At 39.6% G+C, this 144,179-nt stretch overlaps 1 long non-coding RNA gene across 1 annotated transcript; it reads left to right on the forward strand.

Moving 5' to 3' along the window:
• Window positions 1–75,846: 75,846 nt before the first annotated feature.
• Window positions 75,847–117,482, forward strand: LOC144289593 (uncharacterized). Its single transcript, XR_013357446.1, has 3 exons — window positions 75,847–75,966; window positions 115,117–115,216; window positions 117,291–117,482. It is a non-coding gene; the product is annotated as an uncharacterized LOC144289593 (long non-coding RNA).
• Window positions 117,483–144,179: the final 26,697 nt, after the last annotated feature.

Raw genomic sequence — 144,179 nt, forward strand, 5'->3', positions numbered from 1 at the left:
TGGGATCCGAGGAGTTGGACAATGGACACCCCCATGTGCCGTGATAAAGATCTTGTATTATCATGTGGGTGATGGGAGTTGGGGCAGAGAGATGGCATGAAGGGGTCCTAGAAGGCTTTTATAGATGAGCCTCCCCTAAAGAAATACACTCCTCGTTCTAGAAATATTCCCAAGATCAGGAGTTTTGGCAAAGCTGCTTCTATAACTTGGAGGAAGGGAGGACATGGCAAAAGGGAGAAGAAAGCAAATCTATCTATCTTTTTGGTGAGAAAGATAATTCAATGAGTAAGGATAAAATATAAGTTGAACTATTGTACAAAGGCACAGTTGAAATCACTGAAATCCATTTCAGAGATACTAGTCAGAGGGAGGTGGAGAGTAAGGCGGCACATATTTGTACCAGCTCCTGTTCGCAGCATCCATTCCCACAATGTGTCTTCATGGAGGAAAAGACAGGACACAGCACAGCAGAAAGAACAAGCAATTGGAATTTCCCCAGCACCTTCCACACGTGCTTCTGTAAATGTACACACATTAAGCGCTGCTTAGAATGGGTCAGGGGCATGAGGCCCAGCATGGTAGGAAGGGGCTCTTTCCAAATGCCTTCATCTTATGAGCTATGACTCCCCAGCCACTGATACCCCACTCTTTCAAGAAGTGCACCGTAACCCTTAGCCAGTCAGCTCTGGGATTTCAGACTTGGCCCTGCACTCCCATAACCCAAGCATTTAGGCGGTGGTTGCCCTGTCACCCCTGCTCCATAATTCTTATCTGGGCCTGAAAAACTTTTAAATTGCATTTGGGGCTAAGACTTCAGCAGCAGTATGTTAAATCCTGGAAATAAGCGTGCAGTATTGTACGTGTATTTCCATAAAGCTGTTGTGTCAAATAGACATCAATTAAGTGGTTGCCCCACATGTGGCCATGAGGACATTTCACACATCCGGAGGAGCTGCTTAACTTTCTGTGTCTGCCAGAGCCATGGCCGGGTGGCTGAACAGAGAGCCATGACAGAGGCTCCTGATGTAAATCCCTCACCTCAAGAAGAGTTCTCCCTCTAAGTGCTCTGTGGTCAGCATGTGGAAGCACACATTCAACATACTGCTAGTGAAGCTCCTTCCAAATGGGCAAGAGTCACTCTCTGTTTCCTGTATCTGGGATCATTTAACACCAGCAAGTCTGGACCCAGGGAACCCAGCAAACAGAGAGGAATTAGGGCATTACTGTTTTTGCCTCCACTCCCACCTTTATAGTCTTACAACATCAACCTCATGTGTTTATTCCATGTATTTTAACAACAGTAAAAGACATTGGATCAGCAATAAGATGTAAATCAGCTCAAATTTGGATTGGCTTACTGATTAGACATTTCATGGGCTTCCTGTAAGGCTCTTGTAAAGCCACTGATTAAAGCTCAGGTATCCTGTCCCACTTTTCAGGGCTGAGGGGTCAGCTGACTGCTCAGAGTGGGAGCATTTTTTCTCACCTCCCTTGAATCCTTCGGTTCGGTGCCAGTAATGGCTTCCCGAGCCTGTGTTCTGACAAGCTTCTACTGGGACAAGAATACCAGGATGAAGCCAAGATATGAAATATGATTAAGACTTTTCTGCATGGTTGCCCAAGGCAAAATGTTGAGGTCAGATTGGGGGAGAGAGGAGTGAAAGGGGAACATGAAGACCAGAGAAGTCAGGCAACGGGCCAGGAGTCACAAAATTATTTAATGACAAATTCAGGATTTCCCAAGATCTCCCGTTCCTTACTTCCTCCACTGTCCATGCACGACACAGGTGAACATCATCCTTGAAATCTGTTGCCCTCAGTTTCAGCAAAGCCCTGCCACCCTCCTCATAACTGTCCTTTCTTCCTTCAGGTGCTGAGTGCATCTACCTACTCTCTGTCCTCTATTCTGTTAAAACTTGCTTCTCAAGAAAGAAAGGTTGCTTTAGGAGTAGCTCATGTCATAGCCTTCCCAGGCATCTTCACATGGAGGGACATATTCCAATGCAGGGTTTTGAACAGGGCACTCATTGCAGAGCCTCGACATCACACTTGTGGACAGTCATCTCTTAGGCCTATATATAAAACCAACTGAATTAGGACACCATTTGGAGCTTCACACCATGGAGACAGAGGATACTTGAGCAGGCAGATTTCTTTTAAAGAGGCAGACAATATGGAACACATGTATTTCTGGGGAACACTTAGTCTAAAACTCTCTGGCAAGAAGGATGCTTCTCTGTTCAAAAATATTGTTAAATTACTCTGTGAGTTCTGAGATCCTCAAATCCTGAAGATTATATGTACTTCACAATCTTTCTCTGGATGCGCTTGTGTTGTAGACACCACTTCATTAATTCAGAGGGAAAAACATTCCATGGTAACAGGCAGGCACTCACACACACTTGGTGGTGCATCTTGTTGATAAGCAAAACTTTCATTTGATTATGTAAATACTTAACTGTTGACTCTGTATCAGGGTTTGATACTGAATGAAAAACTTCAAGTTCCAACTTGAATCAGTCAGAAGTAGGATCTCTGCTCAGGCCATGAAACCACAGGTTCAGAGACAGCATGTGCAAATTATTCAATTCTTGGGGACTGTATTCAGGGAGTTTGAAACATACCATCTGAGCTAGGTCTAAGTGGCAGAGAAACGATAGGCTTGGGTGAGATCATCATAAAGTTTATGGTTTGAACTAAATGTGAAGACTACGGATCATCAAAGATGTCATTCCTGAAACTAATTTTAGGCACACTGAATTTATATAGGAATAACGAGAGCATGTGGCTTATAATTAGTCTATGATACTCCAGCAGTAAGGGTGGAGAAAGCTTAGGGAATGTTTTATGCTAAAACAAGAACACCTTTAAGATTAAAAGCAACAATAATAATAATGGTTAAGGTAGTTTTTTTACATTTTATTGGAGCCATGCATGCTGCACTTCTATCCTGCCTCTACACCCTTGAGTAGATTTTTTTTTATGTTCAGTATAAATTTTATTTATTTATTTATTTGTTTATTTATTTATTTATTTATAATATATTTTTTTAATTGGAGTTCAATTTGCCAACATATAGCATAACACCCACTGCTCATCCCATTAAGTGCCCCCCTCAGTGCCCATCACCCAGTCACCCCAACCCCCGCCCACCTCCCTTTCCACCACCCCTTGTTCATTTCCCAGAGTTAGGAGTCTCTCATGTTCTGTCTCCCTTTCTGATATTTCCCACTCATTTTTTCTCTATTCCCCTTTATTCCCGTTGAAGCAAAATGCTTCACATTGAAGCAAATGGTGGGTATTTGTCATTTCTAATAGCCGAGTAATATTCCATTGTATACATAAACCACATCTTCTTTATCCATTCATCTTTCGATGGACACCGAGGCTCCTTCCACAGTTTGGCTATCATGGACATTGCTGCTACAAACATCGGGGTGCAGGTGTCCTGGCATTTCATTGCATCTGAATCTTTGGGGTAAATCCCCAGCAGGGCAATTGCTGGGTCGTAGGGCAGGTCTATTTTTAACTCTTTGGGGAACCTCCACACAGTTTTCCAGAGTGGCTGCACCAGTTCATATTCCCACCAACAGTGTAAGAGGGTTCCCTTTTCTCCGCATCCTCTCCAACATTTGTGGTTTCCTGCCTTATTAATTTTCCCCATTCTCACTGGTGTGAGGTGGTATCTCATTGTGGTTTTGATTTGTATCTCCCTGATGGCAAGTGATGCAGAGCATTTTCTCATGTGCATGTTGGCCATGTCTGTCTTCCTCTGTGAGATTTCTGTTCATGTCTTTTGCCCATTTCATGATTAGATTGTTTGTTTCTTTGGTGTTGAGTTTAAGAAGTTCTTTATAGATCTTGGAAACTAGCCCTTTATCTGATATGTCATTTGCAAATATCTTTTCCCATTCTGTAGGTTGTCTTTGAGTTTTGTTGACTGTATCCTTTGCTGTGCAAAAGTTTCTTATCTTGATGAAGTCCCAATAGTTCATTTTTGCTCTTGTTTCTTTTGCCTTCATGGATGTATCTTGCAAGAAGTTACTGTGGCCGAGTTCAAGAAGGGTGTTGCCTGTGTTCTCCTCTAGGATTTTGATGGAATCTTGTCTCACATTTAGATCTTTCATCCATTTTGAGTTTATCTTTGTGTATGGTGAAAGAGAGTGGTCTAGTTTCATTCTTCTGCATGTGGCTTTTTAACTCCAGGGAAAGGAACAACAAAGAATTAGAACACATATAATTTCCCATTGTAAACTACAGTTAGACAGTTGTAATAATTGTTTATTGATATGTTGATATAAATTGCATATGCCAAGTGCCATCGAAGTACCAAAACATTTCATAAAATTCAGATTGTATTGTTAATAAGATAAATAGCCACAACTTATTTGTACAGCCTTTTTTGGAGGGTGACTCAAAATCCAGGAACCTAATTCTTGGTAGAAAATGTTGCAACAGAAACAGACATGAGCAAGCTTCAAGGACATTGGTTAAAGATCCCCAGGATAGAACTTGAGGTGGAAGCTGCCTTTTTCTTCATTAAGTTGAGAACTTGCTCCTCTGAGTCTCATTTTGAAGTGTCTGCACTGGAGGGTATATCTAGGATGAAATAACATAATCAGTAAATCTCAAGAGGACAGGGAGATATTAATTTTGCTCCTAATTATATAAGACATCTCTGGGTAGAGGTTTATTGTTTGTGATACTGACTTGGTTTGCATTTACAAAGGTACATACTGAAAGTGCAGAAACCAAGTCTTTCCTATATTCTGTTCACTTATTATGAAATTCCTAGAAATGTACAGCATCATTCGGGCACTATATAAATGTTTACTGGAACCTGAGAGGTTGAATTACACAGAAAGTATTCTGCTTATCTTGTAAGAAATTATCCTAATCTAGTAATAGCCCTTAACCCAAGGTATAACTTAGCTTTGCTAACCTTGTGTGGACTGCAGAAACTGGCAGCTGAAAGGATTATGTGTAAATGAGACCAAGGTAACATCTGGGAATGGTGGCCATCTGGTTCAAAGAAAGTGAGACCTGTTACTGGTCTGTGTGAAGTTGATTGCTTCCAGACCTTCTGTGCTTACCATGCATATTCTGGCTTTGGAAGCCCACTGCAACTTCCACACAGCAAGGAAGTGTGCACACAGCTGCATGGAGTCTCTGTTATAAGCCTGACAGCTTTGGACCATGTAGCCAAAAGAGCAGTGTATTTAACTCCATATCCCAGGTGTCCTATGGCCCATTTTCCATTGGTTTCCAAGATTCAAGTTCTGTAATGGAATCATAGGGAAGTGCACCAGGGACCCTGCACTGGAAAGGACACATTCACCAAGGTCAGGCCAGGAGCAGGGGATGCTTGGAAGAACTGTGATCATAAAAATACAGATTTGGGACCCCTGGGTGGCTCAGCAATTGAGCATCTGCCTTTGGCTCAGGGTGTGATTCCGGAGTCCCGGGATCAAGTCCCACATCAGGCTTCCTCCATGGAGTCTGCTTCTCCTTCTGCCTGTGTCTCTGCCTCTCTCTCTGTGTCTCTCATGAATAAATAAATAAAATCTTTAAAAAAAAAAAAGAAGAAGAAAATACAGATCTAGCCCTGCCAAGATGTCTTTTCTGATCTTCCTTCCAAAAAAAAAAAAAAATTGTTTTCTCCTCTTACTCTGAGTCAGAGGTTCTAAACTATATCAGACTGAGCATCTCTCTTTTTTTCACAATGGATATTTATAATACCCCTGTTGTATCCTGAAATGGAAATATATTCAGTAACCTGTCTGTACCTTCATTTACAGAAGTCAATGAAATGCTTTGACTAAATGTAAAATGAAAGAAAAATATAAGAGAATTACTTAATAATAAAACAGAATATATTTTAACATAACTGTTTTGAGGCACAAATGAACCATAAGACAAAATTTAACCTGTGTACATAATCATTGCCAAGCTACAGATGGAGATTGGTATTGGTGTTAATTCTGGCTGCTAACATACCTTAAGTAGTACTGCTATTGGTGATGCAGTTTTTTCTGAAATGCTGAGCACCTCTTGGTAAATAATGACAAAAAGATGATCTTCCCTTAATTTACAAAGTAGCACCTTCCTAGAAAATTCAGTGAATTTAAAAATCAAGCAAAAATGTATTTTGTTTATATTTAAAATGGAGTTAGGGTCTGGGCTTGGCTAATTCTAAACAGACATTTCATCTGTATTGATATCTGAGAAGACATGTAGAAATTGTGAGAGATGTGAAAAAATTCTTCACTGAGAGTGACTATTCCATAGAATGTATTGCAATCTGTATCTTTGACCATATGCACAAATACCAGTAGTGGTCCCAGCACTGCAATCCCACAATCATTGTGACAAGCAAAACCTCTCAGATTTCGAAAACAGCCAGGAATATAGTTGTGTTTGTCCAACTGCTCAGAAAGCAAATGCCATGATGAGCTTAGATGTGTAAGAGATTTGCTTTGAGGAAAAGTTGGGGTGGGGGTAGCAGGAGGAGCTGGGAGTAGCATCTGATCCCCCACTGGAGGCTTGAGACCTAAGGAGAGAGATTGAAGGAAGAAAAGAAAGAAGCCATTAGACTGTAGTGCACTTCAAAAGTTTTGGTAGGGTCAGCTAGGGTCCGAGGTTTGCCCCTCAGAGGAATTTTATATTTCCTAGGACTGGGCCTGCCTTAGTTTCTCCGCTGGTCTCATTCGTTAGTTGGGAACCACCCATGAGAATCATGGTCTTGGCACAAGCAAGGATGGGTTTTAGAGCCCAGACCTCCATCCCTCTGCACTCCAGCAGGGGGTTTAAGAGATACATTTTCATACAACTGCTCCAGCATTCCTCCTCTTTACTTGTTCAACCTTACCTGCATTTCAGCTCAAGTTCCATCTCTCATCTAAAAATTTTCCCAAGCACTTCTTCCACATTGACCTCTTCTACCCATTGACAGTAAGTGTAGATAGTCAATGCTTCACATTCAGAGATTAAACAGTTAGTTTCCATTACTTATGAACAACTCAAGAAGTCCATGATGGATAATGACTTGAATTTGAGATTTTGTTTCAAACTAAGAACTGTGAGGCTGGCCAATAATGGAATCCAGTTGATCACTGCATACTGATACCTTATTCCTCTTTGCAAACACAGAAATTCTAGTGCTTATTAAAACTTCCTTCTGAAGTTAATTTCTTCCACTAAAAAACATGCAGATGCTGGTAATGGAATTAAGAATGCTCAGCGGTTTAGCGCTGCCTTCAGCTCAGGGCGTGATCCTGGAGACCCAGGATCGAGTCCCACATCAGGTTCCCTGCATGGAGCCTGCTTCTCCCTCTGCCTGTGTCTCTGCCTCTCTCTCTCTCTCTCTCTCTCTCTCTCTCTCTCTCTCTCTGTCTCATGAATAAATAAATAAAATATTAAAAAAAAAAACAAAAGAGAAGCAGCTGAAGAGTTTTAAGAAAGTGATTATTCCTAGCCAGAAATAGGCTATGTTATATATAATCTTAGACTTCTCTAGGGAAAATCATTTATGTCTGAAGGTGACAATTAAATATTTTTGACCATATTTCATGAGGGAAATTAGGTGATATATGAGTTTTGAGATGCCAGAATGTCCTAGAACATAATTCTTAGGAATAACAAGAGTCTTTTGTTTTGCCCAACCAGCATTTTATGCACCTTGTTTTGGCTCCCTGGGTAGATGTGACTTCCTGAAAATAGGGACTATCTTATTTCTCCACAGCTCCTAGCATGGATCCTTTTCCAAACATATATTGCTCAGTAATGTCCATTTTTTTCAGGTGCAAATAAAGCTCACAGAATACATGGGAAATAATTGGTTATCCTGCTAGATGAACTGCAACAGCTGGGGTGAATGTTGGTTTTAGCTGCATGTTCAGCCTAAATGCCAATATGGAAGTCACTTATTTTACCAAAAGGGGATTACTGTCCTTTGATCATCACTATAGCATGAGCCATACTAAGATGCAGCTGGTCAGAGGGCACTCAAGGAAAATGTTTTAAGCCATACAATTGGAGTGAGAGGCCATTTCCTGGAAAATGGTTATAGTCACAAGGCATTTAGTAGATGGCATTGGAAGAGAATGATTGCCTTTTACATAGCATAGACAGTGCTTCCATTCAAAGGCATCTGGAGCTTCTGAAAATGCACACTGGTAATATGAGACCTTGATTTGGGTAAGTGACTATCATCGTTCAGACTGCCATGGATTCCGGCAGCATAAGGGTGACACAAAGGAGGAGAAACAGAACAGGGATCCCAGAGAAGTCCAGCAGAGTCATTTTGTGAGTTTCAGCCATCACTGAGTTCAGCGGGAGTTATAGGGATAAAGAAGTCCCAGTTGCACATACACAATATAAGGAAGTGGGGTATAGTTATATACATACTTTTCATTTCATACAGAAAGTTGAATAATTCCTCAGTTAAAGCATCCCTCCAAGCATTGCAGTAGAAGAGGAACAAGTCTGACATATGTGGTCTGACTATTGTAGACAAGATGCAGCTGCTTGGATTGAGCTAACCCAAGCAAGATACATCCCTTTAGTGGATGCTGCTTTCAATAAAGTTCACTTCTGTCTTGGTGGACTGTTGGCTATAGAAATTATAAAAGAAGTAGAAAAATCATATTTTTTTTCCAAAAGGATTCCATAATAGGTCAGTCTTAAGTGGTGAAGTTTTCACTGAATTGTAAACTTCACAATAAAAGAGGTTGTTCAAAGTAGATTTTACAATTCTCATAGCACTTAATCTGTCCAGTATACTATTCAGTGTAGAATTTGATGATTATAATAAAAACAGCAAGGAAGAGAAATAATTAAATTATGGTTTTGGACACCACTGTTCTAAAATTTAAGGCACTTTAGATTTCAAATACTTTGTCTCCAGGGTCCTCATAAGGATGTTTTTTCGCTATGAGTTTTTCATTTTCAGTTTAATGTAGTAAGGATTTCATTTCATAACCCCAAATGGCAAAGTCAAACAGTGTTTTAAATTTATCAGCCACAAAATCAGATTAACTCAAGAAAAAAGCCATGTTATTGAGGAGATTACTATCTTAAAAAAAAATCTCTGTAGACGCTCTTGGTTCTATGATTTTCTGTATTGTTTCCACTGTATTGCATAGTTATTATGGTTACAGCTTTTTTCTTTTCCTTTGGGAAAAGGGGATAGAGTATGATGAGGTGTTAGAGTCCCATGCGGTTCTATATTTCTTTATACCTTTGTCATTGGAAACTGTGGCAAAAGCATTTTAAAGTCAGTGGTGGGCAAGTGCACAATGCTGTGTATTTTTAATAGAGTTCATTGTTCAACAGGTACTGTTTAATGATCTGGTCCCCCCACCCAAGGATGAAAACAACCACAAATCTGAGGCAGTGTGCTCTTCTCAGCTTCTCTGAACAAAGATACTTATTTAAAAGCTACAAGAGATCCTGTTTCTGGTTATTTGTGTTTGTATTTTGTCAGCTGTTGGCAGGTTCCCCTTCCTGTGATAAGTGTGAGTATCCTCCGGGCAAGGGCCATGTCATACCCATCTTTAGACTCCCTATAGTACATGACAGAGTGCCTGGCATGGTAAACTAGTGTTCAATTCAGTTGGTTTGAAGGAGAGTGAAAAGTCCTACAACTGATGAATTATTGAACTCTACACCTAAAACTAATGATGTACTCTATGTTGGCTAATTAAATTTAAATTTTATAAAAGTCCTGCCTTAGTCCCGTTTTTTTTTTTTTTTTTTTTCAAAATAACTGTGGCTCTGGGAATTTCAACTTTTAGTGTGTTTAGGAAGTCTATCCAAGATGGGTGATGTTTCATAAGCAGGATTTCCTCTAGAATTTGAATAGAGAGTCACTGGCTGGTTGGCCACTTTATTCATTTATTTATTTTTTCCTTTGGATCAGTGACCTTATCTTTTAAAATTCTTTAAATAATTTTTAAAAATCTGAGTATAGTTGATATATACTGTTACATTAATTTCAGAAGTGCCAAGTAGTGATCCAACCTCTCTTTCTAGTATGCTGCCTCACTGGGAGCGTAGCTACCATCCGTCACCCCACAGCCCTATTTCAGTATCACTGACTGTATTCCCTATGCTGTGCCTTTTCTTCCTGTGACTGATCTTTTTTTTTTTCCATCTAGAGCTGGATGCCCATATCTTCCACTCCCTTTTGCACTCTTTCCTTGCCCCCCATCCCTTCTCTCAGACACTGATCAGTTCTCTGTGTTTATAGATCTGATTCTGATTTTTGCTTATTTGGATTTTTTAAAAATTTATTTGTTTTAGATTCCACATGTAAGTGAAATCATACAGTGTTTGTCTTTGTCTGATTTACCTCACTTATCATAATGCCTTTGAGGTCCATCCATATTGTCACACATGGCAAGGTCTCTTTTTATGGCTGCATAATATTGCACTGTACGTATTTACTGCATCTTCCTTATCTATTATAATTTAAAATAAAAATATCATATGATCCAGTAACCCACTAGTGGGTATCTGTGTGTGTGTATAAAAACAAAGTCTGGCTTATGGTAGAGTCAATAAACATTCACTGGCCCGTCCTTCTCTTCTTGCTTTCCTTTCTGTTAAGATTAATTCTGTCTTACCTCTATAATTTTACTGAATTAGTCTCATAAAAGAGAAGAATTTTCCAAGTTTTCTGCAAAAGGTCCTTGACTTTCCATCATTTCTGTACATCATTTTGGCCCCTCAGGGAAGGAAGTCTTAAATGTTTAGCGGGATTTTCTTCACTTCCTCATGCCCAGTTAGAAGTTTCTAGACAAGGAAAATGATATTTTTTAAGGAGGCACATCAAATCTCTTTATATCATAGGGGTGGATTATCACCCCATTGACAATCAGCTGAACCCTACAAGATGACCTGTCAACTGGGGCAAGAAATAAGAAGCAAGTGTGCTCTTAAGTTTATTAGGAGCCCAGAGAGGCAGTATGATGGTTCTGTGAGGAAGCGCCCACTCGAAGAGAAAAAAGACCCTTCTTTATTACATGAAGCAGTGATGTTGGGAAACACGGGATTGGGTTTAGAAGACTCAGGTCCCGGTTCTGCCACCAAAACTGAGTGGTCTAGTTTGAAGTCTGCTTTGATCCTCCATTTCTTCCTCTGCCACCTGTGTCACTGTGTTCTAGTTGGTGTCCATTTGCCGCTCTAATCTACTCCTCATTCTCTGTGCCTTGCTTTCTGCTGGAACAGGCTGACTTGTGTGGACTTTTGGCTTGTCATTAGGTGCACCCCATTAGGTGCACCCAAGGGGGTCCTGGCAGGAGAGCAGGGGGAGGGAGGAGAGAAGGTTAGTATACTATTCTCTGTCTTCTTCTACATATCATCAATCTTAAAGCACAGAGCCTGACAGGCAGCCCTTCCTACAGAGCCCCCTCTGCCTCTGGATTCCTGTGACCACCCCCTCCTCTCCTTCCTTCATACCTAAAGGTGGGAGAACACCACAGTGTTCCAAGCCTTGGGGCACTGTACTGTCTCTTGTGGTTACCCTATGCCAGCCTCACATCATTGCAAATCATTTACTAATTGACCTTTAAAGTACTTAATTGGAGTGTGTCATCCCTTTTCTGACACACCTGTGGATTGATTACTATTTGCATAATACATCACAGCTTACAAAAGCTCTTCAACATAATCTTATTATTTCATGATATTTTATTTTTAATGTATGTAGTGATTAAGCACATGGGCTCTGATGTTCTAGAAATGTGACCTTGGGCAAGGTGCATGACCTTTCTGTGCCTTGAGTTCCATCATCTGTATAGTGTAGGAAATGATAATAATATTTATCCCACAGGGTGTTTTTTTCCTTGGGATAAAATGAGATGTGTAGCAGGGATTAAGGCACTCATCAAAATTCCTGGCTCATATTAAGTGCCCAACAAATGTTACGCATCTCTGGTACTGTGGTGTGCTGTTCCTACTGCTTGGATACTGCCACAGGTCATGTTCTGTGGAAGCAGATGCTGAGGTGGAGTTTGGGGTGCCAGATGTTTCTTAGGGATCAGAGCCTGTGGAAGGAAAGGAGAAAAAACAGGGCTGATCCAGAAAAGATTTTGACTAGCAAGTTGAGCTGATAAAATTTAGGTCATCCAGTGGCAAACCCTGGAGGGAATATTGCCCTTCAGGTGCTCCACGTGAGCCAGAATGGCCCGGCCTTTATACCCCTACTTCCCTCAGTCACAAGCAAGGGCAGTACTGCCAGTGTTGTTCTGTAGCTAAAGCCAATCCTGGAGGAGCCGAACACCAGAAGCTGTGTACTGACGGTCCCTAGAGCCAGGCAGCAAGTCCATCCTTGAAGGGGAATCTGGGCCATGCCACTCTGTGTTTATTGTAGTGTGACACTTAGATCCACTTTTCCATATACATCCAGAACAACTTCTCCAGGATTCCAGTGGGCCTCCCTTCCTGAAAGAGATTGGAAGAGAACAGTTATTGGGATGAGCTGTGGTCCATGCTGCTGCATTTGGCCTCCGAGCCACAGTTGATGCTCATCCATCTCCTCTGCTATTGCCTTCACCTCATTTATCACTTCTGTCTTGATGACAAACTTGTTAATATGGCCTAGCCATTAGGTACAAGGGGCCTAAGCCCCTGGTTGCTAAGCACTTCATAGATTAGGGTTATTGTGCTTGCCTATTGATAGTCAAATTGGGCAAAGGAGTACCAAAGAGATTACTGGGGTCCATGTATATTCCTTCTGGCCCCCATGCATAACAGCTCACAGCTCTGTCTTCTGGTGATCAAAGTGAATTCTCCTGCTAGGATGGTGACTCCTCACCTGCTGGTCCCTGCATGCAAATCCAAAATGTCCAGGTGGCAGCTGTAGCTGATAATTTAGCGATACTCTCTCTGTCCCCTGGCGATGAAAATATATATATTTGGGAAGCAGAGTCTCCAGCCATGAAGAGGCCTGAGTTGTGGTATAGAAAATACAGAGGCCTCCATGGAGGAGAGAGAATAGTGGTGAGTGCCCTCTCTACCACCTCTACCACATGTGTATTTCCAAACACGTCTTCTCCTTGAAGATACTTGGGCATAATTCCAAAACTATATCTTGCAAGGCGGCACCCTATCAGCATGGATTATTGTGGGCTAGCACTTCTCCTGTGCCTTTAGCAGGTCACTGCAGTGCTCTGTCAAGATTCTGGGTGCTGTGGTATATGATGGGAATAGTAGGTCCCATGGGCATGGGCTTACTCCTATACCTTCTTTGCTGTCGAGTAAGTCCCCTGTTCTATTGTGGTATTTGTGAGATCTCATGCCAGTGGATCAAGCACTCTGTAGTTAGATAGTGGTGATTATGTAAGCCTCATAGGCAGAAAACACAAAGACATCCATGGCAAAAAGTGTCTATTCCAAGGGCGCCTGGATGCCTTAGTCAGTTAAGTGTCTGACTCTTGATTTCGGCTCAGGTCATGATCTCAGGGTTGTGGGATCAAGCCTCACATTGGGCTCTGCACTCAGCACAGAGTCTGCTGGAGATTATCTCCCTCTTCTCCTCCCCTCATTGGCATGTGTGCTCTCTAAATCAATCAATCAATCGATCAACTGATCTTTTAAAAAATTACCTATTCCAGTGAGAAAGAACCCCTGGCCCTTTTAGGAATAAGCTGGCTAGTTGGTGTCAAAGAGGAATGGTGCCATATTGGAGGCTCTGTGTTTCTTTCTGTTGTTGGCATATTGGATATTTAGTGGATAAGTATGGCAGATGGTGTTGGGTCCAGGCATAACCTCCATCTTTGTTATTTGGCCACTGAATTCATGTTTCATTATTCCAACACTGTGGTGGCTAGTGACAGGGACGGGCTGATGTTAACAGGCTAAATAATTTTGTCTGATGAGTGTTAAAAACCACACAAAACAATCTTCACACTTCATGATCACTGCACTATCGATTAACATGACGGAATCCCAACCTTTTTGTCCTTCCATTGGAAGGGTTTTCTCTTACTACAGTTATTTATTCCCATTGTACAGCTGCACCCACATTTACAGCTTATCTGTAAATCAAACTTTTTCTTACTCCTTCAGCTAGTCATATGGGATCTCTCACACAGACAATGGTGTGAGCTTGGGGGAGGGAGGGCATACTGGTGTATCACCATGGGGGATCTGAGCTACCTCCATGTTCATGCCTGATCCCAAATATGCTGCTTTCATGTTATGATCACTTGTTGCTAAGCCCACCCAACTTTATAACTTGGTGAATTAACAAGATCTGGCTTATAAAGGCTAGTTCCGGATTACAGTCATGTGGTGGCCCATGCTCAGGCATTCTGTCCCTCCCAATGTCGATTACTATGTCACAGGTTGTTTTTGGAAGGCATATGCTCCTCTGTTACAGATGACATAGCCTTGGTCCAGAACTCTGGGCGCTTGTGTTGTGAATCTCTTGGTAGGGCTTGTTACAGCTCCATGGGACATCTTTTTCCACAATAAATATTGGTAATACCTCAAGCTCTACCTATATGTATGTTCTATTCCATGTGTCAGGGTTGTGGTTTTTCCCAAACAAGGCCCTGACTTTGGTTTAACATATATGCCTTGGTTAGACATTTAACCACATTTAAGGTTTAGTGTCTCTGATTGGGCCTAGTTCCCATCTTTTCTGCCATTCTTTCAAATCCCAAGAGACCTGGTTTTCAGTTCTTGTTACCCTCAGATGTTCATATCTTTCTGTGGCATATTCTTGTTGCTTAGCAAAAGTCATCAGTATCATTAACTTGATAGCTCCTATTTCCTGCATGTCTCAAAAAAACCCTACTACATTGTCTTCCCTGCCCTCAGTGCCTTTCTTTCATCAGTTCATGATTCCCATTTACCTCCAGTGGAAGATTTAGCAAGTGGACCGCCAGCTTGTGCCAGGAATTACCACTAGCGATGGCGTCCTCAGTAGCTGGCTGGAAGGTACACGATCCAGGTTGAAAACCCCACTTAGAATGGCTTTCTCAGACTATTCCAGGTTATAGCTCTATATGTTGGGTTATTTGGAACCAGAAACAGATGAGATGGGACATTTGGACATAGGATATTTATTATGGCTCAGTGCTTATGACAAGAAAGGAGCAGGGAAGCAGGATTAGGCAGAGAACAAGTTGAGTGGCAATGCAGACCTGACAAAACCAGAATGAGCCCATCAGGGGGTGAAAGGTGTGCATCAGAGTCTCACATTAAAGCAGAAATGGATGAGTCCTATTCCTCTGCCATGCTCTGATGCCTAGTAGGGGCAGACTTGTGAAGGTTGTAAACATAGACAAGGTGGCTGTCTGCAGCTGAAGCAAAACCTGCAGGAGCTGACAGCTGGAGGCTGTTTGCTCATGGCAGCTCAGCAGCAGGTCCGTCGTGGAGGGGACCCTGGGCAGCACATCTCCATATCTAGCACATTGACTACTGCTTAGGAAACAGCATCAGGTGAATCTTTTCAAGATCACTTCCTCATGAGCAGAGTCGTATCATCAGAATGAGTCATCACAGAACCCTCTTGTGATGGGTGGAATTGCCAACCTGAGACAAAGCACTCAGACCACTGTTTCTCCCAATATGTCTTCTGGTCAGCGCTGGTACCACGAGAAACTCTGAGGAAAAGGTGCTTAGATCAAATGGGTTTGGGAAGCACTCCATGCTACATCCCTCTCTCAGAGATTCCTAACAATAGTGGTATAGTACAAGCCTTGAGACATTCTGCATTAAAGACACATGTTTAATTTGTTTTCCTCAATGTTTCCACAGTGTATTTGATTATGGGAACCTCTCTCACCTCTTTGTTGGTAACATCTGTCAACAACCCATGGAAATGGAATTTGTTTAAATATACTTAGGACAGTGGTGGGCCGCAAGGCATCAAATCACCCCTGTGTTACGACAGTGAGAACTAGTTTTATCCATCAAGCCAGACCCTGGAACTGAGGGGAAGGTCCCTAGAGGTGCAGAGAGTATGAAACAGGAAAAAATGTGCTCATTGAGGACTTGGCACGGCTCCTAAAAGGGAAGAAATGATGTGCTCAGGTAGACAGTTCCCAAGCACAGGAGGGAGGGGAGCAAATGATAGTAATCAGAGATTGTGGGGGTAAGAGCTTTGCTTTCAGTAAGTGGCCGCAGAGGCTAGAATCCACTCTGCAGAGAGTGGACACAGGCTGCCCTGTGAGAGGCAGATGGCAAGAGGGTTCCATGGTCAATGGCGGAACACATGGGCCGACTTCCAGGCCAAATGGATGGCTTGGCCTCTGGCCGTTCCAGCTGTTGCTTTTGGTCTTTTCATATAAACAAGGCTATCATTAATTTAGAGAAACATTTATATCAATAAGCACCATGGATGGAACATGTACTTGGAACCGTTTTCATATTACATCACTTTTGAAAATCACAGACGACACCTGTTTGCACAGTGCTTACTGATTAACCAACTTAAACGAATCCTATATAGAGAATTAATTCATGGGTAAGGAACAGCACAAGATTGTAATATTTTCTCCACAAACATCCCCCTTTTATACTCATAGAACTTGGAGTCCATAAACATCACAGTTCATAAACATCTAAATAAAGCAGGTGAAAGTGTCTTTCAAAAGTAGCAGGGAAGAAATAGGAAAGAATATTTGGAAGGAATCAGCAACAGTCAAAAAAGGTCATAGAGAATAGCAAACTGGGAATGCAAAGCACACTTTTTCTTTCTGTAGCAACAACCCCCTCTTCCCCACAGGAGTCATACACACATGACTCTACAGGTTTTCAGAAAAAGTGCATTCTTGCATTATGTTCAGAATGGACCCTCCTTTGTTTTTTCTGATCTCTGTAGTTGTGTTGACAAACAATTGCTTCCTCTTCAAGGAAGATGTATTCACACAATAACTCTCAGCGTTGATGCACGGAGAATCACATAAGGTTGACACTCGAGTAGTCTCTCCTTCCGTCAGATGACTTCTCTAGGTTCTGCATTTCCTAGTTTCTGTCGCATCAATACAGGAAGCTGTAACTGAGTTTTGACAATGAAATATGCTCAGAATCCATGTTCGCCACTTCCAGGCCAAGGACACAGAAAGCTCTCATGTAATCCTTCATCCTGTTTTCTGCTGTCTGCTGGTGGAATGCTCGGGATCTTTCCAAAGATCTTGATGCCGTAGGGGCTACTCATGCTAGATGGAAGGCCATGGACTGACCAGGAACATGCATATTACATTTTGCTGGAGTCAGAAGCAAACTTACATTCTGTTAACTCTTCCGAAGCTTGCGGGAGTTTATTATAGCAACCATTGTTTCTTACCTTACGTAACAAGTGAGAGCTGAGTCATCTGTCATTAGAAAGAGAGTATCACAGCTGTGGCAGGGAGGAAGGGGCCAAAAAACAAATAAAAAATTAAAAATTTTTTTCTTCTTCCTCTTCAATTAGAAAGGAAGGTCACAGAAATAGTCTTTTATTCACATATTCCTTTTCCTACTATAACCTCAAATCAAGCCCCAAGTTCTACAAATGAGGATATTAAATCTCAGAGAGGGGCATTAAATTTCAGTGTCATATAGGTGAGTGATGGATCTGGGTCTTGAAGCAGGTCATTTGACACTAGGGCCAGCACACATTTTGTATATTTCAACATGACATGAATCCAGATAGATCCTGTTGAAGGACCCTGTACATCATCTGCTCCAGAATGGGAGCTCAGGGAGACTTCATTAGATATAGGTTTATATATACTGTTCATTTTATCAAATATTTCACTACTAGCTAATACAATTTTGAAGGCCAGTGGACTTTTACTTCGCACTTTGGCAAATTGAACTCCAATAAAAAAGTATGCAAAAAAAAATACTTGCAGGATTCTAAAGAAGGTGCCACATAGCACAGAGATGTCACTGAAGGGATAGCCTGGCTTAGCACTTTGGTTATTAGGTTTTGTCCAAAGCATTCTCAAGTTTGATAACTCTTACTTCATTCGATGGCCTTCTATTTTAGCTGTGCTCTTTTGAAATGTCATTCTCCACAGTGCCCTACATGGAGAAAATTCTATTATGCAAAATAACTCCACTCAAAATGACATCACCGCATTGCTTCACCTTCCCCGACCTCTTATATTTCGCCCCCAGCCTTCTGCAAACATAATTCAAAATGAATATGGCCTCTTTCATCAAGCCAGGAATTTGAGGCTTTGTTTGAAATCACTTCAGAATATTCTCTCGGCCAAAAATGACAAAATGAGATCTGATCATACTGAAATGCTGGGTCCCGGATTGCTTCCCAGATCCCACAAGCTGACATTTTCCAACTCCCCAAATTACGGAACACCCAAACTCCTCCTACCCCTTGTTCTGCTTCCTTTCATCAGACTTCAGCTTATCTTTTCAGGTATGAAACTGGCAAGAAGCATTGGCTTCTCCATGAATTTCAGCTTCTGGATCTACTTTGCACTGAAGTCTACCCCTGCCAGTGTGGTGTCTCTGAGGCTAAGGAGTTCTTAGATGAGGAGTAACAGCTCCATAGACCATCTAGTGGAGGGTTCCTGATGTTAGGGCATCCGTATTGTGAAATCGAACACAATGACCTCTTTAGGTCTGCCTTGATAATAGCTAAAATTCTTAGCTTGATTCTGGAGGCCTGGGAAGGGGCTTAGCATCATTTCAAGAGCAAGGAATGGAATAAAGCATTTTATTTATTTATTTATTTATTTATTTATTTATTTATTTTTTTAATTTATTTTTTATTGGTGTTCAATTTGCCAACATACAGAATAACACCCAGTGCTCATCCCATCAAGTGCCCCCCTCAGTACCCGCCACCCAGTCACCCTCACCCCCCTGCCCTCCTCCCTTTTCACCACCCCTAGTTCGTTTCCCAGAGTTAGGAGTCTCTCATGTGCTGTCTCCTTTTCTGATATTTCCCACACATTTCCTCTCCCTTCACCTCTATTCCCTTTCACTATTATTTATATTCCCCAAATGAATGAGACTATATAATGTTTGTCCTTCTCCGATTGACTTACTTCACTCAGCATAATACCCTCCAGTTCCATCCACGTCGAAGCAAATGGTGGGTATTTGTCGTTTCTAATGGCTGAGTAATATTCCATTGTATACATAGACCAGAGCTTCTTTATCCATTCATCTTTCAATGGACACTGAGGCTCCTTCCACAGTTTGGCTATTGTGGACATTGCTGCTAGAAACATCGGGGTGCAGGTGTCCTGGGGTTTCACTGCATCTGTATCTTTGGGGTAAATCCCCAGCAGTGCAATTGCTGGGTCGTAGGGCAGATCTATTTTTAACCCTTTGAGGAACCTCCACACAGTTTTCCAGAGTGGCTGCACCATTTCACATTCCCACCAACAGTGTAAGAGGGTTCCCTTTTCTCCACATCCTCTCCAACATTTATGGTTTCCTGCCTTGTTAATTTTCCCCATTCTCACTGGTGTGAGGTGGTATCTCATTGTGGTTTTGATTTGTATTTCCCTAATGGCAAGTGATGCGGAGCATTTTCTCATGTGCATGTTGGCCATGTCTGTCTTCCTCTGTGAGATTTCTGTTCATGTCTTTTGCCCATTTCATGATTGGATTGTTTGTTTCTTTGGTGTTGAGTTTAAAAAGTTCTTTATAGATCTTGGAAACTAGCCCTTTATCTGATACGTCATTTGCAAATATCTTCTCCCATTCTGTAGGTTGTCTTTGAGTTTTGTTGACTGTATCCTTTGCTGTGCAAACGCTTCTTATCTTGATGAAGTCCCAATAGTTCATTTTTGCTTTTGTTTCTTTTGCCTTCGTGGATGTATCCTGCAAGAAGTTCCTGTGGCCGAGTGCAAAAAGGGTTGGAATAAAGCATTTAACATGAGTGCTACCTCTGGTTGATGGTGAGAGTTGTTTCTGGACCAACTTTCTTATGGAGATTGTGAGTCATGACTCAGCAGAAAATAAGGACTTGATTGATTTTGCTGATGGCTGCCAGGGATGGCATTCAGTACTGGGCTTATGTGCAATAGCACATAAGTCAACCCAGATATAGTTAAATTCTTCATGGCACAGATATGGAAATCAAGAAGAATTTATGTTGAAGAGGAGATGTTGGTGCCAGATATAGCAGTGCCTGAACTCCTTACTTCTCCTCTGACCCTGCATTGATTACTCAGGTTTCTGAGTTTCATTTTCTTTGTATGTAATAATGCAGCTAAAATATTATTATATTTTATTATGTTTTATTATCCTTTCCACATGCTGGTGGTGATAACTAAACAAAATCGTGCTTGTGAAATTGTCTATCATAGTTTATAATCCATGGTCTTCTTATTTTAAAATTATTATTTGTAATAATTGGTCTTTTTATTTATTTTATTTATTTTTTTAAGATATCATTTATTTATTTGAGAGATAGAAAGAGAGCACACAAGGTGGAGGAAGGGGCAGATGGGGAGGGAGAAGCAGATTCCCCGCTGAGCAGGGAGCCCGACGTGGGGCTAGATCCCAGGACCTTGAGTCATGACCTGAGCTGAAGGCAGACACTTAATTGATTGAACCACCCAAGTGCCCCAGTGGTCTCTTTAAATAAATGCTTGCTCCCTCCCCCACACAGACTTGAAATGTGACATATGAGGGCATATTTTCTTCTTTTCCCCATAAGATTAGTGCTTCACAGTTCAATTTCAGGGAATCACTTAATTTCTATCTTTAGCTGAACCTAACATTGCGCCCCACAAAAGACTCTCATGTAGCAAATACTCAGTGACTGCCCTGCATATACCAGGCACAAATATAAAAGATTATTTGTTTTCCAGGTGTTGTGTGACTAACATTGTAGGTTATATAAATAAGAAATTACACTGACTTCCAGAAATTAAGCTCTGGATAATTTTGTCTCGGAATGTGCTCTCAATGTATTGTAAAATAATATTCCAGAGATTTTGCACTAAAGATTTGGAATCTTCAGTCTAGGTGTTTTGTTGTAAAGATGTTCCACCTCAGTTTTGGGACGTGTGATCAGAAATGTGAGAAGCTGGTATTCCTTTCACCTCAACTGGAAATGAGGAGAATCTGAAGCCAGAGTAGATAGTAGGACTGAAGATGGAGCTCTTGACCTTTTTTTGTGAAGTTAGAACAGCAATAGCTACAGTATCAGTGCCCTGTATACATGAGGTGAGCCCTTCAGAAGTGCTGAAGTGTCTGGAAAATGGCCCTTTGGTGGTATTGGCCTTCATATGATTTGGAACTGGAGATGTTTATGTCACTAGGACTCTCTCTAGCTATTTTCGTGCTTTATTTTTCCCTGAATGCTAGCTTCTGCTTCATTTTCTTAAGAGGTGTTTGTGGAGGGTAGGTGGTAATGAGAGAGACCATAGCCAACTTTGAACTCATTCTTTTTTTCCCCTCATGGCTAAAAGTGGGAAGGAGAATATTGGTGCTTAGATCTTCAGTCCTTGAAAAGAGGAGACAACAGCAGGATGTGGATGCCCTGATGAAGAAGGGAAATCTGAGAATTGGTGCTTGAATCTCAGGTTCACAAAGAAAGAGGGTATAGTGGGAACAAGGCCTATTTATTGGTCTTGAGGAGGCTTGGGGAAAGTAATCCCATGACGGCTTATTAAGATGAACCTGGATATTGCTCCAACATTAATAGGATCTTGGGAAATCACTCTTATTTAAAAGGATCAAATCAGCTCCATATTGGGCAGCATTCTTAAAAAGTTTCCTAGAGGTAAGAGTAAGTCATGATTAAAGACTTCACATACATACTTCTGCCTGGCTTTGTGTCATCAGAGGACTGGAAAATCTCAAGCACTGAATTTGGATTAGGATGATCCCAGATCGCTGATGACCTGAAATACTAAGTAAAAGGAATTGGAAAAAAAATCATATTTGGAGGGAAATAATGTCATTCTATTCTTCAAATTGTTTCCCTTAATAATTGAAAAACACAATAGCAAGTACAAACCCAGAGAGCAGCAGACATAGAAAGGAATGATATCCCAAACAAGAACCAACAGATGAAAGGCATATGGGGGACTCCAGATAATATAATAATCAGATACAGACCAAAAAAAACAATGATATTTACAATGTTTATGAAATAAAACCAAGCCTGAAAATCTGGGTAAGAATTTTGACAAACTGAAAAAATATGAGTAACCAGAACTCAACATAAAAAACATACTGTCAGCACTCCACATGCCCCCTCATGTTCTCTGGCAGCCACTGTCCCTGCAGGAATAGTCACTCCTCCTAGCATCTTTTAATTTTACCCATTTTTGTACTTTCACAAATGGGTGCATGTCATTTGAACATTTTTGTGTCTGCTTCTTTTACTCAACAGTATATGTGAGGTTCATCCGTATTGCTGCATGTGGTTATAGATTGTTCGTTGCCGTGTAGTGTTCTACTGTGTGAATATACCATTAAAATCTATTCTTCATTCATGGGCATTAGTAGTGTCCATCTTTTGGGTGTTATCAATAGTGCAGCTACCCATATCTCTTGGGAATGTATTCACAGGAAGTAAATTTCTGGATGCTTGTTCTGTCCTATGTCTCATTTTAGTAAGACACTGCTAAATAGTTTCCCCAAGTACTTGTGCCAATTTTGCATCCCTTTAGCAGCATTTGAGAGCTTCAGTTGTTCCACATTTTTTTTTAATTATTACTGGGGCACGTGGGTGGTACAGTCAGTTAAGTGTCTGAGCCTTGACCTCAGCTCAGGTCTTGTTCTCAGGGCCTGCACTGGGATCCACACTGGACATGAAGCCTACTTAAAAAAAAAAGAATGAAAAAATTCAAAAAGATTTTTATTGAAATAAAGTTGACATACAACGTTATATTATTTTCAGGTGTACAGCAGAGCGATTTGACAATTCTCTACATTTTGCAATGCTTACCACAATCTGTCACCATATGGTGTTATTACAACATTATTGACTGTGTTTCCTGTGCTGTACTTTCATCTCTGTGACTTATTTATTTTATAACTGGAAGCTTGAACTTCTTAATTGCCTTCATTTATTTCACCCTCCTCCACTCTGGCAATCACCAGTTTGTTCTTTGTATTTATGAGTCCATTTCTGTTTTGTGTACTTTTTTTTTTTTTTTTAGATTCCACATGTAAGGGAAATCATGTTATTTGTCTTTTTTCTGACTTATTTCACTTAGCATAATGCCTTCTAGTTCCATCCATGTTTTCATAAATGGCAAGATCTCATTATTTTTTATGGTTGAATACTATTTCATTTTCCCTCTCCCTCTCCCCCTTTCTCTCTGTCTACACATACCACATTTTCTTTATCCGTTCATCTATTGATGAACACTTAAGTTGCTTCCATACCTTGGCTACTGTAAATAGTGCTGCAAATACCTTTTCAAATTAATATTTTTGTTTTTTGAGGGTAAATATCCCTAATGGAATTACTGGGTCATATGTTTATTTTCAATTTTTTGAGGAACTTCCATACTATTTTCCACAGTGGTTTCAACAATTTGCATTCCCACCAACGGTGCACAAGAGTTCCTTTTTCTCTACATCCTCATCAACACTTTTTCTGTGTGTTTTTGATTTTAGCCATTCTGATAGGTGTGAAGTGATACTTCATTATAGTTTTGATTTGCATTTCCCTGATGATGAGTGATGCTGAACATCTCTTCATGTCTCTGTTTGTCTCTTTTGGCCATCTGCAGGTCTTCTTTGGAAAAAAGTTTGTTTTCTATTGTCCCCTTTTTTTTAATCTTCTGCCCATTTTAAAATCAGATTATGTGGGGTTTTTTTGGTTTTGACTTGTATCAATTCTTTATATATTTTGAATATTAACCCCTTATTGGATATATCATTTGCAAATATCTTCTCTTATTGGATATATCATTTGCAAATATCTCTTTGCAAATGCAAAGTACGTTGCATTTTGTTTTCTTGATGGTTTCCTTTACTGTGAAAAGCCTTTTTATTTTGGTGCAGTTTCAGTAGTTTATTTTTTGCTTTTGTTTCTCTAGGCTGAAGAGACATATTTGGAAAAATGTTGAGAAGATTTACTGCTTATGTTTTCTTTTGGGAGTTTTACGATTTTACTTCCCACATTTAGTTCTCTAATCTATTTTAAGTTTATTTTTGTATATGGTATAAGAAACTGCCCCTTCAAAAGAAGCTGGTCCAGTTTCACTCTTTTGCATGTAGCTGTCCCATTTTCCCAACACCATTTATTGAAGAAACTGTCTTTTCCTTGCTTCTTTTGTTGAAGATTAATTAACTATAGAAGTATGGGTTTATTTCTGGGCTCTCTATCCAGTTCCATTGATCTGTGTGTCTGATTTTGTGCCAGTACCATTCTGCTTTAATTACTATATCTTTGTAGTGTATCTTTAAATCTGGGAGAGTGATATCTCCAGCTTTGTTGCGAACTTCATTCTTATGTCTTTCTAGCCAAAGAGAAAAGGGTTCTCCTCTTCTAGCTTGAGTTTAACAAATCTTGGAGAAGAGATCTGATTATTATGTTTTGAGTCATGTTCTTATCCTTGAATTATGCCTAAGAGTGGCTCACACTGAGTAATATGAGTGACTTTATGGGAGGGACAAGGGAGAGAGTAATGGCCTGGATGCTGTGGCTGCCAGACTCCACGAGAAACCAATGGGACTGAAGAAACGTTCATTAGATACAGGGGTAGGAATGAATAGTGCTATTCTGAACAAACAAAACAATATCTGCTTCAGTGAGGACATCCAAATTCCATTTATAAGGGGGAAACAGTGAAGTTTCTATCCAGAGGGATATAGCATATTGTCATCGATATGTTTTGGGTTATGTCGGTATTCTTGTAGCAGAGTCAAAGGAAGACAAAAAAAAAAAAAAAAATACCCCGAATAAAAAGATAAATGGAGTAAAAGGATAAAATAAAGAAAAAATGATGTGATTTAAAGTTAAAATTTATAATGGTCCATTGGCTTATAAGAGAAATTCTAAGGATTTCCTGACTATTGTCCATATATTTTTCTACTGGGGTTAAATTTACATAAAATTAACCATTATAAAGTGATCAGTGGAATTTAATACATTTAGAATGTTGTGCAGCAACCATCTCTAATTTGAAAACATTTTCATCACCCCACATTGTTAAGTAGTTACTTTCTATTTCTATGTATTTACTGTTTTGGATCTTTCATATAAATGAAGTCCTGTGAAATATGACCCTTTGTGTCTGACTTCTTTCACTTAGCATAATGTTTTCAAGGTTCATTCATGCCGTAGCCTGTGTCACACTTCATTCCTTTTATGGCTTCATTTATATATATGTGTGTATATACATATATATACACGCACTACATTTTAAATATTTATTATATATATATATAGTTACTACATTTTAAAATTCATTCATCTGTTAATGGACATTTGGGTTTTGACTATTATGAATAGTGCCACTATGATCAGTTGTGTACAGGTACTTATTTGAGTACCTGTTTTGAATTCTTTTTGGGTTTTTACATGGGAGTGGAATTGTTGTGACATGGGATAATTCTGTGTTTAATTTTCTGAGAATTTAATGAAACTACTTTCTGTAGTAGCTGTCATATTTTATTTTCACACCAATAGTGCTCAAAGTTTTCAATTTCTCTATGTCTTCACCAATACTTATTTTTTATTTTTCTTATGCTAGGCATTCTAGTGGGTGTTAAGTGACTATCTCATTGTTATTTTGATTTGCATTTCCTGAATAACTAATGATTTTGAGCTTCTTTTCAAGTGTTTTTTCGCCATCTGTATATCTTTTTTTTTTTTTTTCTTTTTGGAGAAATGTCTATTCAAATTGTCTGCCAAATTTTCAGTTGTGTTTCTTTTATTATTGAGTTGTAAGAGTTCTTTTTATATTCTGGATACTGATACCTTATCAGATATTCATTTTGCAAATACACTCTCCTATTCTGTAGTTTGTCTTTTCACTTTCTTGACAATGTTTTTTCATGTGTAAAAGTTTTCAGTTTTGAAGAAGTCCAATTGATCTATTTCTTTTGTTGCTTGTACTTTGATGTCATACCTAAGAAGCCATTGTCAAATCCAAAGTCATCAAGATTTATGCCTATGGTTTCTTCTAAGAGTTTTGTAGTTTTATGTGTAGTGATCCATTTTGATTTATTTTTTGTATATGGTAGAGGTAGGTTTCCAACTTCATTTTTTTGTGTGGATATCCAGTTGTCTCACCACCATCTGTTGAAATGACTATTTTTTTCTCCATTGAATGATCTTGGCATACGTGTTGAAAATCAATTGGCCATGAATATATGGGTTCATCTCCGGACTCAGTTCTACTCCAGATGTTCATATTTTTGAAAAACTACTTTGTACAGAATAAAATTTCATCCTGTGTGTAACCAAGATGACTCTGGACTTACTAGGTTGATGCTTTTGAATAGTTTTTCCAGTCATTGTGTGAAAGCACCACGCATCAGCCCTCAGTGAGTATTTGCCATGGAGATCCTTTTAGGATTAGATGGTTCTATAGCAACATTTAATTTACTGTCAGCATTACATTTCAAACAAAATTTAGACACAGATTTTCTACAGAAGTCTACATGTGCCAGGTTTAAGTGACTATTTTTAGGCACAGATCTAGTCAATTTCAACATGGATCACATTTTCCCATTTTGCTTTTTTGCTAACAACTTTCTTCTACATACCCTCCCTAGCTTGGAAATATCTTCTTTACTTCTTTTCAATGAGGATGAAATACTTGAAATGTTATTTTTCTTACCTTATCTTTAATATTATCTTCTGTAAGTCACCATATTTCAGAAGGATTTTAGGGGGTTTTGTATGGAAGGGAAGAAACTGGCAGAGTAGTTCTATACTTGAGGCTTCCAAAAATGCAGCTCCTACCTCCCGCCAAAAAAATGGAAAGACAATCAAGCTGTGGTTAGTGAACTCTTTAGACTCTTTCAGAATAGATTATATGCCTGATTAGATTTGTGATTGAAGATGCCACTGGAGAACAAGGGCTCCGTTTAATATCAGCCATGTATTGCTTTCGTTATGCTACATGATAGATATTTTTTGATGATGGCAAGAGATTCTGCTTCCTGGATTTGCCATGAAAACCCTATTTTTCAAAAATGTAGTCTTTGGCATGGCATCAAAGCACCTACATTCTCCTTCAGTTGAGATGCTTCTTGGGAGTTCCTTCTTTACAAACTCAAAGTGGACACGGTGTGAAACCATACTGCATTATCTATGTGACAATCACAATCCACTCTTTTATTAAAAGAAGTAATCATGTTCCATTTTGAAAGGATGGGTGGGCAGGAATGGAGTCAAGTATCACCATCTCACATACAACTCCCAATTTATGTCTCTTGAATTATTCTGGGTGGGAGGAGGTGGGGACAGGAAAAAAAATGTCAAGTATCTGAGACTGACACTGCCGCTGAGATTTTTATGACATCATTGAACAAAACATGAGCCTAAATATTAATTCATCTCTGTGAGTACTGTGACTATTGATTTTTCTGCTGAGGTGAAGATGCTAGAATGGACTAGGCAGGTCTGAGTAATTCTGGACAAACCATTGGAACAGGTCTCCTTTTCTAGCACATCTATGTTATGATGTTAGAAATGAAGCCATTTATATAAATGGAGCTAGGCAACTAGTGCTGTGGGTGTTCTAGCTATGTAGCCACACAGTTGATATCTACCACTTGCCCAATTGCTATTCCTTTTGTTTAAGGCTTTAGTTACCTCTATTTATTATTATTTTGTGGGGGGTGCAGAGAGAGAATCTTATGCAGGCTCTGATGTGGGGCTCAATCTCATGACCCTGAGATCATGACCTGAGCTGAAATCAAGAGTCAGATGCTTAACTGACTGAGCTACTCAGGTGCCCTTAAGGCATTAGTTACTTTTATGTGAAAATATAGACAGGCTAATAGTTGAACTTACTACAACTAACTTTTGCGTGTGGATGAGCATTTGAATTTCAGGGTTCTGACATTCTGATAACTGGTTCTGGTTTCAGGAAGCAGTGAAGATTGGAGAGGGGCAGGGGAATAGTTTAGTGAGACCTGGGATGGGCAACAACTGCTCCTAATGTTTTCTCAGCCAAACTGCATTGACGACTGATTTCGTCTTGTTCCTGAAAGGCATGTTTCCATATTGGCTCATCAACCACTGGGAAAGCATATAGGAAAGAGCACTGAGTTTTGAGTCAGAAGACCTCTCAGTTACCAGCTGTGTGATTTTAGAGAAGTCATTTGATCCCTCCATGCTTCTGCTTCCACAGATGTAAGACATAGCTAATACTTCTCTCTTGCATTGATGTGAGGATTAAATGAGCCAACACATATAAAGCACTATATAAATGTATTTCTATTATTATCTCAAGTCTTTAAAACAGCAGAGGTCAGGTGTAAAATCTTGCAATCCACTCATTAGCTCTGTCAGTGGAGAGAAGAAGGGATTAAATCTGGCAGGTACTAAGCTTTGGGTTTGATTTAAGTTCTTTCCTCACACTCCCCTATTTGCAAAGAGTTTTCTTCCATTGTTGAGAGTTACTGAAGCTTGGGCCAATTACTTGTGTTGACAAGTCATTAGAGAAAGTCATAAGCACCTGGCTCCAAAGTCTGGTTGCCCAATGGCAGCTCCAGGGCCTACCAGGTTGTATGCTGTGTTGGGGGCTGGGCATCCTGTCTTTCCCTACCTGGGGCACTGAGTGGTCTGGTGGAGATAAAGCCCTGAGCACTGGTAACTCTGCTTTTAAAGGTAAAGAAGAGTGAAGCATTAGTGACCTGAGCTTTTAAATGTGCTTACTGTTTTTGTTACAGAGGTATGGGCTTTCTTACTCTGTATACTCACTGGGTGTGTGACCATTAATTATAATGGTCAGTTGAGATTTTCTTACTCCAAATATATATTCATAGCTATTATTGATCTTTGTCCACTATGAAGTAATACTAGAAAAACTTTGTAAAATGAATATATTTATCTTTTTACATTGTATAAGGTAGTCCTCTTAAGTTAAAATACTTTAATAGCAATACAATATTTTTGAGAAATGAACTCATACTATAGAATTAAGTTGGAAGAACCTTTCACTTAAGATATAATATGTATGCCTACACACAGACACACATGCATATACATTTATGTATACACATATAAATATTTGCATATCTAGATATGCACACAGATATACTTTAAACATACTGATGTATTCATGTAGTAGTATGCTGGTAAATGTTTAATAACTGGCTCTCCAAAAAAAAAAAAACCCTAATTTCTAGTATTTGGCAGTTTCTATTGTGTAAGTGTTCCCACTGTGGCCAATTTCAGGCAACCACGGTGACATCACTGAATGTGGAGTTAGGGCGAAATGTGAACAATCCCCTCCTGTGAGCCAGTAGGGGCTGGCATCAGCAAGCCCCTGGGTGGTATGTACACAGTATATATCTAGTGGGTGGATATGTACAACATATACACAGAAACCTATAATCACACATAAAATATGTGTTTGCTATTAAACATTATAGTTGTGGTAATAATAACTAGCTTCCTCTTACTAGGAAATCACAGAGCTCTTTAGATACAATGTGAAGGAAATAGGTTTGGCCCATCCTGTCTAGAGTCCTTGCATTTTCATCCTCTTGATTCTTAACCTTTCTCTGTAGAAAATCTTTTTTTTTCTTATTTTTTAAAATTTATTTATTTATTTATTTTTTATTTTATTTTATTTTTTTTAATTTATTTTTTATTGGTGTTCAATTTACTAACATACAGAATAACCCCCAGTGCCCGTCACCCATTCACTCCCACCCCCCGCCCTCCTCCCCTTCTATCACCCCTAGTTCGTTTCCCAGAGTTAGCAGTCTTTACGTTCTGTCTCCCTTTCTGATATTTCCCACACATTTCTTCTCCCTTCCCTTATATTCCCTTTCACTATTATTTATATTCCCCAAATGAATGAGAACATAGAAAATCTTATAAAGAGTCTTGTATAGATCACTCATGGAGGAATTCAGCTGGGTAAAGTACTCTTATTACTGATTGTCCAAGAGAATTTCTAGTTCATAGTGACTCATCAGTAGCTGTAGGAGAATCACTGCTGCTAAGGGTAGCAAACAGGAGGCTTTTAGTCATTAGTTAAACACGTGCACACCACTTCTACCTCATTTTGGTGGAGCCTGTGCTTGTTCTCTGGGCAGACCTACAGCTAGGAAGAGAGGTTGCCCATGCATTATGACTTCCAGTTGGTGGGAAGCCTTCTTCCTCTTTCTTCTCATCAAAGAGTCTGCCCACCAGCTTGGGAGTCTGGAATTCTTCTTCATTTTATTTTTTATTTTTTAAGTTTTAAAAAAGATTTTATTTATTTGAGACTGAGAGGGAGGGAGGGAGGGAGGGAGGGAAAGAGAGAGAGAGAGAGAGAGAGAGAGAGAGAATGATTGCTCACAAGCAGAGGGAGCTGTCGTCAGAGGAAAAGGGAGAAACACTCCCAGCACTGAACAGGGAGCCAGGGGTGGAGCTTGATCCCAGGACCCTGAGATCATGACCTGAGCAGAAGGCAGACGCTTAACTGATTGAACCACCCAGGCATCCCTCTTCATTTTATATATATTTCTCTATTATTAGGGATCCTTTTGTTGCCATTAATAATGTTTTCCTTTTAAAGAGTTTAAGCCTGTTTTGCAAGAGTGGCCACAGGATGAAGTAAAGGAGTGCAAAAATTCGAAGATAAACTTCCTTTCTACACAATTTAGCCTAAAGCAGATGCCAGATGGCAAGCTTATTTCCCACATTTTCTTAGCCCCCTACAGCTTATCACTTCACTTACAGATCCACCCCTAATTCATTTCCAGTCTACACTTTCATTGACGCTAACTCGTAGGACCAGTTCTTAAACCTGGAATCATTTTGAGGGCTTAGGTAACAAGTCATGATTAATTTATGAAATTCAGTATTGTACATGGACTCTGCCCTTGAAGAATTCACAGTTTTTTTTTTGAGGAGACATTAAGAAAACAGAATTATTTTGGAGCTATGTACTTTATCCTACTAGAGAGTTATTTTCCAAATGGCTTAATGGAACCCTGAGAAAATATTATCCAGTAGCTATTGGTAAGTGGGTTGGAATTAGATGGGCTTGGTTTTAAAGAAAGATTCTGATGTTAACTTGTAGTGAAACTTTGGGCAAGTTGCTTAACTTATCTAATATAAACTTTCATAATGATGGCTTTTACTTAGCAATTTATATTGGTGTAATTTTTGTGAGGGCTGACACTTCGCTTTGTTGACTGGTATAAGTGGTCAATATGTATTTGTTTAAAAAAGAGAGTAAAAACAGGCATGGGGTGCATGGGTGGCTCAGTCAGTTAAGTGGCCAACTCTTGATTTCAGCTCAGGTCATGATTGTTGGGTTGTGGGATAGAGCACTGAGTTGGGCTCTGCACTCAACATGGAGTCTGCTAGAGATTCTCTGACTCCTTCTTCCTCTGCCCACCCCCCACCCCCGCTTGCGCTCTGTAAATAAATAAATACATAAAAATTTTTAAAAAGCAGGCACAATGCATAGTACATTGTCTAAAAGTAGTTGATAAGTTTTAAAATTTTATTTTATTATTATTTTGTTTCTACCCTCAGAGAAGGCAGGCAGTATTTCTGCTTGTGTTATTAGAGAAAGGCTTATTATTGAACTGCCATCTCGAATGAGACATAAAAGTTACCAGGAGGAGGAAGGTCAGCTGGCTTTCTGGGGAGAGGGAGTAGCATGGACTATGGTAGTCATGAATTGGTGTAAAAATTGAAGAAGTGAAATGCCAGACTGAATAGGAAGTTAGTGGCCTAAAACTGACCATGGCCACCCATAAACACCATGGATAGTCTACCTCCTTCTGGGCCAACTGCTGAGTCCCCATATTTGTTCTCTAATAATGGTCATTACTTACATGATACTTTACTACATACTAAGCACATGGCGTAACTCAGTACTTACAACACTCCTTTGAAGTAGGTACTATTATTGCTCACTTAAAGATGAGGAAAGTAAGGGAAAGAGGGGTCAGTTAGGGCCCACAGCTAGTAAGTAGAAGAGGCAAGGTTCAAACTCAGACTTTTTGGCTCTCAATGCCTGGGTTAGATAGCTTCTAAGTCATAACCAGATTTTGTGGTCAAAAATAATGCTGTACATGAAAATCTCCAGGCTTACAAGGGGAGGGATGGTCATGTAACTCACTCCAAGCAATATAATGTGATCAGAAATAATGTCCTTTTACTTTCATGTTTCCCATACTCTCCCCCAACTGTAAAGAGGATTAGTTTAGCTACACAATAGTGGAACCTCTGTCAGCCTACGTTCGATATTTCTGCGTGGAGGATAGTTGCCTTGAAAAGATAACTAGGTCTATAACTGTGTGTGAGAAGGGATTAAATTCTGCTGTAGTCGATTTTATTACCCTCACATAGCCTAACTTCTCCTGACTGATACAACTGTCTGTGTCCAGACCCTTGTTCTGTGCATGTAGGGCCTATGTTTGACTTCTTCTGCTAGCTCTTCCTTTCGAATCTTTGTCTCTGCCCATTCACCTGGACTCCCCTTTTTCCCTTTTCTGGTAATGTCTCTAATATTCTGGTCTATTCCTAATAGCTCCCACACTTATTTGGCCTCGCCAATCACACTTCCCCAGGAGCTGAGGTTTCGGCTCAGAACTCCTGTCTACATATTGACCCGTCAGATCTCTGCCTGCCTGTGTTGCCAAACACTACCCACCTGATGCTGTGATGTATGCAGATAAAGCACTTCTTCCCATTTCTTGGTCCCCTAAAAACTATATTGTTGTATGTCTCTGGATATTGTGATATTTACTTTTTAAGCCTCTCTTAGGAGGCACAATCATTAATTATCAGCCAAACGTGCCCCCACCCCCCTTAGGCCTTCACACGCCTATTAGATCAGTGCTAGGGTCTGATTCTGGCTTTCCCTGGTACTGTCTCCTATTTATGGTCATGGATTTCGGATGATCTTCTCAGTTAAAGCCACTTTATGTGTACCCAGTACACCTACAACAGCAGTTCAGAAATTTCTGGGGTATCCACTAACCAGGCTCAAGTTCCATTTGCACACTTAAGGATCCCTCAGATCTTGCATCTTTTCAGTGGTTTTACTGTTTTGCTTGTGCCATAGATGACAAAATAAGTCAGAGTGAATAATACCTAAAACCTGGGAAGGGAATAAAAATAGGAAGTTTGTATAAACAAGTGTAAAATTTTGATCTAGTTGCGAGTAATTATGACAGGCAAAGTTCTAAGAAGGCCTCTAAGATTTCTGCTCCTTGATGTACCTGCCCTATAGAATCCCTTCTTCTCAAGTTTGAACAGGAAATGTGAATATGAGGAGATATCACCCCAAATGACTACAATACATTTTAAAGCAAAGAGCATTTTGTAGATGTAATTTAGGGTGCCTCCTCAGATGACTTCCAGTTAATCAGAAGAGAGATTTTCAGGGGGAAGCCTGATACAATCAAGTCCTTAAAAGAGTCAGCTTCCATGTCCCTACCTGAAATGCCTTCCTATTCCCTTGGAACTGTCCTAAGAGATGTGTTTCTTCAAAACCTACATCAAGTCCTGCACATTCATGAAGTCTTTCCTGAACCTACTAACCCTGTGATTTCTCCTCAATTCTTGTAATGTATTTTGCACCCTGCCAATGGCTTTCAGTGGTGGGGATATGGCAGTTAGGAGCACTGTTGGGAGGGCAGGGCTAGAGTCAAAGTAAGAAAGCAAGAAGATATAAAATCACACTTGGATTTGGAAGTCTCTAAGAGAATTGGAATCACTGAGAGAAATGCTGATAATCATTGAGAGTAATCAAGGTGGCTGTTCTCCTGCTGGCTTAGAAGTAAGCACAAAGTCCTGTTATCACTGTCCATGGAAAGGGCCATGCAGGTGGGATGTAAGAATAATTTCCAGGTGACAGCTAGACAGGAAATGGAACCTCAGTCCTACAGCCACATAAAACTAAATTCTGCCAACAACTTGAATGAGCTTGGAAGGGGGCTCTCAGTTCCAGAAGAGTCTGCAGCCTTGGCCAGTCTCTTTATTTTACCTTTGCATGATCCTGATCAGAGAACCCAATAAGGCTATACCTCAGTTTCTGACTTGTAGAAACTATGAGACAAGACATGGTTTTTTTTTAAGTCACTCTATGTTTGGGAATTTGTTATGTAACAAGAGAAAACTAATAGAATAATCAGTTGCTCAAATGGGCAACAGGAGATAACTGACTTGATACCAGTATAAATGTAAAAGAAAAATAAAATTTGGTAAATAAAATGCCCTTATGAATGCCTTTAAATTTCTAGAGGGGTAAAGAAAATTTGGATTTTACTCAATGAGAAAACCATAGTCCTACTGACCTCCCTCCCTAATTCATGATAAAGCTACATAACTTCTTAAAATATTACTTCCTATATAAGTACTATAGAGTGTTATATTAGTTTCAGGTATACAAAATAGTGATTCATCAATTCTGTATATTTATAAGTGCTCAATATGGAAAGTGTACTCTTAATCCTTATCATCTGTTTCACCCATCTCACCTCCCACCTCCCCTCTGGTAACTGTCAGTTTGTTCTTTATGAGTTAAAAGAGTCTGTTTTTTTGTTTGTTTCTTTTTTTCTTTGTTCATTTGTTTTGTCTCTTAGATTCCACGTATGAGTGAAATCATATGATATTTGTCTTTCTCTGACTGACTGACTTCACTTAGCATTATACTGTCTAGTTCCATCCATGTTGCTGCAAATAGCAAGACTTCATTCCCTTTTATGGCTGAGTAATACTCCATTGTGTATATATACACACATATACATCTATATATATGTATATATGTATACATCTATGTATATGTATCTTCTTTATCCATTTACCTATTGATGGACACTTGGGCTGTTTCCAATTTGGCTATTGTAGAAATGCTTCAGTAAACAGAGATGCATGTATCTTTTTGAATTAGCATTTTTATATCCTTTGGGTAAATACCCAGTAGTGGAATTACTGGATCATATATTATTTCTATTTTTAATTTTTTGAGGAACCTCCATACTGTTTTCTGCAGTGACTGCACCAGTTTGCGAAGGGTTCATTTTTCTCTACATCCGCACCAACACTTGTTTCTTGTGTTTTTGATTTTAGCCATTCTGACAGATGTGAGGTGTAAAGTTACATAACTTTTGGTATTTAAAAATTGTTACTGTCAACAGCTTTATTAAGATACAAATGACATAAAACCAACTGGATGTGTGTAGAGTGCATAAAAGTTTTGACAAATGCATGCATCTTGAAATCATCATGACCATAAAGATTGCAAACATATACATGACCCTCAAAGTTAAGTCTGATTCCTTTGTCCTTTGTAATCCCTTTGTCATCTTGCTCTCCACAGCATGGGGCGGTGTTGCCAAATGACAGCTTACATCAAGAATACTTATTTTCAGCTCTTTATTATGATTTTCTCCTTACTATGCACATGTTACAACCACTCTCCTTTATAGATGGGCAATCTCAAATCTGGTTCAATGTGGAGCCTGTGGGGGAATTGAAGAATCACAGAAAAGGAAAGCGAAAAAAAAAAGAACTTCATGCTCTGATTTTTGAATAAAGGATTATGAGTGGAACATTATGGATTTTGGTATCTAGATACATCAGGCAGTAATATATCCTTATAATGCATTAACCAGGCATACAAGATGACCCTCTTACCTTTTTCCAAGTCCAGAGATTAATCCATCCATGGTTCTTACCTCCTAGCATTCACACACATCCATTAGCCTCTCTCTCTTTCCCCTCTAGGTTATTTTTGGATCTACCCACAATCTCAGAAAATTAATATTAGAGAATGTTAGTAGCGACCCCTTTTACTGTTGGACTTCTGTCACTTGATTCATTTGGGAAATATTTATTTTCAGAACTGTCCAAACATGCTTTACTTCAGGAGTACAAAACAAACCTAAAATAAGTATATATACTGATGTATATATATGAAGTGTACAAAACAGGCATTATCACCTTTGGTTTTTAGGGTTCCTGGAAAATTGTTTCACAAGTCTTCAAATCACTTCTATATCCCATCCTTTAGTACTCCTGTGAAGCAGGCAGGCAAGTGGTTTTATTCCCACTTGAAGATAGAGGAAAACTGAAAGTCAGACAGATTAACTGACTTGCCAGGGACCAGTCAGTGAATCAGTCAGATTAAAACACAGATCTTCTAGATCTTTCTCTCGCTGGGGACTATTTGTGCTCATTTCTCAGTAGGCATAATTTTAATAAACTGTACCAAATAATGGGTAGTATGTGACATGTATTTTATTACCTTACAGTACATCCCGAATGAAGGAATTCCTTTGAAATCATTTCTCCATCTCCAACAAATCAAACTAGCATAGTTACTTAAAAGTAAGAGTTTTGCTAAAAAGACTATTGAAGAAAGACAGTCCTGAAATAGTTAAGGGTCAAAATTAAATACCCTGACTTTAGTTCCCTCTCGTGTAGGGTAATACAAAAGCATTGCAGTTGTGCAAGTTCCTGCAGGCAAAGTGAAGGATAGAAAAAGTTCTACCCATCTGTGTTTATTATGTCAAATACTGTTTAATCTTCACCTTAAGTTCCAATTGCCAGATTTTTTTGTTGTTGTTAAAAATAATGACAACATGAAAATGGGAGGTAAGGCCCTCTTAGAGTCCTCATTGTCTACAGAATAATTCTGAACAAATCTCTACTCTGGGCTCCACCTGTCAGCTCCTAAGTGATGGAGAATGGCTCTGTAATTTCCATGTGAATAGGGAAAACCATTTCCTGGATTCACTGTTGGGGTAACACAAATGAAACTGTTAAAAGACAGATTCACCAGCAGCGAGGAAAAAAAAAAAACAACTAAACAAAAGACAAACAGGAATATTTGTTTTCTTGGTCAGGCGGTGCCAAGAGTAGAAAATAAAATATTTTTAAGGCTAAGAAAGAAAAAGCTACCATGCTAAAGTGAGTGGTGTGACTCTAAGGCAATCTTATTGATGTTTCAAGATCTCATGGGCTCTGTGCACTCCATTACTTAGTAATGGAGATTTCGACTGCTGGAGAAGTTGGTGGAAGTGAAGGAACTACATACCAGAGGGCATGTGCTAAGGCAGAAACCGAAGTCTGAGCTGTCAGGTTAGCCTCCCAGGATGATATCAGGCCAAACGTCCATCTGCCTTGGAACTGTAAGGGGATGAAGTAGCTTGGTTTGGGTAACTTGTGGTTTTAGTCCTACTAACATGTAAACATGCAATTTCTTCTTCCTTCCTACCTCCTTTCTTCCCTCCAGCCTCCATATATCCCCACATGGTTTCAATTTCCCCAGTTCACCCTTATCTCATGTCCTTCACTTGTCTCATACTAACCACCTCTGTGAGCCAGTTGTTTGGAGAAAACCTGGAACTGCTGCAGTATCTCTCCTCCCTCTTCCTTGCCTGTGCCTCTGCTGAACAATGACCCATCACAGCCCCATTCTAAATGAGCTCTCTTACTGGCATCCTCCTCCCCATTCATTCCTGAGGGCAGCCCCTCTCTAATATTCTTCTGGTTGCTCAAAACTTTCTAGCAAGTCTTTATTATCTACAGATGAAAAGCTAGACTTCTTAGATGGGCCATCAAGCATATTGAGAGAGGTCATCTACCATGGGCTAGGAGGATCTCTGCACATCTTTACTGAGTATGTCAACTGCAAGGCCTAACCATTCTCTGCCCCTGAGCCACCTTCTGTAGCTAGTCACATGGGTAACTCTGTAGGTTGAAGCAAATGCAGCTTCTCTGCCCTGACATCCCTTGCTTCCTGGGGTAATGCTTGCTGCTTGCTACAAAACGTGCTGAACCTTGGGCTATGGCTGCCCCTGTGGTACTACAACCCACTCACTGCATGTGTAGCTGTCATTTGGGTCCATTGCATCACCCCTTTGGGACGGGGGACTTTGGGTGAAGGGAAAGCACAACAGCAGATCCTACTGCTGTTTGCTGTGCTATGAGTAATGAACTGTCTTGTTTGGATCCATTGAACCTTGTCTACTTTTGGCAACTGTGCAGCTTCCGCATACCAAAGTGCTTGCTTGCTTAATCTGTAGGAGTGGGGTTCTTTCCTGTTCTCATAGTTTACAGTTCCCTATAGTGCTGAATATGTGTTTGCTTGATAAACCAATTTATAAATGAATCTTTAGTACTTGCCAAATCAATCTGAGCTCTTTTCACTTAGAAACCTAGTACATATCCATTTCTGTTCATGCTCTTTGCTTTACTTGAAATTCTCTTTCCTTGTATTGCATCTCACCCATATCCTTCCCCTCCATTAAGAGCCCTCTCCAATACTACCTTGTCCAAGCCTGATGTGATTAGTCAGTTCTTCCTTTGACCTTTCACAGGACATTATATGTACATCTAGTATGACACTGATTATTTTAAGCATAGTACTATATTTGGGTATTTTCAATTTTCTTCCAAGACAATAGGCATTTGTGGAATACTTAAGGTATGCTAAAAAACTGAGCTATTAGCAAGAAATGTTGGGAATGCAAAGATGAACAAGATATGGTCTCTGTCTGCATTAGCTCTCAGTCTGTAACAAAACAGTCCTGTATATAGGGATGAGTTCTGTCACAAGCAGAAAGACTAAACTGCTATAGTAGGATAGCAAAGGCTACAGTAATTTCTCCCTGGATGAACACTATGGGAAAGCTCAGAAAGGAGGTATGATTTTTCTTGTTTGTTATTCATGCCCACTCTGTCCATGGTTTAAAAAAAGTCTCTGTTGTGTCATCTTTGAATCCCCCACAATGAGCTAAAACACCCATTTAGTTAGTTAGTTAAACACTTATTTAATATTAAATTTATTTATCATGCTTACTGAGTACAAATTCATATAAGGCAATTAGCTAGGGACAAGGGAACATGTATCTTTCCTATGAAGGTACCCTTGCTTTATGGAAATGCAACCTCATAGCAACTCATGTCAGTAGTACTATTTTCAGATGACCCAGTAGTCGTGTGATGTATACCACCACAGTATCCTTTTTTTAAAGATTTTATTTATTTATTCATAAGAGACAGGCAGAGATACAGAGGGACAAGCAGGTCCCATGCAGGGAGCCTGATGTGGGACTTGATCCCGGGACCCCAGGATCATGCCCTGGGCCAAAGGCAGATGCTTAACTGCTGAGCCACCCAGGCATCCCCCACCACGGTATCCTACTGTGATATACCAGTACAAATAAAAAATGATTTATTGTTCTAAGTTAATATAATATTCAGTATGATTATACTTTTATTTAAACATAGTTTTTATATGTGACATCCCTGTTCATCCTTAAATGCCCAGCTCTCAAATGGCATTGCCTCTGAAAGTCTTCATTGACCTCTACATTTAGGCAGAATAACTTCAGTGCTCCCTCTTCTCCACTCGCAATAGAATCTTTATTCTATTGTAGGTTTATTTTTTTTTAATGTCTTGGTTTCCCCTTTAATAATGAGCTCCTTAAAAAAAATGAGCTCCTTGAAAGCAAGTATTTTTGTTTTATCAGAGATGTCTATTTTATTAGGGTCTACAGAGTTTTTGGCATGTAGAAGATACCAAATAAATATGTAATGAATGATTCTAAAGCTTCTACTTCTTCATCAAGATTTCTTTTCTTTTTTTTCCATCAAGATTTCTGACATCTAATTAAGCAATTGTAGTCAAACACACTGTAGAGGTCATGTTTTAATCCTTTTATGACTAATACATAAATCAGATCAAGGACTTGTATTTTGAATACATAAAGGACTCTTAAAAGTCAAGAATAAGCAGAAAGAAATTCTAATAAAAAATAGGCAAAGATTTAAACAAACCCTTCACAAAAGATTTATAAATGGCCATTAAATCATGAAAAGATGGTCATCAGGAAATACAAATAAAACCACAGTGAGATACCACTTCATGCTCTTGAGAATGGCTAAAGTGAAAAAGACTGGCAATACCTAGTGTTGGTGAGAATGTAGATCAACTAGATCTGTCAAAAACATTGTTGGCAGGAGTGTAAAATGGTACACCTACTTTTGAAACCAGTTTGGCTCTTTTCTTCTAAAGCTAAGTATGCAGTACAACTATGCTACAACACAGCAATTCCACTCTCAGGTATTTACCCAAGAGAAATGAAATCCTATGTCCACAGAAATATATGGACATAAAAGTTCATGGCAGCTTTAAACTGGAAACAATCCAAGTGTCTATCAACAAGTGAATGAATAAACAAAATGGTGCACATCATTCAATGGAATTCTATTCAACATTTTAAAAGAATGGACTATAGATACATAAAAGCAACTTGGAGAAAACTCAAGATTATTTTGCTGAGTAAAAGAAGTCAGACTAAAAATAGAACACCCATGTGTAATTCTACTTGTATAAAATTCTAGAAAAGGCAAACTCATCTGTAGTGACAGAATGCCACTGGAGCAGCGGATAGAGGTAGTGACGGATTGAAAAAGTGCACAAGGAAACTTTTGGGAGTGATGGATATTTTTGGTATCTTGATTATGGTAATGTTTTCACTGGTGTATACATATGTAAAACTAATCAAAGTGTATGTTTTAAGTAACTGCAGTTATGTGCAAATTATATTAAATCATACATCAAAGAAGCAATAAAAGTAGTATTAATTTCAAAATGCCACTGTTTTTTCATAGAAATTGTGTTAGAAATGAAGTGTCAAAACACAGTCAGAAAATTACCATTAAAAACTGCCCCTGGTAGTTGTCACTCCCTTTTTCTACCTGAGCACCACGCATGCTCATTGCAAGGGATACCTACCTCCCACAAATAGCATTTGGAACTCACTGACATTGACATCATGACACAAAGTATTGGACTAATTGAGGAAACACAGGGGATTATTTAGGGGACTTTTATTTTCAGTATAGGTGTTGGGTTGGAATAAAACCCAACTGAGAAATCTCAATGGCACATTTTTCACTGGACTGAATCCCTTAATAATCCTCATCCATTAGAGGATGAGACAAGTGCTAGTAGTACCATCCTTTCTAGCTTGTAGCATTACACCAGGCTTTTCCATATGGGAAAAATGTTTGGGTTGTGAAGCTATATAAGAATGAGGAGTGATACACTGGGATTCTGTCCTCCAAAGCATATGGTCACTTGGGAAAACATGACATATATACCAAGAAAGACTTGGATTATAAATCATGCACACAAGAATCAAGAAAAGACTTACACACAGAATAGAGGACAGTCTCCTGCCTTTATGGGTGGATTGGACAAAAGCTTCAGAGTTTGGAATTTGGTGTTTCTATCTGAGATGGCAAAAAAATTTATACAACTTTAAAAATCTAACAAAAAGATACAGCTGTAGGGGCACCTGGCTGGCTCAGTCAGTAGAGCATGTGAGTTTGAGCTCCACTTTGGGCATGGAGTTTACTTAAAAACATTTTTTTTAAAGGTATAGCTATGATTCTGGTTATGGATATACTCAGTTCTTATCTTTGGAGGCTGTCTACAGCATATAATTCACTCTCTATAGGGAGGAAATATCTGGATTAAGCATATATTTTTTATTTTTCATTTTTTCCATTTTTAATTTAAATTCAATCAGCCAACATATTGCACATTGTTAGCTTCAGATGTAGAGTTCAATAAATCATCAGTTGTGTATCAGACCCGGTGCTTATCACATCATGTACCCTCCTTAATGCCCATCACTGAATTACTCCATCCCCCCACCCACCACCCTCTAGCAACCCTCAGTTTGTTTCCTATAGTTAAGAGTCCTCTCATGGTTTTTTTTTCCCTCTCAGATGACTTCCTATTCAGTTTTCCCTCCCTTCTCCTATGATCCTCTGTGCTGTTTCTTATATTTCACATATGAGTGAAACCATATGATAATTGTCTTTCTCTGACTTATTTTACTCAGTACTATACCCTCCAGTTCCATCCATGTTGATATAAATGGTAGGTATTCATCTTTTGTGATGGCTGAGTAGTACCCCATTGTATCTATAGACCACATTTGCCTTTGTTGACAGACATCTGGGCCCTTTCCATAGTTTGGCTACTATGGACATTGCTGCTATAAGCATTGGGGTGTAAGTGCCCCTTAGGCCACTATATTTGTATCTTTGGGATAAACACCTAATAGGGAAATTGATGGGTCTTAAAGTAGCTCTATTATTAACTTCTTGAGGAACCTTCCTCCTGTTTTCCAGAGTGGCTGCACTGCTTGCATTCCCATCAACAGTGTAGGAGGGTTCCCCATTTTCTGCATCCTTGCCAATATTTGTTGTTCCCTGAGTTGTTAATTTTAACCATTTTGACTGGTATAAGGTGGTATCTCATTGTGGGTTTGATTTGTATTTCCCTGATGCCAAGTAATGGGGAGCATATTTTGATGTGTCTGTTGGCCATTTTAACAATTTATTTGAGAGAGAGAGTGTGTATGTGCGCTTGTATGTGTGTGCACATGCAAGCAGGGGGAGGAGAAGAGAAAGAGAATCCTCAAGAGCCCCTGCTAAGCACAGAGACACACAGAGAGCTCAATCCCAAGACCTTAAAATCATGACCTGAGCTGAAATCCAGAGTCAGGTGCTTAACTGACTGAGCCATCTGGGTGCCTCAAACATATTTTTTAAAAGAAAAAGGAAATTTATTAAAGGTGGGATATAAATGTCTTGAATAAATAGTTGGGAAGGCACATTTTTGAGTGACTTTACCAAAGTATATGATTTTAAGATTGTGTATATGTGTGTGTATGTATAAGAGAGAGAGATCACCAGAAAAAGGGTGAGAGAGAGATTGAGCTAGTGAGCTCAAGTATTGGTGTATATTTGGTCATCTTTCATGGGTGTTTTGAATAATTGCTATCCCTCTTTCTATCTTTATGTGTCTTCTTCTTTTATTTAGAATTTCTCTTAAATTTGCCATTAGAGTGGTCCTGGGATGACACGTGCTGAGTAGAATTGCCTGCTAACTCCTGATCTGTGTGCAGAAGAGCTCTGTTTGTCTCAGCTTGCAGCTGGAGTCTGACAGTGTATCAGTCATCAGCAGGGGTATCAACAGTAAAGGAATTTTAAAAGCCTTGCCATATCATACAAATTCCTTAAGTGCCATGAAAAGCAAAATTCTGACAAGAATAATTGTTTTATTTTACTTTAATCAACCTGGGAATGGTATGACCATTGAATCTGTGAAAAGTAAAAAAGAAAAAAGAAAAAGGAATTCTTTGTCCTTTTCATCTGTTTGGAGCATCCTTGTGGCTGCTAAGATACAATTTGTTCCAACATCATATGTAAATAAGACATCTTATCCATTCATCTGTGGATGGACACTTGGGTTACTTCTACATCTTGACTAGTGTAAAAAAAAATGCTGCTGTAAACATAGAGGTGCATGTACCATTTCATATTAGTGGGTTTTTTTCTCTTTTGGTTAAATACCCAGTAGTGGAATTACTGCATTATATTGTGCTTCTCTATTTAATTTTTGAGGAACCTCCATGCTATTCTCCACAGTGGCTACACCAGCTTGCCTTCCCGCCAAGAATACACTAGAGTACCCTTATTTCCACATTCTTGCCAACACCTGTTATTTCTTCTGTTGTTGATTTTAGCCATTGTGATAGGTGTGAGGTGATATCTCATTATGGTTTTGATTTGCATTTCCCTGATGATTAGTGACGTTGAGCATTTTTTTCATGTGTCTGTTGGCCATCTGCATGTCTTCTCTGGAAGATGTGTATTCAGATCCTCTGTCCATTTTTAGATCAGCTTATTTGTTTTTGTGGTACTGAGTTGTATAAGTTGAACAAACAAAGAAAACAAGTGACAAACCAAAAACAGATTTTTAAATACAGAGGACAACTGGTGTTTGCCAGAGGGGAGGTGGGAGGGAATGTGTGAAATAGATAAAGGGAGTTAAGAGACTTACCGTGATGAGCATTGAGTAATGTATAGAATTTTTTAATCATTATTTGTACACTTGAAACTAATATAGCACTGTATGTTAATTGTATTTAAATAAAAACAAAGATTTGTTCCAACATAAAAATTGGGTAAAATAGTGGGAAGAGGGAACAGGAGCAACAGAGGAGAGAGATACATTTCATAAAATGCCTTGTGCCTTGATACCCCTCCCTCATCCTGAGTGATAGAGTACTTCCATTCTGGAGACAAAATAAATATATGCTTTTAGGGAGGAATAACGAGATCTCTGGTCTTAGGGAAAGATAAAAGTGAATAAGGCTGTCTTTTCTTTTTCGGGCTTTTTTCTTATTCCAAAACCAGTTCTCATGTGCATTTACTTCTCTTTGTTTTTTGTTGTTTTCATCTGCCCAAATTTGTTTTCCTCTTGGAGCTCTGAAGTTAGACTATTTTTTTTTAAATTTTTATTTATTTATGATAGTCACACACAGAGAGAGAGAGGCAGAGACACAGGCAGAGGGAGAAGCAGGCTCCATGCACCAGGAGCCCGATGTGGGATTCGATCCCGGGTCTCCAGGATCACGCCCTGAGCCAAAGGCAGGCGCCAAACCACTGCGCCACCCAGGGATCCCTGAAGTTAGACTATTTAGTTCAAGTCCCAGGTTCACCACTCCCTACATGGGTGAGCTTAGGCAAGTTACTTAACCTCCCCGAGTCTTAATTTCCTCATCTATGAAATGAGAAAAAGGAATTGTAATCATTACAAAGGAATTTTGAGAGAATGTTTTGAGATAGACCATAAACTTAGATGTAGCAGAGTCACTGGTACATTGGAAGTGCTCTGTAAGTGTCAGCATTTATGGCTATTGTTTCCCAGCCCCAGATGCCTGCCTCTTCCTCTGCTTCCTATACTAGATGGAGATCCTGAGAATAGTATTCAATAGCCCATGAGTTAAACTAGGGCTTGGATAAGGCTGGGTCATAATAATTTGAGGGGATCTGTTTGCCCAAATGGAGGCTTTCAGCATACTAGTCTGATAAGACCAAACCTTTCTGGCTGCCCGTTCTCGCAAGTACATGCTACTGCCCAGGATGCGAGGGAATGGGAAGATGGGACATGAAACCAAGGAAGAGAAGGAGGAGGAGGACAAGGCAAGTTCACACTCTATTTTGTGTTTGCACTAAATGAGAGCATTCTGAAATTATTAATTAAAATGAGAAACCTGAGTCTCTGTGAATTACAGATACTGTTATTATAAGCAATATAGTATGAAAGCAAAATGTAAAGATAAGTATACAAACATACATATGGGAAGAGGAAATATAAAAAGGGGATGGGATTTATACCACATTAGCAGTGGTTGTCTTTGGGTGAAGGGATTGTGAGTGTTGTTTTTTCACTTTTATTATGCTTTGTACTTTCCAAACTTTTCATATCTATATCCACATAGATATTGTGCATATGTGTGTATGCATGTATCTATCTACCTATGTATCATATCCAGATAGCTGTTTATGTCTACATCATGGAACTTTAAACTATGTTTCTTACAAACTATCAGTTTGAGAGCCTTTATATTCCAAAGAAATGGAATGTATAATTTTTCTACAACACTTTGATTTTTCTCACACTTTATGTAAGAGCCACATGCCATTTCTCTTTTAAGGAAAAATAGATAAATGCTTACTGGCTCCAGAAATCCTGTATCAGAGGAGCAGACCAGCAAGAAGCCACCCTCATAGAATAACATTAAATGTGTTGAACACTTTGAGCCCTTCCATGTAATTTATCTCATTTGATCCTTAGAATAACCCTCTGAGGAAGGAAATAGGACAAGATAATTTATGATATTCATTTCAACAAATGGGATTATCAGTTCATTCACTTGTTTCTTTATTCACACAACTAATGTGTATTAAGTCTACCATATGCTGGAAATTTTGGCCAGCATAAAGTATTACAATGAGATCACAGGACAGACTTCTATTTGTGGAAGGCAAATAATGAACCAGTAAGTAAGTGCACAAGATAGTTTGAGATGCTGGTAGAGATAAACAAGACTTAAAATAGGATTGCCCGAGAAGAATTTTGTGAGGAAAAGACATTTACACTAAGACCCAGAGTAGACAAAGGAGTCGGGTTGTGCATTAAGTTACAAAAGTGGGAGGAGAGAGAACAGCAAGCGTGGAGTCCCAGAAGCTGGAAAAAGCAGGAGCTGTTCCTGGAGGAGAAGGCATGCTGCCATGGCTTGAGACAAGCAAAGTAGGGGAGAAGAAAGTGGATGAATGTCCAAATGAGTATCTGGGTCCTCAGTATCTCCATGTCTACAGGAATCTTGTAAAAGCTGCTGGAGAAATAAAACTTTCTTGGGCTTTTAGAAAAGCTCAAGCTTTCTATAGAGTATGATAAGGTTGGAAGGCTGGGTGGGTAAAGGAAGGGAAAAGCATCAGTCCTGGGTTGTTAGATACATAGACACATAGATGCTGGATGGATGGATAGATGGATGGATGAATGGATGAATGGATAGATAGATAGAGTTCTTACAGACTGATAAGTAGACAAAGGCTAGTACTTCCAGAGGCTGGGGAGACACTTGTTTCTTGAATGAGCCTTATTAAGATGGCATGACCTTCCCTGGAAATAATTACATGGTGACCTGTGGAGGCCAAATGTAGGCCATAGGGAAGCATAGCTTCCTCAAAGATTCTGAGTCATGGTTGAGGTTGGGTAAGGGCAGGTGGGAAATAATGACTAAAACTGAATGTGGCAGGACTGGAAACAGGGACAAAAATAAGTAATTTGCTAGTTACTCCCTGTGTTTCCCCCCCTTCCCCTTAGACCCACTCTGCTCTTGTCTTCCCTGTTCTGTGCCCTGAGAAGCTCACTGCTCTGGTATCTGTCACCCACTTTCTCTTGTCCTCTGACTTCTGCTGGGATTCAGCCATCAGGAGACACCAGCAGATACAGGAGTGGAGTTCAAGTACTTGTTGTCTTAGCCCTCCTCCTATGAGCCACTGTACCAGCAGTGGCTGTGCCCTTGGGGCCACAGCTCCTGCTTATCAGCTCATCTATTAGGGCTCCAGCTGTGTTACTCACCTAGTAACATTTTTTTTTTTTTTGGCCCTGCCCATTTGGGCTTAGGAGAGGTCACAGACTTTGTGTTGTTAAACCTTACGTTACTCCTTTGTTCACTTCTTCAACTTGGCTCACACCCTCAAAATAGCCCTTTCATGAAGTCCCTTTCAGATGGGTCCCTGATAGTGGGCCACCTAGTTCTTACTGGGACATGGATGGACTCAAGTAAATCATAAGGGAAACAAGTGATATTTCTTACAACCTCTCTTGTGCACTAAGATTCATGCCTTCTCACTCCATCTTACAGATGGAGAAAGGTTTCATAGGTTGTTTAAATCACACAGCAGCTGGTGAGTGGCAGAGTTCTGTAATTTGGACTCCACGGCTAGTGCTTCTTTTCATATACTAAACATATCAGAGTTAAAATATAAATCTCCCCATCCTACTATAGATAGAAGGTGCTAGCCTATCAGTAAAGTATCTTCTACTTTGTAATTCCAAGACTGTGGCTTCTCCAAGGTCCCTTTTAGTTCACCATTCTAGGATGATATGCCCTCGAGTTTTTCAAACCTAAAAACAGGAGGCAAGATTGGCTTCCACAGAGATGATATTTGTTCCCACAGGAAGAGCGTCTACCCCTGTTGCCTTCTGAAGCCTACAATGTCACATTGCTCCCTGGTTTTCAACAGGGTGAACATTTGATGTCCGTTGCCACTAAGTCTCATGGTTGCTAGTGAGAAAAATGGGCTCCAGTCCTATGGACAAGGTTCACTGTAGCTTCTCCAGTTGAAATCCCTTCTCCCGTTGAATTTAACCCATCAGTTAAGTGTCACAGGCAGGCCTGCCTTTACGTATACTAGCTGACCTGTTAAAGAAAAGGCATGTGAAAGGACAAATACTTTTGCTTTTGTTTTTCCTTGCAAACAAGAGGCCCAGCAATCTTAGACTGGATATCCATTGGTCTTCGAGTTAGGTGCATGCAGTGTTTTTAAAGGTAAAGTAACTGGGTTTTGCATTTTGTCTGGAAACATTGCTACCCATTTAATCCCTACTGCCTGACACCTGACCCTGTCACTCATGTTTTTGAAAGCCATGCCCTCTGCAGTCATTTAAGTTTGTGGATATTGGTCTTAACTAACCCCAAAGAGAAAATATTTTCTCTGTTAGCAAATGATCATGTTGGTTCTGCTGTCAATTAGGCTAGCTTTTTCCCCCTTGCTTTTCTTGGTGCTTACTGCAAAAGGCCAGGATTACTCTTTTTATTCATTTAAAGTTTTTTTTTAATTTATTTTTTATTGGTGTTCAATTTACTAACATACAGAATAACACCCAGTGCCCGTCACCCATTCACTCCCACCCCCCGCCCTCCTCCCCTTCTACCACCCCTAGTTCGTTTCCCAGAGTTAGCAGTCTTTACGTTCTGTCTCCCTTTCTGATATTTCCCACACATTTCTTCTCCCTTCCCTTATATTCCCTTTCACTAAAGTTTTTTTAAAGATTTTATTTATTTATTCATAAGAGACACACAGAGAGAGGCAGAGACATAGGCAGAGGGAGATGCAGGCTCCCTGCGGGGATACTTGATCCCAGGACCCCGGGATCATGACTAGAGGCAAAGGCAGATGCTCAACCACTGAGCCACCCAGGTGCCCCTTCTTTTAAAGTTTTTATTCAAGTATAACTTATAGGCAAGGAAAGTGAACAGTGACAGATGTACAGCCCAAATTTCACAGTGTGAACACATCCATGTAAGCACCACCTTAAGAAGTAGAACATGATCTGTACCTAAGAGGGCCCTTTTATAACTTTCCCAGTCATTAATTCCTTCCTCAGAGGCAATCACTCCCCTAGTATTTATCACCATTGATAGATTTTCCCCTGTTTTAGGGCATCATATAAACAGTCATATAGTATGACTTTCATTTGTCTTTTCTTTTGCTCCATATTATATCTGTGAGTTTTATCCATGTTTTTTAGTGCAGCAAATTCCTTTTCATTTCTGTAGAGTATCCCATTATATGATTTTGTCAAAATGTGTCCAATTTACTGTTGAAAGACATTTAGGTTGTATCTGTCTTTTTGCTTTTGCAAATAGTACTGCAGTGAAGATTTTCACAAGCTTTGGTGCACATGCATATGTATTTCTGTATCTATATAGAAGTGGAATGGCTGGGTCAAATGGTATGCATATGTTCAGCTTTAGTTGATATTGCTAGTTTTCCAAAGAATTTATTTAAACTTGAATAGCTTATGAGAGTTATAGTTTCTCTACATTTTTGTCAGGGCTTGGATTTGTTAGTCTTTTTTATTTTAACTTTTAATATGTATATTTGATTTGTGTTATTCTGATGACTAAGAAGGTTCAACACATTTTCCTACATTTATGTGCCATTTGGGTATCCTCTTTAGTGAAGAACCTGTTCAATACTTTTCCCACTTTATTTTTTACTATTATTTTGTGTACATTCTTTTATACATTTGTAAAAATGCTTTATTTTTTCTAAACGAATTTTTTTATTAGTTACAGATATAGTAAATATCTCCCTGAATTAGGGGCTTGCATTTTTACTATCTGAACAATGTAGTTTATGAACACTTGCCATTCTTTTAATTATGTCTTCTTTTTTTATGCATTTTCATCCTTTTAGATTTTATAGCACTTTTCCTTTTTTGAACATATCAGAGAGAATGTATCTAATTATATTGGTAAACTGCATCCCCCCAAATAAACACAAATAGAAAATTAATCCATGGTAGACCTAGGAATATACGGCCATAGTCAGGACTAAAAAGATCTCACAGTAGTGCCAATACCAGCCATTTAGTGAACACACAGTTGTTTTGACACTTCTGGGGAAATAATACAGACAAGACAGTATTCAACAATATTCAAATACTTTTGGTAATTTTTCTTTAGATGCCATAGTTGATTTTTTTAAAAACAAAGTCTCTAGCTTCAGAAACAAATAGCAAAGGGATGCCTGGGTGGCTCAGTCAGCTGAGCATCCAACTCTTGATTTTGGCTCCCGCCCCCCCCCCCTCCAAACCCCCCCCCCCCCCCCCCCCCCCCCCCCCCCCCCCCCCCCCCCCCACCCCCCCCCCCCCCCCTTCCACCCTCCCCCAACTGTGTTCTCTCTAAAAAAAATAAATAAATCTTTTTTTAGAAAATACATACTAAAATATTTACAATGAAATTATGTTATATCAGGAATTTGTTTCAAAATAATCCAGAGGACAGCAATATTGGACACAATTGATAATTGTTGAAGACAGCAAAATGAGAGAAGGGGAATGGGAGATACAGGTTTCCAGTTATGGAAAAAATAAGTCAGAGGATAAAAGGCACAGCATAGGAAAAACAGTCAGTGGTACTGTAGTGGCATTCTGGGGTGACACATGGCAGCTACACTGTGGTGAGCACAGTATGACATTGTTGAATTGTTAAGTCACCATGCCACACACCTGAAACTAATGTAATGTCAACTATACTCAAAATTTTTTTAGATATAAATATATTTTAAAATTGTTGAAGTTGATAATAGGCACAGGAATATACTTTGTACTTTTCCAAATGAGAAGTTTAAAAGGGAAAGAGGGAAAGAGTGGGAAGAGGGAAATTGAAGGTTTTGAATCTAGACCACTCTTTCAAAGAGTTTTGCCATGAGGAAGGGAAATATTAGATGTTATCTGGATCAAGGAGGTGATTTGGGTTTGTTTGTTTTCTGTATGTTTTTTCCCCATATTAAAGCATGTTTATAAGGTATTTTTGGAAGAATCCAGTAGACGGGGAAAATTGGATATGGCAGAGAGATCAAAGACAATTAGTTGATGTTTTTGTGATAGCAGAAGGAAGGATATTCTGAGAGGAGGAATAACATAGTTGAAGGCTTTAGGACAGCAGTGACCTTGAAGTGTCCTAAGAACAGTCAGAAGACCAGAGACCTGAAGGGAAATGAATGAGAGGAGTTCGGGCAGCAGGACCTGATGCTGTAGGGCCCAAGAGGCTCTTGTGAGAAGTTTGGATTTTATTATTCTGGTCCTGAGATGCCATTGGAGGATTTTCTTTTTTTTTTTTTAATTTTTATTTATTTATGATAGTCACAGAGAGAGAGAGAGAGAGGCAGAGACACAGGCAGAGGGAGAAGCAGGCTCCATGCACCGGGAGCCTGATGTGGGATTCGATCCCTGGTCTCCAGGATCGCGCCCTGGGCCAAAGGCAGGCGCCAAACCGCTGCGCCACCCAGGGATCCCGGAGGATTTTCTTTCTTTCTTTCTTTCTTTCTTTCTTTCTTTCTTTCTTTCTTTTTCTTTCTTTCTTTCTTTCTTTCTTTCTTTCTTTCTTTCTTTCTTTCTCTTTCTCTTTCTTTTTTTTGATTTTCATTAAGAGAGAGGTATTAATTAAATTAAGCTTGAAAATGATCTGCCATGCTTTGTGGAAACTGACTTGTGTGTTTGCAAGTGAGTGTCTGTGAGCTGTGAGGCATGAGGTCAGTGTGAAGGCAGAAAGAGCATCTCGGAGACCTTTACAGTGTTCCAAGAGATAAACACTTGTGACTTAGATTATGGAAGGGGAGTGTTATGGGTTAAACTGTGTCCCCTCGAAAAAGATACATTGAGGTCCTAACCCATTGAACGTGGCTTTGTTTAGAAGTAGGGTCATTGCAGTTAAGATGAGTTAAGACAAGATCGTATTGGAGTAGAGTGGGCCCATAATTCAATTATGACCAATGCCCTTATAAGAAGACAGCCACACAAAGGCGGAAACAAACAGCAGGAAAGCCAAATAAGAGTGGAATTAGAGGGCAGCCCAGGTGGCTCTGCGGTTTAGCACCGCCTTCAGCCCAGGGTGTGATCCTGGAGACTTGGGATCGATCCCCCGGGATCGCTCCTTGCATGGAGCCTGCTTCTCCCTCTGCCTGTGTCTCTGCCTCTCTCTCTCTCTCTCTCTCTTTCATGAATAAATAAATAAAATCTTAAAAAAAAAAGAGTGGAATTGGAACAATGCATCTGTAAGCTAAGAACACCAGTGATTGTAGGCAACCCACCAGAAGCTAGAGAGTGACAAGGAAGGATTTCTCTGCAGGTATCAGAGAGAGCATGGCCTTGATGACACCTTTATTTTGGACTTAAACTTTCAGAACTGTGAGACAATACATATTTGTTGTTTTAAGCCATCTAGTTTATGTTGCTGTGTTCACAGTAGCCTTAGAAACTAATATGAAGATGGTAAAAACTGGCCATGTATTTTGAAGAAAAATACATGATACACAATATATAATGATGTATAAAAATATATGATATATTAATATATGTCATCAATAATATAATTTACTGGGGTTTAAATTATTAATTTTATTACTATTAGCATTATATATTACTATTATATATTACATATATTGATTAATGTACTTATTAAGAAAACTATAAACATTTATTGAAGAACATGGGAAAAGAACTGAATACATATTATTATATGAAATGATTCTAAGTTATAAAGATGCCAGTGGTTCTTCAATTTCTTCTGTATGCTTCAATCTGTATAGTTCCAAAATAAATCATAACAGAATTTTTCATAAACTTAAAATAGTCATAGAGTTTACATGAAAAGACTGAGTTCCAAGAATAATCATGGCAACTTCAATGAGGGAAAACAAAAGTGGGACTTGCTCACATAATAGCAGATCTCAAGAGCGTTTCTAAAGGTGTAGTAATTAGATTGGTGATAGCATTGAAACAGTGTCAGAAATAGTAGATAAATGAACATAATGAACCAAGAAATGAATCTATATAAATATGGAAAGTTGCTATATTATAGTAATACAATAAGTAGTTCTACAAATCAATAAGAATAATTACTGAATAGATGATGCTAGGAGAGTATGAAAAATATCAGTATGTATGATTCTTACCTGATAACCATAACAAAAAAATCCCCCAAATGGAAAACACAACAATGAAACATTTAAGAGAAATTGCAGAAAAATACCTTTGTTGCTTAGTGGCAGATAAAGATAATCCAATTTTAAAGCAATCCAGTTTTAAAACTGTTCAAATTATCCATGTTATTAATAAAGTCCTATAAATCAGTAATAAAGTAAAAAGCCAATAAGCACATTTAAAATATATTTAATACATTTAATATCACTAGTAATGAGGAAAATTCAAATTATAACATCAAGATATCATTTTACCCAAATAAAAATATTTAAACATACCAAATGTTGGTTGAAAAAAAAAGAGAGAGAGAGAGAGAAATAGGAATTCTAAAACACTCTTGCTCTGGGTTTGGAGTGAAAATTGGCAGAACCACTACTGAAGATGAATTGGTAATATCTAGCAAAGTTCAAAATATGCACTCACTAATAACCCAGAGGTTCTACTTATCAGTATGCTCTAGACAGTAACCTTTACACACATGCACAAGGAGATATGTATTTGAATGTTTATCATTTGTGATAGCAAACAATTGGAGTGAATTTAAATGCACACCAATAGAAGACTGTAATGGTGTTCAGATGAACAATATTCTATAACAATTTACATGTGTGTGAATTAATTTTTGTATCTCAACAAAGATAGAGCTCAAATAACTATACTGAAGAAAAAGGTTTTAGAGTATGAGCCAGTGAATGTGAGGTCATTTATGTAAAGTTTAAAAGCACACCAAACAATCCAATGCATTGATTTGGACCCATAGACTCAAGACAGAAGGGCAGTCTAGCAATGTGTATCAATATTTAATTTGAGAATTCTTTTTGAGTCAACAGCTTTACCTTAAGGAATCCATTCTTAGGAAATAATTGGGCGAGTAGGCAAATATGTGCAGCTGTTGTCATGTACAAGGTGAGACTCTTCATACCTATGAGGTGATAATCCTCATATTTTTATTATAGTAAATTTAGAAACAATTTAAATGTCTCCCAGTAGGTGATTGATTAATGAATTTATGATGTATTTACCTAATGAAAAACCCAATCTATTCTACTACTGTTTGTTACATATTGTAAAATGAGAGTAGAATGATTACAGAAAAATACTTAAAAGTATGATTCATTTTTCTTTTTTAAATGTACCTTTCAAGATTATGTGCACAAAAGCCTGGATTTATTTTAAAATGTATGACGATATAATGAATGATGGTTTATTTATAACTTTCTTTATAAAGTTCCAACATCTTTTGTAATAAGTATACATAACATTTATAATAAAAATTAGAGAAATTTTTATTTGAGAATAAGAATTGAAGGTAGGATTTATTTGAAGACAAAGTTTAAGAATTTGAAGTATCTGAAGACAATGAAGTGACATAATTTGTTCCTAAACAATAATATATAATACTTATTGACTTTATCTACAAATCTGTCTAGAGAGGAGGAAAGGATCTAAAGAATGAACATCTCAAATTGGAGGTCAGTATCTACAATAAAGCAGAGCAGAACACGTCTTCCCAACAGAGGCAGTATTGCCCCCAAGGGGGCAAAAATTGGTTCTTGGCGGGTGAACAAAATCTTAAATATTACAATGGTCTAAAGCTCAGCCATGTCCAACAAGGTATATTCCTTTCATTTCTCTCATTAGAGAAAAAATAAATAGAACTTAAATTTGTTATTTTAATGAATGACATAAAATTGTTTATAATAACAAAATCTAATTTTTTTTCTCTCCAGAGGGAGATATGATATGCCCAATTATTTCCTAAGAATGGATTCCTAAACATAGATAATGATAGAGACTGAAAAACACCTGTGTAGATAAATTAATTGAAAAGTATTTTATCCCCTCCAAGGGAGTGATAGAGGATTTAGGACCAGTTTACCTCTTTAGATAGCAATTCTACTTTTAAAATTTCAGTTGTTCTGGATATAAGAACAGCAGATTTTTAGGATTATAATATTATTTGGAGACATTGATCCTAGTCACTATTATTAATTAAATTTAGTCCAGTTCATGCCTATAGACACATAAGATTACATAAAAGCTATTAGGACCTACTCTTGCCCCACTGGATGGCCTCTTCAAGCCATACTTACCTTCTGATTTTTTCCATATCATTCTCAAATCCTCACCATGTGTACAACTGGGTACCCTCTGTCCTCTCACTAACCACTTCTGCCTGGACCATACACCCTACACACAAATACACCCACTCAAACACAAAAGGGAAAAAGGAATAGAGGTTGCAAATAGCAGTGATGACAGGGCTTCTTTGTGAATGAGCTCAGGAAAAGATGTACTGTACATGCCAAGGGATTTCACTGAGCTCTTGATGGATGAGAGGGACAATGGAGGGAGGGACTTGTAAAGGATTTATGGGGGCCAGGATTAAGAGAGCATGTGAGGATGTCGTCACTAAGCTGGCTTGAGGTAAAAGAAACATGTGGAGTGCTTCAGTGAGACATTAACTAATGCTTCTGCACAGGTGCAGCTGAATGAGGCCAACACCTTATATCGGATCCCCTTCATGTTGTCCAGGATGTCTGTGAATAAACAAACAGAGGTGGGGCAGACAAGGAGGCCAGTCAGGGGAGGGAGACCATTTCTACATTCCTTGCTCTCTGGTCTTAGAAATGTAGCTTGACTCTTTGCCCAGAATTTACCCACCTGCTTGTACCCACCCTGTTGACCACAGATGTTCCCAGGAAGGCCATGGAGTCCAGGTCTTAATTCTTCCTGTCACTTCCTTCTGTTCCCCTTGCTGGACAGTAGACTGCTCTGTCATCCTGGGAGTCTGAGTCCAGTTATAAATATGGGGCTGAGAAGAACTCATTCTACTCCTGATACTATTTCTTTTGAGGGGTATTCAACTAATATGAAATTATATAGCAGGGTGGGGGTGTGTATGAGGGAAAACATTTATTATGTGCCTAGTACTTTTATGTGCATTACTGCTGTAATCTCAAAACCACCACATAAAGTAAATTTATTTTTCTGGTTTTACAGGCGAGAAAATGAAGTAGCAAAGAGACTAGGAGAATATCTAGCTCATGCTTTCAATGATAATTGTCAGAACTAGATTGAAAATCAATCTGCATGGAATTCTAGAACCTTATTTCTACTCCACAGGGTTTTATAAACTGAGTTTCCAGTTATGTCAGTTGGTTACAGTTGGTATTTTTGTGTTGATGAAATAGATAACTAAGTAAGATAGAAAACATCAGAGTATACTCTATGAATCCAGGGTGTTTTATTGTGAAACTTTAATGTGTGTGTATCCATGATACATAAAAATCTATTTCTTTTTTTTTTAATTTATTTTTTATTGGTGTTCAATTTACTAACATACAGAATAACCCCCAGTGCCCGCCACCCATTCACTCCCACCCCCCGCCCTTCTCCCCTTCCACCACCCCTAGTTCGTTTCCCAGAGTTAGCAGTCTTTACGTTCTGTCTCCCTTTCTGATATTTCCCACACATTTCTTCTCCCTTCCCTTATATTCCCTTTCACTATTATTTATATTCCCCAAATGAATGAGAACATATAATGTTTGTCCTTCACCGACTGACTTACTTCACTCAGCATAATACCCTCCAGTTCCATCCACGTTGAAGCAAATGGTGGGTATTTGTCATTTCTAATAGCTGAGTAATATTCCATTGTATACATAAACCACATCTTCTTTATCCATTCATCTTTCGTTGGACACCGAGGCTCCTTCCACAGTTTGGCTATCGTGGCCATTGCTGCTATAAACATCGAGGTGCAGGTGTCCCGGCGTTTCATTGCATTTGTATCTTTGGGGTAAATCCCCAACAGTGCAATTGCTGGGTCTAGACCACTCTCTTTCACCATACACAAAGATAAACTCAAAATGGATGAAAGATCTAAATGTGAGACAGGATTCCATCAAAATCCTAGAGAAGAACACAGGCAACACCCTTTTTGAACTCGGCCATAGTAACTTCTTGCAAGATACATCCACGAAGGCAAAAGAAACAAAAGCAAAAATGAACTATTGGGACTTCATCAAGATAAGAAGCTTTTGCACAGCAAAGGATACAGTCAACAAAACTCAAAGACAACCTACAGAATGGGAGAAGATATTTGCAAATGACATATCAGATAAAGGGCTAGTTTCCAAGATCTATAAAGAACTTATTAAACTCAACACCAAAGAAACAAACAATCCAATCTTGAAATGGGCAAAAGACATGAACAGAAATCTCACATGAAATGGGCAAAAGACATGAACAGAAATCTCAGAGGAAGACATAGGCATGGCCAACACGCACATGAGAAAATGCTCTGCATCACTTGCCATCAGGGAAATACAAATCAAAACCACAATGAGATACCACCTCACACCAGTGAGAATGGGGAAAATTAACAAGGCAGGAAACAACAAATGTTGGAGAGGATGCGGAGAAAGGGGAACCCTCTTACACTGTTGGTGGGAATGTGAACTGGTGCAGCCTCTCTGGAAAACTGTGTGGAGGTTCCTCAAACAGTTAAAAATCTATTTCTTATTGAGAGGCATTGGCAAAAGAATTTGAAAATTACTACATTACACCCTGTTGTATCCCATATACATTTTCCTCAACCCCACTCTCACTGGTAAGCCACAGGTCCTCTAAACTGGGCTGTGGGGCACCTGGGTGGCACATTCGGTTGAGTGTCTGACTCTTGGTTTTGGCTCAAGTTGTGATCTCAGGGTTGTGAGATTGAACCCCACATTGGGCTCCATGCTCAGTGCAGAGTCTGCTTGAACTTTTCTCTCTTCTTCTCCCTCTGCCCCTTCCCTCCCCCTTCCCCTTGCCCTCCCACTCTCTTCTTATAAATAACAAACAAATAAGTAAGTCTTTTTTTTTTTTTTTGAAAAATGGGCCATAAAAATAAGCATGGTCTCTTCTACTCATTTGAGCAATATCAAGACAGATGTAAGGGGGACCAAGAAGTCAAGTCAAATTAAAAATACATTGTGAGATAAAGGAGACCTGTGGCTTCCATTTGAGCTTTTCCCTGAAATTTGTGTGACATTGAGGGCCTATTAATTTTCTGTTATTTTCACCTTATTAATGATGCATAGATCATGGAAAGAAAGGGAAGTGAGTGGCTTGGAAAATGTTACTGGGGTTACTGCCCATTTGTAGACTATATAAAGTTGTGATTTTTGAAAATTATTTACAAGATTGAACTATATTATACCATCAGGAAGAAGTATAGAAAAGAGACATGGATTAAAGAAAACTATAGTACAACTGGTAGCAAAAGTAATTCTAGGACCTTGTCTTGCTTATCACTTATGGTCAAGTTCCATGAATATTTTTTTCATTACAAAGCAGAGCACTGAACATTTAGAATACTGCAGCTCCCACGAAATCCAATCAATTGGGCAACCATCTCTCTTATAAACAGTAATTTCATTCACTCACACTGTAGGTGAATTGAGCATCACTGCCTTATACTGCTTAGAGATACACAGATCTTCCCTTCTTCATTTGGTTAATAAATATCCATTGAGCATTTATTGTTCTTTGTGAGGTCGTGAAGTACACTTCATAGAATAAATGGTGGAAGAGAATCCATTTAAACAATCTAGTTAACATAAATGAAGATGATCAGCTGCTAGACAAAATTGTTTAAAAATCTGCTAAAATAATTGCCACATGAGTAGATCAACCTAAGGAAAGCAATAATTGCCAGTGGTATATTTAATTTTTATAAAATTTTGAACAATATTAGAATTAATAAAAAATTGCAAAATAGTAGGCAGAGTTCCCATGTACATTTCTATAATGTAATAATAGTAATGTCTATTAACTATATTACATACTTCAGGTTTCATTATTTTTTTCTATTATTGCTTGTGTTCTCTTCCGGGATTCCATCTAGGATACTGTATTTCCTTTAGGATGTGCTCAATTTTGATATTGTTCCTGAAAATTATGATTGGCTGTTTTTCCAAGTCTAACCATTTTGTAATTGGCAGAGGGAATAATGTAACAGGTTCCACTTGCTAGGATATTTTGTTGGATCACAGCAATCTTGATCAAAATTGAACTCATGTGTGATTGTACCAATTGGCTAAAGAAGCTGATTTGAACCTGGAACATATAAAACCATGAACACTTCACTTTTCACTGTTATCTTGGTCATAAGAAGCGTTCTCAGACTTGTTCATAATTATTTATAGAGAATTACTAAAATTTCATATATATACATATACATACATATATACATATACGTATAGACAGCTAACCTAGTTCACCTGTCTCATTTACAACTGTAGGAAATAAGACCTAAAGAAATTTAAGTGACTTACCCAGGGCCACTTGGTGAGTTAGTAGCCAATTTGGAATCTATTTCGGCTTTCTTCCATCTTTAGAAGAGGCACAGAAATCACTTCTCAAGTCCTATAAAAAAAAAAAGTGCAGTTCTTTTGGGAGAACAGAAAGGAAGAAAGAAGAGTTTGGGAGAAAGTTGGGGCATTAAGGTATCCTCTTTTCTCCCTGTCCCCAAGCTTCATATTATTTTTACCAAACACAGTCTCCATTGTGAAGAAGCCTTGCCATCTCTGCATGTGTGGCCATTGGAGAATACTTACTCTCTTGGGTGGATAATTACCTGTTCTCAACTTTCTACCACGTCATTTCAAAGAAGTTGGGCTTCTCAGGTCTGGAATTCCTCAACAACAACTTCATATCTCACTTACTTTGGGGGGTTGGTTGAGCTCTTTCCTTCTTTTCTATGCTCTGTCTTTCTTCTCTGGTTTTGTTTTTACCTGTATTGAATTTTAGTTAATATTTTCTTATATTACTAAGACAACTAAACTGTGGCCAGGTACTTTGGAAGGAATGTCTGTGGAAATCATAAAATGCTTCCTCTTAATCCACTATGATTAATTTTTCCATAGGAATTTTGAGTCTATTAGGCTTGTTTTTATAGCAGTTACTGAAAAAGGATATCTGTCAGGCATACCTTATATTTATTGTAGATGCCATTGTTAATGAATTGAAGTCAACATATCACTTTTCAGTTTTAAAGTGGTGGGTATCAAATGAATAACCAGAAACAAAACTTGTCAGTGGTGTCTGGAAAGCCATTGTTCAACACACACTAAATAAAACACAGTGCCTCACTTTCAAAGAGATGAGAGCTCAGTTCTTTAAAACCCATCATCTAGCCTTACCTCACACAGAAACAAACAAAATAAGGCTATTCTTTCCCATAATATATATGGCTCTTTCAGAAACAGTGGCTTGATGACCAACTAGAAATGTAAGGAGTCATAATTCATTTTGGAGTGGACTATTAAGTAATATTTAGATGCTTAGGTAGAAAGAATGTTTATTTTCGAGTCAATAAACATGTGTGACCATGGGTAAATTATTTTTTCCTTTGGGAAATTGAGTTTCTTCATTTGCAAGTACTTCTCATGACCAAGATAAAAGTGAAAACTAAAAATTCTGAATTTTTGCCTTCTTAGCATTTTGCTGCAATCCATAAAGCAGAACCCTTTTAAAATCATGTCTCCTCAAGGAACTAAATGGAAAAAGGGCCTACATTGCACATTTAATTCTAGACACAACTCAAGACTCTTCTAAGTCTAGTCAATTCTATATCACATACATCCAACAAGGTTGTAAAAATCTTGATGTCCTGAGCCATAATATATGTATCTTGTGTTTTGTTTTCTCGTAGAATATCTATCATTGTACTCCCTACATGGTGAGGGATTAATGGAACTAAAAAACAAATTGAATCTAATTGGTATTAAAAGGGCTAAAGGGAACTTTCAGTGAGGAAATCCTTTATGGAATTTAGGCACTGGGGTTAATTATTTGTGTTAGGCAGCATAGTAGCTCCCTAAAGCTGGCCATATCTTAATTCTCAGAACCTGTTCATATATTAATTTAAATGGAAAAAGGGATTTTTCAAATATTATTAAGTTCTATGATCCTGAATAATCTGGGTGGGTCCAATCTACTCACATGATTCCGTGTAGTACTTCTAACCTACAAAACTGTAGGGTAATAAATTTATATTGTTTAAAGGTACAAAGAATATAATCCTTGGGTATAGCCGCTATGGAAGAATTTCTTGAGGAGGCTTTTACTTTTAAGGAAAGGAGAAAAGAAATAGAAGACAAGAGATATAAGGGACCAGAAATGCTCATGAATATTTGGGTTTTCTTTTAGTTCTTAGAAATTCAGCAAGGAGTTCAATGTCCTACAATAAGAAAGATGATGAATCAGAGATCAACACCAGCAGAATGAAATAGAAGGCCAGTGTCCTAGTTATGAGGTCAAACTAATGATCCATAGGGGATGAACCCCCCACTTTCATATGACCCTTGAGCTGAGACCTAGGGAGAGAAATAAGACAGATGGTTTGCTTCAATTCTTACCATTAATTACTAGCTCTCTGAATTTGGGAAATCCCCAAGCTTACTGAAGCTCTAAGCTTCAGTGTCCTCACTTGTCAAATTATGATTTTTTAAAAAGATTTTCTCCATTTATTCATGAAAGACACACAGAGAGAGGCAGAGACATAGGCAGAGGGAGAAGCAGGCTCTCTGTGGACACCCTGATGGGGGACTGGATCCCAGGACCCTGAGATTGCAACCTGAGCAGATGCTCAACCACTGAGCCATCCAGATGCCCTCAAATTATGATTTTAAATGTACTTTACTAGTGTAGATACCCTGAAGCTAATGCATATAAATACTTAGCACAATTCTGTACATACAGTAAACATTAAAAAAAAACCCACTAGCCATTCTTAGTTATTATTCTTATTAGAAAATAATTGAGATTCCTGAGTTCCAGCAAACTGAAACAAGGTAGCCACATGGGATTAATTTATTTGATCAATCAAAAGGTTTCATTATGTATCAGGGACTGTATCAAGCACTGGAGATAAGGCAATGATAAAAAAAAACAAACAAACATAGTCCTGCCCTCAGTGAGCTTACTGTCTCCCAAACAAGAATAGTTTTTTTTTTTAATTGTGGGTTTATTTAACATTCTCGGTTAGTAACAAGGTAACAACTTAGTGGTAATATAAACTGATTTAATATAAGTGCATGTAACCTACATCATAAATGATATTGATAATATGGGAGCTTTATAATGATAATCATATATAAATATTTATTGAGAATTCCTATTATAGTATTAAGAGAGTGACAACAGAATGTCATTGAGTAATGTCAGAAAAATGGGGAAATTATGGTATCAGTGGCCTAATTGGAGGAGCTGCTGTTTTTTTCACTATGGTTTCTTTTTCATTTTATTTTTTTAGATTTTATTTACTTATTCATGAGACACACACAGAGAGGCAGAGACACAGGCAGAAGGAGAAGCAGGCTCCCTGCAGGGAGCCTGATGTGAGAGACTCAATCCCAGAACCCCAGGATCATGACCTGAGCCAAAGGCAGACACTCAACCACTGAGCCACTCAGGCATCCCTGATTCTTTAGGTCCAGGTTCATTATTAGAAATAAACTAGTGTCAAAATCTCAATAGTTGTAAAAGATAGATGATACAAATTAATAATAATAATAATCATTTCATCCAAACAGAAAATGAGTGATATTATTTATATGGAGAAAAAAGATGACTTAAACTTCCCCAGATAGTATACAGAGAGTAAAAATTCTCATTTTTGAGTTCTACTGTAGAAGGAAAATAGAATGTTCAGGATCAAACAAGAGTCAGAAAGCAAGAAATTTATTTTTACATTGTTTAGGGGCAAGTACCAGCCCATGTGAGGGGAAGAAACAAGATGAGAGTTCCTCGGAAGGCAGTGTAGTTGTCATGATAGTAGGGTTATTGCACCCATTGCACAGATATAGCCTTGAGCAGTCAGAGCAAATCTTGTTCTTTTATACTCCTTAAAATACTTAATCTTTGCCTATTAAATGAGTATAACATAATATCTCAATGTGGCCTTCATTTTCATTTTCTTAATTGCTAATTTTCCTGAGTTTATTCACCTGTTGAGTTTCTTATTCTCTGAAATGTCTGTTTATGTCTTTAGCCCATTTTATTTTGGATTGCTTGAATTTTTTTCTTTCTTCTTTCTCTTTCTTTCTTTCTTTCTTTCTTTCTTTCTTTCTTTCTTTCTTTCTTTCTTTCTTTCTTTCTTTCTCCTTTCTTTCTTTCTTTCTTTCTTTCTTTCTTTCTTTCTTTCTTTCTTTCTTTCTTTCTTTCTTTCTTTCTTTCTTTCCTTTCTTTAAAAAAAAATGCCTAAAGGAAGAGGCTGAAGCTTTGTTAAAAACATTTAAAGACAGAATGTATTAATCACTATCACCTGGAGCAAGGGATAACAGTTGGGGTAAACAATAGACTAACCAAAAATCTTGGTAAGAAAGGCTGAAGAATAAGATGCTTTGGGGAATAAAGGCTTTCAAAAGCTCTCACAAATTCCTAGGAACCTAGAATGCCACACACATGCCCAAGTCTGGGTGCATATTCAGAAAATATTTGAGAAGGGTCTAAACTCTTACCTCTGGCTGAACTTCACACTCTGTGAAAGCAGGATCTAAAGGCTAAAGCATAGTTGTGAACTGCTTGTCCAAGTGGTGAAGGCATGTCCCAACACACATTCATAGCCCATCTTCAAAGACTGGGTGCTGTGTGTGTGCACACATACACATGTGTGCAGAGGTATTTGTGTGTTCATACGTTTGAAGAAACTTCTGTTGCATCATTAGCTGACCTCTAAGCTGATGGAACAGAGGCTTCAGTACCACTCATAACAAAGAATGCAAGCTATCTTTCTTTTTTTAAAAAAAAATAAAGATTTTATTTATTTATTCACGAGAGACACAGAGAGAGAGAGACATAGGCAGAGGGAGAAGCAGGCTCCCCACAAGGAGCCTGATGTGGGACTTGATCCAGGACCCCAGGATCATGCCCTGAGCCAAAGGCAGATAGATGCTCAACCACTGAGCCACCTAGGCATCCCAGAATGCAAACTTTCAAAATTAGTTCAAAAAAATTCATTAAACTAAAAATAGCTACAATAACAATAAACCTAGGGACAGATGAGTATCTGATTTCTAGAGTTGTCACATTATAATATTCAAATTTTCCAGCTTCCAACCAAAAATTACAAGGTATGCATGCAAAGAAATAAGAAAATATAGTCTATACATAAGGTAATTAATAGAAAATATCACAGAGGAGACACCAACATTTGGCTTATTAAACAAAGACTTTCAATGGACTATTTTAAATATGTTTAAAGGAAATCATGAGGATGATGTTTCATCCAATAAAGAATATCAATAAAAAATAGAAATCATGAAAAAGAGCCAAAGAGAAATTCTGGAGTTGAAAAGTCAAGTAGCTGAAATGGAAATTTCACTAGATGGATTCCACAGATGAGTAGACAGAAGGAAGTTTCACCGGTAGATCTGTCCTAGAAGAAATGCTAACAGAAGTTGTTCAGGCTGATATAAAATGACAGGGCAGCCCAGGTGGCTCAGCGGTTTAGCGCTGCCTTCGGCCCAGGGCCTGATCCTGGAGTCCCCGGATCGAGTCCTGCATTGGGCTCCCCGTATGGAGCCAGCTTCTCCCTCTGCCTGTGTCTCTGCCTCTCTCTCTCTCTCTCCTTCTCTCTGTCTCTCATGAATAAATAAGTAAATAATTTTTTTTAAATGACAATAGTCAGTAACTCAAATCCAAACAAAGAAATAAAAGTACTGGTAAAATAACTGCATGGGTAAATATAAAGGTCAGTATGGATGTATTTTTGGTTTGTAACCCCTCTGACAAATCTTTAGAGAAGACTGAAATTACTATAACAAGGAATGAAGTTGGGACATTACCTACCTTTTAGAAATAAAAAGTATTTTAAGAAATCATATGCCAACATATTAGGTCATCAACATGCATACACACATTATCAAAACTGGCTCAAGACAAAATAGAAAATCTGAATAGACATATAACAAGTGAAAAGATTGAATCAGTGATAAAAACAAAAAACTTCCCACAAAGATGAGCCTAGTTTCAATTGGCTTCCCACGTGAATTCTACCCAATATTTTAAAAAAAAATTTATAATTTTTTGTTCATAAGAGACACAGAGAGAGGCAGAGACACAGGCAGAGGGAGAAGTAGGCTCCACAGAGGGAGCCCAATGTGGGCCTCGATCCCAGGACCCCAGGACCCCAGGATCACGACCCTGAGCTGAAAGCAGATACTCAACCACTGAGCCACTCAGGTGCCCCTCTACCCAATATTTTAACCTCTATGTTTCCAAGATTCTTCCTTTCTTAACAGAGGAGGGAACACTTACTTGCTAACCCATTCTGTGATGCCAGTGTTACTGTGATATCAAGGCCAGAACAAGACATCACAGGAAAAGAAAACAGATGAACATGGATGTAAAAATTCTCTATAGAACACTAGCAAATGGAATCCAGTAGTGTATTAAAAAGATTATACACCATGACCAAATAGGATTTATCCCAGGAATTCAAGGATGGTTTAACATATGAAAATCTATCATATTTACATCATTTTAATAGATAGAAAACCCGCATGATCATCATAGTTGATACAGAAAAAGTATTTGCAAAATCCAATACCCTTTCATGATAAAAACAATATGCAAACTAAGAAAAGAAGGGAAATTCCTCAGCCTGATAGAGGGCATCTGTGCAAATACATAGCTAACATCATCATCATCAAGAAATCAATGAAGACCAAGGAACATGTGGGTGGCTCAGTCAGTTAAGCATCTGCCTTTGGCTCAGGTCATGGGATCGAGCCCCCACATTGGCTCCCTGCTCAGAGGGACATCTGTTTCTCCCTCTCCCTCTGCCATTCCCCCTGTTGTGCTCTCTGGCTCTCTCTATCTCTCTGTCAGATGAATAAATAAAATCTTAAAAAAAAACAAAATTAATGAATGGAAAGACATCTATGTTATCAATTCAATTAATAATATTAATTTTTGCTTAATATTGCTTAATATTGATTTTAGTAATTAATATCAGTATTGTTGAGATGGCAATACTTTCCAAAGCAATCAGTAGGTGAAGTGCAATCCCTATGAAAATCTCAACTTTTTTTTTTTTTTAAAGAAAATCTAATTCTAAAAGTCAAACGTAGTTGCAAGAATTGCAAAGAGTAAAAATGATGTAGAAAAAGAATGCAGTGGTGGATCCTCACTTCTTGATTTAGGAACTTATTCTAAAGCTACTGTAATCAAAATGGTGTGGGAATGGCATGAAAACAGAGCTTTAGGTCAATGGAATGTAATTGAGAGTCTAAAAATAAACCAATACATCTATAATAAATTGATTTTTAACATGAGTGCCAAGCTCATTCAATGAGAAAGAACAATTTTTTTTTAAATGGTGGTTGGTAAACTGGATATCCACATGCAAAACAATAAAATGAGATCATATACAAAACCAACTCAAAATGGATTAAATATCTAAGTGTAAGCACTAAAAATATAAAACTCTTAGAAGGAAATATAAGGATAAGTCTTCATGAGGTTGGATTAGGCATGTTTCTTGAAGATGACACCAGAAGCAACCAAAGAAAAAGTAGACAAATTGGACTTCATCAAAATTTTAAAAATTTGTTCATGAAATGGTATTATCAAGAAAGTGAAAGTTTACCCTACCAAGTGGGAGAAAGTATTCACAAATCATTTATCTGAAAAGGTTCTAAGATCCAGAATATATAAAGAACTCTTAAAACTCCATTAGAGACAAATATAATGCAATTTAAAAATAGGTGAAGGATTTGTATTGACATTTTTCCAAAGAAGATATATAAATGCAATAAGCACATGCAAAGATGCTAAACATTATTGACTGTCAGGTAAATGCAAATAAATTTCTCTATGAGATACACCTCATACTCACTGGGATGGATATAATAAAAATGGTAAAAATCAACAAATATTGGGAAAGGATGTGGATAAGTTGAAACCTCATACATTGCTGTTGAGAAAGTAAAACAGTGTAGGTACTGTGGTTAGCAATTTGGCAGTTCCTCAGAAATTTAAACATAATTACCATATGACCCAGGAATTCCACTCCTAGTTGTACATGTAGAATTGAAAATAACTGTTTAGAAAAAGATTTTATATGAATATTCATAGGAATATTATTCATAATACCCCCCAAAATGAGAACAAATCAAATGTCCATCAAATGACAAATAGAGAAATAAAGTGTGATCTCTATGCAGTGGACTATTTTTCAGCCATAAAAAGAATGATATACTGATATGTGCCATGCCATAGATAAACTTTGAAAATATTATATAAAGTGAAAGAAATCAATCACAAAAGACCACATATTGTATGATTCCACTTATATGAAATATCTAGCATAGGCAAATCCCCAGAGATAGAATGGTGATTGCTAGGAGGTGTGTAGAAGAGAAAAGAGAGGGCGGTCGTATAATGGGCAGAGGTATCTTCTTAGGGGTGATGAAACTTTTGGAATTAGATTCTGGTGATGGTGATGGTTGCACACATTGTGAATCAACTAAAAGTCACTGCATTATACACTTCAAAATGTTTAAAAGGGTGAATTTTACATTAATTTTTAAAAGTGAGAGAGAAAATAAGGTTGCTCTGAAGTTCACCATCTCCGGCACCTGGAAAGGGAAGAGAGCATGCAAGGGTGTATGGGAAAGCTTGTGGGTCCCGCCTGGAGCAAGTATACAGTGTCAATTCATATTCCATTAGCTAGCACATAGTCACATGGCCACATCTCACTACAGGGTAGGCTGGTATATATGGTCTAGCCATGTGCCCCCCAAAACAGGAAATGAACTTTGCTGAGAGCCAGTATTCTTCACTAAAGAGGTAGAATGTTTAGGAAAGGACTTATGAATGTACTACTTAAATGTCCCAGGTGATTCTCATGCCTACTGATGTTTCATTGGCTATTTTATTTTATTTTTAAAGATTTTATTTATTTATTTGAGAGAGGGAGAGAAAGAGTTCGGAGGAGGAGCAGCGGAGAGGGAGAAGCAGACTCCCCCCTGAGCAGGGTGCCCACCATCAAGGGGCTGGACCCCAGAACTGGGAGATCGTGACCTGAGCCACAGGCAGATACTTAACCAACTCAGCCGCACAGGCACCCCTGATTGGCACTATTTCAAACACTCAGGACCCACAATTCTGTTTCTGCCATTCTGCTTGCAGGTTTGTTTTTTTTTTTTCACTAGGTAGGAAAGTAAGGCACAGAAAGCATTCAGAAATCTAAAAGGAGTTTGGAGGAAAGGATATCCAACTCTACTTTGAAATATCAGAGGCCACAAGTTTGAACATGCTGGCTCTCTAGTCCAAACCAAGAACATGAAATGAAAAAGTCAGCAGTCTCTCATTGATTCACAAAAGGGCCTAAGAGAAGGAATTATAATTGTAATAGTTAAGGATTAGTCCCAAAATACACAATTGTACTTTAAATATGTATTTGTTCTTTTAATGATATGATGTTTAAAACAATATCATTTAAAAATCTTTTTAATTTAAATTCAATTTGCCAACATATAGTTTATCACCCAGTGCTCATTGCATCAAGTACCCTCCTCAGCGCCTGTCACCCAGTTACCCCAACCCCCCACCCATCTCCCCTTCCACAACCCTTTGTTTCCCAGAGTTAGGAGTCTCTCATGGTTTGTATTCCTCTATAATTTTCCCCATCTCAGTTTCCCTCTTTTCCTTTATAGTCCCTTTCACTATTTCTTATATTCCATGTAAACAATATCATTTTAATCCAGTGATGTTTTGGATTGTAAGCATAATTGAACAGAAATGCAAGATATTTTTCTCCATGTTCTTTGTATATAGCCAGAGTATACCTACTAAAATACGAGTTTATAAACCAATCAGCGCTCCATATCTAAGATTTCCTCAGTGCAAAGAGCCTAAGTAGAAATAAACTATCTTAGTGTAGTTTACATGAATCACACATGTAGAAGGTTAGAATTGAACTTCCTTGGGGAGCAAGACTTGAGTTAGGATGAAATCTGAAGAAAAGCTGTACCAGTAGGCTTACTTCCTCTAGCTCTCATCCTGACCCCGCAGATTACCCCAAGCAAAAGATTCCCCCAAAGAGGGAAAAAAGAACATGCAGAGAGAAAAAAGGAAGGAAAGGTCCAAAGAAGAGAGAGAAAGAGAAAAACAGAGTGAGACACAGAGAAAGAGAGACAGAGACAAAGAACCTAGAGATTTAAAAGACATTTAAAAATCATATCAACTATTCACAGCTAACATTATAGTTAATGATGAAAATGTAAATGCTTTCTTCCCAAAATCAGCCATAAAACAAAGATGTCCAGTCTTTCTGCTTCCATTCAAAATTGTACTGGAGATTCTGACCAGGGAGTTAGTCAAGAAGAAGAAATAAAATACACTCATATTGAAAAAATAAAATAAAATTGTATTTTCAGATGATATCATTTGTATACAGAAATTTCTAAGGACTTCCCACAAAAACTATTAGAACAAATGAGTTTAGCACAGTTGCAGGATAGAATATCAATATACAAAAATGAATTATATTTCTGTACATTAGCAATGAATAATGTGAAAATGAAATTATGGAAACATTGCCATTTACAATATCCAAAACAGGAATGAATTTAACAAAATGAGTGAAAGACTCATATGATATACACTGCAAGGCATTGTTGAAAGAAATCAATAAAGATCTAAATAAATGGAAAAACATTTCATATTCAGACAATGGAAGACTTCATATTGTTAAGACGGCACTACTCCCCAAATGGAACAATGGACTCAATGCAATTCCTATAAAAATCCCAGCTAATTTCTTTTTATTTTTTGCAGAAACTAACAAGCTAATTGAAAAATCATGTAGAAATTCAGGGGACCAGGTTAGGCAAAATAATCTTGAGAAAAAGGAACAAAGTTATGATTTATACTTTGCAAATTGAAAACTTACTACACACTTGCAATATTCAAGACACTATGGTACTAATATCATGATAGATAGATCAATGAAATAGAACAGTGTCCAGAAATAAAACCCTTGCTTTTATAGTCAATTGATTTTTAATAACAGTATCAAGATCATTAAATGAGGGGAAGAAAAGTATTTTCAACAAATGGTGCTGGGACAACAGGATGACCACATGCAAAAGACTGAATTTCAACCTCTTCTTTCTACCTCATTTACATAAAAATTAACTCCATGTAAATCATATACCTAATGTAAGAGCTAAAACTATAAGCCTTGGGGAAGAAAATTTAGGAGTACATCTTTCTGAACTTGGATCAGGCAGTAGTTTCTTAGGTATGACAGCAAAGGACAGCAACAAAAGAAGATATAGATATGTTGAACTTGATCACATTAAAAACTTACTTTATTACAAGTGATACCATCAAGAAAGTGAATAGATCATGTACTGAGTAGGAGCGTATTACAAATCCTATATGTTATTAGACCTCATATTGAGAACATCCTAACTCTGGGAAATGAACAAGGGGTAATGGAAGGGGAGGTGAGTGAGGGGATGGGGTGACTGGGTGACAGGCACTGAGGAGGGCACTTGATGGGATGAGCACTAGGTGTTATACTATATGCTGGCAAAACGAACTTCAACAAAAAAATATTTTAAAAAACTCTTATAGCTTAACAAAATAAAGACAATTTAAAAGTGTCAGAGGGTTTGAATAGGTATTATTTCACCAAAGGACATATACAAATATCCAATAAACATGCAAAAAGATTGTCAATATCATTAGCTATTATGGAAGTTTAGGCGAAGACCACAATGAGACAACACTTTACATCCACTAGGATGTGGATGTAATGACTATAGTCAAAAAGGCAAGTAATAACAAGTACTTAGGACGTAGAAAAATTTCAATCTTCATACACTGTTGACGGGAATGTAAAAATGTTACAGTCCTTTGGAAAACTGTTTGGCAATGCCTAAAATTGCTATACACAGAGTTACCACATGACCATTGTTTCACTCTTAAGTATATATCCAAAGGAAATGAAAATATATGTCAAAAAATATAGACGAGCATTCATAGGAGTGTTATTTGTAATGGTCAAATAAAATGTGGTATATCCACATGTTCTCTGTAGTTAAGAATTTGGTTTTTGGTTTATCTGTTTTGTTTTGTTTCTTCAATTCTACATATGAGGGAAATCGTGTGGTATTTGCCTTTCTCTGTCTGACTTCTGTCACTTAGCATTATATTCTCTAGCTTCATCCATGTCATTGCAAATGGCACGATTTCATTCTTTGTTATGGCTGAGTAATACTCCATTGTGTATATACATCACCTCTTCTGTATCCATTCATCTATAGATGGACATTTGGCTATTGTAAATGCCTATTGTAAATAGCTGCAGTGAACAGAGAGGTGCATATATCTTTTCAAATTAGTGTTTTTCTTTTCTTTGAGCAAATGCCTAGTAGTGGAATTATATATGGTAATTCTATTCTTAATTTTTTGAAGAACTTCACACTGCTTTCTAGAGTGGCTGAAATACTTTGCATTCCCACCAACAGTACGTAAGTGTTCCTTTTTCTCCACATCCTTGATAACACTGTTGTTTTTTGTGTTTTTGATTTTACCCATCCTGACAGGTGTGAAGTGGTATCTCATTGTGGTTTTTGATTTGCATTTCCCTGATAATGAATGATGCTGAGCACCTTTTCATGTGTCTGTTGGTCATCTGGATGGATGTCTTTTTTGGAAAAGGTCTATTTGGGTCATCTACCTATTTTTTTGTATATTTTTTTATTGGAGTTCGATTTGCCAACATATAGCATAACACCCAGTGCTCATCCCTTCAAGTATCCCCCTCAGTGCCCGTCACCCAGTCACCCCATTCCCCCTGCCCACCTCCCTTTCCACCACCCCTTGTTCATTTCCCAGAGTTAGGTGTCTCTCATGTTCTGTCACCCTCACTGATATTTCTCACTCATTTTCTCTCCTTTCCTCTTTATTCCCTTTCACTATTTTTTATATTCCCCAAATGAATGAGACCATATAATGTTTGTCCTTCTCCGACTGACTTACTTCACTCAGCATAATACCCTCCAGTTCCATCTACGTCGAAGCAAATGGTGGGTATTTGTCATTCCTAATGGCTGAGGAATATTCCATTGTATACATAGACCACAGCTTCTTTATCCATTCATCTTTCGATGGACACCGAGGCTCCTTCCACAGTTTGGCTATTGTGGCCATTGCTGCTAGAAACATCGGGGTGCAGGTGTCCCGGTGTTTCACTGCATCTGTATCTTTGGGGTAAATCCCCAACAGTGCAGTTGCTGGGTCATAGGGCAGTTCTATTTTTAACTCTTTAAGGAACCTCCACACAGTTTTGCAGAGTGGCTGCACCAGTTCACATTCCCACCAACAGTGTAAGAGGGTTCCCCTTTCTCCACATCCTCTCCAATATTGTTGTTTCTTAGCTTGTTAATTTTCACCATGCTCACTGGTGTGAGGTGGTATCTCATTGTGGTTTTGATTTGTATTTCTCTGATGGCCAGTGATGCAGAGCATTTCCTCATGTGCTTGTTGGCCATGTCTATGTCTTCCTCTGTGAGATTTCTGTTCATGTCTTTTGCCCATTTCATGATTGGATTGTTTGTTTCTTTGCTGTTGAGTTTAATAAGTTCTTTATAGATCTTGGAAACTAGTCCTTTATCTGATATGTCATTTGCAAATATCTTCTCCCATTCTGTAGGTTGTCTTTTAGTTTTGTTGATTGTTTCTTTTGCTGTGCAGAAACTTTTTATCTTGGTGAAGTCCCAATAATTCATTTTTGCTTTTCTTTCCTTTGCCTTCATAGATGAACCTTGCAAGAGGTTCATCTACCCATTTTTAATTGGATTCTTTGGGGGGGGGGGTTTGAGTTGTATACATTATTTACATATTTTTGGTATTAACTCCTTACTGGATATTTATTGGCACGAATCTTCTCCCATATGGTGAGTTGTCTTTTTGTTGATATTTCCTTTATACAAGCTCTTAATTTTGGTGTAGTCCAAATAGTTTAATTTTACTTTTATTTCCATGGCCTCAGGAGACATAGCTAGAAAAATGTTACGATGATTGATGTCAAAGAGATTACTGCCTAAGTTTTCTTCTAGGAATTTTATGCTTTCATGTCTCCCATTTAGGTCTTTAATCCATTTTGAGTTTATTTTCATACATGGTATAAGAAAGTGGTCCAGTTTCATTCTTTTGATTGTAGCTGTCCAGTTTCCCCAATACCATCTATTGAAGAGACTGTCTTTTCTCCATTGTGTATTTTTACCTCCTTTATTGTAGATAATTAACCATATTAAGTGTGGGTTTGTTTCTGGGCTCTCTGATGATCCTATTGATGTCCTATTGATCCAAGGGTCTGCTTTTATGCCAGTATCATACTGTTTTGGTTTCTGCAGCTTTGTAGTATATCTTGAAATCTAGAATTGTGATACCTCCCGTTTTGTTCTTTTTGAAGATTACTTTGGCTATTTGAAGTCTTTTGTTGTTTCATGCAAATTTTAGGATTATTTGTTCTAGTTCTGTGAAAAAAATGCTATTGGTATTTTGATAAGGATTGCATTAAATCTATAGATTGCTTCAGGTAGTATAGACATTTTAACAATATTTGTCCTTCCAACATGATAAGTTGATTTTTTTTCATAACAGTGTCAAGATAATAAAATGGAAGAAAAATCATTTCACAATTGGTGCTGGGACAATAGAATAGCCACCTGCAGAAGACTGAATTATATATATATATATATATATATATATATATATATATATATATAATGTTTGTATAATATATAATATTACTTATACTATACTATAATATTTATATTCTTTTCTCTCCAAAAGGAATTGGAGATTCCTTAATTTTTCCTTAAATGGCAGGAAAGTAAGTTGGCTGTAATACTAACCAGCATTGGATTTTTATCAATTTATGTTTTTTGTTTTCTTCTTTCATGAGGAGGCCTAGGAAATCCTAACATAAGAGAGAAGAGCTGGGTCAAACAGAAACCTAAGGGTCCAGTGTGTCCCTGCCCTGGGATTGCCATCTTTGGGGCACAGACCTGAACTGACATAGCTGGCACTTCTGCTTGTTTTAACCCCTCTCACTGAGCTTTTTTTTTTTTTTAAGATTTTATTAATTTATTCATGAGAGATACAGAGAGAGGCAGAGACACAGGCAGAGACCAGGCAGAGAGAGAAGCAGGCTCCCTGTGGGAAGCCCGATGCAGAATTCTATCCCAGGACCTTAGGATCATGACCTGAGCCAAAGGCAGACATTCAACCACTGAGCCACCCAGGCATCCCCTCACTGAGCTTTTTAAATGTGCTGCTGCTATGTGATAAGCAATGTGCTAAGTACTGATCTATGCTGTTCACCTGGTGGGAAGGCAGGAAGAGACATTTACCCTACCACTCATGACACATTTATTAATTTTCTCAGAATCACACATACCTAAAAGGGATGGGCACAGAGGGCTTTGGGGCAACTGAACAGAGTTAGACACAGCTCTGGAGGAACTGACTTTCAGGCTGTGTCTTGAAGAAGTGGATCAGGCCCTCAAGGTTCTTTAGCTGTTTCACTGGGAGGGCTCCCTAAGAGGTCCTTGTGTCCATCATCTCTTTCTTCTAGAAATCCTCTGCACAGCTTCTGGAGAGTACACATTGGTCCCTTGATTTACAAGCATCCCTGGATCCTTACTGACCTCCCATGTGTGTCAGTCTGCTCAGGCGGTTATAACAAAATACTGTAGAGTGGATGGTTTCAAAATCAGAAGTATACTTACTTACAGTTCTGGAGGCCAGAAGTCTGAGATCAAGGTGCCAGCAAGGTCAGTTTCTGGTGAATGCTATCTTCCTGGCTTGTGGACAGCCACCTTCTCCCTGTGTGCTTATGTGGACTTTCTTCATGGTGTGTGCACGCAGTACAGAGAGAGTGCGAGCTCTCTGGAGTCTCCTTCTCTCTCTCTCTTTTTTAAAGATTTTATTTGTTGATTTGAGAGAGACAGAGCATGCATGTGTGTAAGAGAGAGCATAAGCAGAGGGAGAGGAAGGGAAAGGAAAAGAAGGAGAGGGAGAAGTAGACTTCTCACTGAGCAGGAAGCCCAACATGAGGTTCCATCCCAGGACCCTGGAATCATGACTTAAGCCAAAGGCAGACACTTCACTGAATGAGCCATCCAGGTGCCCCTGGAGTCTCTTTCTATAAGGCCACTAATCCTGTCAGAACAGGGCCTCATCCTTATGACTCTTTTAACTTTATTTCCTTACTTAGAGGTCCCATCCCCAAAGACCTCCATACTGTGGGTTGGGGTATTAAAGTATGAATTTGGGGGCCGTGCAGTGTGCACAAGTATGCAGCGCATGCCAACTGCAATCTGCCAGGCCAGAATCTGCTCAGCCTCCTACTAAACCTTCTCATACTTAACTCCACATGCCCCAGACTAGCTGTGGGTTTCCAAGTGGATCTAGGATTTAGTGCCTCTATGCCTTTACATATACTGTTCCTTTCCTTTGGAGTGTCCTTGCCTTTTCTCCCCTCCCTTCTCCACCTGGTAAACTGTTCACATTTCAGAGAAAAATTGAATATCACTTTCTGTATAGCCTTCCCTGACTGTCTCTTCAAGGCCCTGGGGCACTTACGTAGGTAATAACTAATTAAACATGTGACCTGGGCAAATTACTTACTCCCTATGAACCAGTTTCTCCTGCATAACATGGAAATAAAATGGGGTTGTTGTGAGGATGAAGCGGGGTAAAAAAAAAAAAAGCACACGGAATACCCAAAGCCCAGTGATACCTGCTATTACTAACTAATGTTACTCTTTGTGTGTCACACACAGAAATGGTCTCCTTGTCACGAGGACTTGCCTTGTTCATCTTTGTGTCCCTAGGACGTAGCAGCCAGCTGTGTACTCGATGAATATCAATTGACCCATCCATGGGGAGCATCCTTCCAGATCGTCGTTTAACTCTGACTTCATAGGTGAGAGGCCCAGAGTAAAGGGACTTGTCTAAGGACCCACAGCTCACTGGTGATGGAGCCAGGCCCCTGGCACCAGAAAAATTCTCTATTCTCTTTTTCATGCCACCTTATGCACTCACCAATTCAGAGACTCATTTTTCTCTTCCCAGGAAAAAACTCTATGAGCCTAATGCAGCGATTAAGTGACAGTGAGGAAAAGGTGTGTTTTCTCTGGGCAAATGTGTATGATGTTGAACTCTGCCCGGGGCCGGGTTTCTATAGGGTCATGCTGCCAGGCAGCCTTGGCAACAGTGAGACTGCATGGAACCTTCTGGAAGCGCCTGCCAGGCACCTAATCTCACCCCAGACGGCCTCCCCTCTGTGGTCCCATAAATCGCTGCAGAGTGTATGCCAGACTGGACTGATGTGGGGAGTTTTGTGGCTGTGGCACTCAGCTGAGTTATTACCAATAGAACGTGAACATATGCATTTCACACATATGTGCTGAGACCTCTGGAATTTGTCCAAACTCATCAGAATCTGAGACTGAGACAAAGTTCATGACCCAAAGATAAGAATCTACAGAGCTTCTGGAATATCTAATTTTCTTGACATTTTAATCTCTCTTATTTTTTTAAAATAAGGGGCTTTTGTTGTTTTGTTGTTTAATATTGAGTGGACACTTCTGACACATTGGATGGAAGTAGCTTCCTGTAGGTCAAGGAACTTTCTAATTTGCTAATGAAGTCTCTTGGGTTTTAGCCCCTACTCTCTAACAGGCTGTGTGGACTTAAGCAACTAGCTTAACCTTTCTGATCATCTGTCTTCTCATTTGAGTAAGAGAAGGGTATGCTTTCTAAGATTCCCCTCATTGTTAACATTTTAGCTTCATGTATTTTAACAAGTCCTCCGGAAGTGTGTCTCCAAGCTTTGTGATACTCACATACTGCTATGACTGGCCTTTGTGCCATATCTCTGATGATGGGGGGAGAAGCGAATATAAAATGGGCATTTGTTCTGTAACAGGAGAGTTCAGGACATAGAAGAAAGAAGGTCTTAGGACTGCTGGTAACGTTCGATATGCCTACGACTTAGTTATACAGTAAATATATATTCCTAGCACAGTGAATTATATTTATTAAGTTGAAATATATATTAAATATATACACTGCACTAGGGCATTAGTAGGTGCTTATAAGTGCTAACTGTTCATCTCCCTCCTCTTGCTACTTCTGCTCCTCAGTAGGGATTCCAGGTGAGTGGTGGCAGTCTCCCATCTACCCTGTGCTTCCACTGCTTTTGCCTCGCCATCCATCTGGTGGCTTCCCTTGTTTACAGATAGCTGACCTGAAATCAGACCTCACACAGTTTCCTTGGCAGTCCTGTATTTTATAACCAAGGGATGCCCACTCCCGACATTATTTAGTGATTATTTCAGGCTGGACCCTGCAAAGAGGCAAATGGGATGGGTGGTGTTCTGGGTGTGAAATAGCCAGAGGAGGGACAACCTAGAAATGCCATGTCTGTTCAGAGCTTATAATTCCCAAAAGGCAGATGATGGGGAGCAGCTAGCAGTTTGCATGTATTTCTGTGGGAGATTTTCACTGCTGCATATTTTAGAGATTTAAATGAGAGTCTGATTTTCCATCCTTTCTCCTTTTGCTTCTCTCTTTTTTTTTTTTTTTTTTTTAGAAATCTCCATTCTGCCCAACGGGCAATGCTGCTTGGACCTCTGCTTTCAGGGTATGTGTGTGTGTGTGTGTGTGTGTGTGTGTATATACACACACACACACACACATATATGTGTATTTATATTTTTTTATTGGAGTTTGATTTGCCAACATATAGTATAACACCCAGTGATCAGTGCTCATCCCATCAGGGTATATCTTGAAGCAGTTCCCACTCTGACCAAACACAGTGTGTTTTATTGCCCGGGCTGCAGGGTCCCTGTGTCTCCTGATGACACGGGATTACTTCCTATGCGGCTCGGAGACACTTTGCTCAGTAATGGGCTCATGGCACTAAGATGCCTCAACCATTACCTTGCATTTAAGTAATCCATCCTCACTCACTGAATCTCAGGGGCCTGGGGAGCAGAGAGGGACAGATGAGATCTTGTATCCCCAAATTCATGCAAATACTTCTCTGACAGGAGATAATTTATTCCACAAATTATTCATTTACCTGGTAAATTTGAGGGCTGAGTAACTAACTCATTGACAGACTCTGTACCTGGCAGTTTTATTTGGCCTATCACACAGTGTCCTGCCTCAGCACATGGATGCGGCTCTTTTCTCCAAAAAGTGATTTTATCCTTGGTTGTTATAAGCTTTCCAATCAATTTCCCAAGGAAATATTTAATTGAGAGAAGGGTAATGTAAAATAGGTTGGTATTTCCTATCCTGAGGGTAGCTGGGAAATGCTCATTGCTTGCCAACATGTCTTCTAGGAGAAATGCTTAAACTGACATTTAAAATGAGTGTAAACATGACTCTTTTCCCTCTTCTTCCACCTCCTTGTTCCTACAAATATCTGGGAAGAGAGAAAGAAGATTTTACAACATGCTAAACATGTTTGTTTCTCTGTGTAGTAACATCTCAACGTAAATAACAGTATTACAATCCCTCCAGAAGCCAGTTATTGGTGTATTTTTATTGATGAGCAGAGAGGTTTTGCATTTTTGGTAGATTTATTTAAAACATCCTGTTATGTGTGCTTATTAAATGCTGAGCAGAAAAGAGAAAAGTCATATATTCATACTTGATTCATTTGAACATGTCAAAACCCCTTATTGAGTAGACCCCACAGAAACCCAGTTTTCCCTGTTGATGAAAAAGGATCTGCCTCCTTTTCCAGAATAGAGTCTGAGGCCAGGCAAGTAGCATGTGAAAGCCCTCCTTTTACAGCTGCCACTGGCTGCAAGCCAGCGACTCATGCCCACCTCACTTCTCTCAAAACTCTGGCTTGGCAGCTTAGGAACTTTGCAAAATATCAGGGCAAACTTGATCAATAAATATCAAATCTTAATAAGTCTCTAAAATTTATACACACACGCATATACGCACACAGTCTTAGGTTTTCTCAGAAGTATATCCTGTGACACAGATTGAGGGTATTTTACTTAGTTGCTGAGCCCAAGAAGCACTGGTAGGAAGTAGTACAGATGTGTGATGGTGAGTTGGGTAGTGTTGGGCAACCAGACTTGCCTATGGTAGCTCGAGTTGTGCCACGGAAGGAGAGAAGGCAGGGTGGTTACCCACCTGCTCCTGTCTGCCATTGTCTGGGCTCCCTCCTCCAGGGAGCTTTAAGCCCCAGGGCTTGCAGAATTGCAGGTGCTTACCTAAGGTGCTCCTGTAGGTTCTGGAATGGTGAGGCCCAGACGGCCTGGAACATTAAGAATGCCTGTTACATAGGCCTCCTAGCAGTTCAGGAAAGGGAAGCTGAGATGGGAAAGGGGAGTAGCCTCTTGACAGCCGACGACAAGATCGTCAAAGTGCTGCTTTCCAAGCACCACGTGTTAGCCACCTTACGGTTCACCCGGGGCGTTGGCGGCCACGACAACATTTCCACATGAAAATTTTTAGGTGCTGCGAAGCAGACTGAAGACAGCATTCTTTTCTATACTATAGTTCGGTTTTTTGAACAGCAAAATCAGAGTTTGCGAGGGAACCCTAACTTCAGGCCAGGAAACATTGTGAAGAACATGTTGCCTTTTTCAAACAGGTTTTTGGAGACCAGGCTGTAATGAGGCCTACAACATTCTGAAATCCCTTGCTAGTTTGTATATATGTGTGTGTATATATATATATATATATATATATATATATATATATATATGTATTTGTAAGTGACCAAATCTAATAAAATGAAAAACAGGTTTACTAAAACAGGTCCAAAAGACGATACAGGAGATAAGCTATAAAAACAAGCGTGAAGCCCCTCCTCGACACCCAAGCTCCATGGTCCCCAACAGACCCCAGAGCGAGGTCAGGGAGCTAAGGATCTTGCATCTCCTCTAAATCCAAATTACACACTTTGGTTTTGTTTTCCTTTTCAAGGTTTTTAAAAAGCTAACCACGGGAGTCAGGCAGGTCCACCCTGCGCTCGGCGGCACGTCCAGCCAGCCCATGGCAAGCTTGGGCCCAGTGTCCCTCGTTTTTGATCACTTCTGCTGGCCACGGCATATATATATATATATATATATATATATATATATATATATATAGAGAGAGAGAGAGAGAGAGAGAGAGAGAGAGAGAAGCCTCTCGACAGCTGAGATATATACCTACACACACACAAAGTTAATTTATTGCATTAATAGAGCTCTTTACAAAAAAAAAAGTCTAGTAAATGTTCAGGATGGACAAGACTCTCCCTTTTTTAAAGTTGCATAATCGTTTACACAGTCCTATAGGAATGAAATACTTTTAAATGCAGCTGAAACGAGAAGCATTTTCCTTTGTGGGTATTTTTGTGCTTCTCAGCTGTCCTATTTTTTCTCATCACTTAATGGCCAACACTGTGTCCTGCTCACAACAGGTACTCGGGGCTTCGGAATTCCTCTGCACCTCCTCTCTTATTTTTCAGTGAAACATTCTAACTAGTTTTTAACTTCTGAATGCAGCCTGCCATGTGGGGCTCCAGACTTCCTTTGTCTCCCAGGGTTGGATAGAATCAGATCTAACTCCTGACTTCATGAATTAGGCTGCTCCGATGCCAGAAGGTGACATGCTCTGGCCCGTGTGAGTAGCCGGTGGCCTTGTGATCCATTCCTCTTTCAGCTCCAGCCTGTCACTTCAGCAAGTGTTCTCCCTTCTAAATCTTAATAAAGTCCCATCAGTCATGCTCCTCCGGTGCTAAGCATTCATTTCTGCAGGGGCTCTAAGGGTGACTTGAGTCTAGTTCACACCCTGCCTTGTGATCCTTCTATCCTCAGGGGAGCGGGGTGGGGGGCAGCTTTTGGCCAGCATTGCCACCCCCATCCTCAACACTGACTGGAATGCAGATTTCATCTTACATTTACAGGCTATGTCCAGTACTGGTGAGAAAATGTCTTTCCTCACATACTAAGAAATGAAGCAGAGTCGCTCCTTCTAAGGAAAATAATGTATCTTCTTATGTTTTTACCTCATCCGTTAAACCGGACCCAGGTAATATAAAATTCTGCTGGGTATCTCTGAATCCCCTATTGATTTAAAACTTAAATCCTATGATTTTTTTCCCCACTGTAGCAAATACTTTGTAGTCAGCCTTCAATCTGCGGCAGAAAAAGTGAAAAACTTCAATAAGAGGCTGCAATCTCAAATCCATAATTGACAAAATCTGTCCCGCCCCTTGGCCGATTGGCTGGTAGCTATACCAGTAGCACCATAAGCAAGCAAACAAGGGGACACACAGTGGTTCATTTCTTTAAGGATGGGAGATTGTCTTTTCTGCTGTCATGGTTGTTCTGGGTAGAGATGGAATGTTTTCCCTGCCAGAGGTCACAACTCCTATTGCTACTGAATGAGAGAGAAAAGGGAAAAGTCCAGGGGACTGTTTGAGACCCTCTATAGGACCTCGGCTCTTATTGTAAGACCATGAACTGTGTGGTCTTCTAATTCCAGGACCAATTCATCATGTAATCAGGGAGGGACAGAGGCACTGTTTCCTCACCTACGAAGTGTGGAACTGATACTGTCTGCTCACCTAAAAAGGGTTTAGAGAGAACAAAGTAATAAAGAGGCATAATCACAAAGAGTGACAATTAAAGAGAGACCAGTTCTTAAGAAGGGGAGTAGGTTTTTAAAATCTCTTATTTCCACCACAACAACACTGGTTAATAGTTGTTCTTAGCCAAGATTTGCAGAATGTCAGGACCTGACGTTGGTAGGAATGAGATATGGACTTTGTTGCTCAGTAGCCAGTTACTTGGGCACCTGGGTAGCTCAGTGGTTGAACATCTGCCTTTGGCTCAGGTCGCAATCCCCAAGATCGAGTCCCGCATGAGGTCCCCTGCAGGGAGCCTGCTTCTCCATCTGCCTATGTCTCTGTCTCTCTCTGTGTCTCCCATGAATAAGTAACCAGATGCTTAAGATTAATTTATAGCTATTAAACCTACCATGGTCCTGACCAGCTCCCAAAACAGGAAATGCTTTTTCCCATCGCAAGACGTACTTTATACAGTGGTGATGCCCTGATTGCCCCCAACCATTATGGTAAGAGTAAGGTACTTACTTGATCCTTATGAAAAATGGAGGCTGCATTTTGTTAATTTACACAGCATAAGAACTCAAGTCTTAGATCAATAATCTGGCATGAATTTTTCTTTTTTATTTTTTTAAAGATTTTATTTATTTATTCATGAGAGACATGGAGAGAGAGGCAGAGACACAGGCAGAGGGAGAAGGAGGCTCCCTGCAGGGAAGCCAATGTGGGATTCGATCCCAGAACCCCGGGATCACAACTTGAGCCAAAGGCAGACGCTCAACCACTGAGCCATCCAGGTGCCCCTGGCATGCAGTTTTCATTTGTCACACTTAATTGCACTCTACTTCACCCAAGCAGTGTGTATTAACTTCATTATGTGCCTACCATGAGCACATGGGTTCTGGGGAGACTGAGATGGCCTCTCATGGGTATGTTTTTGATGAACAGTACTTCTCACTTTTGTTGGCTTGAGACATATGCTAAATTTGGGAGCATGACAACCTCGATCAGCTTGTCCAGAGACTCAGTTTACTTTCTGCCTCTAGGTAATTGTTTCTTCTGTCCTTTGGTGAGGCCCAAGGAGCTCAGTATTATCTTCCTCTGATGTAGAGGCAGCGTAACTGGTACTATTCAGCGTTTATCTTTATCCTGCATGGATGCCTTTGGAAGTCTAATGAAACCAGAGAACCTTTCTCAGAATAATATTTTTTCAATTCATATGATAAAAAACACCAGAATTCTGGAGGAAAACAGTTATATTGAAACAGACTTTTATGTCCAAAGGCTTTAGGTTAAGAACCCTTGTGGGTGAAGAACCTCTTTGTTAGAGAACAGTGGTACAACAATAACAGAGAGCTTCAAATTATTTATATTGAATTTTTAGTGCCTTTCTTACAAAGCATTTACAGAGTTTCATTAGGAACATTTTAACTATAATAGTATCTCCTGGGTAGAGATGCAAAAATGTACCCAGTCCCAAGGCTGCTACATTGGAGGATCTCAGCTCTTGCTTTCTCCCTCTCTGATGGATGCCCTATCCAATGGAATGGACCAAGGCCATCCTCAGTCTGAAGTACCTGACTTGAGTCCCAGAGGCTAAGGTAGACTTGCTGTTGTAAAAGCAGGAATGAGAAATGCTTTAGATTGAATATAGGATTGGGTCAAAACTAGAAAGGCTAGAAGGGTTGGACCAGAGAAACAAAATCAAAAGGAGGCCCCTGGAGGAAACTGTTGATCTAGAGCAAGGATGGGCACAAAATTCAGTAGAATCCAAGGTTGTGTTAAGGGTTAATTTCTCATTTTGTTGGCCGTGTCATGGAATGGCTCTGTTATAAAGTATTGAAGTCAAGGGAAATTAAATGATGTTTTTAGGTAATAGTAGCAATATTTGATGTCGTGGTACAGAAAACAGGTATTTAATGCTTTCTACATATTGATACAAATTTCTGTTTTTGCAAACAAGCCCTAGATATGAAAAACCAAACCGGGAAATGTCTCATAATTTTTGTTAGTCATTTAGGAGAGTGGATTTATTTGTGGTTTATTCCCAATGACTTAGATTTTATTTTTTGTTGTTTAAAAAAAGATTTTATTTATTTATTCATGAGACAGAGGCAGAGACATAGGCAGAGGGAGAAGGAGGCTCCCTGCGGGAAGCCGGATGAGGGACTTGATCCCAGGACCTGAAGATCACAACCTGAGTGGATGGCAGATGCTCAACTGCTGAGCCACCCAGGCGCCCCAGAAAAGATTTTTTTTAAGGCAGCAGATAAGTCACCCTCCTCCACAGCTTCTTAGGAGTAGCATTGATCCTAGGCCCTGACCACCCAACTGCCTTCCTTCTCCTCTCTGTCCTGACCAACAGAGCCACCTAGCGCTCATTACAGGAAACTCTCCAATCCAGGGTTTCTTGACCATAGTGCTTCTGGGACCATCTGTTCAGAGATTGCTGCACCCAGTTCCCAGAGCTCCTGCTTTAGTAGACCTAGGGTTGGGCCCAGTCAGTGTCATTTCTATCAGGCTCCCAGGTAGTGAGCCGCTGGTCTGAGAACCACAGTTTGATCACCACTGCTTTACCATAATGTTCTTCCTTTCTAAGGAGGCCATGCCCAGGCATACCCTATGATTGTCAACAATTTCACTGACCACTGATCAGCTAATTTAACACTTCAGGGCAGTTGCTTTTTCATAGCAATGCACATTTTCTTTTGTAACTGCCTTTTGGCAACATTTTATCCACCTTTAACCTATATCTTAGAAAAATATCTTTTTTTTTTTAATTTTTCTTAATTTTTATTTATTTATGATAGTTACAGAGAGAGAGAGAGGCAGAGACACAGGCAGAGGGAGAAGCAGGCTCCATGCACCGGGAGTCCGACGTGGGACTCGATCCCGGGTCTCCAGGATCGCGCCCTGGGCCAAAGGCAGACGCCAAACCGCTGCGCCACCCAGGGATCCCAGAAAAATATCTTTTATTGCTTTCCTTTTCCTCTCATTTTCTTTGCTGTTGGGTTTTGTTGTTGTTGTTATTGTTGTAATTAAGATTTAAAAAAGGAAAAAGAGGTGCCCAACATGGTCTGATAAGCATGACTAGTTAACACATTTGATTAATAACACCACAAATTTTGAAATTTGCTAATTGCCATTATATCCCACAGCCTTAGGAAGTATCCAATTATTTATTTATACAGTAAAGTTTCCACTGGCTCTTCCATATCCTCCTCTGATTAAAAAAAATGTTTTCATCAAAAAAAATAATATTCAGAGCAGAAAAAAATCTTTTAGCTTTTTGTTGTTAACTGTGTTTTAAGCGCAGAATAGTACAAATACCTTGCGGTAAGGAGATTTTGAGGAACCATCAGCATCATATCTAATCTTATTTCTCTGTAAAATTGTTCTGACTTCCAGAAAAATCAACTTCTAAGTGAACCTTTGGAAATTGCCTATAAATAAGTTTAGGGCTAACAATGTGTGTACAAGGAATCAACAACCCAGTTTCGTGCACCTAGAAATCACAGGGCGAAATCTTTGTAATGAATCACACAGGGTGGGCAGAGAAGCTAATCTGCGGTGCTTAATTATTCTTGGTAACGACAAATGGGTGGTGGATCCAGGTTACCCCAGACACTTTGGAGTCATCACAGTAGTATTTTTAAAGACCTTACACTTTTGTTTTACTTGAGGAACATTTTTTAAAAATTTTTATTTATTTATGATAGTCACAGAGAGAGAGAGAGAGAGAGAGAGAGGCAGAGACACAGGCAGAGGGAGAAGCAGGCTCCATGCACCGGGAGCCTGATGTGGGATTCGGTCCCGGGTCTCCAGGATCGCGCCCTGGGCCAAAGGCAGGCGCTAAACCGCTGCGCCACCCAGGGATCCCCGAGGAACATTTTTTTAAAAGCATTTATTTATTTATTCATGAGAGACACACAGAGAGAGGCAGAGAAGCAGGCTCCCCACTGAGCCCCATGCGGGACTCGATCCCAGGACTCCGGGATCACACCCTGAGCCGAAGGCAGACGCTCAACCACTGAGTCACCCAGGGCCCCCTTGAGGAGCATTTTGAAGATGAAACCAAACAAACAGCTGTTTCTGCCAGTTGATTTCATCTTTTCAGAAAACACAAGCAGCACCCTGCCCGAGACTCGGAGGTCGGGCCGTTGCCCGAGACGGGGAGGTGACCCCCAGTCATCTCCCCGGGCACCTGCGCCTCCTCGGAGCCAGGACGAGAGGCCGGGGTGGCCTTCAGTGAGAGCGCTGGCTGGAGATGAAAGATGCGCGGGGACACCCGGCCCCGCCTTCGTCAGTGTCTCTGCAGAGCCTGGGACTCTATGGGTCAAGTGAAAACATACTGGGGACAAACTTGTAAACAGAGGCTTCCTTTGAAGTGAGGCGGACAAGTGGACTCAAAACAATTGTATGTGTGAGTAAAATCAGGCATGCTTCCCTCCACCCCCTGGAAACAGCCAGGACTCTTGACACAGCAGAGCCACAAGTGTGGAGCATTTATTTAGTGGGACCTTTGTGACCGGCCTTCTTAGATCTCTGGCCCCCCGGGAAATAAGGAAAACCGTTTGACAGACTGACACATCAGGACTTCTGTGTCTGTTTTGAGGTTTCTTTTTGAGGAAAGACAGAGTCATGCATCTGCTCTGCATTCAGCCCTGAGATCCAGCTTCCACGGCCCAAGGCAGGGTAAGGGGCCGCTGTATCAAAGATCAATATTCAAGAAAGTAAAGGTATTGCACACAACACCCTTAACCCCAAAGACACAAGACCTCGAAGGAAACATGGGAGTCAGTCCTCTATTACCTTCTAAATATTTCCCTCCTGGTTTCAAGTAAAGAGCTCCAACGAAGTTGAGTTGTTTGTCTCTGGTTGGGAGAGAAACTCTTTGGCCGTGAAGTTAGTTTTGTGGCTGATGGAGAGTCCTGACTCTGGTGTGGGCTCGCCCTCCAGAGCACCATGCAGTGTCTTCCCCCTCCGAAGGCTGCTGTAGGGTAAGGAAGTCCTGCTCCTCTGTGGACACCCCCTGTACTGAGCCCCACCGGGATGTGAGAACCATGTTATAATCAGTACAATTCCAATTTAAATGATCCTGCATTAGGCTGATTTGGAATTCAAAGCCAAACGCCTCAGTGGCAAAGACTGCATTATCTGGTCAGAAAAACTCTTTTGTAATCTATTAGACTCATTACACCTGTGTACTTAATTCCCATCAGTATCCAGTTTGAATCCTCTTCTTCGAATCAGCTGCTTATGCTAAGCAAGCAGTCCAAAATGACTTCCAAAATCCTGGAGAGGCAAGGGGAGCTGGGAAGCATGGTGGCCTCTCCTGCCAAGAGCCAGGGATCTTCCAGCTTGGGTCCCATTTTGCTTCTCTCTTCTTTGCCTTCAAGGCAGGATCTCTGCCTTCTCTTGGTATTTTTTGGTCATGGAGCTCTTCATTTGCCGGTCAGCTCTAACATTCTTCATTGATGAGGAGCTGGAGAGCCCAGCCATAATACCAGTGTGTCTCTGTCCCGCAGGCCGCACATCTGTATTTATCATGGTAGGAATAATAACGGCATATGCAAAAAGCAGCTGCTGCTTTGGGGTCTTCAGCACCCAAGAACAAAAATAAGTCCAACCAACCTAATATATTTTCCAATGTGTGCCCCAGAAGTTGGAAAAGAGCTTCTTAAATTGCTTTTGTTTAAGCATTTCTATGGCCCCAGGGGGAAAAATATCTATCAAATTTAGTATATGCATTTTACTTTGTGGCATTTTGAGATCCAACCATATCATCTGTAATGAAAACAGAGCAACCTTTAAAATAAATTAAAAAAAAAAAAGGAAAAACCTCTCTACCAGAGACATGGCCTGAACCAGTGCCAAAGATTTCAAGCTGGTGAACCAGTAAAGGAGTCAGATAAATCAGAATGAGTGTAACAGATCTGATCTATTTCAGCTCAGATTAACCTCTTTACTATGTCTTCAATGGCCAAAAATCCTGGGTTGCAAGAATAAGAATGTTTAATAGAGCAGAACTTCAGGGGAAAAAAATAAGAGAGAAATTGCATAAAGAAAAGTGAGACGTGTGACCATAGCTCTCCATGACCCGACTGTGGTGAGGGGTCGAGGGCAGGGGAGGGAAGGATTCTGTAACGTGCCAATCTGAAAGGCAGATTTATTTCACTTGTATATAATAATTCCAGATCCCAGTGACCATTTACATTAGTTGGCAACAGCTGCTTATAGGTCAGGTAACAATAGCATTGAATAACCTCAAAATGAACAAATGCGGATTTCACATTGGTGTTAATTGCATTTCATGCTCTTCGAAAACCCCAAGCAGGCTGTGTGAAAAATACAGAACCAGGTTCTGCTTTTCTGATTATTTTTATCTTGAGGCAAAAGCCCTTTCTAAATCTTCAGAAGGAGGGTGCAGGGCAGAAAGATGATCATGAATGTCACAGACCAACTGGGTGTTTCTGGGCCAAGGTCTATGGATATTTTCTAAGAATGCAGGACACTGATTCAAGCTAAAAGGCTGCAAAAGATGTGTAGAGGAACCCATTTCTGGGGCCTGACCAGGGCTGGGATGGATTTTATTCAGGGTGAGCAATTGACAATTGCAGCATTTAGGGGTCCCTTCCTCTTTGTCAGTCATGTTGCTGGATTTAGTCCTACAATTTCAGTATTATAGTGAGTAGAAGAGTCTAGATCTGAATCTATACCTCTGGGTAAGCAGTTAGCTTGCATTTCTCATGCTTCTCCGTCCTACCCTCACAGAGTTTTATTGAGATATAACATTGGTTAAGGTGTACAACATAATGATATGACATGTGTATATTGTAAACTAATCTCCGCAATAACTTAACATCCATCACCTCACAGAATTACACGATTTTTTCTTGTAATGAGAACATTCTAATTCTGCCATTTTTTTTTAAGATTTTATTTATTTACTCATGAGAGACACAGAAAGAAAGAGACAGACACAGGCAGAGGGAGAAGCAGGTTCCACGCAGGGAGCCCGAAGCAGAACTCGATCCCGGGACTCCAGGATCATGCCCTGGACCAAGGGTGACGCTAAACCGCGGAGCCACCTGGGCTGCCCTAATTCTGCCATTTTTAAAATGAGTATGAATCTGTCTAGGATCTTGCCATAGTGCAGATGCTGATCTAGCACTAGATCTAGGTTGGAGCTCAAGATTCTGCATTTCAGATGAGCACCCAGGTGATGCCAGATGCCTGGGTCCTCAGGCCATACTCCCAGCTGGGTGACACACCTCAGGCATTTCAACAGTTTTGAGACTTTACAGCTCTGAACTGTACTGAAATTTGGACTCTGAGACAAGAGGTGAGTTACATCAGGTGGTACCCGGTGATGCCGCATGCATCCATGCAGAGGCAGGTTGGCCTAGTTTCTGACTGCTTTACCTCATAATTTACTATGATTTCTCCAAAAAAAAATTTGTTGGGCTGCAGCCACAAATGTTGTTCTCATTTTCACTGTAGACATTTTCAGATTTACCCACGGGCACCCTGGAGACAGCTATGACAAATCTTGGGATATGTGTTAAAGTCTGTGACCCTTCTTCAGCTCTGATATTCAAAAATATTACTTAGCGACAGGAAAATATAAATTTCAAACACCCACTCACTTTCCTCCTTGAAGATCCTATTATCATTTAAATACTTTTTAAGAGGGCAAAAAAGTATATAGTACCGAGCTAAGAACTATAATCTTTCATTACATTGGGACTTAGCATAGACTATTCTCTCTTTATACAGCTATTCGGGTTCTGTGATAAGATCAAGGAGCTTTACATGAATTCTTGTAAATCAATACATAATAGTACAGGTATTTAATTCTTAATTTTACTACTCTATCCATATGAATTTTTATTGTGGAAAGATGTTTTGCCAGAAAATGCTTCTGTCACAAATTCTTAAGGTATTTTTCCTAAAATGATACAAACTGTATTGCATTAGAGGTGTCTATAGTTCATGAAAGTTCTTCTCTCCATAAGGCTGGTGAAAACTCATGTCTTAAGTAGGTCACCAATGGGTTCAAGAGATTTTCAGATAGTCAGAGTTGGAGTCATAGGATGGAAGAGGTAATTCAGTGGTATATGGGGACTATCTTCTTCTGTCTGAAATCCCTCATCTAGGGATTGTCCAGCTGAAATGTTCCTTCTTTTATAAAGTTCGTACCCTGTGGGACGCCTGGGTGGCTCAGTGGTTTGGCGCCTGCCTTCAGCCCAGGGCGGGATCCTGGAGTCGCGGGATCGAATCCCATGTCAGGTTCCCGGCGGGGAGCCTGCTTCTCCCCCTGCCTGTGTCTCTGCCCCCCGCCCCCGTGTCTCTCATGAAAAAATAAATAAAATCTTTTTAAAAAAATAAAGTTCGTACCCCTCGGTCAAACATTGAGCAAGATTATTGAAGTTGAGAGGGATTTAAGGGTCATGTCATATAAGTAGGGTGACCATAGGATTTATCTTCCAAACTCTGGGTCATTTTTGAAAGTGAAATGGGGAAGAACTAATAGTTATACTGGAACAAAAGATGTAAGCTACAACTGTCCTGAGAAAATCAGAATGTGTGGACTCCCTAAATGTGACCCCACCTTCTGATGGAGATAAAAATCCACCTAACCATATCCCAAACCATTGGCCATCTGACCTCTTTGCTGAAATTCCTCCAAGAAAAGGGTACTCAGTCTTACAGAACAGACCTTATTCCACTGCTAGGGTGGTGGAATTAAAATAAAAATTTGGTTATTAAAATATCCTTTCTGCCATTAGCATGGTATTTGTATAACATTTGCTTAACTTCCTGCTTCCCTTTTTTTTTTTTTTAAGATTTTATTTATTCGTGAGAGACACAGAGAAAGAGGCAGAGACACAGGCAGAGGGAGAAGCAGCCTCCCTGCAGGGAGCCCCATTCAGGACTCAATCCCAGGACCTCAGGATCATGCCCTGAACCAAAGGCAGACGCTCAACCACTGAGCTACCCAGGTGCCCTCCTGCTTCTTATCAGGGCATCCTAGGACAAGTTGGCTGACTTTTTGTCTGACTACTCAAAGGGTTGAGTGGTTTTCTCTGTTAAGCTGATTTCCTTAAAGGTACTTTATCATGTCTCCCACCCCCTTACAGTTCCCCAGTTCCTACTAAAGCATGAATGACTGGTAGATTGATGATGAATTGGTTCCTTTAGTGACAGTCTAAGTCTTAGGGGATGTCCTAGTTAGAAAAAATATTGAAGGACACCTCCTCCAAACCTTCACCGAGTTCTCGAATTTTCTCTAAGATACCCACTCCAGGCTGTTGTTCACTTCTCCTTCAAACATTTCCAGTGAGTGGGGAACTTACGTTTTCAGAAGTAGACTCTTCTATCTTTTCCCAACTCATAATTGAATGAAGAATGTTTTGCCTAAGCTCTTCAAATTCTGTTGCATGATCCACTCTTTGAAGAGTTTTATCATAGGCCAAAATTAATTCTAAGAATTTTAGAATCAGGAGTGCCTGGGTGGCTCAGTCAGTTAAGCATCTGCCTTTAGCTTGGGTCATGATCTTAGGGTCCTGGGGTCAAGCCCTGTATCAGGCTCCGTGCACAGTGGGGAGTCTGCTTCTCCCCCTGCCCCTCCCTTCCCACTCGTGCTCTCTCTTTCAAATAAATAAAATATTAAAAAAAATAAATTTTAGAATCAATGTATACTGAGTAAATCCAGTTGTTTTGGAGAAACATATGTAGCATTGAGAATGAATCCTTATTGTCTTTAACTCATTCAATGAATATTTGTTGACCATGCACTACTGTTTAGAGATTAATGAGACACATGGTGCAGGTTCCCTAGGAACATGCAGTTTGGGAGAGTACAAATATAGCAGTTACAATGGAATATTTATACTTGTAAATGTCACGTGGGAATAAAGAGAAGGGGAGACCAGCGTTGATGTGACATGGAGGACTTGAAAGGACATAGCAGGTAGATAAGATGAAGAAAGCTGCCAGAGTGTAGAATATATACAAAGAGGTGACTCAAGAGTCTCAGATTTGATGACTCAGAATTCACTCAATTCATTGATTCCCAGATTAAGTGACTTACAAATTTTTATATTCAAGAGAGCAATTTCTCATTTGTTAACACCGTATTTTTTTAGAGTGGATAAAGTTGACAACTTTTAAATTCTTCAGTGAGAGGATTGTTGGAAGTCTTGGTCCTTGTGTTTGCAGTGTAAGGGACATGGGTTGTGTGAGCTTCAGGGTCCCTCCTAGCTCCAGAATTCTGCTAGGGCCATGGGTGCAGCAGAAAGAAGATTCCCGGAGCAGGAGCCTAAGTCCTCAGCTGTGTCCAGGCTGTACTATTAATTAGCCTTTGTGACTGAGGAAAGTCCTTCTTTTCCCTGAGGATTTCCTTCCTTGTAAACTTAGAAGTTGTGTTTCATAATTATTGCACCTTTTTGTGGACCTCGAATTTTATAAGATTACTCTTTCTTTCCTTGAGTGTGCTCTACAGTTTTTGTGAGGGAACCCACTTCCTTTATTTTTCTTGCTGTGTTTTCTTATGTGTTGTCCAGTGGCCATGTCTAGACTTGGGAGTTGGCTCAGTGAGGTCAAGTGTGACCAGTGGTCAAGTCTGTGGACTGAGCAAACTGGGGACAGAGAAAAACTTGGGGAAGGTCAAGACCAACCACTATGTCCATGTAACAATCTGAGTAGGAAACATCAAGCATGTCAGAGCTACACAGTGAAGCTTACCGTTTCATTGCATTGTTCACATCTTAACCCGGAAAACATAATTGCCAGGTTCTCAGAATTAACTCACAACTGCCTTCTCCCATTATGGCCATCATAATTATTATTCTTAATTATGAAATGTTTTAAACACACTGTACAGAGAACAATATTCAATACGCAGACACCAGTGAACCTGCCCCACAAATTTGATGAGTATCAACAAATATCCATGTGTTGTTTCACATCATATTTCTTAAGAAATATAACATTGTGGGGCACCTGGTGGCTCAGTGGTTGAGCATCTGCCTTTGGCTCAGGTCGTGATCCCGGGGTTCTGGGATCAAGTCTCATATCGATGAGACTGTGCCCTACAGGGAGCCTGCTTTTCCCTCTGCCTGTGTCTCTGCCTCTCTCTCTCTCTGTGTCTCTCATGACTAAATGAAATCTTACAAAAAAAAAAAAAAGAAATATAACATTGCAAATATAATTAAAGCGCAGCCCTCCCCCCACCTCCTCATTCCTTTCCTCCCCAGGAGTAAATGCTACCCTGAGGTTGGCATATATCATTTCAATACTTTTATTTTTCCCCTTTGGCAACACATGTATATATTCTTTTAAAAGAATACACATAGTGATTGTGTACCTTGAAATTTTATATAACTGGTATTTTTCTCTAGGAATCCGTTTGTGACTTTGTTTTTTTTTTAACCTGATACTATTTTTTGATATTTGTTCATGTTGCTACTTGTAAATCTAATTTACTCAACTTCACTTCATTATAGGATGCTGTAATGAATAAACCTCCTTTTTACTTACTCACTCCTCTCAAGAGAGAGATTTTTCCAAAAAATATTCTGGGAAGGAGAATCTAGAGTTGACCTTAGGACCCTTCTCTGGCTTCCATTGTATCCTCACTATGCCCCTTCTACAGGATTTATCATACTGTTTTGTCTTTTTTTCGTTAAGATTTATTTATTTATTCATGAGAGACATAGAGAGAGAGGCAGAGACACAGGCAGAGGGAGAAGCAGGCTCCTCGCAGGGAGCCCGTTAGGGGACTCGATCCCGGATTCCAGGATCACGCCCTGAGCTGAAGGCAGACGCGCAACTGCTGAGCCACCCAGGCATCCCCATACTGTCTTTTCATCACTGATTATCTTTCTTCCTAACTAGACCAAATATACTCAAAAGCAGATACAATTCAATTGGTTCATGAAGTCATTCATTCAGCAAGTGTTTAGATAAGCAATTATATTCCAGGGAGTTTGCTGTATATATATATATATATATATATATATTGAAAGTCACAGGCCAGAAAGTTCCAAAATTAGACATATAATGAACTGGACTGGAGATTTACAGGCTAGATTCATCACAGAGTGGAGTCTTACTTTGTTTGTAACTAAGCTAACATTGAAAAATTGAGAGACTACCTACAAATCTGAGACTCTGGCTTCCCTTGTTGGCAACTGTCTGGGGCTGGCTGCAGCCTGTGCCCTCTGTGTGGCTTGCTTTCTGCGTGGCCTCTGCATGTGCCCCCCTCCTGGCTTTCTCCACTTGGCGGCCTCTCTCATTAGTAGTATCAGTTTGGGCCTCTTAAATCTCCAGGTTTCTGATGCCTCATACAGAGAAATGTGGGGGAGCAGGGGCTGCCATGGCACCGCGGGAACCACCTAAGCAGGAGATGGAGCGTTCAGGAGTGCCCATGACCTTGGCTTGCCTCACAGACAACGGCGCTTTGTTTAACCTCCCATGCAGCTGGGCTCCCGTCAGTGCCTCCCTGTGCTTCCCTCAGTTTTTGCTTTTTGTAAAGGATTTGACCCATTATATAATGTTAGTGTCTCTTATGATTTCATTATATAGTTTGACAATTCAAAATGGCCTTCTTTATGCCACGTACTACTTTTTCCTCAAATTCTACCTTCCACAATATTAATAATATCCATTTCCGTGATGGATCTTTGTTCCTCCTTTTTTTTATTCATAAAATTTTTAAAAGATTTTATTTATTTATTCATGAGACACAGAGAGAGAGAGAGACTGAGAGAGAGATAGAGACAGGCAGAGGGAGTCCCTATATGGGATTCGATCCCAGGACCCCAGGATCACGACTTGAGCCAAAAGCAGATGCTCAACTACTGAGCCACTCAGGCATTCCTTTATTTGTAAGTTTTTAGCATCATTCTGTTGTGTATGGTTCCCCATATATGATAATTTTTGGTTTGGGGCTATTTATGTTTTGATAAAGAAATACTACCATTTGTATTTACTACTTTTGTGTTTTAATAAGAAAATTTAATCAAATAAGGTTTTTTTAAAGATTTTTTATTTATTCATGAGAGACACAGAGAGAGAGGCAGAGACATAGGCAGAGGGAGAAACGGGCTCTATGCAGGAAGCCCAATGTGAGACTCGATCCTGGGACCCTGGGATCACTTCCTGAGCCAAAGGCAGATGTTCAACCGCTGAGCCACCCAGGCAGCCCTAAGCAAATAATTTTTAATTTACATTTTGTACCTTATTTTACATCTTCTGATTTTGGTGCTTTCATTTTTTCTGTATGTTTTTGTTGGTTTATTTTGTTCCACTATATGATTTTGTTCTATCATGTGGTTTACTATTTTCAGTGATGGTCAAGATACAAAATAGTCTGACTCTCAGTGTATTAGAGATTGATTTCACATTTACAAAGCACATAAGTAAATGTACATTTCTTTGTCAAAGGCAAGATCGTATTTGGTCTGTCTCTGCCCAAGGAGCAAGTTAGCATGCCGTCACGGGCCCTGCCCTTCTGTCCCTCAACTGTCTTCACTTTCATCAGTAGTCAAAGATACTTTTAAATTATTATATCATTTTCATATTTATTACAGAATTAATTATATAATGGTATATTTTTAAAGATTTTATTTATTCATTCATGAGAGAGAAAGAGAGACGCAGAGACACAGGCAGAGGGAGAAATAGGCTCCATGCAGGGAGCCCAATGTGGGACTCGATCCCGGGACTCCAGGATCACACCCTGGGCAATGTAGGTGCTAAACTGCTGAGCCACCCAGGGATCCCTATATAGTGGTATGGTAAGTACATTAAGACACTACTAATTTTCCTATTTATTTATTTCTAGTTTTCCTTCAAAAGAAGGTTTGTTGTGACAGTGTTTGATTGATTTTCCTGAACACTCTAAGTCCTTCCATTACAATTTTTCCCTTTTTCTACTCACCACAGATATGTGAGCAGGAGAGAGCGAGAGAGGAGGGGAAGCTTGCATAGCAGGGAAGGCTATTTCTAGGTAGTACTGAGGCAGGTACCTAGTTTTCTGGTCTCTATACCCTTTGTGACTCAGCAGAAGTCCAATAGGCATCCAAGGTTAGAGTGAGATGCTGCTTAATAAGTAATCTTAATGTTATTTTAAAGAGAATAATAAAAGGAGGAATCACTAAATATGAATGCCCAGTGAAGACGGTGAGAGAAAACCCTAGATAATAGTTCTAAGGCTTCAAGACTCAGTGATTGACAAATTTCCACACTGTCCATTTTAAGAGAGCTGATTGCCTAGGGGCGTTTCCTGTTTGACCACGTACATGAGACAGGATGGCTGGTGGCCGAAGCTTTGATAATTTGAAGATCTGGCTGTCGACTTTGACTGTGTCTTTTCTCAGCTATTCAATTTTAGATATGCCACATTATCTGAGCCCTTGATTCCTATATATCTTTTAATGGGAATAATAATACTCTCTTCCCAAAGTTAGATGAGGTAGCAAATATAAAGCACTGTGGCTGTGCCTCGTAGATCTTAAGCCCTCAATTTTAAAAAATGTGTTACTTAGAGATTTTTAGATTTGCTGCCTAATCAATTTCCAAATTTGTCAAATTAACAGCTTCCAAGTTTGCTTTATACAGCACACCATCATTCCATAGAAAAGTGTGTGAACCATAGTTGGTGTGGTAATCATCGGGAAGGAAGGACACGGACATACTGATTATTTGGGGTATCTTAACCAAGGTGTTTTCACAGCTGTACACTCAGCCTTCTCTAATTTGCTGACTCAGAAATTCTCAGATCTGCTCCCTTGGCTCCCTGTCTGACTTTTGATTACCTCTAGACAATGTATAGTTCATTGTTCATCCCTGACTTCCACTCACAGACGCATTGTTTAATGGAGTTTCCTTTTTCTTCACCCTCATGATCCATGTTTCATATCTGAACATTGCCTTTTCACCCATGGATCACCATTTATTCACGTCTCCTCTGGAGCTCATTATTTAGCGGTGTCCCCTCTGCTAGGTCTCATCAGGGTGCATCCTGACTTTCTCATCCATTCTTCCTGGATACTTGTGCCTATTCTCGGGGCTTCAGCAACTACCTCTGTTGACTCCCAGTTCTGTATCTCCAGCCAAGGTCTTGATCCCATTCTAGTTTTTTACTGAACATTTCCTCCTGTGGATCCTGCAGAAGCCTTGACCTCAGCATGTCTCAAAGTAAGGGACTGTCTATCCCCTTTATCTTCTGCCTCTTATTTGTCTGTGCTGTCTCAGCAAATGTACCATGTTTTATTGAGGGACACTTGTCAGAAGCTCTAAGGGTCAAAGTCCACTTGTCCTGTCTTCTCTCAAGCTTGCAGAGTTGTTGAAGTCCCGACTAGAAGTCACACCAAGTCCATCATGCTCTCTCTGCCCCCACCACTGCTGACTCACTTCTGACCTTTCTCATCTGTGTCCAGATTGAAGACAGAGCCCCTTTGCTTTCTGGTTCACTCTCTTTTGATAGGTGTTCTTCTCATGCTAGGAGAATAACTGTTTTTAATGTTTCTCTTGTTACTTCTGCCATCTTTGAAATCCTGTAATGTTTGTTCATAAACTTTGAAGTAAACCCCCAAATCCTAACTGTGGCAAACAAAGCTCTTCATCACATGGCCACTGCCTTCCTGTCCTGCTTCACCTCTTGCCATCCCCCTGGTGACCTCCTAGAGTTCAACTTATGTCAAAATGCACTGTTGTGCATTGTTGTGCTCTCTTCTGAAAACTCCATACTTGTCTTTCTGCCTTCCCTTTAAACATGTCCTTCTCTTTGGAACATCTTCATCCATTCTCTTTATCAGCTGTTATTTCCTCTTATTCTTTGAGACCAAGCTCAACTGTCACCTTGTCCATAAGTCTCTCTCGTGGGTCCCTGTGTTCATTAGACAGAAGTCAGTTCTCACTAATGGATAATGAACAGAAATGACTTTGTTACTTGTAGGCCCAAGTTGTTAAAAGCAGGTGCAGCTTCCATTCCTCTCTTTCTCTCCCACTGAACCTTAGAGGCCACATGTTATAGATGGTATAGCTGCAAGAAAGCTCTTCTTTCTCTCTTACCTTTCTCAATCAGGGTCCCTCAGAAAACAGGCGGTACCCTTGTAAGGGAATCTTAAATATTTTTTTTTAGTGAAAGATTAGAGAGGCATGGAAAGGATTAAGGAAACCAACAAGTGGGGGTTGAAGCACCAGTCAGCAGGGCAAAGGTGGAAATGATCCCAGTTGAAAACCGCTAAGGGGGATCCCTTGGTGGTGCAGCGGTTTGGCGCCTGCCTTTGGCCCAGGGTGCGATCCTGGAGACCCGGGATCGAATCCCACATCGGGCTCCCGGTGCATGGAGCCTGCTTCTCCCTCTGCCTATGTCTCTGCCTCTCTCTCTTTCTCTCTCTGTGACGATCATAAATAAATAAATAAATAAATAAAATTAAAAAAAAAAAAGAAAAAAAGAAAAAAAAAAGAAAACTGCTAAGGAAGAGGTTCCTTAACAGAAGCTATAGTCATAGGATGATATGGTGACCAGCATATTTGCAACAAATCTGGAAATGGTGTGAGTTATAAATACTTCAGTCCCTCTTATCCTTCTATGAGATCTTCAGATGGTGTTTCCACATTGGGCAAACACCCAACTGAAGCCCAAGGGTTCCATTTTACATTTTATATTAATGGCTTTACATTAGTGACTTTACATTAATGATGTGGCCTCCAGAAGTTAGTATCTCAGTGAATATAGGGCAAATCATTTGGGGGACAGAATGAAGAATAACCAGCATGTACCCCCAAGTCAGCATCTGAGACTCAACCAAAACTTGGTGAAGGTTTCCCTGTCAAGTGGGTTTCTAGTGAAGAATAGGAGGTAAGATTAAGACTTGGTCTATTTTAACAGTAGCCTCTATATCATCCTTCCAGGCCTAGCTGACATATCATATCCTTTAAGAAATCTTTTCTGAATCCTCAAGATGGAGTAAATGCCCTTCTCTGTGTTCTCTTAGCTTCCAGTTCCTACCTCCTTTATAACACTTACCAAATTATGATGAAATTATATCTCTTTCCATGTCTGTCTCCCTCACTGGCTCTGAACTCCATAGGAACTGTATCTTATAAGTCTTTGAGCCTTTAGTTCCTGGCACATGTCTGGCATCTAGGATTGCTCACTCTGATGGATAGATTTTTGTTCAAAAACATACATTTTACACCAAGTTCTAAGTCCTTAAATTGCAAACTATCTCTTGTATCTCACTGAGAGTGCACATGACACACAGAAAACTAACAAACAGCGCTTCATAATGCATGATATAAAATTGAGATGGTAGGTGGAGTCACATTTCTGGTTCATTGAGGGGACAAGTACAAATATGCCATCCCTTTATGTGTTGTAGTAACAAGAGATCTTGAAGAATAGCAGTGTGGGACAGGCATCTTGTCTGCCATATGGGTGCTGATCACCTGTGTCCAACACTACTGATACAGTTAGGTACAATAAGACTACAGACAGCACTGTGACACTTGTTTCAGGTTTGCTTAGTTGCATAATATCTTTCTGCTTGAAAATAGTTTAGTATAATGGAAAGCCCATGGGCATTAGGATTGGATTAATTTGAGACTAAATTATATAGGACACCACTTTAGAAGTTTGGACTAGTTTCTTAATTGTTCTGAGCCTCAATTTCCTCATCTAGGATACCTACAAAGAAGGGTTAGGCTTAAAATGAGAAATTTCTGTAAAGTTCAAGGCTCAGTATAGGCATTGCCATAAATGTGTTGCTTTTGCTTTACATTAATGGCTTCATGCTCAGGGACTAGAGATAAGTGACAAGAGATTGTATTCCATCCTACACACACTATAGAAGTTTAGCTGTGGAGTCACCAGTGTAGGTACATATGGAGGGATACCAGAGGGAAGACAATCTTTTAGATATGATTAATGTAAACAATTATCTAAATCTCTTGAACTACAGTAACTAGATGAGGTCTAAATATCCTCCATGTCCATCTGTAAGTACAAGCTGAGTCTTTGAATCTAGCACTGTGTCAGGTGGGAGTTTCTATGTTCTCACCCCAACTTCCTTTGCTTTTTATTTCATTATAGACTTTCAGTGCTCTTCTGGAGGCTGCCCAAGACTCATTTCCCACCCCTTGTCCTCCTTTACAACCCAACATTCACCACAACCACACAGCACACAGTGAACAAAGCTGATGTAGAAGGGAAGGACAAAATCTTCCAGATAAAATGAGGAATGTGAAGCCACTCTGTCTCCATTTTCTGCTGTCAGTTCTTGCTGAGTGTCAGAACACAGTCCCATAGCAGACAATGCCATCTTGTGGTTCTTGTGAAAATCATTCTTTGGAAAATCCAAGAAGGTCATTGTTTATATTTCACTGCAAGTGTTCCTGTCATATTTTTACAGATGAAGTCAATATACCCTAAGATTTCACCTAACAAAAACAGAGGCCAGATTATTGATAAAGCAGCAGGTCACTGTACTGTGGGAAAATCCCATTGCCATATCCATAAAGAATTTTAATACAATTATATATTTGACAGAAAGATAAAGGCAGGCTGGCTCCATGGTTTGTTTTCCTTGGGAAGCAGTCATACATTATTTTTTAGAATAACATAGCCTGGAATACTGATTCCCATGCCACACAGTCGTCCTGTGTGTCAGCACTTTGAATAGTGGATCCTGTGCAGAAAGGCCTCATCCACACTTGTCCAAAAATGTTTCCTCTGGGTTACAATCTGCACATAAAGGTTTCAGCAGCAGAAGCTTTTTGAGGCACTTTTTGGTGTTATGTGAGTGTTGTGGGTTCAGCTATATTTCCTTGGAACATAAAAATGGGAGGTTTTGGTTTGTTACCTTTGAAACCTCAAGAAAATCAAAACCAGAACTCATTTTGGATGCTGAAGTGATTAATCCATAGTGCTCTCTGAGCTGAAATAATGACTTGATGCTCTAAATAGTTGCTGTAGCAATATTCTGTTTCACTTCCATTCAGAAACTACCAGAAACAGCATTTAAAAAAAATCCTGCATTAAAACACCAAGTACTTTTATGTATAATAAACATACTAATTAATATTTCTTTTATTGTTTATAGCCCAATTCTAATGGAATCTACTAAAAGCAACCTTTGTAGTGGTTTAAAACAATGTGGTTTTAAATTATTAATATTTAAAATTGGTTATATACTGTATTAAAACACTTTGATAACATCTATGGGGATAAACTGACTATGTTTTGGAAGACAATTTTCCCTTTTAAGACCTCAAATATATCCCATAAAATGTATTGATTCAGTCAGTAGATAGGCTTTGGGGGCTTACTAGGTCCCAGACACTCTACAAGGGGTTAATTTCCAGAAAGGAAAAGATATGTTTCTGATCTTGAGGAGTTTATAGTGTAATAGGAAGACAGACAATACAGACAAGTAAATAAGTGATTACAAATGCATGTGGTTAGATGTATAATTGGAGGTGTTAGGGGTTATATGGGCAAATATTGGGGCAACACAGAAATCCAATCTTAAGAGTAAATAGACTTCAGATGAAAGTGACAAAATAAAATATGAGAAAAAGTTTAGGTGAAAGAGGTGAGAAATAATATTTCACCCAGATAGAAAAGCATATACTTTTCTGAAGCCTGAACCAACTGAAGCAATACTTAAAGTAACCATTGCTAACTGGTATAATAACCTCAATAGCATTTCCACTGGTATCTTTTCATTAACTTTTTTACTTTCAAACCCATTCTAAACACAACAGCCTGTGACCCTTTAAAAAAATTTAAACTACATCACAATAACTCATTAAATTGTATAAAGAGATACACTAAAAAATACTATTAAAAATAACCTAAATTCTAAAAATTATTCCAGTTATTCCACAGAAAGACAAGAAGATAGAAACACAGGAATAAGAAATAGAATAAGCAAAGAAACAAAATTTAGAAAATGGTAGATTTAAGATGTGCCTTAAATGTAAGTGGTCTAAATACACTAATTAAAAGCAGAAATGGGCAAAGTAGATGAACTCTTCCTATTTAACACCAATAATACGACATGAAATGAAATGAAGAGTCAGTGACATAGAACACAAAATGATAGAAAGTAAGGAAGCTGAGGAAGGCAGTGAAAAACAACTACTTCATCATGAGAGGAGGTTTTGAGAAATCAGTGATACCATAAAGTAAAACAATATTAGAATAACTGAGATCCCAGGGGAAGATGAATGAGAGAGAGAGAGAGAGAAGATTTTTTTTGAGCAAATCATAGCTGAGAACTTCCCTAATCTGAGGAAGGAAAAGGGCATTAAAGTCCAGGAGTCACAAAGAAACACACTCAAAATAAATAAAAATATATCAAGACCCTGACATATAAGAGTGAAACTTGCAAATTTCAGAGATGAAGAGAAAATCCTGAAAGAAGCTTGGGGTGAGAGATCCTTAACTGACAAGGGTAGAAACATTAGACTGGCAGCAGACCTATCCATAAAGACCTGCAGGCCAGAAAGGACTGGCATGATATATTCAGGGTACTAAATGAGAAAAAACATTCATCCAAGAATACTTTATCCAGCAAAACTGTCATTCAAAATGGAAGGAGAAATAAAGAGCTTCTAGGACAAACAGAAACTTAAGAAATTTGTGATCACCTAACCAGCCCTGCAAGAAACATGAAAGGGGATCCCATACATGAAGAGAGAGCCCAAAAATAACATATACAAGAAAAGACCAAGATAATATACAAACACAGTGACTTTACAATTGCTACAATGGCACCAAATTCATATCTTTCAAAAGTTAGTTGGAATGTAATTGGGCTAAGTGTTCCAATTAAAAGACACGGGGTATCAGAGTGGATAAAAAAGCAAGACCCATCCATATTGTGTCTACAAGAGACTCATTTTAGACCCAAACTATTTATCATGCTAGTGGAACTCAAAAGAAAGCTGGAGTAGCCATCCTTATATCAGACAAATTAGATTTTAAACCAAAGACTTTAGTAAAGGATGCAGAGAGACACTTTATCATATTTAAAGGGTCTATCCAACAAGAAGATTTAGCAATTATAAATATGCATGCTCCTAACTTGAGAGCAGCCAATTATATAAACCAATTAATAAAAAAATTAAAGAAACACATTGATAATAATAATAGTAATACAATAACAGTAAGGCGCTTTAACACCTCACTCACAGAAATGGACAGATCATCTAAGCAGAAGATCAATAAGGAAACAGGAACTTGGAATGATACTCTGGACCTTAGATCAATAAGGAAACAGGAACTTGGAATGATACTCTGTGTGTGTGTGTGTGTGTGTGTGTGTGTATCTCCTACAGAGCTTTCCATGCTAAAGCAGCAGAATACACATTCTTCTTGAGTGCACATAGAACATTCTCCAGAATAGAGCTGACATACTGGGTCACAAATCAGATCTCAACTGGTACCAAAAGATTGGGATTATTCCCTGCATATTTTCAGACCACAATGGTTTGAAACTTGAACTCCATCATAAGAGGAAAATTTGGAAGGAACTCAAATACTGGGATATTAAAGAGCATTCTACTAAAGAATGAATGTGTCAACCAGGAAATTGAATTTAAAAAAATCATGGAAACAAATGAAAATGAAAACACAACTGCTAAAAACTTTTGGAATGTGGGAAAGGAGATTCTGAGAGGGAAGCATATGGAAATATAAGCCTTTCTCAAGAAACAAGAAGTCTCAAATGCACAGTCTAACCATACACCTAAAGGAGCTGGAGAGAGAACAGCTAAATCAAATCAAGCAGGAGATGAGAAATAATAAAGATTAGAGAAGAAATCAATGAAATAGAAACCAAAAGAACAGTAGAGCAGATCAACAAAACTAGGATCTAAATAATTAATAAGATCAACAAACTCCTAGCCATACTTATCAAAAAGAAATGAGAAAGAACCCAATTAATAAAATCATGAATGAAAGAGGAGACATCATGACTAACACCGAGGAAATACAAATGATTTTAAGAACATATTGTGAGCAACTATATGCCAACAGATTAGGCAATCTGGAAGAAATGGTGGCATTCCTAGAAACCTATAAACTACCAAAACTGAAACAGGAAGAAATAGAAAACCTGAACAGACCCATAACCAGCAAGGAAATTGAAGCAGTAATAATAATAATAAAAAAAAATCTCCCAACAAACAAGAGTCCAGGACTGGATGGCTTCCCTGGAGAATTCTACCAAATATTTAAAGAAGAATTAATACTTATTCTTCTGAAGCTGTTTCAAAAAATAGAAAAGGAGGAAAACTTCCAAACCTGTTCTATGAGGCTAGCATTACCTTGATCCCAAAACCAATGATCCCACCAAAAAGAGTTACAGCCTAATAACCCTGATGAATATGGGTGCAAAAATTCTCGCCAAGATACTAGCCAATAGGATCTAACAGTACATAAAAAGACTATTCACCATGACCAAGTGGGATTTATTCCTGGGCTGCAAAAGTGATTCAAGATTCACAAATGAAACAATGTGATACATCACATTAACAAAAGAAAGGACAAGAACCTTATGATCCTCTTAATTGATGCAGAAAAAAGAACTTAACAAAATACAGTATCCTTTCTTGATTAAAACACTCCACAGTGTAAGAATAGAGGGAACATACCCTGTTATCATAAAAGGCATATACAAAAAACCTGCAGCAAATATCATTCTCAATGGGGAAAAACTGAGAGCTTTCCCCATAAGGTCAGGAACACGACAGGGATGTCCACTATCATCACTGTTGTTCAACATAGTACTAGAAGTCCTAGCCACAGCACTCAGACAACAAACGAAATAACAGATATTCAAACTGGCAAAGAAGCAGTGAAACTTTCACTCTTTGCAGATGACATGATACTTTAGACTCCACCTCAAAATTGCTAGAACTCTTACAGGAATTCAGCAATGTAGTAGGATATAAAATCAATGCACAGAAATCAGTTGCATTTCTATACATTATCAATGAGACAGATGAAAGAGATATTAAGGAACCAATCCCATTTACAGTTGCACCAAAAACCATAAGATACCTAGGTTTAAACCTAGGTATAAACCTAACCAAAGAGGAAAGGATCTCTACTCTAAAAACTACTGAAAACTTGTGAAGGAGTTTGAGGAAGACACAAAGAAATGGACATAAATTCCATGCTTATGAATTGGAAAAATAAATATTCTTAAAATATCTATGCCACCCAGAGCAATCTACACATTTAATGCAATCACTATCAAAATACTATCAACATTTTTCACAGAGCTGGAACAAAAAAAAAATCCTAAAATTTGTATAGAACCAGAAAAGACCCTGAATAGCCAGAGGAATTACAAAAAGAAAACCAAAGCCAGTGGCATCACAATGCCAGACTTCACGGTATATTACAAAGCTGTAATCAAGACAATGTGGTACTGGCACAAAAACAGACACATATATCAATGGAACAGAATAGAGAACCCAGAAATGGACCCTCAATTTTATGGTCAATTAATCTTCGACAAAGGAAAAGAATATTCAGTGGAAAAAAGACAGTTTATTCAACAAATGGCGTTGGGAAATTTGGACAGCCACATGTAAAAGAATGAAACTGGACCATTTTTTTTTTACACCATACACAAAGATGAACTCAAAATGGGTGAAAGATCTAAATGTGAGACGAGAATCCATCAAAATCCTAGAGAAGAACATAGGAAGCAACCTCTTTGACCTCAGCCACAGTGACTTCTTACTAGACACATCTCCAAAGGCAAGGGAAACAGAGGCAAAAATGAACTATTGGGACTTCATCAAAATAAAAAAACTTGTGCACAGCAAAGAAAACAGTTGACAAAATCAGAAGACAACCTACAGAATGGGAGAAGAAATATCTTATCAGATATAGGGCTAGTATCCAAAATCTATAAAGAACTTCTCAAACTCAAGAGGCAAATAGCAAAAAACAAATAACCCAATCAATAAATGGACAGAAGTCATAAACAGACATTTCTCCAAACAAGACACACAAATGGCCAGCAGACACATGAAAAAATGCTCCATGTCCCTCAGCATCATACAAATCAAAACCACAATGAGATACCACCTCACACCAGTCAGAAAGGCTAAAATTAACAAGTTAGGAAACAAATGTTGACTAGGAAGTGGAAAGTGGGGAAACTGTTGATGGGAATACACTGTTGGTGGGAGTGCAAGCTGGCACAGCCACTCTGGAAAGCAGTATGGAGGTTCCTCAAGAAGTTAGAAATAGAGCTACTCTATGATTCAGTGATTGCACTATTAGGTATTTGCCCCAAAGATACAGATGTAATGATCCTAAGGGGAACCTGTACCCCAATGTTCATAATATTAATAATAAAAGCAGCAATGTCCACAAGAGCCAAACTGTGGAAAGGGCTGAGATGTCTGTCAACAAGTGAATGGATAGAGAAGATGTGGTATAAATACAATGGAATATTACTCAGTCATTAGAAAGCATGAATGCCTACCGTTTACATCAACTTGGATGGAACTGGAGAGTATTATGTTGAGTGAAATAAGTCAGAGAAAGACAATCATCATATGGTTTTACTCATATGAAGAATATAATAAAGAATTCAGAGAATCATAGGGGAAGGGAAGGAAAATGGAATGAGAAGAAATCAGAGAAAGAGACAAACCATGGGAGACTCTTTTTTTTAAAGGATTTTTATTTATTCATGAGAGACACACAAAGAGAGGCAGAGACATAGACCGAGGGAGAAGCAGGCTCCCTTCAGGAAGCCTGATGTGGGACTCAATCCCCAGATCCCAGGATCATGCCCTGAGTTGAAGGTGGATGCTCAACCACTGAGCCACCCAGGCATCCCACCATTAATCACCAGTCTAGGTTCAGAGTCCCACCCAGACTCTTAACTATGGGAAAGAAATGAGGGTTGTTAGAGGAGAGGTGTGTGGAGGTATGGGTTAACTGGGTGATGGGCATTAAGGAGGATGCGTGATGTAACGAGCACTGGATATTATATGAAACTGATGAATTACTGAACTCTACATCTGAAGTAAATGATGTTCTATATGTTGGCTAATTGAATTTAAATTGAAAAAGAAATGAATGAATATGACATGAACACAAAAAATTGATAAATTTGAACTTAACAAAATTAAAATCTTTTGTTCTATCAACAACTTAGTGAAGGGGGTTAAAAGACAAGGTATAAAATAGGAGAAAATACAAATTGCATCTCTGACGAATACTTTGCATCTAGGATATATAAAGAACCCTTCAAAACTCAACAATTACAACAGTTCCCAAACAATCCAATTAGAAAATGAGCAAAATCTATGAACAGACATTTCATTGAAAAGGATATGTGGATGGGTTTTAAATATATGAAGACATGTTCAACATCATTAGCTGTTAGGAGAGTGCAAAATAAAATCACAATGAATTACTACTACAATCTATAAAAATAAATTAAAAATAATGACATCAGATTCTTGCAAAGATTTAGAGAAACTGGATTACTTATACATTGTTGGTATGAGTATAAAATGGTCTAGCCATTTTACCAAAGAGTTTGTCAGTTTCTTTTAAATCTAAAAATATATTACTCAGCTATTGCATTTATCCCAGAAAAATGTACATAGTTAGACTCACACAAACACTTGCATGTGAATATTCACAGCAGCGTTATTTGCAATAGCCAAAGACTAGAAGCAACTCAGATGTCCTTCAATGAATAAATGTTTCAACAAACTGTAATACATCCATACATTGTAATACTACTCAGCAATAAAAAGCAATGAACTATTGATACACAGAACGCCTGATTGAGTCTCCAGAGAATTATACTGAGTGAAACAAACCAAATCTCAAAGATTATATGCCTCATGACTTCATTTATAAAGCATTGTTTAAATTGCAAAATTATAGAAATAAAGAACAAATTAGTGATTGCCATAGGAGGAAACTGGAGAGAAAAAGAGGGTGGTGGTTGCGGTTATAAAGAGCAACTACAAAGGATCCTGTGGTAATGGAACTGTCCTATATGTTAACAGTGCTAATCATACCTGAGCCTTCATATGCAGTGAAATTCCAAAGAACTCATACCACATGCTGAGAGAAAATATATTTTATAAGATTTTATTTATTCATGAGAGACACAGAGAGAGAGGCAGAGACGTAGCAGAGGGAGAAGCAGGCTCCCTGCGGGGAGCCCACTGTGGGACTCGATCCCAGGAACCCAGGATCATGACCTTAGCCAAAGGCAGATACTCAACCACTGAGCCACCCAGGCACCCCAGGGAGAAAATATTTTCAAAAGACTCACAGTAAAGGACTATTTTCTAAAGTATCCAAAAAAAACTCTTGACACTCAACAATAAGAAAATGAGCAATCTGATTTAAAAATCAACAAAAATAGGCCTCGATTAAAGGAATGGAGTCAATAATTAATAATTTACAAAACAGAAAGCACCAGGCCCAAGTAGGTACATTGGTGAATTTTACATTGGTAAATTCATATATTTAAGGAAGAAATTATACCAATTTTCTATAACCTCTTTCAAAGAATAGAAACAGAAGAAATAATCCTTACTCATTTTATGAGGTCAGCATTATTCTAATATCAAAACCGAACACTGTATGGGCAAATGATAAACCAATGTATTTTGTAAACATAGATACAAAAATTGCAAATTGAATCCAACAATGTATAAAAGGAATTATACACCACAACCAGATGGGATTTATCTCAGATATGCAAGGCTGATTCAACATTTCAGAATCAGTTCATATCATCTATCACATCAACAGGCTAGAAATGGAAAATGAATAATCCTATTAGTAGTTGCAGAAAAAGCATCTGACAAGTCCAATACCCATTCATGATAAAAACTGTCAGTAAAGTAGAAACAGAGGAAAATGTCAAACTTGATAAAGAATATCTACAAAAATTTTATAGCCAGCCTCATACTTAATTGTGAGAAACTTGAAGCATTCTCACTAAAATCAGATGGAAGACAATGATGTCCCTTCTCATCACCCCTTTTCAACATTACACTGGAAATCCTTGCTAATACAATAAGACAAGAAAAGGAAAAAGAAGGTATACAGATTGAGAATGGAGAAATAAAACTGTCTTTCTTAACTGATGACATAACTGCAGAAAATCTGAAAGAAAAAAAAAGAAAATCTGAAAGAACTGATGAAAAATCTGGAAAAAATAAGTGATATGGTAAGGCTGCAGGGTTCAAGATTAATATACAAAAGGCAATTGCTTTCTTATATACCTGCCATGAATTAAGTTGTATTTATTTGAAGTTAAAATCGCAGTACCATTTACATTAGTGAAAAAAAATACTTAGGTATAAATCTTACCAAAATATGTACAAGATCCGTATGAAGAAACCTGCGAACTCTGATGAAAGAAATCAAAGAAAAGCTAAATAGATGGAAAGATATTCCATATTCATGCATAAGGAGACTAAATGTTATCAAGATATCAGTTCTTTTCAATTTGGTTTATAGATTCAATGCAATTGCAATCAATTCCAGCAAGTTGTTTTGTGGACATTAACAAGCTGATTTTAAAGCTTATATGGAGAAGCAAAAGACCCAGAATAGCCAGCCTAGTATGGAAGAAGAACAAATTTTGGGTACTGACATTACCCAACTTCAAGACTTATTATAAAGCTACAGTAATCAAGACAGTGTGGTACCAGTGAAAGAAGAGACAAAAGATTAGTAGAAGAGAATGGAACCCAGAAGTAGACCCACATAAATAATGGTCAATTAATCTTTCACAAAGAAACAAAGACAAAACAGTGAAGATATTTGTTTCCAACAAATAGTGCTAGAACAACTGGACATCCACATGTAAAAAGTAATGTAGATGATTCTAGATATAGACTTTATACCCTTCATAAAATTTAACTCAAAATGGATCACAGACCTAAACTGAAAATGCAACACAGTAAAATTCCTGGAAGATAATATAGAAGAAAATCTAAATGACCTTTGCTATGGTAATGACTTTTTGAGAACACAAGACACAGATTGGGAGAAAGTAAGTCTTGAGAAAGACATATTTGTTAAAGGACCGTTGTCCAAAATGTAGAAAGAACTCTGAAAACTCAACAACAAGAAAACAAACAACCTAATTAAAAAATAGTGTAAACACCATTAGATACCTCACCTAAGACGATATCCAGATGGGAAATAAGCATATGAAAAGGATGTTCTACATTATATGTCATCAGGGAGATGCAAATTAAAACAACAATGAGATACCACTACACATCTCTTAAAATGGTTTGAAATCCAGAACACTGACAACACCAAATGCTTGCAAAGATATGGAGCAACAGAAACTCTTAACTCCTTCTGGTGGTGGAATACAGCCAGGTTGGAAGAGATTTTGGCAGGTTTTTTTTTTTACAAAACGAAATTTACTTTTATGATCCAGCAATCACAACCCTTCACAATTACCTAAAGCTGTTGAAAACTGTGTCCATACAAAAACATGCACTCAGATTTTTATGGAAGCTTTATTCACTTTATTCAATTGCCAAAACTTGGAGACAATCAATATTTTTTTCAGTAGGTGAGTGGCTAAATAAGCTATGGTACAAAGAATCAATGGAACATTACTCAGCACTAAAAAGAAATGAGTTATCAAGCTATGAAATGACATGGATGAAACTTAAATGCATATTACCAGTGAAAGAAGTCAATCAGAAATGGATACTTATTGTATGATTCCAACTCTATGACATTTTGAAAAACTGCAAAGAGGAGACAGTGAAAGGATCAGAGGTTGCCAGAGGTTGGAAAGGAAGAGGGATTATTGGCAGAGCACAGAAAATGTTTAGGGCAGTGAAACTACGCTGTATGATACTATGATGATGGAGATGTGTCATTATACATTTGTCAAGACCCATAGATTATGCAACACCAAGAATGAACCCTCATATGAACCATGGACTTTATGATGTGTCAGTGTGGTCCCATGGATTATAACAAATACATGACTCTTCTGCATGAGGTTCATGGTTGCAGAGGTGTGAGTGTGTGGGTTCACGGGACACATGGGAACATTCTGTACTTTCTGCTCTATTTTTTTCTATTTATCTGAATCTGGCCTAAAAAAGTCTGTTAAAAATGTCATTGAACTTGGGGTGCTTGGGTGGCTCAGTGGGTTAAGTGTTTACCTTCAGCTCAGGTCCTGATCTCAGGGTCCTGGGATCAAGATCCTCCCGTTGATCTCTCCGCTTTGAGGAGAGTCTGCTGCTCTCTCTTCCTCTGTTCTCTCTCTCAGTCTCTCACTCTTACTTTCTCTCAAATACATAAATAATCTTTTAAAAAATGTCATTGAGCTAAATACACAGGTACATATAAAACGTGAGAAATCTGAATAAGATGGGTGGATTGTTATCACTGTCAATATTTTAGTGGTACTGTACTGTAGTTTTGCAAGGTATTATACCACTAGAGGAAACTGTGAAAAAGGTACATGGGATTTGTTTTATTTTTTTACAACTGCCTGGGAATCTATAATTATCTCAAAATATAAAAGTTTAATTAAGAAAAAGGTACACTAGATCAAGTCTCCATCCTCCTTATAAGCATTTGACTTCCATCCCCCTTAGAATAAAAGCAGACCTTCTTTCTATATTTTATATGGTTTTCTAAGATCTGTCCTTTGCCAGCTTTCTTTCTCTCTTTCTCTCTCCATCCCTCCCTTCTTCTGTAAGCTTCATCCACAATAGTTTCCTTTCTGTTCCTTGGATAGGTCAGGCTGCTGACCTTTCTGACAGTCTACTTGTTCCTTCTGCCTTGGGCCCTTCTTCAAGTCACTTGTAGAGCTGCCTCAGGCATGCCCATTGGTTCAGATGTCACCATTTCAGAGTGTGCCCCAGATCATTCTGTGTAAAATGCCCTGCACAGGTACTCTCTTCACATTACCTTTATTACCTCATTTATGCTAACCATAATTAAAGGCTTTCTCCAACTGTCCTTGCCCTTTCCCCCTTACATATCTCCTTCTGCAGAATGCAGATTTCATGAGTGCAGAGATGTCTGTCTTGTTTCCTACTGTGCTCTAGTGCCCATCTGATTCCTAGTGGGTACTCGGAAAATATATGCTAAGTGAGTGAATTTTTTAGAAAAAAATGTGTGGATGTCGCTAAGAAGATACCCATTAATATAAGGGAGAAAGGAACAGGAGGAAGAACTCTGGCTTAGGACCGTAACAATGCCTCTGTTTAAATTGTCATTTCTTGGAGAACTAATAGTTTTAAAAGAAGGAAAACATTTTGCTTGGTGGGATCCAAAGTCAATGTCTCAGTTTTTTTCTGAATATATGTAGAGGTGAGTCTGAAAAGTAATTAACTACAGGTTCCTGACTGAGACACAGCCTCTGTGTCTGAGAGTGAAATCAATGGATTATCAGGGCAAATAAGGCCCTGTGGTCTCCTGAGATGAAGATCCAAGGTCAAGAAGAATTACTAAAGTATAAAACATTACAAAAATTACAAAACATAAAAGAAAGAGAAAACGCCCACCTTTTGGATGAAATGTATTCACTCCCCATGGCAGCACTGTGGCTCTATCATGTAAGAGCAGTTCAGAAGCAAAGCTCAAAGAGTGGGGCAGGTGCTCCCCTCACCTCTTACACGGCACACTCCCATGATGTGCACTGCCACAGGGGTCTGGGGGTGTTTTCTCCATCCCCTGCTGCCTCAGTCAGTTTGGGCTGTTATAACATGATACCATAGACTGGGTGGCTTATGCAACATCAATTTCCTTCTCTCAGTTCTGCAGCCTGAGAAGTCTGGGGATTGGGTTATGGCTGATTTTGTTTCTGGTGAGGAACATCTATTGGTTCTGTCCTCATGGGGTGGAGAGAGAATGGAAGCATATCTCTTATCAGAACAGCACTGATCTCAGCAGGAAGGCTTCACCTCATGATCTAATTCCTTCCCAAAGACCCATGTCCAGATACCATCACATTAGCAATTAGGGGTTCAACATATGAACTTGAGGAGAGAAACACATGTTCAGTCCATGGTACCTGCCAGTCACACCTTATCTCTTCTGACCCCCAGATTGTTTACCAAAGTGTACCTCCTCAATCCCTTGCTCTCAGCTGGGTCCTGGAGTGTTAGAAATAGACAACATGAAGCTTTTGTTAGGAACCTCAAATTATCCTAGTGGTGGTACCGTTGACCTTCACAAAGTCCAGGGTTTAGGAAGGTTCCTTACCTGCAGGCATACATCCAGCATTTCCCAAACTCCCTTTTTAAATAGGGTTTGAAGTGTCATGTTGTTGTTGGCTTCTTATAAGATTAGATTTAGCAATAGTGTTTTTGCTCTTTGTTTTTTTCTTTTTAAAGGTTTACCTATTTTAGAGATATTGAGAGTTCTGGGGGAAGGAGCAGAGAGAGTCTTAAGCAGACTCTGCTGCTGAGTGCAGAGTCCCACACGGGGCTTGATCTCATGACCCTGAGATCAGGGCTTGAGCCAGAACCAAGAGTCAGATGCTTTAACTGACTGTACCACCCAGACACCCAGATTTAGCAATAGTTTTTGAAAGAGTCATGCTGCTCTAAAAAGAAAGTTTAAAAGCTTTCTTTCACCACACTCCTGATTTTCCTCCTTTCTTTCATAGTATAATGGCCACAACTTTTCAGTTTTCTTTGCTCAATGCCTCTTGTAATCCAGATTTCTGAACTTCGGGTGCCCCACAGTTGGCTCTTTTCTTCCTGCTCACTCCCTTGGTGCCTTATCCACTTACTTGACTTTAAATACTATCTGCATGCTGATAACTCAAAAACATATATTGCCAGCCTTGACATTACCTCTAACCCCCAAACTTACCTATTTGGCAGCCCATAAAGTTTTCCCTCTTGAATATGTGCTAGACATCTCGATGACACGCCATTGCCATCCTTCCTGAACCCATATTCTTGACTTTCCTCCATCACTATATCCTTCAGGAAGTCCTAGATTTTCTCAGTCTTTAAAACCTGCCCCATAATTTCTCACCACCTGAATAGCTGGCATCCTCATCCCTGTGATTTCCTGCAACAACATCCTGTTTCCTTTACTTCTACTCCTGACCCTCTATAATCTCCTCAGGGCAGCCAGAGAAATCCCTTCAAAATATAAATCAGATCATTGCATTCCCTTTCACAGAATCCTTGTGTGACTTCTTAACACATACTGAATAAAAACCTAAATCTCTACGGTGGCCATGAGGCACTGACCCTTCTCCTGCCACCAGCCACCCTAGCCTTCCTGCTGCCCTCATTCACACCACAGGCACTGCTTCTCAGGTCTTTGCATCCTGGGACTCCCTTCCCTGAGGGTTAGATGTTAAGGACAAAGAGTAAATAAATTTTGTATACATCCCATCCTATTTCTGGTATTATATCAGTGCTTCATTTAATCTCATAATGAAGCAATTGACAGAAAAAAATGTGTATATGGATATACATGTGTATACCAGTAGATAAGATACTTTGTTCTTTATAGGGCAACAATTTTATAAAGCAAATAGAATCTCTGTACTAATTTCTTAAAATAAAAGTAATTTTTATTTTTTTGTATTTATTTATGTTAAAGATTTTACTTATTTATTCATGACACAGAGACAAAGGCAGAAGGAGAAGCAGGCTCGCTGCAGGGAGCCCGATGTGGGACTTGATCCCAGGACCCCGGGTCACATCCGAGCCAAAGGCAGACAGACGCTCAACTACTGAGCCACCCAGGCCTCCCTAAAAATAAGTTTTAAAACCCTTTCTTGCAATCTACCCCTCATACTATGGAAGTTTCTCCATAAAGAAAACAGTGGGGAAGTCCCCTGACAGGGCAACTGGTTGTTTCTATTAAATCATCATTAAGTCTGTTGATTTGTATGCATCAACTTCTTTGGCCATTAACATTGCCCTGGGGGGTTATCTTTTACAATCCACTCCTCATGACACACACACACACACACACACACACACGCACATACACACACCTTCAGACTAAACACACACTCCAGCTAATTTCCATTTGCAGGCAGTTGCCTGGACAAGTATCATTCACACCTGTTCGTGTCCAGTGCTGATGGAAGTCACAGTCTTCCAGTGAAACAGTGACATAATGGCGGAAGTCCAAACAGAGCTATTCCTGAGTCTTGAAGTTGAACCCTATCTAACATATTAAGTGAAGTCTTGGAAAAGAAAACATTTTCCCCCCAGATTTGATATCAACAAAGCCCACCCACTCCTGGAGAGGGAGAAGTGCTGAGAAACATAGCACAGCATTGAACTTAATGGGGACTCAGTGTTAAGGCTGTGCGCACCAGATTCTTCTGCAGTATAGGCAGCAGCACAAAGGGACACATGCACAGGGTTCATCAAACTCTGGCATTGTCATCTGTTTCATGCTCTATTGTTTAATTCTTTCAGAGTTCAGCTCAGTAGCCACCTCCCACAGGCCCTTTTCCTCGGTTACCACCAGCCCACGTAGAGCCATGACAGTGAGGTGCAGCGAAACTACATTATACAGGTATGTGATCTTCACCTCCTTCATGATGACAGGGACTCACCTGCCTTATCTCCCCCTTTTACAGTTTGCTGTCATGGAGGACTCGTGTTAAAATCTTAAAAATATATATTTTCATATGTATGGCTGCCCATTAAGATCCCCTGGGGAACTTGTAGAGAATGCCACTGCCTGGGCCCTGCCCCCAGGAATTGGGGCTGGCTTGGTTGAGAGTGAATCTCCAGGTAGGGAGATTATTATTTTTAAAGGCCCCAAGGTGCTGCTTATTTGTAGCAAGGGTTAAAGCCTCTTGGTTTGGGGCAGTTTTGAAAGCATATTTTGCCACCTATGAATTGTTTTCACAAATTAAAAAAAAAAAAAAAAACAGCAACCTCTACTAGCAATTAATACTTTCCTGGATTGTTCCTTGGGTGGGATCACACCTTGCCTATTTTGAATCCCCATCACCTTGGGCAACTGCTTAACCCTTCAGAGACTTACATTTCTCTTTTGTAAGACGGATTTTTCTTTTTTTTTCTTAGAGAGAGGTAGAGAGAGAGAAAGAGAGAGAGAAAGAGAGAGAGAAAGAGAGAGAAAGAGAGAGAGAGAAGGTATGGGGAGTAGAGGGAGAGAATCCCAAGTGGACTCCCCGTTGAATTCAGAGCCTGATACACAGGGCTCAATCTCACAACCCTGGGATCATGACCTGAGCTGAAATCAGCAGTGGTACACTTAACCTGCTGAGCCACCAGGCACCCCTGGAGGTTTTAATAAGTGTCAAACACGTGGATTGGTTGTGAGAAGTAAATGAGGGAATGTGAGAAAAGTACTCAGTCTAGGACTTGGAATACATGAATTCAGCAAGCTTTTAGCCATGGTGTGCACTCCCTAGCCTAGTAAGTATCTGCCCCACGGTGGACACAAATCAATGTTAATCCTTTCCTCTCTTTCCCTCCAACTGCTGTATGCTGGTCTGATTCCTATCATCATAAGCCAGGCCTTTGGTATGGAGTAAGGAAGACTGAGGTGTCTAAGTCCTATTTTGAATTATGTTCCTTATTTAATTATGGTGACATAAAGAGGACATGGTGTGCGTACGTGTGTGATAAGGAATATAGTTACAGCTAAGGAATTGTTCTGCTTCTAAGTTCTGAAGAGAAACACGGAGCGGGGATCAGGGAGGATAGAACTTGTAACATTGGGATTTAAGCAATAGGCAATGCCAGGCACCTCAGAGGAGTTTACAAACTTGTAAGGGACCTGGGTGCCTGGGTGGTTCAGTGGGTTAAGTGTCAGACTCTTGATTTCGGCTCAGGTCATGATCTCAGGGTCATGGGATCTGACCGTGCACCCTGGGGCTCTGTGCTCAGTGGGGAGCATGCTTAAGATTTTTTTCCTCTCTCTTTCTTTTTCCCTCCGCCTCTACCCTCAGCTCACATCTCTCTCTCTCTCTCTCTCTCTCTGTCTGAAAAAAAAAAAAAAAAAAAACGGAACAAAACAAAAACTTCCACAGGGCCTTGTTATCAGTGTCTCCAAGGAGCTTGATGGTGACAAGTCCGGCCCCATCCCAGACCTGCCCCTTCAGAATCTGCATTTTAACCAGATGCCAATGGGATCCTTGTGCACAGTCAGGTGTGAGAAGGGCTCTTGTGAGGTGGTGAGAGGATGGTGACAGCTGAGAGTGCCCGCAGAACTGCCTATAGAGGTTTCCCTATCATTCCCTCTCCATTGTTCTTGCCGTCCTCAGCCCGTGTGACACCTCAGTGCCCGAGACCACATTGTCAGCCCCCACTCTGAGTCTGAAGCAGCCCTCAATCCCTGCCGTGCATCCAGCCCCATTAGAGTGGGCACCCAGATCCCTTGCTGTCCAGGCAATCAGACCAAGGAGGCAGATTTCAGTGAATCTCTGAGGGCTACTTGGACCCTCTCTGGAGCCATCTGACCCTTCATGCTGGCTCTTCGGTGGTGCATGGCTCTCTGGAGCCACGTCCCTAGAGGACGTGCAGGGTGGGAGAAAGGAGCTGTAAACAGAGTACACCTAGCTCAGCAAAGATAATCCCACAAGTGGCCAACCCCAACTCTCCATTTTCTCTTGCAGCTTCCACTTTGGAAGGGCCTGCAAGTTCTGGCTTTTCTCCCTATCTTTTCATTCTTGACAAAACTGGTTAATGGAGAGATACTCTCTGCTTTGTAAACCACAATTATGTTGGAAATAAAACTCAGTAAAAGGTGCACCTGATATGTACATCAATGGGTCATTCACTCAGTGGCAGCTGGAGGAGCCCACCAAGCTGCCCTCACTTGTTTTCCTACAGGTAGGATATTTTGGTTTACTTGACTGCATATTGTTTGGCATTTTAAATTATATATTTTTTTAATCCTAGTCATTTCTGAAGCAAAAATGACTTCCCTGGTAATTAAATTTTTCCCACAATGGCAATTTCACTGCTTGTTTTCATTTTACTACAAGACGCCTCTGGATTATTATGCTGGTGTCAGTTCTCACCCACCCACATCCCTTCAAGGCAGCGGAAAAAGGTATCAACATCACTAAGGTAGGCCCAGATAATGTGTAGTTCCCCCAATTTCACATTTGGAGGCGTGTATCATATTATTTATGCATATAGGCTAGCTCAATACATGTTTCGTATTTTAGAGGCTACTAAATCTGGGAACTCTGAATGCAAAAATATAGCTTTGAATTGGCTAAGTTCTATTAATATATTATTCTATTTTATTTTTTAAAGATTTTATTTATTTATTCATTCATGAGAAACACAGAGAGAGAGAGAGAGAGAGAGAGAGAGAGGCAGAGACACAGGCAGAGGGAGAAGCAGGCTCCATGCAGGGAGCCTGATGCAGGACTTAATCCCAGGTCTCCAGGATCAGGCCCTGGGCTGAAGGCGGCGCCAAACCACTGAGCCACCTGAGCTGCCCATAATATATAATTTTAGATGGAACTTAAGTATACTATTATTAAGATTATTTTGGATTTCAAATAGTATTTTTTTCCACAAGGTCCATTTCAGAAGAAATTTGGCTGGAACAAATCATAATCTATGAGACAGGTAAATTCAGGAAAATGTGGTCTGAGACCCCTATACATTTAGAAGTTCACCTGATGTGCTGGATTGACTTGACCTCTTCTGTTTGATGAAAAAACTTCTCCCATCCTTTTCACTCCTTCCTCCATTGTGCTACTACTTGCTTACCACCAATTGGACAGATCCTTCATCAAGCCCCCTACGTGGTATTTTTCAAATTGCCAGTTTCAATCCTACACTAAGTCATGAAAACAATTTAATGAGTTTTATACAGTATTTTTTTAAAAAAGAATAGATCGGAGTGACTCACAGGCAGAAAGTTAAGTATTGTTTTGTGAAATTTTTATTTCAGTGGTGTGTGTGTGTGTGTGTGTGTGTGTGTGTATAATTACGTGGTAATGTGGATTATATTGCTTATTGGGGGTTGTAGCAAAAAAAAAGTTCGAAATACACAAGTGGACCTATTATTGATTCCTTCCTAAAACAATTCCATGCTCTGGATATTAAGGATCTTTGTCTTCTAAGAAGCTAGTGCATTTAGGTTGCTTCTACACTAATGGCCATCTCTAGGATGCCCACATGTAGCACGTGCCTGTCCCCATATAAGCACTTGAATATCTTGCCTCCATGAATTATCTTTCCTGTGCTTCTGAGTCTGCTTCTACTCTCCATCACATGGGGCATGAAGAAACCACATCCCTTCCTTGACTTACAGCCATTGGGATAGGTGGAAAAATGTGAAGCATAGTGAAAAAGAATCTGAAGAGAACAATTACCTTGAAAACAAATATTTAAAGTTGTCAGAGAACTGCTTGAAAATGACTTCAGGTCCAGGTGGTGGTACAATCTGGAGTTTTCAAGCCTTGAAGGAATAAATATTTCTCTATATATAAATGACTCCATAATATATGAAAAGAGAGGGACGCCTGGGTGGCTCAGCAGTTGAGCGTCTGCCTTCGGCTTAGGGCATGATCCCAGGATCCGGGATTGAGTCTCATATCGGGCTCCTTGTAGGAAGTCTGCTTCTCCCTCTGCCTGTGTCTCTGCCTTTCATGAATAAATACATAAAAATCTTAAAATATATATACAGGAAAAAAGAAAATATTTCAATTGACTTTGTAATGTGAACATATCCCAGAAACTAAAGCCAGGTAAAAAAAAAAAATGGCAATAAAAAACCCCAACATGTCCATTATACCTATTACTATAGTCATAAAATTCCAAAATTAAATGCTAGCAAATAGAATCTATCAGTACCTTGAAAGAATAAACACGTGACAGTGTGATGCCATAATTGGAGAATATAAAAGTGGCTCAAAGATTTCAAAGATATCTATTAATATAATCCGTCACATTAGAAAGTAAAGGAGAAAAATAAATGGTCATCTAGATAGAAGTGAAAAAGTGTTTTGATAAAAGTCAACATTTATTCTTAATTGATACTTAACAACACCAATGATGACATCAATGCTCTAGGAAACTCCAATATCATGTATGTAAAATTACACATCTGAAGTAGTAGCAAGCATATTACAGAATAATGGACACAGAAGAGTCAGAAAAAATACCAAGGATAGATATGAGGATTTATGTTATTCAACATTGTACTTTATAATCTTCTATATATGTATACATCCCTAAATAATACAGTGCTTCATTTTCCTATCTTTTAACATTATATAAATGACATTATACTGTATATATTATTTCGTGATTTGCATTTCTCACTGAACATCATACTTTTGAGACTCTACTATGTTGGTGAGTAGCATTATTTAACACATTCATTTGAACTTTTTTAGGATCCCACTGTATGCATACAGCCTAATTTTTCTAATCTTCTGTATATAGACATATAGCTTGTTTCTATTTTTTTGTAATTACATATAATGCTGCTGTGAATATTTATGTGCCTATCTCTTGGTTCCAATGTGCAAGAATTTTTCTAGGGTATATACCTTAGAATGGAGTTCTTGAGTCATTTGGCAAGCATACATTCAACTCTATAAAGTAGTGCTGGGTTATTTTCCATTGTTCATGGACCTGTGTATAATTATACCCCAAGAGTAAATGAAAGTTCTGTTGCTCTAGTCCTCATCACATTTGTTATTCTACATTAAAAATATTTGCTCGTCTATTGGGTATGGAATGTCAATGCATTATGGTTTCATTTTGTGTTTTCTTTATATTGATGTAGTTGAGCATCTTTCCATATGTCCTGTTCTCTGAAATTTTTGTGCATATCATTTGCCAATTTTTAGTAGGGTCAGTTTTTTTTTTTATTTGTAGAAGTTCCTTATATATTTTGACACAAATTCTTTGTTAATTCATGTGTTGTAAATATTTTCCACCAGTGTGTGGCTTGTCTTTGCACTCTGATAGTGTCTCTGATAGTGTCTCTGGATGTCTTGTTATTTTTCTAAACTCTCCTATTAATTTTAATAGTATCTGTAGATGCTTTTGTGTTTTCTATGTAAACAACCATATTATCTATGAATAATGAGTTGTCTTTATTTTGAATCTTATAATTTCTACATCTTTTTCTGGTTACGATGTTCAATATAATTTTGAATAGAAGTGGTGATGGAAAATTCTTACCTTGTTCCTGGTTTTACATAAAACATTCTTATGTTTCACTATTGGTTATGACCTCTATTTAGATTTTATAGATATCCTTTCTTAAGGTTAAGAAAATTATTTTATTTTCCGAATTGTGAAAATTTATCAGTGTTCCTAAATCTTTTGAGATAACCATGGGATCTTTTACCTTTAATATGTTAATTTGGCAGATTGTCCTATTAGATTTCCTAATGTGGTACTAGTCTTGCTTTTGTGGAAAAAAATCTAAATACGTAGTATTTAGGTTTGAGTTTGCTAATATTTATTAGAATATTTGCATATATGTTGGTGAGTGAACTTAGCCATCCTTATCTTTTTTTTAAAGATTTTTTATTTATTTATTCATGAGAGACACAGAGTGAGAGAGAGAGGGAGAGAGAGAGAGAGAGAGAGATTGAGAGACAGAGAGAGGCAGAGACACAGGCAGAGGGAGAAGCAGGCTCCATGCAAGGAGCCCAACGTGGGACTTGATCCTGGGTCTCCAGGATCACACCCTGGGTGGAAGGTGGTGCTAAGCCACTGAGCCACCCGGGCTGGGTGTCCATCCTTATCTTTTAATCTCAAATTTTAGCATTAAATTAGTATTAGCTGCCCTAAATTAGTTGGAAAGTATTTTCTATTTTCTGAAAGAGTTCATATGAGATTTTAACTGTCTATTCTTTGAATGCAGATGGAATTTGCCTATAAAATCATCCACATCTATTTTCTTTGTGGAAGGATTTTTAACTACTAGGTAATTTTTTTAATGTTTATAGAACCATTTAGATCTCTTAGTTCTTTCAATCAATCTTGATAATTTATATTTTTCTAGGAATCTGTGTATTTCACTTTAGTGTTTTAATTTATTGGTGTAAAATAATTTATAAAAGATTCTTATTTTAAATATCTGTTACAATTTTGTTTACAAATCTTTCTTATTCTGAATCTTGTTAATTTTTTACCTTTCCTCTATTCAGTCTGTGTTTAAATTCTCCCATATATTTATTGACTTCTTTGTTCATCATTCTTCAGGATTTCAGATCTTTCTTCTGAGATCATTTTCTTTCCCCTTAAGTTCATCCTTTAGAAATCCCTTTAGTGAGTTAAAGGACAAAACCTCTTTATTTTAGTTGCTCTGAAAATGTCTTTATTTCGTCTCATTTCCCAAGTAATGGTTTCACCAGATGTAGAAGTCCAGGTCTCAATATTTCAAAGATACTATACCACTGTGTTTCTCTTCTGCTGTTGCTGTCATAGGCTGGATAATGGTACCTCAAGAAGGTCCATGTTCTAATTCCTGAAACCTGTGGATATGGTACCTTTCAGTATAAAAGGTAGTTTATAGATGTGATTAAATTAAGGATCTTGAGATGGGGAGATTATCCTAGATTATTCGGATGAACCCATATGACAGGGGTCATATAAGAGATAGACAGGTGGGTCAAGATCAGGAGTAGGATGTGTGGGAGCAGAGGTTGGACTGATGTAGCCACAGGTTGGCAGCTCTAGAAGCCAGAAAGGGGTAAGATCCCCCTGGAACCTCTAGGGAGAACCTCCCCTGCTGATGTCTTGATTTTAGTCCCCTGGCACTCTTTTTGGACTTCTGACCTTCAGAACTGTAAGAAAATGAATGCATGGGGATTTTAGACATCACATTTGTGGTGACAGGTTAGAGCAGCAATAGGAAACCAAAGCAGTTGTTTTTGAGGAAATCTGTCAGTCTAATCATAGTTCTATCATTGACCATTTGTTTTTTCTCTCTGGCTGGCTACTCAACTTCTAAAATTTGGAACTTTTCTTTGGTATTCTGCAAGTTTATTTTGGTGTCTAAGTGTGGATACCTGTATTTGTACTATTTGAGTTTCTTAACTGGTGTTGCTCTAATCATTGTTGGAAAATTCTAAATCATTGCTTCTCCTCATGTCATCTCTCCTGCATTCTCTCTGTTTTCTCCTCCTGGGACTCCTGTGACTTTTGCAGATCTTGTTCCCTCTGTCCTTTATGTCTCTTAACCTCTCTTTCATGTTTCACATCTCTGATTCCATATGCCAGATGCCCGGTAATTCTCACATGAATTTTCCAGACTCTGTCTTTAGCTGTGTCCAATCTTCCGCCTATTCCTCCCATGGACTTTGTAAACTGTTATATTTACATTTCTAAAAGTTCTGTTTAGGTTTTCAAGCATATGGTGGTCACTTTTAGTAATCTAATGCTTTTTCATCATACTTTCAACATGCTCATTTATTTCTGTGAACATTTAAAACTTACTGGTTTTGTAGTCTCTGTTTCATCATTCCTTGATCTACAGCTTTTACGGACCTAATTACGTGCTTTGTTGATTCTCCTGACTCTTGCTCATGGCTTTAGTTTTCTTGCCTGGTTCAGTAAGCTGGTGAGCTCCCATGCCTTGGGTCTTTTATCCACAGAAATTCTTTTAGACGTGTGTATAGTGTGTTCCTCCAGAGGGAATTTGCATTTGCTTCTCCTAGGCACCTTGGAGAATTATCAACCAGGAAAAACTTTAAATTTTAGCTTAGAATTTTATATGACAGTACAAATTCAAGCCCTAAACCTCTGCGTTTTGTGGGTTTGTGGTTAGGGATTTTAATGGGAGACTTTCCTTCTTTTTCACTCCCCTCTCTCTGCTCTGTCCAAGGTCAAGCCAGGGACACATCACTGCTATCTCCTTCTGCCTGCTAGATTTTTTTCTAGGTCACCACTGATCAAGTCAGACTTTTTGATAGCATATGTGTGAAGGGATTCCAGTCAGACCCCCCACACCGCTCAGGCCCTGGGCTTCACTGCAGTCTTGGCAGTCCGTTAAAACCCAGGACCTAAGCCACCAGGGACTGGCAGATATCTTGAGGGCAAAACAGACTCTAGTACTTGCTTATTAGTTCCTGAGTTTTCACTTCTTGTCATTTCTAACCTCTGAGATTCCTTTATTTTCCTGGCAGCTTGTGTATACATTAAGAAATATGCCATCAATATTTTATGCAGCATCTTTCGGCATGAGGTCTCTAAAAATCTAGTATGCCATATTTTTCTAAGGTCCCTTGAATTAGTTAGCTGTTTCCATGTAACAAATTATCCAAATACTTAGTGTCTTCCAGCAGCTTGCTCTTCTCTCACAGGTTCTGTGGGTTAGGAATCTGTGGCTTCTTGCTCAGAAGGCTTTGGTGAAGGTGTTGGCCGGAGCCTGAGTCATCTCAAGGTTCAACCAGGGAAAGATCTGCTTCTAAGCGCACTCATGTGCTTGTCAACGGGTCACAGGATATTTATGTCCTGGCTCGCTCTCATGGCAGTTGGCAAGGCTCATGTCCTCACTGGATGTTGGTTAGAAATGTTATTTCTTTGCCACTCGGTTCTTTCCACAGGGCTACTCAGCATGGGAACTTGCTTCTCCCAGAGCGAGGGCTCTGAGAGAAGGAGAGATGGAGAAAGTAAAGACAGGAAGAGCAAATGAGCAATGTGGGAGTTACATCTTTTTTGTAGCCTGCTTTCAGAAGTGACATCCCATGACTTTTGCCTCCTTTTGTTCATTAGAGGAAACTGATTATTTCCAGGCCATTCTCAGGGGGAGGTGATCGCACAACTGTGTGAATACCAGAAGGCAAGGATTATTTTGGAGCCATTTTAAAGGCTGCCTACTTTGCTTCAATAAATCTTTTTTTTTTTTTTAAGTGAGCATCAAAGTGGAAAAAAATTAAGAACATATGTAGAGGCATTTTTTTAAAGAAGAAATTTAAATGTCTGATAAGTATACAAAAATTGTATGTTCTCTTTAGTAATCAAATACTACTTAAAACAGCAGTTACATAACAATTTTTACCTATCGGATTGGCAAAGCTCTTTTTAATATCATTGAGTGCAGATGAGAATATATAGAAACAAGCAACCCTGTGCAATGCTAGTAAGAGTGTAAATTAGTATCTGCTTTGTAGTTTAATTTGTAATTTGTAGTTTAAGTTAATATACTTAAAGATCTATATATCCCTTAAAATTTATATTAAAATGTATTTTCTGGGGTGCCTGGCTGCCTCAGTTGGTGGAGGATGTGACTCCTGGTCTTGGGATAGTGAGCCTGAGTCCCACATTTGGTGTGCAGATTACTTGAAAATAAAATGTTTAGGGGCACCTGGGTCACTCAGTTCATTGAGCATCTGTCTTCAGCTCAAGTCATAATCCCGGAGTTCTGGGATCGAGTCCCAAATCAGGCTCCCTGTTCAATGGGGAGTCTGCTTTTCCCTCTGCCCTTCAACCCACTCACGCTCTTAAACTTTCTCTCCCAAATAAATAAATAAAATCTTAAATAAAATAAAATCTTTAAAAAAATTATTTTCCAACAATTTTACACTGACACATTCATCCCAAGGAAAAACTGTAAGAGCATAAAACTATTTATGTAAAATATGCTCATCTTTATGGTAAACCCATTGGGAATGAATGTCCAAAAGAAGTCATTGGTGAATAAATTATCCCACATAGATATAAGAGAAAATTATGCCTCTGCTAAAAATACTACTACAGGATGCCAAGTAGTAGGCATCCTTGGTGACACACTTGGTGACACACTTGATTAAGCATCTGACTCTTGATTTTAGCTCAGGTCATGATCAAGCCTTGTGTCCAGGTCTGCCCTCAGCACTGAATCTGCTGGAGATTTTCTCTCCCTCTTCCTCTGCCCCTCCCTTTGTGCACATGCTTTCTCTCTTTCTCTGTAGAATAAATAAATCTCTAAAAAATAATATTACAAAACTACATATGTTAACATGTAAAAATGTACCTAATGTAGTGTTAGTAAGCAAAAAAATGTATCTTGTGTGATCTACTTTTAGTATATGTAATGTTCATATATGTATATGTAGAAAAAACTAGCAAGTTTAGCTAATACTCTTAATGAGGTCATCTTGAGGTAATGAAATTACAATTGACTCATTATTTTCTTGCTTATTTATGTTACATACATCTTGATAAATAATACACTAAACATCTATTACCATAATTTTAAACAAAACAAATATTTTTCTAAAATAAAAAGGCATGATCTAAGCAACCTCCTACAAAACATAACTTCCCAATTATTTAGTAATTTTTTCCTAATGTTTTTCTTGAAAGTTCAGAAATACACATGTGTCAGTGGATTGAGGGTAAATATGTAATGTGGATGTTTCTTTTGAATGTAGGACTCCTGCCATTAGGAAATTCCCACTCTTGACCCACAGATAATTATGCAGTTAATCAAATTTTCACATTGGAGCCCCATTACCAAATTAATAATTAAAATAATCAAACCTCTTATAGTGCAGTGTGCAAAGCAATTTTTTACAACATCAATTTATTTATCCATCATGATTCTTCGGTGAGATGGGTATCCCAATTATGATTTACTTTTAAAATGACAAAAGTGAGTCTTAGTAAGATCAAATACTGCTAAGGACATGATTATTAGCCAAAGGAAGAGTTGGGTTTGGTGACTCTGCATCACTGCCTGTGGGCCACTGTTGTCCTTTCAGCCTCCAGCGCCGGTCTGTGCCTCGTTTGTGCCAAGTGAAGGGTACAGAGAGATAAGGAAGCAGGATATTGTTCTGTCCTTGAGAAGTTTCACTTTAAGACGCACAGGTTCCCTTCTCTCCTACCAGGCAGTCTTGCAAACTGATGTCCAGCACAAACCATTCTTCACAATATACACACCACAATGCTCTTAAGGCTCCCTCATTGGCTGAGCTATGTGCCATTCACAGAGTGATTTCCACAGCTGTGCTTTATACCTTGCCAGAGCCTTGGCTGTCTGGCTTCTCTAAGTGCAAGGACTCCTCTTACTTCTGAACATGGTGCAAAGTTAAAACATCTTCCTTTGCAGCATTTATGGGAGTGGAGGATCTGTTGTGCCTACCAGGTTATGGAGCATCACAGACGAAAATGCAAAATGGCCCTCACAGGAAAATGTAAAATGTGCCCTCACAGCACAGTTCCTGGACTGCAATGAGGAGTGGGGGAAATGGTAGTTAGAACCCTCCACAGGGCAATCTTAGAAGTTTGCATTAGAAGCATTGAATTTAGTTATTGCTTTAATTTCTATTTGATTTCCACTTTTAATATCTATGCCATTTTATGGATGTTAGTATGAAGTTCTATTTTTGTAGTTATGTTGTGCAACATTTATTATCTGCTTGTATTTTCAAAATACCAAAGATCTACTTTCAGAAAGAAAGGGCCGTGTGTTGTTAAAAAGCAAACTGCTAAAAGAAGAAGGAAAACTTGGGGGCAGAATTGAATCATGCAGCCCATTTTAAGAGTTTGATCTGAAATGTGATCTCATTAACTTTAGTTGATGCATTTAGCTAATATATTAATTATCCTCACTACATTCCATTTATGCTCTGAATCTCCAAGATAATATATTTATTAATAATATAATTATTACTATTTCAAAATGTAATATAAGCTCTGTGCTTATATTAACTGACACCCAAGGGGAGAAGTCAGTCTGCTGCTAGGGCGACTGTGGCAAAGGGGAAAAGGAAGCAGAATATGATTCAGGTGACCTAGTGGAAATAACCAGGATCCCTGTGCTCTGACCTATTAATTGTGATATTTTGGATAAAATCACTCAGGCTCCCTGGGAAAAAAACATGACTAACGACAGTTATACAATTGTAAGATCAGATAGGATAATTTGTGTGATGATACCAGCTCCTATTTATTGAAAGTTCACTAGTCCTGGCACTGTTCTAAGTCCTTTAGGTGAACTATTTTATTTAATTGTCATAATATTATCTTGTGGTGAATACTAGTATTATCATCATAATCCCCAATTTACAGCTGAGGAGACTAGGCTACAGAATGGATTGAATAATCTGCTCAGGGTTGCACAGCTAGTAACAAAGACAAGATTCAGGTGTTTGGTTCCAGTGCTCACACCCTTAGCCACTGGGTCACTGGGCTGTATTACTGCGTTTCAGGTAAAATCTCTGAGTCTTAGCTTACAGTGGTGCATAGTAAAAACTTGTTCTTATTATGGTCAATGTCTATAAAATGTGGAGATTACAAACCACTTTGACGAACTATACACTAAAGGTAAATGAGACTTACCTATGAAATTATATGGTGCAGGCCAGCTTCTCAAAATATGCAAAGCATTGGTTCCTCATAGGACAGAGGAAGAGATAGCTGGGTGGAGAGAGAGAGAAAAAGGGACGCATCACAGGGTGGCAGTGAGGCACTGGGGCCATTGTGGGCTTCAGAGGAGGCAATGTGGAGACTCTTGTGGATACCTCTTGGTACCTCATTCTGGGGCTTCAGCAACCAGAAGCCTAGATTCTAGCCATTCAGCAAAAATATCTTCTCTAATGTGAAATTGCCACTGCAGGGAGGATTCCAGAGCAGGAAAAACTCTTACATGAGTAGTAGAAGCAATGGAAAATGTTTAGACATGTTTCACCATTGAGAGGAGAGAGCCTGTGGAGAGGAAGTTGTTGAGGAAGAAGGAAGTAGTTGAGCATCACGATTTAAACAAAGGGATTCAAACTGGCCTGGATCCTCTCTCCAGCTCTGCTGCTCATGATGTGTCATCACCTTTACACCCTCTAAGCTGCTGTCTGTTTATCTGGAAACGGGTACGGTAGTTGTTGCTACCTCATAGGATCATTGTGAAGATTAGAGAGGATATTGTGTGTAAAGCACTTAGCACAGTGGCTAAGTTGGAAGCCAGTAAATGTTAGCATGTCTTATGCTCATTATTATAGTTGATGCAATGAAGGCTCTGTGGTTAACACAGCATATTGTCGGTGTGTGATGGACACACAGCAGGTGCCCATTGCCTGTTGGTTGCTATTAGAAAAAATCATGATTATCAAAAATAGTAATTATCATCAAATAAACTGTGATATTTGAGTTCTATTCCCTGTTCTGCTCTGTGATCTTAGAAAAGTCATTTCACATCTTATGTCTTGTTTTTTCTATCTGTCAGATGGGATAGTTGGACTAGCTCCTGAACTTGGGCAGGTGCATCTGTGCTAGCTCATCCCCATGATGCTGCTGGGCCATATTTGGGCTGTCTCTATAAAACTGTTGCTGATTCCTTAGTTTCAAATGAAGTCTTTCTTATATTTTCACAGTTATTAATATATTTCATGAGCCAGTCATGATAGTCAGTAGACTTCAAAAAATGAGTTTTTGGCAAAATGCAATGCTGACAAACCCTATAAACATCTGTACCCCTTCTGTTTTAAAATATATTTTAAGAGGTACCTGGCTCAGGAGAGTGTGTGACTCTTGCTTGATCTTGGGGTTGTGAGTTTGAGCTCCATGTTGGGTATAGAGTTTATTTTAAAAAAATTAAAATATATTTTAAGTATACTGCTCCATGAAATACAAAGTCATGGGAACTATCACAGCCGTGATGATCTCTAATTATACTTCCCGACACTATTAGCTTAGAGCAGAGAACATGGGTCATCTTGCGGATGGGGAAGTATGGAAACAGATGGTGGTCAAGAGATTTAGCCTGTGGTGTCAGGCCAATGGTGAGACACTTAGAAGAAAAAAAAAAAAAAAAAGAAGAAAGCTCTGCAAAGGGAGCCAGAAGCATTTTTTTCTCCTTTTAACAAATGTTTATGGATCAGTAACTGTATACAACCCAGACACCATGGTAGGCAGCTGACCTGAAATGGTCCCTAGTAGGTTGAATGCTGGCCCTCCTGCTAAAACATATTTGTATCCTAATGCCTGAGATTAAGACAGAAAGTTAGCACTAGGAGAAGGGTTCAAACAAGTACCTAAAAATGAAGTGGCTTTGAAACCTGGCAATGGGCAGATGCTAGGAGAGTTTGTAGATGCTTGTAGAAAAGCTCTATTAATGGTGATTCTCATTAGGGCTTAGGAGAAGAAAAGAGCTGTAGAGAAAGCCCCAGTCTTTGCAGGGAATACCAAAGTAGTCCAACAGGATTCTGGTAGAAAGATGGATGGTAAAGGTCATGGTGATGAGGCTCAGATGGAAATGAGAAACATGTTACTGGTTAGCAGATGCTGGAGGAAGAGCGCTCTCTGTTATAAAGTGGGAAAGAGCCTGGCCAAGTTGTGTTCATGTCCCCTTGTTTTGTGGAAGGTAGATTTTGTGAGCAATAGAATTTTGTATTTGACTAAAGAAATGTCTCAGCAAAGTCTTGAAGGAGCAGCCCAGATTTTCTTGAATGCTTATACTAAAATGCAAGAAGAGAAAAATGATTTAAAGGGGAAACTTAATCACAAGGGAAACAATAGTTGAAAATTTGGAAAATACTCAGCTTCTCCATGCTGAAAGAAATAAGAAGCTGTGCTTGGGAGAGAATTAAAGTGTGGCCAAATGATTTTTTGAGATTAGTCAGCTATCTAAACAGAAGCCAGGCTTGCCAGAAGAATGACTCCAAAAGGCACTTCAGAGATCCTAGGGTCGGTCCCCTTCCTACCATAGCCTCAGAGTGCAAGGGCCTGCCGGGCAGAATGATTTCAAAGCTGTTTCACATCACTGGCTTGTCTACTCACATTCTGGTACCACTCTGGGCAGCTGCTCCATGTTCTGTTCTAGGGCGACCCAGGTACCATGCTGGCCTGGGGGCTGTCCCTCTGGAGGACACAGGCGGCGCCATCAGCCTGGTGCCTTCTCTGCAGATACACAGAGTTGCAAGAGCTGTGGAGGTGAGGCCTCTGTGCAGAGCCCTTAGTAGGACTGTGCCTAGGAGAGCAGTGGGGTGAGGCTGTCCTAGGATTCAGCTCAAGAGGGCCACCGAGACCAGAAAGGACTCCAACTCATGAGAGATGCAGAATGAGCTGTGCCTAACGGAGCCATGGGGACATGCCACACAAAGCTTTGGAAGGGGGAACCCCTTCCCCATAGTGGTACTCAAGTTTTAGATCTTCTAGATGGTTGCTTTCTTCCTGTGTCTCCATTTTGGAGTGAGCATACTTATCCTATGTGTGACTCACCATTGTATTTTGGAAGCACATCACTTGGGTCAATTCACAGGTTCACAGCCGGAGAGCAGTCTGCCTCAGGGGATGAACACACCTCGACTTTCACCTATATCCAATTTATGATACTCAGATGACACTTAGTCCTGAGACTCTTGAGTTGATGTTGGAACAAGTTAAAAACTTTGGGGGCTGTTGGAATAGAATGAGTTGTATTCTACCTGTGAAGAAGTTGTGAATATTGGGGGACCAGGGCTGGAATGCTACGATCTGAGTATGTCTCCTTACCCTGCAGGTTTCTACGTTGCCGTTCTAACCCCCAGGGATGACCACAGTATTAGGTGGAGCCTTTGGGTGGTGCTTAGGTCATGAGGCTGGAGCCTTCATAAATAGGATTGGTGTTTTTATAAGAGACACCCCAGAGAGCTCCTGGCCCCTTGCACCATGTGAGGACATAGCAAGAAGGCTGGCTATGACTTGGACATAGTATTTTGCTTGCATTGGCTGAGAGAGAAAGAGAGAGAGAAGGGGGGAGAGAGAGAGAGAGAGAGGAGAGCATTGCAATCAAGAGAGACAACAGTGATGAGTGATGGGACAGGAGAAGAACAGTGTGCTCTGAGACTCTTGACATGTCAAGAACAACCTCCTTAGATGAAGAATCAGGGCAGCTTTTCCACTGCAGGTTGAGCAGAAACAAAGCATGCCCCCTCTATTTCTGCTCATGCCCCCAGAGAGGAATGGTCCTGATATTCCTGAATCTCTACTCTTCCACCTGGAAGGGGTGTAAGTTGTAGCTACCTGGCCTGTGGGCCTGGACTCTGAACCTGCTGGTCAAGATTGCCAAAGCTGAGCATTGCAAAGTGGTACCAAGCACTAGAAATGCTGCCAAATATGTGCGACACAACCTTGCAGCCCTCAGCAACCAGGTCTGCCTATTGGACGGCAGGTTTGACTCCTACCAGTCCCAACACATGACGATTTTGCGGCATATCGTTAATTAGGACATCCCTTGGCATCTAGGAGACACAGAAATCAACAGACTAAGAGTACCCTTCTAAATTTCAGGGAGTTTACCATGAAAAAGCTGCTGGCCCAAAGATAAATTCCATTACCTTTGGTGGGGTGCATATGTATGGGTGAAATATGGGCCTCTTCTTGTGATTTTTACAGTTTCTGGCACTGCATTTTTTTCTCCTTTTAAAGCATTATTCTTAAGGACATATGTGAGCATTGACAAACTAGACAGGAAGCTTGGGGAATATGAATACGTGTAAATACCAACTCAGACATTTTTTAAGAATGTCATTTATTCTAAAGTGTATAAGAATTACTTGAAAGCCATTAGCGTCTGGAATTCTCTGAAGGTAGAGACACGTTTTAAAAACAGACTTTTCCTATCAGACTTTAATAATGTTAGAGGCAGATCCTTTTTTCCAGCAAGAAAAAAAAACCCCAAAATATTGCTTTTGACCTGACAAATCATAACATCTGCCTGTAAGCTTTTCATCAGCATCTCAAACACATCTTGAGGTGTTCAGCTGTAGAGAATTATTCTGATTAGAAATTTTAAAAAATTTATCATGTTGACTTGGGTACTATAGGTTCTATATTTGGGGTTAAGTCAAACCTCGATCAGCATTTATTGTTTGACTACAGATATTGCACATTTTGACATGTTTCTTCTGTGTTCCCTTTGCCTGAGGTCAGGGGCAAAGAGTGATTCTTTCTTCTCTCTTACTTCCACCCATTGTCGGTTTATGTATCAAGCATCTTTATAAGGTAGTGAGCCCTGTAAAGCACGGTGGATAAAACAAGGATAAAATATCGAAGTAAATGTCCAAAGTTTTTAAACAAATCGCAAAAATCTGCCAGCCTTTAAGAGTAAACTTCTGTTTACAAAATTATTTCAAATAAAAAAGACCATCATGGGTAATTCCATTTGCATTTTATTTCCAGCAGTTTTCACAAACTCCCGTCATCCCCTGGTGCTTCCCCTCCCACATATTTTCAGGACAAGTCAATAGCAGCCCTAGATCAACACTTTGCCCTTCAAAGACTTTCTGGAAATGATTTTTTTTTTTCCTCAGCTTTACAAGCAATGCTCTTTGCATGCTCTCCGAGAAGATCCAGTTTGATGGCAATTGATTCTAACTGTGGCTGGGAAACTGGGTTTGGAAGGATGAGAACCTTTTCTGGAATAATACTTTTGCCAGTTTTGGGAACTGGTCTGGCAGGAAGTTACAGACACTTGCCTGAAATGATGTAGTCTCTCCTTTCTTTCTTTCTCCCCTGCCTCCCTCCTTATAAGAAGAATGTGAAGAGCTTTCTCAGAAAAGTCTCCCCCTATCAATTTTATACTTGAAATCTAGTAGTAATTTTGACTCTTGGTACCAGGAATGAGGAAGGGAGAAAGCCAGACAGAGCAAAGGTAACAAAGGAGAACAAGAGAGAAGGAACACCATCGTGCAGACACTGTGTGTTCTCAGCCTCTGTCCCAATGACGTATTTGCTCATTCATTTGAACATGTACCTGGAATTAATATTAGTCCCTGCAGACAAAGGAATGATCCCTGGAAGGTTTCAGGCATTTATTTCACCTTCCCATAGTTTGACTTGTAGAATAAATAGAAAATAACTTTCAGGCCAAGCAACATGTTGGAGGTGACAATTTTGTGATGTCTGTAAATCTGAGCTTTCTCCTAACTACTCTGTGGGAAACACTAGTCTTGTCAGCACGCAACCTTGAGATGATAATTAAAGGACACTTCCATTTCTCTGTTGGTAAGTTGAAGCAGTTGAAAATATGTGACATGCAATTTGATAATGGAAATAAAGACAAATTATAATTACTTTGATATAGGTTTGCTGTATCTGAAAGAATACCTGAGGATTTAAATGATTAATGCTTGGGAAGCTCTTAGAACAGTCTGGCACATAGTTGCTGTTCCATAACATCAGCCATCATTAATATTTTTACCTAGGCTTTCTCTTCCTGTCAGGAATGTTATTTTAGAAACTGCATGCTTATAGGTTTTAGGACAAGCTGGAAAAACAAGCTGAACTTAAAAGGAATCTGAATGGTCACATGGTCCCAGGGGACAAAAATGTTTTGTCTTGCTCACATGTGCTCCAATCTTGCTTCCAATCCATAATCAGTGAAATGACTACTAATTGAGGAGGGTGGTGGAGAGGATGTAGGATCTGGAGTCAGACCTGTGTGAAAACCGTGCTGTATTCTTTGGGATTGGAGTGGTTACCCTCGGTGTCATCCTCAGTAGCATCACCACCCGTGTCATGGGAGTAATTGTCCTTGCAATTGGTGGTACAGGAGCTATGAGAACCTGAACTTACAGCCCTGGCTCTCAAAGCTTTTTATGCCTTTGGACCTGTGGCTTTTCTTTTCCCTGAGCTAAGACTCTTCCCTCTATAGCTTGTCCTTTCTTTCCTCCTATTTGGAAGACTTTAGGATGTAGACATGCACCAGATGGGAGTCCTGCCCCGCTGGGTGCTAGGAAATCCCATCACATTCTCATATGAGAAGAGCTTTCATGTGTTTTGGGCGTGTGCAAAGAGACCTGGGAGGCTGAAGGAGGAAGCCACGGAAGCTGCCTGCAGCAGTCCAGGAAGGTGTCATGCAGGAGGCGCCACTTGTGCTGGGTCACAAAAACTGAGTATAATATTTTCCAGCAGCAAAGGTGTCCCTAGGGGAAGAACATTGCCAGCTGATGGATTAATAGGTATCACATGTAAAGCTGAGACCCACGTGCACTTATTTGCTTGCCCGATCATTAGGCAAAAATACATGTGTTCAGTTGAAAAGCCATGTATCTCAATCAGGGAGTCTTAGTAGCACTCAAAAACAAAATTAAAATGTTTAGAAACTTCACTTCCAATACTAATGGTGATATTCATTGTTTACTAGGTACCAGGCCCTGTCCTGTATATTTTATATGCTTTAACTCCCTTCAACTCAGGTGATCTCGAGGGTGCTACTATTATATACCCATTTGACAGATGAGAAAGCAAAGCACGGTGATGTTTAGATACTTGTCAAAGATTACACATCTAGGAGGTGGAGTGACAGGGATTTGATCCAAGACGGTCTGGCTCCGGATTCTGGGCTGGTATCCACCACCCACTCCTGCCTCTACAGCAACAATCTGCAAGTTGAAATATCAAGACGCTATTTCCAACGCTTTAAACTATTATTTACACTACAAACTAGGCTAGGTGATTTTCTAAAAACAGGCTTTTGCAGTCTCGCAGTCACGGCCAAAAGCATGTAAAATGTGAGTTTGGGGGGTTGGCTAAGAATTCAAACATCATCGCCTTCGGATTCCTGCGTGGAATTCCAAGGGGATAGAGGGGGCTTCAGTTCACCATCACAAGCGTTTGGCATCTCACCCATCCGTGATAGCAAGGACGCCGAACAACTCTTTCATCTCGACCTCAGCCATTTAATCAATCCATCAGTCCGGGCCACAAAGGCACTACGCTTGCATTTTATGTGAAAACCGAACATTAGTGGAAACCGGGGGGCCGCTGCGTCCAGTGCCGCCTTCCACTCGGCGTGACCCGTCGTTCTGCTCGGTGCTCGCTTCGGAGGCCCCTGCCCGGACGCTGAGGGCTGGAGAAGGCGGCCCGGCCTGGCTGTCGGCTCCTCTGCGGGGCCCTTCCCCTGCCCTCTCTTCCCCCCTCCCTTCCCACCCCAAACGCTGCTCTGCCTGGGAATTGAAGACTGGCCTTGATTACAAAGGCCTGCTCAGCCGGCCCGGCCTCCCGAAGAGAAGGCCCGGCCGTGGCCTTGGCAGCAGCGGCCCAGGTGGCCCCCGAGCTGCTCCCGGGGACGCTGGGCCTCGGCGGCGGCTCCTCTTCCCTCTCGATTAGGCCCCGGAGCCACGGCTTCCCCGAGGAGCCGCACTTGTCAGCCGTCAGTGAGGAGGCGGCCTGTCCCTCCTCGGCGCTGCCCCTGCCACAGGGGGGTGACCAGACTGTAAAAATGAAATAGACTTCGGTGGGACGCCAGAAATTCATTTTCTCCCTCAGATGCTTTCATCTCACTCATTTCACTGTGTTTACAGGCCCACGGGTTTCCTGAGGGCAGCCATGATTTAGATTTACAGCTCCCCAGGCTGTCTGACTGGGAGGAAAAGTTACAACACCTGTAATGTATTACTGTGTCCTCGAGGAGCAGAGGGTGTCAGGGGCTGTGGAGGTTGGCTCCCCAGTAACTGCAGGCTCGCTCTCTGCATCGCAGCGCTGGAAATGCAGGCTGGGCCAGGCCAGCTGCGGCCTCCTCATTGTCTACCGCACACAGGCACACAGCACGCTGGGGTTCTCAGTGAGCCGATGTGGTGGCCGTGGGGGGTGGGGGGACGGTGAGCGGAGTGGCCGTAGTGTCAGCGTGTCCGCCTGGCAGCAGTGCCTGTGGCCACTGTCCAGACTGTGGACAGGACAGAGAGAGTTCAGCAACAAAGGCCGGAGAGGAGACTCGGTTTTGGGTGGCGGAGAACAGGGGACCATCTGGCTGGGATGGCAAGAGGGGTTGCTGTTAGGAAAATCAGAGAGTTCCTACAAGGGCTTAGTTCCTGTTGATCCCTTTCACTTAAAATCTGGTGCATCTTTGCAAGAACAGGATCCACACCAACATGAGTCCTGAGGGGTGCTGTCCAGTAACTGAGCCCTGCCCTGCAAGGCGCCGACTCCGCGGTCAGGTAGGTCATTCTCAGGGAGGAACTCAGCTCTTTTTAGGGTCTGCTGCTGCTGATCAGCTCAGCACCCACGTGGGGAGCAAAACCACAACAAAGTCGCTTTCTGAAAAGGGAAGAGGAGATGTGCGCTTGAAATGTTAAGCCAGGTTTAATCTCCAGCTTGCCTTTCTCACATTTCCCAGCTCTGACACATGGAGATCTAAGGTCTTCATTGTCCTTCCTCATGGCCCCCTGTCCTTGATTTTGGAGATCTTGTCTGAATTCAGTTCACTACTCCTGACATGTCTGCATTGCTCTGGCTTGCCTAAGGGTAGACGATACACTGAACAGCTCACTTAACTTCTGTACCTCCTTCTTCTCATTCTGCTCTGCTGTCTCATGTGCGGGAGGGGCTCTTGCGCTGTTCAGGTTGGTGTGTATGAGGACCATCACAGACATCAGTGAAGATGTGCTGGAATCACCAACCAGAAACCCCTACTTGCAACTATATAGTTAAATGAGCCTTACTGAGAAGAGAGAGGGGAAAAAAAAGAAGTACTATTAGGAGACTGTGTCCTTTAGAACCGAGGGATGATCTCAAAACCTGAAAGAACATGATGACAGGTTTTAACATCAGAGTCCATCTTACCCCTCCATGCCAGTAGTTATGGGGTGCCTGTGATTATAAATTTGGTACATGGTGTTTAATTGATACTAGACTCACTGTTAGACGTGATCTGGGAAGTTTTAACCTTTCAGTCAAGATTATTAATTTTTTAAGACGTGGAGCCCTTGGAAGGACTACCTAAAAGCTTGCAGATCTCAAAAGGAAATTTATCTTGAAGCAAGACCAAAGACTATCATCTGGGTGAGCAATAGAGAAGATCAAACATCCTAGTAGTTTCAGGAACTTGTTTCCTTTGCTGTCTAGGAACACATTTCCCAGCTTCCCTTGCAGTAAAGTAGACGACATGATTGTCTTCTGGTCAACTTTTAGGTCTAGTCCCATGTGATCCTGCACATGTTCTCTTTCCCCTTCTGCTGGATGAGGCATGTGAAGTCACATAACACAGGAGCCTTGTCCCTGAATGACAGTGTGGAGCAGACACCTCACTGTGCCCTTTCTCCTACCCTTACCCTCCATACATACTCATATGCCATGCCACGTTGGACTGTCACATGGGTAAGAAATAAACTCTTACTGTATTGAACCCCTGAGGTTTAGGGCTTATTTGTTTTATATGATGAAATTGGCTAAAAACAGTACAAGGACTTCATTTCTTTTTCTTTTTTTCTTTTTTTTTTTTTAGAGATTTTATTTATTTATTCATGAGAGACACACAGAGACATAGGCAGAGGAAAAAGCAGGCTCCCCGAGGGAAGCCCGATGGAGGACTCAATCCCAGGACTCTGGAATCACGATCTGAGCCAAAGGCAGATGCTCAACCAACTGAGCCACCCAGGTGCCCCAAGAACTTCATTTCTTGATAAGCATTGACATACCTTCCCCATCCTTTGTTGCTAATGGACTTTTCTTTCTCCATCACCAGTGCTTCATTTTTGTTGAGTAAGCTCCCCTCAAAGGAGACAGGCAGGATCACCAGGCTGGATAGATACTCCCAGAAATACATGCCGTTTTGCAAACAGTAACACAAAGAAAGTGTTCAGAAGAAGGAAGTAAGATTATATTAGAAAGGCTTGCTTCTGTTCAGTCCATCTGAGAACCTTAATAATCTTAAGGAGAGCATCTCCTCTTTGCTTATGTACTGTAAATAAGTAAATAAGATGGTTTGAAAGATACTACAGCATTCTTAAGGCAAAATTATGGATAGGAATAATAATAGCTTACATTTGTAGTAGGCCTAATAAGGGCCAATCATTGTGCTAAGCATTTTACATGAATTATTCCTTTAAAAGATAAATTGAGGCCTAGGAGGTCATGTAATTTGCTTAAGTTTACATAGCTAGGAAGCAAGAGATCCAGGAATCCAATAATCCAAGACAGTCTGGCTCCAAAGTCCGTGCTCTTAAATACCATACTTCCCCTAATGAAAGATCAACAAATGTCAAGTTATCCTTAAGATGAATAGTGCGTCCTGACCATCTGCAGTGCAAAAACAGATCCCTATTTCCAGACCAAAAAAAGAAAATCCACTTTAACTTGCTCTTCATAACAAAGACTTTGAAAGGGCAAGTGCGCGATGACCACTCTGTAGAGGACTTCTGACAAGCAGGCTGTTAAATCAGTTCCAAGCCCTCACTGTTGATTCTCTTGCCCCGTGGACACATTGCTTGGGCTCTTTGTGATTTGTCTGCACCGCGTTCTGCTGTGCCGGATCCCGCCTTACCTGACCTTGTGTTCCAAGGAGTACTCAGGCCTGCCGTCCTGTGACAGAGCAAACTGGGTGAAAGAGACAGTCAGAGAGGGAGGTTTGCCCAGCTCCCTAAAGATTCGGCTTTGGGTTTAATTCTGCCACAAGATGTCACTGCCATGGTAGCACTCTAGCATGGCTTGGGACAGTTACAGTGGAATTTCGTGCTGTTCCTATATTAAGAACGTGTTCTCAGAAACAGCTGGTGTGTTACAAATGCAACTGAGTGCCTTAGGAAGTGGGATGATTGGAATCCCACTCCTCAGCACACAGGCTGTCGGTATTTGAGAGTCGGTAAATGACATGGCAGGAAGGGGTGCGACAGGGACCGGGGGGGGGGGGGGTAGAGCATGTGAGCGCCAAACTCCATGCATCTGCTGGCGCTGTGAACCTGTCTTTCACCCAACCATGACCGCGGAGGACTGTTGGGGAAGTCGTGAGTTTGTATTTGTAAATCAGTTCTCGGATCTTTGTAAATCAGTTCTCAGTAATATGTTGGCTGAGAAGAACGCTTTCTGACACTCTTCATGGACAAATGTGGGTGGCATAGGGGTAGCTGCGAGTAGCTCTTCGTCTCTTTTGAGATAAAATGGTCGAATTGGGGTGAGAGGACTTTTCGTTCGGTTATATCCAATATTAAGGGACATATCAGTAGAGGCTTCACACTTTCTTGTAAAGATAATCACAACTAATTAATTAATTATTAGTAACAATTAATAGAATGATTTATAGCTTTACTTCAGTTTTACATGCACCGTCCCAGTTGATCTGTGAGAAGAAAGAGTTCAGTGGGAGGGATAAATGTTACTGTTACCATCCTCACTGTAAGGAGGAAGAAACAGATTCAGAGAGATGGAGTGACTTGCCCAGCCTACCTACCTAGGAAGCGATGCTTCATTCATTGCTTCTCTGACCTCCCTTCTTCAGTCTCTACATTTGACTTCTAGAGCAGTGTATTTCTGGTTCTTCATTTACCATCTCGATCACTCTCATCAGTTTTACTTCTTGGCTATTTTTGCTTGTCTTCCTTGAAGTCCTGACATTATGTATATTCCTTTGCTCTTTCCCTTCCCTCCCTATTATGATAAAGTTTCTTTTTTTTTTTTTTTTTTTTTTTTTTAAAGATTTTATTTATTTATTCATGATAGTCACAGAGAGAGAGAGAGAGAGAGAGGCAGAGACACAGGCAGAGGGAGAAGCAGGCTCCATGCACCGGGAGCCCGACGTGGGATCCGATCCCGGGTCTCCAGGATCGCGCCCTGGGCCAAAGGCAGGCGCCAAACCGCTGCGCCACCCAGGGATCCCATGATAAAGTTTCATTAGAAAACTTACCCGCTCCTATTGGACGAGAACAAAGGATTGGTCTGGTCAACATCCATTTCAACCTCTTTCTATTTTATCTCCCCATATAATGAAAGCCAGAAAGCTAAAAATTACATTTCCCCAACCCCCTTGCAGCTTGGTTTCAGGGTACAGAATAAGATATGCCAATGAGAAAATAGGCAAGGCATTTCAGTGGCTTTATTGAACTATATAAGTCACATACCATACAATTCACCCATTTAAAGTGTATAATTCAGTGGCTTTTAGTATATCCACAGAATTGTGCAACCACCAACACAATCAAGAAAAGATGTACTTTTCAAAAGGCAAAAGTAAGGCCAGAGTCCTCCCTTTGTTGCTGCTAGGAGGCACAATCATGGAAACTTTGGATATGTAGCATCTAGTCACTAACTTCCTTCGTGTCAAGAGGCAGTTGCATCAATGGCTGTAGTGGCTTCCTGATTACTTGACTGAGCTTCCTAATTATGATGGTGATTGTAGTTTTCCTAGCACATTATTTCTGCAGCCATTTTCTGGGCATTATTCCTGGAAATTCAATTTAGAGCCAGCTCCTCCAGCTTTTCCAATGATTTTGTGGACATTTAATTCCCTGTATTAATTTCTTGCAGAAAAAAGGTGTGAGAGTGATTTGTTTCTTACAAATGGACTAATTTGAGCTCAATTTTTGTATCTTTAACTTCCAACCTCTTATGAATCTTCTCTACTTGAGAGATACCCTATAAGCAACATGCCTCAAACTGAATTGATTATCTTCATTTAAGCCTTATCCTATTTCCTGGAGGAATGGCTCTGCCCAATAGCCCAGTTACTGGGCCACTAACCTTGGAGTTATCCTTATGCTTTTCCTTCCAACTTCCCTCTCTTCCTCTGTAGTCAGTTCATCAGCCATCAAATCCTACATCTACAGGTGCTCTATCATTTCAGCTTAGACCTTTCTCTGTTTCTCAGATTGTGACAGAGAGTCTTTGCTCCTATCTGGACCCCCTCCCACTCTTAGATCAGTCCCAAGGAGGCCAGAGTGATTCTCTGCCCAAGGAGGCATTCTCATAATGCCGTGTTCTTTCTTTAAGATGCTTCAATACCTCCTCTTGCTTAAAGAGTAAAATGTAAAAATTTAAATTCCTCAGTATGGTGTTCCAGGCCTTTTCATGATTTTATGACTCTGTCTAGCTCTCTAGACTCATTTTCTGCTTTTTTTCTTTTTCAAATTTTTCTATTTCTCACATTCATTCATATTAAACTATATACCATGACTTTTCACATTCTTATTTTTGAGTATGCAGTTTTTCAACCTTAATTTTACTGTTGAATTTTTATTTATCCTTCTAAAACTCTATTCATGTGTCATGTCCTTGACTGTAAAGCCTTTACTGGACAATTTCCCTAAATGCTCCCACCACAACTTGGTATGATCAGTTACTCCCTCCTCTCCTCCACTGGGGGTATTGGATTACCACTCATATCTCATGCCTTGTGCTTGTCTCACTAGCATGGTGCTGTGTCTTCCATCTGTGCACCCCAACAACCTAACACAGAGCCTGACACACATCAGATACTTAGAATATATTTGAAGAACTTACCCAAACTGGAACCCATTCCAGATCAGGTCATCTTTATTTTAAATGTTTGAGGAAAAGTGATAGCCTGCCTATCATTTGAGGCATTGTGGTATAATCAAGATAGCACTCTTCAGAAATTTTATTTCTAGATATGTACCCAAAAGATTGAAAACAAGGATTCAAATAGATATTTTACATCAGTGTGCAGAGCAACGTTATTCACAACAGCCAAAAGGTAGAAACAGTCCAAATGCCCCATCAGCAGGTGAACAAAAATGCAGTATTTACATGCAATGGAACATTATGCATCCTTAAAATGGAAGGACTTTCTGACATATGCTAAAACATGGGTGAACTCTGAAGACATTATGCTGGATAAAATAAGCCAGACACAAGAGGGGAAATACAATTCTACTTATATAAGGTACCTAGAGAAGTCAAATTCACAGAGACAAAAGGTAGAATAGGTTATCAGGAGCTGGGGCTGAGGGTAGGGAAGAGAATGGGAAGTTACTATTTAATGGATACAGATCTTAGTTTTTGATGATAAAAATCTCCTGGAGAGGGGCACCTAGGTCGCTCAGTCATTTAAGTGACTGACTCATGGTTTCAGCTCAAGTCATGATCTCAGGGTCGTGGGATTGAGCCCTGTGTTAGGTTCCACACTCAGTGGGAAGTCTGCTTGAGGTTTCCTTTCCCTTTCACTGTGCCCCTCCCCCCATCTAAAATAAGTAATCCTTTTTAAAAAAGATTTTATTTATTTACTTGAGAGAGAGATTGAGAGAGCTTGAGCAGGGATCCCCATGCAGGGCTCAATCCCAGGACCCCAGGATCATGACCTAAGCCAAAGGCAGACTTAACCAACTGAGCCACCCAGGCACCCCTAAAATAAATAAGTAAATCTTTCAAAAACATGTCCCAGAAATTAAGAGTGGTGATGGTTGCATAACAGTGTAAATATACTCAATGCCATTGAACTATACACTCAAAATGAGTAAAATGTAAGTTTTATGTTATATTGATTTTACTATAATAAAGAAAAATCTACCATTCTGTTTAGGATATATGAGTTCCATTCTCAGATCTTCCATCACACAGCTATCTTATAGAATTGGACTTAATATTCTACTTTCCTAGGGCCCACTTTCTTATCTATATAATGAAATATCTGAAGTAAAGTCTTGACAGTTCCTTCGAGCTATAGCATAGTTTTGCCATCTATTGGAAGATGCAGTTCTATGCTGTGGAGGGTCCATGTCAGTGACCATGCCACAGAAGACTCACCTCATCACAAACCTGGAGAGCACTTTTCCTCTTGCAAATTCATGGGAGGCAGCTAAACTCCAGTAGAGTGGTCCTTGCAATAGTTCCTAGAACATGATACTTCCTTTGTGTCTGTGGCCTATCAGAAATGGAACAGAATATCTATCTGGGACTCTGTTGACCATTTATTCATCCATTAATTCATGCAGCATTCATTAATGTGTCAGGAACTCTACTAAGTACCAGGGGTATAGATATCAGTAAGACATCTGTGGTTCAGAGCATTCATGGAATAGTGGGAGATACTGGCATGTTAACAAATACTTAAAATAAAAGGATGTTGTGTTAAAAAATCAAAACATATGTATGGGATTTGTAAAGAGTCATTTATTGCCTGTGAGAAGTAAAAAATCACAGAAAAAGTTTAGTTTTGAGCCAGTCTTGAATGAGGGAGCTGAATAAGAGAATTTCTGATTTTCTCCTTTCTTGATCTACCACCTGTGTTCATTTTGTCCCAAAATGGCACCTGGGTTTGAGAATTCAGGAAAGATTGCCATATCCTTGGCAGGATGGCTTCTGTAAATGGCATGTTCTATATATTCCCATAGATATACCCTCTCCTAATATCCTTTAAAGACCCCCCCCATAGTCAAAGATAAAATATTACCCACAATCTGCTATTCACTTAATAGCTTTGCCAGTGTTTGCTGTTCCAATGTCAACAGTCATTATATAGCTTGGCTTTCAATGTGGGCTTAAACCTCTTTTAGTCTTGCGGTAATCTGAAAAGCAATTGGATAGTTAGCATGCTCTTTGGAATCCCATTGCAAAAGAATGAGTTTCTGCCAGATTCTGTCATAGAAGAAGAAAACAGACACAAAAGGTGAAAAAAAAAAAAACTAAAATGGAAGTGCTGACAGGTTACACTAGTCACAAAACAGACACGCAGCACCCAAGGGTCACTGGCTTGGAAGACGTGCCAAAGTTGGCCAGCAGGTCCCAGCATGCAGGGGCTGGAAGGGAACTAATTAATTAAAGAGTGTCAAACATGTTGTCAGAGTGCAGACAGCAGAAAATAAAATGGACTTCATGTGGTTTAACCAGTAGGGGAAGAGTAGGGTCATACTAAACTCATAAAACATTACTTCAGAAAAAGAGAAGTTCTA

The sequence above is a fragment of the Canis aureus genome, chromosome 1 (genome assembly GCF_053574225.1).
Source record: "Canis aureus isolate CA01 chromosome 1, VMU_Caureus_v.1.0, whole genome shotgun sequence".
Classification (NCBI taxonomy): Eukaryota; Metazoa; Chordata; class Mammalia; order Carnivora; family Canidae; genus Canis; species Canis aureus.